This window comes from Mesocricetus auratus, unplaced genomic scaffold, assembly GCF_017639785.1.
Source record: "Mesocricetus auratus isolate SY011 unplaced genomic scaffold, BCM_Maur_2.0 Super-Scaffold_100020, whole genome shotgun sequence".
Lineage (NCBI taxonomy): Eukaryota > Metazoa > Chordata > Mammalia > Rodentia > Cricetidae > Mesocricetus > Mesocricetus auratus.
The window spans coordinates 12,149,406-12,281,788 of NW_024429201.1; the positions used below are offsets into that span (position 1 = coordinate 12,149,406).

A 132,383-nucleotide genomic window follows, 5' to 3' on the forward strand; every position below is an offset into this window, starting at 1 on the left:
CTTCTAAGAACAGCAGTCCTACCAGATTAAGAATTAATGTCCCTGGCCTCCAGGTAGTATCAGTGGTGGACTCCCTCTCATGGCATGGATCTCAAACTGGACCAGTCATTGGTTGGACACTCCCCTAATTTCTATGCCAGACCCAGGATAGAACCAAACATGGTGACCAAAATGTGTGTGTGTGTGTGTGTGTGTGTGTGATCCTTAATGATGTTCTGTTATACTCACACATAGACAGGGGCCTAGCATAATTGTCATCAGAGAGGCTTCATCCAGTAACTGATGGAAGCAGATGTACAGACCCACAGTCAAACATTAGGCAGAGCTCAGAATCCCTCAGAAGAAGGGAAGAAGGATTGTAGGAGCCAGAGGGGTCCAGAACACCATAAGAAAAACCTACAGAATCAAGTAACCTTGGCTCATAGGGGTTCACAGATACTGACCTGACAACCAGGGAGCCTATATGGGTGTACCCTAGGCCAATTGCATACATATTATAGTTGTGTAGCTTGGTTGTGTGGGATTCCTAATGGTGGGAATGTCTCTGACTCTTTTGCCTGCTTTTGGGATCCTTCTCCTCCTACCGGGTTGCCTCCTCCAGTCTTGAGATGAGGAGAGGTACATGGTCTTATTGTGACTTGTTCTGCCATGTTTGGTTGATATCCCTGGGAGGCCTGCCCTTTTCTGAAGGGAAACAGAGGAGGAGGAGTGGATCTAGGGGAAGGAGGAGAGGTGGGGAGAGACTGGGAGGAGAGGAGGGAGGGGAAGCTGCAGTCAGGATGTTACATGTAAGAGAAATCAAGCAAAGTTATAAACAATTACACAAGAATAGTAGATACACTATAATAGTTCAAAGACTAGTATTTCTTTGAAAATAAACACTGAAAATAAAAATTAATTAATTAAGGTCCCCCTCTCCCAGCCTCATTTAACCACATCTGCCTCTGTAAAGCCCTTTCCCTGGCCACCACAGGTCCATTCACCCGTGTGCACGCATCTGTACACCCACATACACATGCACCACACACATGAGCCTAGAAGTGCCAGTACCTCTCACACTGAAATTCTTTAAAGCTATCCATATAATAGCACATAGCATAGAGCATAGAAACACATACTTACTACACTAAAAATATGTCGAGGGAAATCCATACAAAAAGTTTATGCCAATATGTTACATTGTAAATTATGGCTAGAAGACACAGCACAAGATAGCTCAGTGTGTTAAAAAAAAAAGTCCTTGTTTCGAACACACATAAAGAGTGTGAAATTGCTTCTAGCTAGGCTGAGTGATGTGCCTGTAACCCAGTCCCAGGGAGGGGGGAAGCAAGAGAATTAAGAATTAGTTCAATGTATTTCTCTGCTACATAATGAGAATGAGACCAGACTGAGCTACACTATCTCAAAACAAAACAAAACTTACTTCTGTTCAGAAAGAGAAGGAGATGAGGGGGAAGGAAAAGCCAGGAAAGAATAATATGGAGGGTGTTTTCTGCATGTGTGATAATTCATAATGAGACTTACTGTGGCCAATTAATAACATGCTAATGAGATTTTAACTTACTGCTCAGCACTACCATTAAGGCTAATATTTATTTTCTTCTTCAGTTTGCTTTTATTTCCCACAATGAGCAAGCATCACATTTGTAGAAAGAATGCATGCTGTTTGAGTTTAAACTGGAGGAGAAATTGAGGCTTCAAGAAGCATTAGATGTTTTGTCAAAAGTGACCCCATGCCTACAGCATGTATTTCCTGACTGCCATAAACCCTCTGAAGAATTGTCTCCTTCTTTCAAAGCAACAGAGATTATAGCAACATTATAAAAAAAAATCTAGTCTGTCTGCAGATACTTTGCTAAACAACCAATTCCATCCTATCCTGCCTTATGGTCCCTCCTCTATGCCTAAAATCAAGAAATGAAAGGGGAGCAGGCACCCCAGTTTGACAGGACCACTTTTTAACACAGTGTAGTCTGTTGTGATCTGCAAGCATAGCAGCTCTAGCAGCCAAAGCACATCCCTAGGAGTGTTCTGAAAGGTGAGTTTATAAACCGACATCAGTCTTGTCGAGACAAGATAGCCTTTCCTTGGGAGCGTTGAACAGTTCCTTCAGAGTGGTTCTGGTCTCTGAGGTAAACATGCATCCAGGTGCTGTGTGGAGAGTATTTGCCAGTGAGAATAGCAATGCCCAGGTACACACATGCTATGTGTTTTGCTGTGAAAGTTGTCACAGTAAACAAGAATGAAGCCGTCAAAAGAAAAGAACGCTAATTTTAAATCAATTAAATTTAAACAGAAAAGCTTCCTTTGGGTATACTTGCCTTTTGGTGAGCACACTAATTTTGTTGACTTGGGTTATTTATGAGCAAATTGTTTTTGAAATAAGTGGCAGTGAGAGGTGACGTTCGACTGTCTCTCCTGTGACTCCTCTCTAGGCCATGAGTTACTGAGGGCGTGGTGTAACAGGTTGTCATTGCTCCAGCCTTGATCTAGTCAACCTGTGTGCAGACTCATTCACTGCGTGCGAAAACCACCCATAAATGTTTACCAACAGAAGAGCGGATACCCAGAAAACCAGGAAACGTGGTTTTCTTCCGGCTCACAGAAGGACATGCATTGAGGTCAGGTATGGAGTAGCACATACATCCAGGATGAGCTGTGGACTCCGCACTCTGGGTACTGCCTAAAGTAAGAGGCACTCCTGCCCAGCCTTGCTGGAAATCTGCCTCTATGTCTGAGTCTCATGGGTAGAGAGGGGCGGAGCTCGAAGCCCTGTTTAGCACAGTGAAATCAAAGGGCCTTTACTCATGAGAAAATTCTTCCGGAGATGACAACCATCTCACAACAACTTAAACAAACAGATCAAAATGGTACAAGGATCCCTGCAAAGGGCGGCTCACGTGCCAATGCACAAGCCACTAGACATCCGGTTTAGATTTGCTGCCGGTGTCTGGGATAAGTTATTGGACGGAAAGCAATTTGGATATTGTCTTCCTCTGCGAGGCTCGGCAGCCAAAGAGATTGATGAAAAGCAGTGGTTTGGGGGAGGGAATCCGACATGGCCTTCCACGAATGGTACAAATGATAAGGCCTTTACTTGGGGAAACAGCAGGCCGCAGGGAGCGACTGTACGGTGTCGAGGGGGAGGAGTAGGCATAAACACTAAGTTAGTGGCGACTTTGCAGAATGACTGCCGGTGGGCTGCTGCAGACGCTTGTTTCCTGGTAAGATTCCTCAGCATTTGCAGAGGTTGTGTTTAGCACCATCCAGGAGTATCAGGGCATCTCGGCAGTACTACACAAGTTGACCCATGTTATCTGGACACATCACCCAACACTTAAAACATATCAGCACAGATGACCCTCCAGCTCACATTCCAGATGGACAGGACAAACACACCTGACTTAATAAGGAGACGAAGAGAAAAAAAAACAAGCTTGCCTCAGTTTACCCAATCAGGTATATTACTTTTTACACACTAACACATCCTCACATAGAATGGAGGTCAGGAAACTGGGTGCCTTTTTTTTTTCTTTTTAATGAGCACATGTTATATTTCAGTCTCCCTTTCTGTACAATGAGATTATTGATAACAGTGTGTCAAATCCTAGTTTAAGAGTAGGGCCCAAAGACCTGAGGCCCAGCAACACTTTCTGAAGCAAGTCAGGATGAATTACAGGCTGCAAGGAACACTTGACCTCTTCTGTAAGCCGCATGTGAGCACAGCAAGGATAGCAATGCACCTGAAAGAGGCCCATATGTGACACTGTGACACACTCAACTTTCAACTTTGAGCTAGTCTTTGCAAATTATATTTATGTATTTATCCTCTCTCTTTGTCTCTCTGTCCCTCCCTCCGTGTGTGTGTGTGTGTGTGTGTGTGTGTGTGTGTGTGTGTGTGTGTGTGTGTGTGTGTGTGGTGTCTGTGTCTATGTGTGTTTGGGCATGCATGTATAGCATGCCTGTAGAGATCAGAGAACAACTCACCGAAGCTGGTTCTCCCCTTTCACCGTGTGGGTCCCAAGGATTAAACTCAGGTCATCAGCCTTGGAACCAAGCAAATATACCCACTGAGCCATCTCAGTAACCCTCAGGCACAGTCTCAATATAAGAAGCTCTGGCTATATTCTAAAAGGTGAAAATCTCATCTCAATCCTGGATTTATCTTTATAAATACTTTTAGAAAATTTATAAAACCTATTTACAAAATGCAAGGCTAGTTTTTGTTTGTGGGTTGCATTAGCGGCCTTCGGGGTTGGTTGGCACCACCAGGAGTTCCAGGTTCCTGTGTCCCCAGATGAAGAATTGAGCAGAGATATAAAATGCCAGAGAAAACAAGGGCAGTTTATGAAGACAGAATAAATACACTTCTGAGTGGGGAAGGGAGAGCAGGCTAGAGCAGAAAGAAGGATAAAACTCGGACCAACAGTCCTGCTACACAAAGGATGGGAATTTTTTGTAATTTTAGAATAATGCCAGGAATTGTGTAGAAGCAAGGGGATTGGGTGTACTTTCATGGCAAGGCCTTTGCTGCGCAAGCTCTGCCTCTTCCATGTGACTACACACAATTTTATGTATTACATGTCTAATAAGCATCTTAAATCTCCATCCAGGGTGGACACTTTGGTGTTAAAATGAGCCATAGGTGTTTTTGAGACATTCTGGGGTACCTGTGTGCCCGTACCAGAAACATAAGCCAGTTTGATGGTCTAAGATGGGGTTGTTCGGTTTCCTCTTTGCCAACTTACTTCCTCATGGGCTGGCTCTGCAGTCTTCTGTCCCCACCCTATTCCCCTGCCTCCTTAGTAAGACCCAAGCCTCCTATGGATGGGATTTAATTGGATCCCCATCCTAGAAGGTAGGTAGAGATGAACTTTCTCACCATTTGCTGATGGAGCCCTAGCCATGAACAAGTACACAACAACTCAGACAGCCCCAGGATGGTGTCTGGATCCCACATGACACTTGGCCTTGTCGATATGAGTTAGAATTGCAGGCCCTTTATTTGCTGATGGCCTTGGAGCCAGTTCATGACTCTTCCTGAATATCTAGGGGAAAGTTGGTGAATTCACAAGAGGGGCCAGTTACTTTCCTGCTACCTCTCAGCCAAGCATCCCCTCTCCTTTTCTGCAACGTGCTACCAGCCCAGGGGAACTCCCAGCCACATTTCCCAGGCACCCTGGCTTCTGCCTTTCTATTAGACAGTGAGGATCGGAGTGGAGAGCAGGGGAGACATCTTCAGGTTGTAGGGGCATCTCTACAGGTGGCTGTCTCCCTCAGACTCTAGGTCTTATAGAAGCTTCTCTGCAGTGTTCCTGGGCCCTGTAACCTGATGGCCTCCCTTATGTTCCCCACTACCTGTCAGTGAGACTGAACCTAAGGACCAATGTCAGGTTGACCTCTCCTTTTCCAGGGGTCCTCCAACCCCTGTTTTCCCACTGGCCCTCACAGTGAGCCCAACAATCACGTCTGTCTTGTTTCGTTCTGTTTCTGTTGAGACAAGGTCACTCTATGTAGTCCTAGCTACCCTAGAACTTGCTACATAAACTAGACTTGATCTTGGTCACACAGACCCTCCAGCCCCAGCGCTGGGGTGAAAGGCATACACCACCACATCCAGCCCATCAAACACTTCTGTTTGAAGTATCTATGGTGGACTTTTTTTTGTCCTGGATGCCCAGACTGATAACACAAAGAGACTATCACAAGAAATCCCACATAGTCGGTAAACATCAAAACAAATAGAAGAACTGCCAGTGTTGTGAACTGGGAATTAAAAGCATAATTCCCTCCCCCACGGCCCTGTCCAGATTGGCAGATCTCATGGAAGAGCTATATGAGAACTGTCTCTGCTCACAGGTTGCTTCCAAACATCAAGAAGTTTAAGACTTTCTTAATGATGCATGTGCCAATTTAATATGATTTCTAAAATAGGGATGATAAAAATACTGACCTACCTCATAGAGTTGGTTGGAACAACTAATTATCTCTCATAAAAACACTTCAACCTCCTAAAGTACCTCATAAAGGTTTATTATGAGTAGTAATACTAATAGTTAAACATATAATGTGGTATCAAACGCAGGCCTGCTCTGCAAGCTGATGGTGTTTTAAATTCTCTTTACGACCGCACTGTTGTTTAGTAGTTCCTATGTTGAAAGCTCTTCACAGCTGTAAATTAGTCAATCCCCACGGCATGCACTCCTGAGAGATAGGTCAGTGTTATTTTCTATTACTATGGCAACAAATCTTATGTAAATGTCCAATGATAGAAGTTGGAGATGAGAAGCAGGGAAGGTTAAGTGACTTCTTCAAGACCACACATCAAGTATGTGGCAGGGTCAACTCTAAAATGCGGAAGAGCTGATCCCAAGGGGCACCCCGGTCCACCTGGTCAACACCAAGGAGATCACTGACATTCATTTGCTTAGAAATGCAGGGAAACTGAAAACACCAGTGTTCTCCACATGAGAAGAACACTTATAATTTGTAGGCAGGCAATTAATGATGACATTTTGTTAGTCCATGGACAAGAGGCAGTAGCAGTCAAGACAGTATAAATTCTGGTCAGACTGCTCACATCCATTCCTCAGCCAGCCCCTGCCACCTACTTGCTAGGTGGCATTGGGTTAGCTACTTCTGTTGTCCAAACACCACTTTCAGATCCTATGTAGTAACATGGAGCCAACAAGAATATAGATCTACTTTATGTGGCTACTCTGAGGGGTTACTGTAAGGCACATACAGCAGAGCCAAGTGGCTAATGAGTGTTCAACAAGCATCATTGTTAGATCTCAAAAGAAAATACTTTCTGTATTCCAATACTGTTATACAAAGTCCAGAGATGCATAAGATCTAGTCCATGCTTTTCAGTGTAACAGGCTTCTCAAACTGTAATTTGCCAGGTCATAATGGGGGTAGGTGATGGCACACAGGGCTGGGGATGTTAAAGCAAAGGAAAGGATAGGATGACTTAATCCTCCATTGGAGCTTCTCTGTTTGCTCTCTCTTTCACTTGTCCTTAGGTTTCTGTTTCCACCTAATTAATTTTATTTATGCTTTTGTAAAGAGAAAAAACACAACTAAATCACCAGTAAAAGCACTGGAGAGTATCACACATGCTCAAAGGAATAAAAAGGGAGGGGTCATTTCTTGCTGATGGCCTTGGAGCCAGTTCATGACTCTTCCTAAGGGGAAAGTTGGTGAATTCACAAGAGGGGCCAGTTACTTTCCTGCTGCCTCTCAGCCAAGCATCCCCTCTCCTTTTCTGCAACATGCTACCAGCCCAGGGGAACTCCAAGCCACATTTCCCAGGCACCCTGGCTGCTGCCTTTCTATTAGACAGTGAGGATCAGAGTGGAGAGCAGGGGAGACATCTTCAGGTTGTGGGAGCATCTCTACAGATGGCTGTCTCCCTCTGACTCTAGGTCTTGTAGAAGCTTCTCTGCAGAGTGTTCCTGGGCCCTGTAACCTGATGGCCTTCCCTTCGCACCCCTCCTCCAACCTAGGAGTGTTGAGGCATGAAATTTGGCCTTTGGGTGTTTAAAAATAAGACACTTTCACAAGTGCACACACTGAGGAGGCAGAAAAGCAAGCAGATCTCTATGAGTTCAAGGATGGCCAAGGCTACCTAGTGAACCTCTGTCTCAAAACACAAAAAGATGACCACAAAAAAAATTAGTTGATTTTAAAACCTCAAGAGGGCTGTGAGCGGTTTTTTTTGTAGGGGAGACCAGGATGATGGATCCCTCCTGAAGGAGTATGAACAGGTAGAAGCAAAAGGATGCCAGACTTCCCCCCCAAAAAAGAGGGTTTGTGGGTGATTATTGAACACCTGACATGATCCAGCACCAGTACTGTCATAATTTACTTAGCAGAGGCCAGATAAGAGGCGAATGATACAGCTGTGACTCAGATCCATTCACCTATTCCAGATTTCAAGAACAGAAAAAGTCCCTTGGTGTGGAAAATTTGATACAAAGTGGAGTCTTTGCAACATTATGTGGTTATCGTATTAAAGAGGACTGAATAGACAGCTAAGCAGGCATGGTTACACCAACTCAAGCACAAGATTCCAACTCTATAGTCAACTCACCATCACTTGTTAGTTTGTTTTTAATAGAAGCCATTGGAATACATATGAATAAGAGCATCTTTAAGAGTTTAGCTACGCCAGGCGGTGGTGGCACACGCCTTTAATCCCAGCACTCGGGAGGCAGAGGCAGGCGGATCTCTGCGAGTTCAAGGCCGGGCTGGACCGATAGCCTCCAAAACAATACAGAGAAACCCTGTCTCGTAAAAACCAAAAAAAAAAGAGTTTAGCTATAAAGATAACCTCCAAAACAAATTATAAATTATCTTTAAAAAATGTAGAAGTTGAAACCTATCTGGGACACAAAGGAGTTGGCAGAAGAGAGGTCATATAGAGATATATGATGGAGAAAATGAAATTAGATTGAAATATGATAACTGTATCACAACATTACCTAATAAAATAATTCAAAAATAGTAACATAAAGACAAAATACTTCAAGAATAGGGAGGTGGGGTATGAGTTTAAGCCTTTATCAACATAAAATATTGTTTAAAGTTCAAAAAACATCAAGAAATAGAAGTATAGCATTTAAACATATGAAGGTGTGATGGCTAATATTGATTGTTAGCTGTAGCAGCTCCTTGGTAGAATTTTGGGGTCTCTTATGTACACTATTATATCATCTGCAAATAATGATATTTTGACATCTTCCCTTCTAATTTGTATCCCTTTGGTATCCTTTAGTTGTCTTATTGCTTGAGCTAGAACAACTACTATATTCAGCTGCTATATTGAAAAGATATGGAAAGAGTAGACAGTCTTGTCTTGTTCCTGATTTTACTGAAATTGCTTTGAGTTTCTCTCCATTTAATTTGATATTGGCTATTGACTTGCTATATATTGCTTTTATTGTGTTTAGATCTGTTCCTTGTATCCCTGATCTCTCCAAGACTTTTATCATGAAGGGGTGCTGGATTTTATCAAAGACTTTTCAGCATCTAATGAGATGATCATGTGTGTTTGTCTTTCATCATGGGTGGACCGGGGGCAAGTAGGGATGGGAGCCTGAGGGATCAGGTGGGATGAGAGTGCTGAAAGAGGTGACTGGAAAAGGGGGACATTTTGGGGCCTGGTAGAAACCTGGTGCAAGGAAAACACCCATGAATCTACAAAGGATGACCCCAGCTAAGACCTCTAACAAATGAGGATATGTAGCCTGAACTGGTCATCTCCTGTGACCAGGAAGGACTTTCAGTGGAGGGATTGGGACACCAACCCAGCCACACAACATTCAACCTACAGTCTGTCCAACCAATGACAGGTCCAGCCCGAGAGCCATGCCACAAGAGTGAGCCCACCCCTGACACTGCCTAGGACATCAAGACCCAGAGCCTGGATGTAATGAGGCCTAACAGTATTCTGCTATACTCATAGATCGGTACCTCGCCCAATAGTCATCAGAGAGGCTGTATCCAACAACTGATGGAAATGGATACAGACTCCAGCCAAACATTAGCCAAGCTTAGCAAACCCTGCTGAAGAGAGGGTGGAAGGATTGTAGGAGCCAGAGGGTTAAATAACACCATAAAAAACCATAAAAACAACTAACCTGGGACCATAGGGGCTCACAGAGACTGAACTGACATCCAGGGAGACTTCATGGGACTGACCCAGGCCCTCTGCCTGTATGTGACAGTTGTGTAGCTTGGTCTTCTTATTGTACTTCTAACAATGGGAGCAGGGGCTGTCTCTGACTCCTCTACTGGCTTTGGGGACCCTATTCCTCATACTGGGTTGCCTTGCTCAGCCTTACTACAAGGTGAGTACCTACTATTACTACAACTCGATATGCCATGTTTTGTCAATATTCATGGAAAGCCTGCCCTTTTCTGAATAGAAACTGAGGACGAGTAGATGAGAGGGAAGGCAAAAGAGAGGTAGGGGAGGGACTAGGAGGAGAGGAATGTAGAAAACTGCTGCCAGAATGTAATGTATATATAGTCAAATTGATTTGCATCTAGAAACAACTAAGAGCCAAGCCTTCAGGAAGAATTGAAGAATTAACTGAGAAGAGAAAACCCTCCCCTGAAAATTAGTGGCATCTTTGGGCATCACCCCAGATACAAAGAGGTCAGAGGAAATAGCAGTACTGCTTGACTGCCTTTGCTTCTTGCTAGTAAGTGCATCTCTTCTTCTTCTTCTTCTTCTTCTTCTTCTTCTTCTTCTTCTTCTTCTTCTTCTTCTTCTTCTTCTTCTTCTTCTTCTGCTGCTGCTGCTGCTGATGATGATGATGATGATGATGATGATCGCTGATGCTGATGCCGCTGCTATCACCTCTACTGACATCAGAACCCAACTTCTTTAGCCCAATGTGGACTGAAGACCTCTCCAATTATCAGGTCTTAAGTGCCAGAAAGGACTGTTGAGACATCCAGCTTCACAGACTACCCAGCTATTCAATGCTTGGCCTCTCCAGGATGCAGATAATGCTGCACAATCTACTAAATCCCCTGTCTATAATATATGTTCCTTCTATCCATTCTGTTCTTCTAGCAGACCCTGACTAATAGAGAAGTCAATAGTTAGAAGCTTGAACATAAGTGAAGTTGCCAAGGAGAATGGGGCTGGGAGGGGAGGGGACAGAAGACTGGTGCTTTTCGTATTAGTCCTCCTGTGTCTGTGTCACTCTGCTGCTACCACCTGCACACACCTCTGCAGGGAGTTTAAGTTGAGAAAGCGGGAGAGTACAAGGGACTTAATAGGTGCTCAACAGTTAGCTGTTTTCTAGATGATTCAGTATCACATATTGCTTGGACCATTACTTACGGCCTAATCATGGTGTTAATGTAGGACATTTGGACTCTAATACCAATCACTGCACTCTGCCATTAATAAAGGGAATTTGTGAATGGAGGATGAGGAGGAGAATGAGAAGGGGGACATCAACGACTAGAGGGGCTACAAGTAGAGAGTCAAATTGCTGATGTCAGATCAGAGAGCAGCTTCTGCATCCTCCAGGAAGGTTCCCAACAGGAGATAGAGCTCTGGGGACCAGTCAAAGCCCAGAGATGCTGTGTGAAGCTGCAGTCACATAGAGTAATAAACTCCTAAAATGATGAAAGTCATGAGCTGTGCACTGGTCCTCTGGCTCTTTGCAAAACAGGCTTCTCCCAGTAAGCAGGGCTCTCCTGGTAAACAGGCTTCTCCTGGAAAGTGGGCTACCCCTGGTAAATGAGCTTCTCCTTGTACTTTTCAGTTCCATCTCCTCAGTACACACATGCGATGTCTGTCTCTTTGAGCTCTGAAATAAAGGCCTTTGCTGATGCCAACCCCTTATACCTTCTTCCAGTACCTCAGCCTTGCCAGCCTCCCCTTTGTCTATAGTAGGGGGAGCTCAGGGTTTTCGTACTTGACAACCATAGCTGTTCTAGTTTGCTTTCTATTACTGTAAAAATGGCCATGACCAAAAGCAACTTGGGGAGAGAAGGATTTATTGCATCTTACAGATTAGAGTCCGCCATTACATAAAGTGTCAGTGCAGGTGTTCACGGCAGGAACCTGGATGCAGAGATTGAAGCAAAAACAGTGGAGGAATTCTGCTTCTTGGCTTGCTCACCATGGATTGCTCTGTTGGCTTTCTTACACAACTTATGACCACCTGCCCAGCACCACAAAGGGCTGTGCTTCCCACATCACTCATTAATCAAGCCCACAGCCTTGCTTGCAAATCAAAATTAGGGAGGCATTTTCTCAATTGAAGTTCCCTCTTCCCAGATGACCCTAGATCATGTCAAATCAAGAAGAACAAAGCAAACAAACTAAACACATAATGAGTACAATAGCACCGTATGTTTCCCCAGCATGCATCTTTCTTTCTTTCTTCCCTTCTTTCTTTCTTTCCTTTATTCTTTTTTTTAAGGTTAAAGTCCCAGCATTCCTCTTTCCTCTCTCATGAAGGCCTACACAGTGGCCTTCCAATGAGGAATTACACTTTCAGAACTGCTAGAAGTAATGGCCAACTTAGATGACTCTTACCAGTAATCGCAACACTCAAAACGCTGAGGCTGTCACAATTTCAAGGCCAACCTGAACTACACAATTAGTTCCAGGCTAGCTGGGCTACAGAGTGAGATTCTGCCCTCAAACAAAATAAAATAAACCAACAAAAAGATGAAATCTTAGTTTTGACTAAAACAATTTTATCTTCCTATCTTGGTCAAATTACCATGAGAGAAACCTAAGACATTCTGCCTATCCATTTTGTGCTGTGGTTATGACCACTGAGACCTTATACAATTCTATGTGTGTTTAGTTTCTGGAGCAGGAGCTGGGGATAGTGAGAACTGGGAACTGAAGGAGCCGAGTAGTATAGCTGCCTTTTGTTCCAGGTGAGCTCCCTTCTAAAGAGTAGAGCATTCATCAAGCAGGCAAGAGTTCATAACCCTTAGACCTGAGGTGGCCATAATACCTGACTCAGCCTCTATTGCAGAGCAAGCCCAGTTCCAGTGGGAGCGCTCAGACAGCACTGGGCATGATCTAGAGAAGAGAGGACAGTTTGCTAGCATCCACCGGTCCTGTTTCTATCCTCCCTCCCCCACCCTCTCCTTACAGAGTCTACTGTGTGATTTCTTCCAATTATGTTCGTGTCTACACCAAGGCTATTTGTTTTCCTTATTTTAGCAGACTTCATGCAAGCTTGGGTAGAGGCCTCTGCTCTCAAAGGAAGTGTGTCAACACTTTTCCCCCTGATGCTCCTCACATCGTGGTAACCCCTCACAGTGTATGTTTATCTGGAGAGCCCCAGGCAGCCAACATGCTCAGACAAGCCGAACAGAAGAAATTCTACTGTGTATAAGAGAATGGAGTTTTGGCCATGCCCTGTGGCCCTAGAAACAGCAATGGTTTTGCTAGGACGATAATTTCACCTTCAAAGTTTTGTATGAAACACAAAACCCACACCTGACTTAACTGTCTTTTCTCCCTTGCTCGTAAAGGAACTCAGAGGTCAGGACACTCTGGGGTATCAAAGCAGGAGCAGGCCTATCCCTCACTCTTTCTGTGACTTCTTTCAATTTGACAGTGCAGGCCGAATCAAAAGGAACACTTCCGAGGTAATAATGAAGAAGCTGGCGTCAAGTAGCAGAGAGTGATTGAATCGCCCGCTCTGCCCATTCCTTATGTGTCACAGTACTTTTCCCCAGAGCAGCCTCGTAATTGCACCGCAGCATCATTTATTATGTACAATTGCCTCATTTTCTTCTGAGACCAGGCTTTGTTTAAAAGTCCATTCAAGACCAGCTGTACTTCAGCTAAGGGTCACTTGAAGCATCCGTGTAATCTGCTGTGTGTCAAATGTCATTATGCTGTGCGCCCCAAACCAGCAAATGAAGGAAATATATTCACCTACATTCATAGACGTGGCAGTGTCTCTTACTAGAACCTTAATATCTACAAGGATGTGTCAATGAGAAAAAGAGGCTGGTCCCACGGCATGCTCTGCTGTCTGATGGGTGGCACTCATCTCTGGCGTGCAAGTATTTATGTACACTTTGTAGGAGACTTGCTAATTGTAATTATGATTGCTTACTACAGTTTCCAAGGCAACAGTTGTCACTGCAATGTTTCACTGCCAACTCAATTTCCATTCTCCTGTTGATATAACAAATATTATGTGACATTTTAACTGAAAATATCTGTAAATGGGCGTCTGAGTGTGGCGTGTTTCTTTAAAAGGGAAGGAAAACAATTATTAGCTTTTCATTATTCATCTCAGTGGCCTGTTTGATTGGTAATTACCTCAATTTTATATTTAGGAAAGAATGCACTGGGGTCCCAGGAGGTCTTGGATTTGGATGTCCTGGATCCTGACCCTGCTTTTCTCCACGTGACCCCCACCTTTGATTCAGTGGCCAGGAGCTTGTCGGAAGACTATCCCACATCAAAGGCACTCCCCCTTGTGTGTCACTGCCCTACCCTTCTGTTCTCAAGCAGTTCCTTTGATTTACAAGCCATGTGGCCAGAGAGAACAGATGAAGGAGGTGTCCTCCACTGGAGCTACTTACATACCTCTTAAAATCACATCAGATAGTAGATCAGAAATACCTCGTGAGTAGGAGGTAGGCTTTGTCGTCAAGTCTGGTAAGAGCTGGAATCAGGAAATGCTTCCTAACCCCACAGTGTTGTCTCTAGTCAAGAAACCTAGAGTGACCCATACTAAGGTCACTCTCTGCCTCAGTAAGAGGCATACATCTAGTATGGGCAAGCACAGGCACACTGTGTCTGTATTTAGTGTGAATCTACACATACTCCCCCACTTTCGTGAGAGCATGAGGCTGGTCCTTGCTACCCTGGACCATGTTCCTCCACAGGAACATCTCAGCCCTATCCCCTTTCTAAACACACTGTCCTGCTTTCATCTGGCTTCCAGATCCTTCTAGCTGGATCCACTAATCCAGAAGGTTGAGATACCCGCATCTTTGGCACTGTTCACATTCAGAATCGTGACCACACCCATGATGCTCCCATGGTCACCGCCGTGTCAAGTCATTCCTCCTTCCCTTCCACTTCTCTTTTCTTTGTTCCATTTTGAAATCTTATGGAAGTCAAACACTGCCTCTCATCTTCTCTCTATCCTCCAATAAGATGTGCTAAATGTTCAGCAAACAACTGATTCAATAAATGTCTATAAGCGCTCTGTGTGGACATTCGAACGGTTCAAAGTATGAGCTGAGTTTGAGCAGCTTCAAACCTCAAACACTTTTCTTGTACTTCCATAATTGAACATTACAAAACAATGTTGAAAGCAGGGATTCACAGAAGAGACAGGAACCTCCTGTGGGGTTTCATTAAAAATACAGATTATAAAGAATCTGAACCGGTTCTGTGAACATGTTTAAAATCGTTGTTAGATTTATTAGGTGTGATACTCTCAGCATGGTTAAGCTTTGTAAAAGACTTCTTTATCCTCTGTCATTTCACAGCCAGACTGAAATCTTTGTTTAAAAGACTATGTTTGGGATTTGCTGTTAATAAGCCCTATTGTAAGGAGACTGAGTAACAGAACTTGTAATATAGACATGTGGATGAGTTTAAGCTGGGCAATGGGACGTAGGAACTGATGGTACTGCATTCACTGCTTTTTATGCCTGAACTTTTAACAATAAAGTGTGTCTGTTAAAACACATAGAGTAGAAAAACAGTAATCAGTGTGAAATCTAGGTGGGACTATTCACTCTTCCAAAGATGAGAAGCTGCTCCATAGTTAAATGTGTGTTCGAAAATTACAAATTACCATTTCAGTTTCTTAGTAAAACTTTGCTTGTTTTTCCTGAACCCAAACCTCTAGAAGCAGATACAGATTTACTTTGTGTGTGTGTGTGTGTGTGTGTGTGTGTGTGTGTGTGTGTACCTTTAAAACTTCAAGTTCAAGAGAGGAGCTACCTGCAGGGGGGAGGGTAGAAGGAGAGAGGAGAGGAGGGAAGAGGAATGGGGAAAAATGTATAGCTCAATATTAATAAATAAATAAATAAATAAATAAGAGGAGCTATCCAACTCTTTATTATCATAATTTTAGTTGCTTATAATACTCAAAATCTGTACATCTACATTTATTATAAAATATTTGTATATAGATTACTGCAAATAATTTTTCATATAATGTATTTTGATCTTTATTACCCCTTCTCCAACTCTTCCCAGATCCCCTCCACCTCTCTGCCTACCCAACTCCACGCCCTTTCTTTCTTTTTCTCTTTAGAAATAAAAGAATATGCAGGCAGACAATAAACTTTAAAAAATTAAAGGGAAAAACCACAAGAAACACATACATACAAATCATAAAAACGCAAAATTGGAAACCATAATATATAAGCAAAGGCCACTAAGACCAAAAATGCCCAAACAAAGCCATATGAGACAAAAAAAATCTACAAAAATACCATTGAGATCACTTTGAGTTAGCCATCTACTGCTGGACACAGGGCCTGCTCTTAAGTGTGTTAATATGCACAGTGAGACTTTATTGGAGAAAAATAGCTTTTCCATTGCAGGTGAATGTCAACTGGATATAGCTTGTTGCTTAAGAATGGAGTCCGTGTCTACTTCCTTCTTTCATTGTTAAGACACACCTGGCTTAAACCTGTGCTGGCCTTCTGCATACTGCTGCAGTCTCTATGACATCATATGTGCTTCAGTCCTGTTGTGCCTGGATAGCTCATTCACTTGGACCTTTCTCCCACTCTCATGCTTGTTCTGTTCTAAAAGAATGTATTTTCTAATGCATGTTTAATTTTCCTTCATTACGAATATTCAAATAATGCCACCATCTTGATTTTTCCACCATAAGAAATGAATTTATGAACTTCAGAAAATATATCAGTAGGGTAATATCATGATGTATTATTCTAGATATAAATTTTTCTATAGCAAAGAGAAAAACTAGTAATTACCTGTTTAATCATAATAAGTTTATATTAATTTCCTGTTGCTGTTACAATAAATTATTACAACTTACTGACTTTTAATGCAAATTTATTATCTTTTATTTCTAGAGGTCAGAAGTCTAAAGGAAATCTTACAGGGCTCACGTCAAGGTATTAGCAATGCTGATTTCCTTCTAAGTGCTCCCCTTTTACAACTTCTACAGGCTGGACACAGTCCTTGACCACTTGACCCCACGGCTCCAGTCTCTGCTTTTATCGCATAGCTATTTCCTCCAAGTTTGACATGATCATTGCTGTCTTGAATCACAGCAGTTGTGATCAGCTGCAAATGACTTAGCTTATTTGCATTTCCTCATAGAGAGAGCATGGAGACTCATGGGGTCACAGGGCCATGGGGATCACAGGGCTCTAAGACTCTGTGAGATCCTACAAGTGCCCTCTCCTCCCCAACGAGATGTAAGAGATAACAATAGATAGGGGTGGGATTCCTCAATAATGCAACTCCCTGTTAGTTGCACAAGAGACTCTTCAAGAGTACAGCGTCTTTAGGAGGAATCCACACTCCAGGTGGGACTCTTCAGTGGCGCAGTTCCTTTGAGTCATGGATGCTCCTATAAATAACCCGATAAACGCATGTGCCCACCAAGCTTGGTTGGGTGGAATCCTGTCTTCGGTTTGTAAGAGCCCTTGCTACTGAGGTGAAGAACCAACCAGGAAATATCAGACAACATTTTCCATTGCCACACCTCCTTCCCTTTTTCACCTGCCTCCCTGGCATAAGAACACTGGGCTCAGACTGATAAACCAGAGTAACTCTGCATCAAGACATTAATGACATCTTCAAAGACATGTTCACCTGTAAAATTCTGTAGATTCCAAGAATTGGGATATGGACTCCATCATTCAGTCCTCAGAAATTGAATGTATTAGACAGCGATTGCTACAATGATGTTTAATGAGCTACCTGAAAATCAACAGCTTGAGGCAGCAAGCATGTATTTTTCTCACTTGTGAGTTACAGATTGCCTACAGAAACTGCTTTGGGCTGAGAGATGGATGGTTGAGCACCAGCTTTAAGACTGTTTTAAGCATGTTCTTATTTGAGTTTCTGTCCTCTCAGATGCTTCCATAGGATTGGGCTATGGGCAGGCCTATAGGGCATTTTCTTAATTGGTGATTGATGGGAGAGTGCCCAGCCCAAAGTGGGTGGTGCCATCCCTGGGCTGGTGGTCCTGAGTTCTATAAGAAAACAGGCTGAGTAAGCCATGAGGAGCAACCAGTAAGGTGCACCCCTCCATGGCCTCTGCATCAGCTCCTGCGTCCAGGTTCCTGTCCTGTCCTGTTCCTGTCCTGACTTCCTTCAGTGATGAACAGTGCTGTGGAAGTATAAGCCAAATAAACCCTTTCCTCCCTAAGTTGCTTTGGTTATGATGTTTTGTCAGAAAAAAAAAGCAAACTAAGCCTTCATTTCAGTTCCTGCCTTGAATTCCTGTGTTGGTGTCCCTCATTGAACTGTGACTCAGGATATGATATGTAAACAAAATAAGCCATTTCTTCCCTAAGCTACTCTTTGGTCATGGTTTTTATCACAGCAATGGAAATCCTAACTAATATTTTTTTTAAAAAGTCTGCTTCCACATTACCCACTTAAATTTTGTTGACCAAATTCTACAGTCAAATCAAAAGTTAATGAAATAAGGACATATACTACATCCCAAAGAAGAAAAACTAAACACACAGTAAATGTGTGGTGAATAGCAGTTCAGCTTCTGTTCACTAAGTATGGTACTAGCCAGCTCAAACCCCCTCATTGACTCTGTCTTTCGAGTATTTTGAACTTTGGCAAGTGATTGAAATAAGTTCAAAGCTTCTGACTGAGAAGGAGAGTTATTTCAAGGCAATAAACATTGACATGCCTCCAGATATCTTACCCAGGTGATAGATAAATACAGAAGTAGTCAAAAAGGCCACCAAACATCACCAAAGTATATAAAGTAGGCTATGTAGACAATTGTCACTCAAAAGAACTCTTTAGAGCTGGTCTCAGTGGGCTATGCCTCTAATTCTGGAACTCAAGAGTCTGAGGCAAGATGATTCACATAAGTCTGAGGCTGTGTTTCAAACAACAAAGGGGGGGGCTAGAGAATGGTCTAACAGCTAATAACCATCTGTAATTCCAGTTCCAAGCCATCTGATACCCTCTTCCAGTCCTGCTCTGGCACCAGGCATTCCTATGGTGATCCATACATAAACCCCAGCAAATACTCAAATACATAAATGAAAAACCCAAGGCATCTACTTTGTAGACTTATAAATTCATACTTTACACACATGGTGGTTGTCTCATACCTAAGTTCACAAGAAAATCATGTGTACAAGGTGACTCACAGCTACCTGTACCTCCAACTCCAAAAGAGCTGAAGCTCTATTCTGGCTTCTTTGAGTGCCTGTACTCATATGCACATAGCCCCACATATACATAATTTTAGAAATCTTTTTTTTTAAGAATGATTGGACTAGACAGTGGAATGTATGAGGATAAGCTCTCCCTTCACTCATCATCTTCCCATTGTCTAGAACATTGCTTTCCATAGAACATGCACTCACTAAATGAATATGAAATTAATGTCCACAGGGTTAAATTTTTAAACCTATTAATTATATTTCATTTATGATACCATATAAGAAATCCATGCAAGTATCTGAGCCAGCATGAGCTTAGCCAGGAATGGGGAGCTGGGAAAGTATTTCTAAAAAGGCAACAGAGATACTCACAAAACCTAGAAGCCGAAGGGCAGGTGAGAAGTCGGAGACTGCTTTCCGCCTGTATCATCTGTTTCTGTCTGCAATCATTTTCTGCAAAGACAAGCTTCCTTCCAGGAAACAAGGAGAGCAAAAGTTTTCTATTTCAGGATGAGAAATGTGCAGAGGCTGGGTAAGTCTCTCCAGGCTTTCCTTGAATTTCGAGTAGGAAGGTTTTCTCCACACTTTCCAGCCAGCCAATCATGAGACAAGCAAACCAGGCAAGGCCACTGGGGGTCTGCGGGAGGCAAACTCATGTCTTTGTGTAAAAAACACCTCTTGAATGTAGGCTAGACTTCAGAAGTCACTTCTAATTAGCCAAATGGGAAGAAGTGAGAAGGTATCACTTCTGAGATTAGATTGTAAAACTTTGACTTCCAGCCTGGCAGTGGTGGCGCATGCCTTTAATCCCAGCACTCAGGAGACAGAGGCAGGCAGATCTCTGTGAGTTCGAGGCCAGGCTAGACCGACAGCCTCCAAAACAATACAGAGAAACCCTGTCTTGTAAAAAACCAAAAACAAAAACAAGAAAACTTTGACTTCCACCTGAGACAACATGCTCCCTGGAGTCTCTGCCTCTGGGGCTATCAGCAGCCATGTGAGTGATTTGTGTTTGCGCCATGGAGCTCCTCCCACAGCCTAAGTGAAACTTCAGCTGTAGCCATAGACCTCACCACCACCCTGCCAACAACTTGGTTGCAATCTTAGAAAAGATCTTGACCTAGATACACCCAATTAAAGTCGTACCTAGGTTCCTGACACAGAAACAGGCAGATAATAAACATTTGACATTTTTAAACTTCGGAGTTTTAGGATAAGTTGTTTCTCAAAGTAAATTTTCCCAAAGAAAAGTGAAATTATTTGTGGGGTCAGTGGATCATCCAAAACACATCTCCTAAAAGTCTGCAATGCAGTTACAAATATCTCTACCCCAAATAATGAAAATAGCAAAACATCATACATGAAAGCAAATCTTTAAATGGTGGAGAAAACTTAGCTGTCCTTAGCAAATCATTCCCTAAATTTCTATCTAACTATACTTCTACTACACAAATTCTGAAATGCTCACAGGCATGTCACTCTTCTGCTTGGGAACACCCTCCCAGGTAAACAATCCAGGCCTCAGATGTTCCCTGCTTTGCCATCCTGCTAGCCTCATCTGGTTCTTCCACTATCCGTTACAACCCCACTTAGACTGGCTGCTCACGAGATTGAGCCTGCTGTTTCTCAGAACCTTCCACGGAGAGTATCACAGGGTTGCAGCTGACTGGGAGAATTTTAGTGTTGCATGTGAGTTTGTTTTTTTTTTCATAACATGTTGCACTCTCACTTATTGTGGATAATCAGAACTTGAATATTCAGGATTTTAATTCCAGCACCAGTCAAGGTTTTTGCCACTCCTTTGTATCTGTAAGACCAGTTGGAGATGTACCTCTGAGGATGTGCTATTCTTGGGAAACTGACAGCCTTGAAAAGTCAAAAGACTTTCAACCCACAAAAGGTTTGAGAGCAGTGGATGTATGATGAGTGGACAGGGAAGTCTGTGTGGAACTGGAGAAATGAGACGAAGAGTTAGGAGAGGGTGCAACTTTAGCTGGGTGTAAAAGGTGGGGAAATTATAGAAAGGAGAAAACAGTGATCCAAGTGTCATCAGTGTTGAGCACTACATTATCAAAGCCCTCTAAAGGGACAGAACTGAGAGAACGAATATGCCCATGGAGTTTATTAAACTGACTGATGGGATACAGTCTGGGTAATCTAACAATGGCTGTCTCATGATGGAAAGGCTGAGAGTCAGGTTTTTGTTCAATCTATGAGGCTGGATGTGTCTCCCAGTGTGGTACTAGAGTCTGCGAGGATTTCCAGAGATCTTCTGGAATCCTGAAGAGGTTGCATTGGAAAACTTGCCACTGAGAGTAAGGGCAAGCAGACAAAACCAGAAGGCTTCCTTCTCCCATGTCCTTTCTTGGGGACTGCCATCATAAGGTGTGGCCCACCTTCAGGATGGGTCTTCCTTCTTCAGACACTCTGAATAATAAAACCCTCACAGGAATGCCCAGCATCTTGGATTTTAGCTGATTCCAGGTGTCTACAGGTTGACAACGAAGATTAACTGATGCAAGTACATAGGGGAAAAAGTCTAAATCTATTTAGGTTTTTGCATGCACATATTTATATTAAAAGCTGTTTGCTATTTTAAAAAGAATGTAATTTTAACATCTGGAGAGATGACATAATAGCTCAGTGGGTAAGATCACTGCTGCTCTTCTAGAGGACCTGGGTTCAATTCTCAGCACCCACCTGGGGACTCACAACCATCTATAACTCTAGTCCCGGTGGATTCAGTACTCTTCTGGCCTCTGTGGCACACACATGGTACATAGAATACATGCAGGCAAAACACTCAGACACAGAAAAGAAATAATATATTCAAACATTTTAAATTTTTAAGGAATGTAATTGTGTCCAGTAGCCATGATATTTCAGTCCTGAAGAAAATTAGGAGGACAGTCATATATATCTTGAGAAGAAATAAATGAATTATCTCCTTTCAGCTCCAAAACTGACATCCTAAGCCAGTTATATGAGCTAAGAAAACAGCTTTACCCATTGATTGACATATTTGTAAGACTCAGTTTCTACCTGTCAGCACCCAGTACTGTTCCAGAAGGAATAGGACCTTTTTCTTTCCTATCCCTTTCTTCCTCCCCTGGATCTCTGGGATCCTAACTGCTTATTGTATCTTAGGCTCCTGTATCCATCTTGCCAGGACCCATGAAAAGTGTATTGGGACACTGAAAAAGAAACCTGATAGAGGGAAATCAAACAGGTTAAAATTCAGCCTAGCCACTCAGAGCCTCTGAATTTACTCTGAAGAGAGGGTGAGTTTGTAATTCATCTTCCCAGGGAACTCATTTTCTTGCCATTTGCAAGAATGCTGTGTAGACAGGCAGAGTTTGCTAGCATTGCCAGAACCGCATTCTGCTAGACAGTTTGAGGTCAGTACCATCACTTGGGCCCTCCCCTCATGCTCAGCATCCACTGATCTGACAAATAGTAAAGTAGCATAGAACCTACATATCAACAGGGGGAATCTGGCAGTTTTCTCAGTGATAGGGAGGGGTTTAAGTGGCCCCATTCTCTGTAAGAGGAAATGCAGGGTGTCAGAAAAGTAGATTTGTCTTCAGACCCAAGCCCAGAATGGCATCCTCAATTTTGATTGATGCTACCATTAGCAAAGAGTACATACTATACCACTTGTATGAACTAAAGTATAGTTTCCTCCCAGTGCAGTTGCTCTCTAAGCTACCCAGGTACAGGCTGATCAGATACAAAGCCCTCTTGTTGTAACTCACTGACTAAGACCTCATCAACCACACAAGAGTAGCCTTGGAAAAAAAGGATCATTTCAAGGTTTGGGAATGGAGAAGCCATTTACATTCTCAATGGACCTCAATGATCGGATCTTCTTGAAATCAACATATAACATGATGATAATAATTATGATGATAAATCTTTTCTTTCTTTTAAAAAAATGGCCTTTCAGCACACACTGAGAGACCACTTCACGAACAATTGGGCACCCAAACAATTGGAAATATTTCAGAAGAACAAATGAAGCAAAGGAGATCACAGAAAGCAGGAAATATATGGGTGCAATTTTGAGCCTAAATGAACATGCAGGGCCATATACAAAATAACCAGTGATATGTGAAAACTGATGTGGGCCCCTTTGATGTGAATCAACAGGGTGTGAAGGACTCTTATTACTACAGTAAAACCTCAGTGCCAGCTTGTCCTTGTCCAAATCCAGGCATCCACAGTCCAGGCTTTGGAGGTGCACAGGCCCAAGGCTAATGTGCATCCTGCTGGGAGGCTACTGAGCAACTTTGGGGCCAGTGCTCTCATGGAAGATGGCTCAGAAGGCCTCCTTCTGCCATTCTCCCCGTGGAAATGTTTCTACCCACTAGAAGTTTGAAAATTCTCTTATAACGTGGGGGTTCTGCTGAAAGAATAAAGGTGAACTATATTTTCACACTGCTGAAAGAATAAAGGTGAACTATATTTTCACACTAAATCCAGTGAAATCAATATGCTGCAGCATGTGGAATAATCACCCATTCATTCTTTCAAATAACCAAGGGCCACAAAGAGTAGTGCTCTTCCTAGCTCAGAGAAAGAACCAAAGGCCATGTTTCCAACTCATCAAGAGGGTCTAAAGACTTTCCCAAGAAGTTTCTAAACTGAAAGAGGCTTCAGCTGAGGAAAGTGCTAACCTTCTGTGCAAACATAAAAAGCATTTATGTGTGATTATATGCTTTGTACATGTAGAGGGTGAGTGTGTACCACAGCATATATGTGGAGGTCAGAAGACCAATGGCAGGAGTCGGTTCTCTCCTTCTAGTATGTGGGTTCCAAGGATCAATCTCAGATTGCCAGGTGTGGTGACAGGTACCTCTACCCACTGAGTCATCACAGTATCCAAGAAGACATTTAAAGCAGGAGGTATTTATAGCTTGCTTCTAGGTCACCTTACAGTGTCAGGAGACCATTGAACAAACTGTGTAAATGTGGCAGGACTCTACTTTAGAATCTTAATCTGTATGTGGTTTCTCTGTTCTCCACTGCTTTTTTAACAATGCTCAGGGACATTTATTTTCCTTTTCTAGTCAAAATAGAAAGGGAAAGAAAATTCAAAGATAACAGCCCAAGGAGTGAAAAAGTTGAACAGAAACACTCCACTTGGAAGTAGAGAGAAGACAGGTAGAGACAGGGTAGCTTGCAGGGGGTAAGGGAAACTGGAAATGAAAGGAGTGTTGGGGAAGTCCTGTGTATATGCCAATAAAGCACTGTCTGGCCAATAGGAATCTAGATAGGTGGGGCTAGGAGTCCAGGAGGATTCTGGGAAGGAGAAACCCAAGAGAGTTCGAGATGTAATGCCATGGGGTAGGAGCCCGGAACTATTCTCCGGTAAGAGACATACTTAGATTAACAATTATGGGGTAATTACTTAAAGCAGAGCTAGCCAGTAAGAGACAAGCAAGGCCAACAGCTTCATAATTAATAGAGCGTCTTGTGTGTTTATTTGGGGACTACAATGTGGCAGAGCCCAGGAGGCTGGCGGGGGATAAACCAAAGCGGCTAGCAAGAAAAAGCTTCTCTTAACAAAGGAGATTTGTACAAGTCCTCCAAATGGAAAAAGACCAGAGGGTATTCCATCTTGAAGAATGGAAATGGGAATGGATGAGGTCTCCAGGAATTGGCCCAGCTTTGGGAGAGAATCATCTAAGAATCCTGAACATCTTTAAGTTCCCTAGAATTGAAGGTGAGAAACTTGTACACTAACAGAACAGTGTGGTTGAGAATGAGAAAATTTGCCCCCAACCTAGATGACAACAAAGCAGAATCATTCTGTATGTTTCTTTCCTCAGAGCCAAAGTAGAGGAGGATGCACTGCCAGGCTACACTTAAGCTCGTCTTAGGACAAACTAGATGACTCTAAACCCAAAGTAATGGCTTATGAGCCTGACTAGTGCATATACTTGATACTTAACTAGCTGAGCAACTAAGATTCATTCAATTCCTTGATCATAGTTCAAGACCATGTGGAAAGAAAGGAGCATGCCCTGTAATTGTTTTTATTTCTTGTATTTATAATAAAGAAGTCCTATGCTAATATCCAAAGTGCTTGATAATAGTCATATCATTCTGCCTGGTGGGTTTTTTAAGGGGAAGAGCAGAAGTACACATGGATATATGTATGAACAGTATCAAATCTGTAATGAGCAGTACTTCAGGAATGGACCAAAAACATTACACAGTCTGGTTAGAACAGCAGACATTGTGTTCACCCAGGATGTCTTCATTGATGCATAACATCTGCTCCTTATCTTCTCACTGTGTTCAATGAGCTGGTAAAAATGGAGTAGACACCAAAGTGACTCGACAGGTTTTAATCAGAAGCTAGAACTATTGAAATTTCAGCAACAGTTGCCTGAAAATTCTCTGAGCCTCCATCTGAAGCTTTGCCACAACTCAGAAAACTTAAGTCTAAACGGAAGGAGGGACAGAGAAAGTGGATAAGATGAAGGGAGTGGAGGGAGGAACAGAGAAAGAAAGGGCATGATGAATTGTTAGACACTAAGACAGATGTTTTGGGCTAGATGTCTAACACTCATCTTATTGAATAATCTCATTTATTAAGTGATGAATTAGGTAGAAATAATGTATATTTTCTCATAGTTTATGATTTACAATTTTATATCAGGACAGATATGGATATATTCTAGAACTAAAATTCACATAGTTTTGTGACATAACAAAGAAGTAATTGCTGTCTTTAGGAGGACAAGTTCTAAAGGTAGCAATTAATGTCCATGCTAACTAGGAATGCTAACAAGGGAAGGTTAAGAATCACCAGCCTGCATGAAGTCCAACTCCCAGCTGAGGAGTTGGTTATTGGTAATTTGTAGTTGCCAGAATTGGAGGTTTTTTTTCAAGTGTGTGGCACCCTAGTATGGAGGACATGCTTCAGTGGATGTTCACAAACCCAGTATATATCCAGCACTAGTTAGACCAGGTGGGTCTAAAACTCTGAGGACACAAAGTTTGGTGGGTATGGAATGAGGGGTGGGTCTAGCAGGAGTTGAGGGAGAAGTAGGTGTATATGATCAAACACAGTGTATGAAATTATCAAAGACATAATAACATATTTTTGAATAAAATAATACTTTACTTTAAAACACACACACAAAAAAAGAATCACCAGCCTATGGGAAACCAGCATAGGACTGATCAGGTGCCCTGAACATGGGTGTTAGTTTGGAGGTCTGGGAAATCTATTCGGCCTCTGGCAGTGGATCAGTATTTATCCCTAGTACACGAATGGCCTTTGTGAGCCCATTCCACATAGAGAGATACTCTCTCAGCATAGACACATGGGGGAGGGGCTAGGTCCTGCTCCAAATGATATGACAGATTCTAGGGAGAGATCTCAGGTGCCTGTAGCGCTGATCACACTCGTTTGGGCATGGTCACGGGTACATAGAAGATGGGGCAGCAGGTAAAGAGCTGAGAGAAAGGGGACTAGCTCTCTTGGGGTTCTGGTCAAGTCTTGGAGAACAGAGGAGTGCTGACCTTGGGTTCTTGGCTTCTCATATATATTCTCCCTAATAAAATAGCATATGACATCCCTATCCTATGTAGGTTAATCTTTCTCAATAACAAACTTTGAAGATCCCCCATGGAAGGCCTCACCCTCCCCGGAGAGCAAAAAGGGGATGGGATGGGGGTTGGTGGGGGCAGGGGAGGAGGGGAGGGAGAGGGAACTGGGATTGACATGTAAAACAAGCTTGTTTCTAATTTAAAGTTTTTAAAAGGAAAAAAAGAATAATATCTGATTTCAGAGAATTAAGATGGGGAAAAAAATCACCAGCCTGAAGTCTACAGAAAGGAATCTAGGAGACTCCGATGGCTCTGCTTCTATGACTGCTCATACAAGGAGAGGCGGTGCCAGCAAGTAAAACTCCTTCAACAGAGATAGCTTCTTAGATGCTGTTGTGTAGCATTTCAGGAAATGCAGAAGTGTGGGCACTTGAATGGGCAATTTATCTCAACTTCAATAATGACAAAACTCTGTTAGAAAGGGTACAGTCTGGAATCCATACAACCTACACCCTTAAAAACAAATATCCATTAGCTGACAGTATGTTTCAAGGGAGAATGTTCTAAAGGACACTAATGCTAGGCTCATCTCCCATTCCTAATCATTAAGTATTAGACATTCTTACTATACTGTTTCTGTGGTTGTGACACCTTTCCTCTGTTAAGACTGTTCAATCAAAACCACCATGTATAGTCTTCTAATCCCTAGTTCAGCCAGCCCAGGCCTTAACTTACCTCTCCATCTTCAAAATGAGTCCTACTAACTCTCTGACATCTTCTGCCTTCTGCTGTATCCCTACTCACCCTCCCCTAAATGGTATTTACCTCACTGCCTCAGTTATTTGTGCTGTAATCAAGCCTGTGTCTTGGGTGGAATTTTAAAAATAATGCAAGGAAGATTGCTTTAGATTAAATTGAAAACTTTAGTAATTTGATTTGCAGGAAATGAAGAACAAAGTGTCACCACCCAAGTGCTTTTAAATAAGTCATAATTAATTAAACATGCATCTATGTTTGGATGCTCAATTTATGACTAATTATGCAGAAAATGTAATTGCACACTGAAGTATTCCATTGCATCTTATTTATGCCAACCAGAGGTTGTGGGCTTTTGGATTTTTGTTGTTGTTGTTAATGGTATGTGCACCTGTTGTAATTGTTGAGATTTTGTCAAGACACAAGTAATCAGACGATTCTCCTAAAATATAGCTGTTCCTGTCAGGAAAACTGCAAAAGACATAAAATTGTTTCCTATCCTATTCTATTTTTATTTTTAAAATATTCATCTGGGACACTTGCCTTGCATATGGAAGGTCCTGGGTTCAAGCCACAGTACCACAAGAAAATGCACTTCTCTTCCTTTGGCCTCTATACTTGCTAGGAAATCACATTGGGCACATCTTTCCAGCTCTGTTTCTCCTATAGGTCTGTGATATACACTTTTTTATTTTCTTGGAAGAGCCATAAAGCTCAAAGGGATCATGAATGACCATCACATTTATGTCATCCTAGACAGGCTTCTTGTTAATAACTCTAAAGGGAATTTGTAACCTTTTCGCCATCTTAAGATGCCTAATAAAGTGAATATCAAGGAAGCAAAGGAAATAAAACCAAATTTAAAACTTCCTCTGAATAAGTCATGGGAATAGGAGCATTTATGAATATTTTCTCACTGAAGGGGAAGAGACAGAGACAGGAAGAGCAAAGGCGTAAAGTTTCAAAAGCTGTCATAATATCAAACAACATTACAACTACCTTATTGTGCTTCTCAGAAACTTCTATGGCAGATTTACTACACACAGTTGTATTCTTTTTCTGTATAAAGAAAATAAATCCCAGCATCTTTTGTGGCTCAGTGGCCTACAGGTGTCACCTATAAGAGACTGTCTAGCCAACAAAAGCAAAGCCATTCCAAACTTTCTGCATGGAAACTCCGTAATGCTACTGACAGTTCCTTTAGACACATTTCAAGGAAAACATAGCTTCCTGGCCCTGCAGCAGGCAGCTAGCCTGTGAGTCAGCTACATGCAATAGGCAGTAAGAAAAGGACTCGCTTAAGCTTCTCCCCGGCTACTCTTCTCAAAGGAAAAGCCTAAGATCGAAGCAACAGGGGCCACCAAGTCATGGCATTCCGAAATCCACCAGAATCTTACAAAAGACCATGAGCAAGAAATGAATTTGGGTTAAGGGACAATAGGAGTCTAGGAGCTGCTTGCTACTTCTAAGCAGAACAGCCGTGTCCTGACACACAATCATCAGAGGGAATACACTGTATTCTCTCCACAGAACTCCATGAACCCCTCTATCTGCTCCCCCTTTAAATTCTGCCCCAGCCTTCCGTGCTCCACAACTCCATCCTCCCAACACCTTACCAAGCCCAGCAGTCAGGACTCTGAATTAGTTCCCCTCGCCTTGTTCTCCCTGTTTTCAACACAGCCGCCTGGTTCTACATTACAAGGTCCCAAGAGCTGGAACCCCAAAGGTCAAACTGTATTTAGAGAGGATGGGAATTTAAGGGTTTTGTATTTATTTAAGTGTGGGAATAAACTGACTCTTCAAGGAGAAAGACCTAATAGTAACAGCAACAACAAAACCTGCCTTAAGTTGGGCAGAAGAGGGTAGAAAAGTAAACACTAAAGTTGATGAAAATATTCTCCCTATCATGTTTGGTTTGATCCCAAAACAAGTATATTAAGATTGACATCCTAATGGCTTCTCCCTTTTAGCCTGTTGCAATTACTAACATACATCTTATTTTTGAGCATTATTGTTCCAATTCTTCAGCCTCTATATGTCAGAGCCATCAGCAGCACTCACTGTAGCTGTCATAAACACGAATGGACCCTGTGGAGCTGTTCAGGGTTCAACCTGAAAAATCACTATGGCACAATCTCCACAGCACTAGTGACATGGCGTTAAGACTCAGAAAAGAAATGTGCCCCCACCTAATAGCTGTTGAGGAAAAACTCTGCTAACTTGTACATAAGAATTTTTATTTTATTTTTCAAAAATATTATTACGAAAATCCACAAATGCTTGTCTTATGGTTGCAACATTATCACAGGAGAGGACAATTTGTTTTTGAGGCAGGTCTCACTAAGTGTAGCCTTGATTGGACTGGAACTCATTAAGTAGACTAGGCTAGCCTTGAACTCACAAGATCTGCCTGCCTCTGTACCCCAAGTGTTGGAACTAAAGGCATGGCTCACTACTATGCCCATCAGTCGATGAAAATTTTACAACAAAAAATATAAGTGTTAATCTTGAACCTTGAAAGGAGTTACCTGTACATGGAAAAAAGGGACACATTAAAAAAAAGAAAACACCAATCCATGAAAGATAACGTTTAACACAGGCAAAGTAAATGTAATTCCTAATAGCACATTATAATCAATGTGAGCTGAAGGGATTGAGAAAATCATCAGAAAGGAGTGTTGCAACTAAACAGCAGTTACACACGCAAGTCAGGAAAGAAGAAAAGTGGAGCCTGTCTTTCACTGTGTTTACTGACAGGACCATGGAAGAAGGCTGTTTGTCATTGTGTGGGATTAAACCATTTCCAAGGCCACCCAGAACAAAATGGAAGCAACGGTACTTTCATATTTCACAGAAACGCTTGCTAGTGACAAGTTCACACCCCAGAAAGAGCGCTCCTTTGTCTCTCTAACTAAACATATCTAATCCACACTTGTTTAACTGAAACAGCAAAAAAAATGCATGGTACAGACATGGCCCTTGCCCTCGAGGGGATTATAGTCCAAAGATGGCAAATTGGGCTTTGGAGAGCCAGCAGCATAATTAACACAGTTAATGATGAAGAATGGATCTTCTGCAAGCCTCACTGCCATCAGACAGAGCAATTTGTAGTCATCACTGATCTGAGCTGAATTCAAATTGGTGACCCAAAGGCTCCACTATCTGGGTGTTATTTTCAATCTCCTTGGCTATCCAATCTCCACAAGTTTCATTTTTCATTCTTACTGTGCAGGCATCATCAGCCACCAAAGGGAAAGCCTGCAATCCAGACGCACTAAAAATAGCATTCTTGCCTCCTGAAAGCCAGACTCAGATTTATGACAGTTTTAAAATTTGGTTCTTCGTCTTAAAGTTCAACAATCTATAAGAACTGCACAATGTAATACCTACCTGGTCTTTAGAGCATGAAAGACCATAGCCTAATGCAGTGAGCGATCGGGCTTTGGTGTGATCCATTTACATCAGGGAGAGAGAGTGTGTTCCTTTGCTTGACAGGTTGACGTGCCTGCATGTGTTTTCCACTTAATCAGCAGAATCATTAAAGCACTGAGGGCTTTGATGGCCTCAATAAAGAGCATCTATTTCTGTAGAACCTATCACTATAAATAATTTAACCAACATACTCCGCCCCCCAGAAGCCTATAAAAAGAGGAAGAATTATTCTTTCATACTTAAATCATAGACCACTCTGAAGCTGAGCCAACAAGGAGATTCCAGGTTTAAAATGAGGGCAGATGATGTTCAATACTAAATCCCCAAGTGAAAAGGAGGATACAAAAAGCGTAATCCACTTTCTATTTTAAGTGTGTATCTGTGTGTGTGTGTCTGTGTGTGTGTGTGTGTGTGTGTGTGTGTGTGGTGTTATCCCACTGAAAAGTTCTGAGAGAAATACATTGCTATAGACAGTCATCATATTAATCATGGGGTGACTTGTAGTAGACAAAATATTCACATTCTCTGATTTTTGGCATATTCCTGTCTTAGAAAAATAAAAGTATTTCCACATAGAAAGCACACGCACACACACACACACACACACACACACACACACACACATAAACTGTACAAATACTAAGTGGGTTGGTAGTATAGCCTCCATCTTTTCCAGAATCAAGAGATCACATTCATTTCAAATTCAAATCAAAACCAAAGCCATAGCTCCCATATATAAACAAAGAAAACTGCGGGCAGGAAGAATATGTTAAGACTCCAGACACTCAGGAAATGCCTATGAGGCTGTGTTCCTGGGGACAAAATGCAGGAGATCATAGGGAGAGCCATGGCTGTCCTGCAGGACTACTTACTCCCCAGGGACCTCTCTTGTCCATGTCACCAAAGCAAGTTCAAAACAGTCCCAGAGTCCAACTGAAATGAAGATCTGTACAGCTGTGTTTAGCCAAAACCTCTTAGAGTCAAAATACTAAATTTGGCTTGGGATGCCCTAATTTGCAAACTGCACTTCTTTGGGAGATTGCTATCCCACTGACACAAATAGAAAAAATGATATTTCTCCTCTCCCAATTCACAGGGAGAAAAGTCCTAGTGGATGGGCAGAATTTTCTCAGTGTTAAGATTGTTCTCTCTTAACCATTTCTTAATGTGTGGTACCTGTCCTCAGTGAAGGAACACCATGGCAGGCTACTCGAGGGAACTGGCAGCCGGAGGAGACATCACCACAAGCTTTGAGGCAGAGCGTGGAGGGAATATGGTGAGGGCTCAGTGAAAAGCTTAGGGGTGAAGAGAAGAAGGAAGAATGCCCTGCTCTGGTCTTCCCACTCTGCCTTTAGTCTCCTGCCTTAGCTTCTTGTCAGTCACTGCCACAGGAAGCAGCTATCACAAGAACCTGGGAGACCACAGATTACTACACACAGTGTAGTAGTTTAATATAAGTACGCCTTGTGTGCCTGGGGCTTTGTGACTCATGTCTGTAATCCCAAATGTGAGTTTGAAGGGCTGAGACAGGAGGACCACCCTTGTAGTATTTCCCACACTCAAGCTAATAACATCTCTATCACATGACACCATTGCTATTTTGTGTATACTGATGGTTAATTTTTTAGCAATGGAACTTAGGCAGGACACAGTTCAATCCATAGGAGCTAGTAATGAAGACAAAATGAAAATGGTGTTTCTTCCTCCACTGAATAGGTCACAGGTTTGTGGGAGGGTCCATAAGCCCACACACAAATTTAATACCTGCCACTTCAAACCTGTCCTCAGTTCTGAGAAACTGTAAAAGAAATGGATTAAAGTAACCAGGTTCTGATGGTAACTCACAAGAATGCTTAGGTCCTCCTTCTAGCCAATACTCAGGTTAAGTTCAGAGACAAAAGTTCAGGTACTCAAGAGCTGAACCAAGAAGAATCTGCAAAAAATCTGTCCTTCCCACAACAAAAAGGAATAGGGACAAAGACCAATTTCCCACCCCTGTGTCTCAGCCTTATTTTACCTAATCCATAATATTCTAGAACTAAAAGTCTCTCCTCAGTTGGCATGGGCCAGTTCCTCAAAATAACCCTCCTCCTTGTCTACACATGTGTGCATATGTGTGTGGTAGACACATGTTCTATTATGCTGGGACCATAGCTATATCAAATACACCAATAAAATCACACACGCACGCATGCACGCACACACGCACGCACAAAGAGCCACCACCCAAGGAAGAAACTTGCTATACCTGGTCTTCCTGAGTGGGATTGGGAGCTAGAACCAATGATGAGGGTGAAAAGACCACCATTTTCCACTTTTCGATAAAAATACGGGCCTGGAGTTTTCACAACACTAACCTAAACACCTCCACTGGGAAGCAGCCCTGCTGCTGTGGTTTAACACTGGAACTAAGTTCCATTTAAGGTGAACAGAAACACTTTGGGTTAGGGATTTGCAGCCACAATAAGTGGGAAGATTATTCCCCACTGAACAAAGTTTAAGGAAGCAGAGCAAGGGAAAAGTGAGCTGTGCTATGATGGCAATCCACACATCCTGCTCGTGCAGGCTGCCAGCCACATTTGCTTGCCCAGCTGGTGTAACTCCTAGAACAACCGGCCTCAGATCTCATCCTGTGCAAATGACAAGTGATTGAGATGTCTGCTTTTGCTTTTGGATGATTCCCCAAAGAGGAAAATGCCACCCATGTGGTGGTGAGGAGCAAGAACTTGGTCAAACGCAGGGAACAGAACTTCGGCCAAGAGCAGAGGGAGGAGCCTCCAGGCTTCGTTGTACATTTATATATTAATTTTCCCTAACGAAAACCAGGGTGAAGGCACATTATGTTTATATGGAAGAGAAAATTAAATGCACCCAAGCTCAAAAGGACATCAAGTTTCTTGATTTCTTCCATCCTTCTCGTCACAGAAGCTATGGATGATGACAACCAACCACGTCTAAGACCCTCAGAGAAAAGAGGTGCAAGCTGAAACTGTGTTCAGCTACTTGGTCCCCAGGCAATGGCATAGGCAGGAAGTTGGGCAGTATCCTAGCTAGTTTCTTATCAACTTGAAGTGAGCTAGAGTCAACTGAAAAAAACACACCACCCAGACTGGGCTACAGGTAAGACAGTGGGACATTTTCTTATTAATGATTGATGTAGGAGGGCCCAACTAACCATGAGCAGTGATCCTGGAAAGTATAAGAAAGCAGACTGAGAAAGCCATGGAGATCAAGACAGTAAGCAGCATTCCCCCATGACTTCTGCTTCCGTTTCTGCCTCCAGGGGCCTGCCCTGATGTCCTTCAATGATGGCCTGTGATGTGGAAGTGTGCGCCAAATAAACCCTTTCCTCCCCAAATTGCTTTCAGCCACAGGGTTTCATCACAGCAGTAGAAACACTGACTAAAACAGGCGCAGTGAGAGAAACAGAGAGAGAAGACACCGGAGAGATGACAGCTTGCCTGGCAGCAGAAGGAAGAGAAGTCTCAAGAAGGGGTCATGGTGGAGCGAAGGATTCCACAGGCCACCTGCCTCCTTGCCTTCACTGGAGGAAGACTCGGGTGTGTGAGGGAGGATACACAGGTGGCAATGTCTTGAAGGTGCTCACAGCCAATTGTCATTACCACCCCTGGCTTTTTACCTTTACTCAAGACAGAGGGTAAACAGCAAAGCCTCGTGACCTAAATCACCTCCCTGAAACTGACAGGAAGATTAGCTTCATTTTCTCTAGCCAAAAAAAAAAAAAGACATTTTTTTACATAACCAAGTTATCATAGTATGCTCTGATCAGAATAGCTTTAAATTTACACATGTACATTTCCTGCTGATGCTGTTATTTAATAAGGCCTAAAGTAAAATTGAAAGCAAGAGTAGAGTGTGTCTTGCAAAGTATTTATCTTCAGTTCCTGACTGAAGAGATAAATTTAGTAGTTGTTTCTCAGGTAACTAAAACTTTGCTGTCTGACTTCGTTTTTTATGTATTCAATTTGCCTTTAAACCTGGATTCTGTGCAGAGTTCCATAACTGCTCTAAAATATGGGCTTTATTAGAGACGTGAAGGCTGAGAAAGCAGGCATATTTTCTTCTTATTAACTCGTCGCACAATACTGGGGCTGGTATAGAGATTTAGAATGCTTGGATATCCAAATTGGGAAGAGTCAAGGCCAAGTAGCTGTGTCTTTTCATGACCCTGAAACTAAATGAAGTTATTGGGGGGATAAAAAAGACCATTTGGCTTTGGAGTTGAATCACGTAATAGTTCACACACAAAGGTCTTTGGTGCAAAGATTTTCTTCAGAGGTTTCTGTGTGCATCCTTGCTCACTAACTGAAAGGGTGTTTGGGATTTAGGTTTGTCTTGCTTTGCTGTTTCTTCTTGGAAGTGGGGTTCCAATTTTTGCTTTACAATCCCTTTAAAAAAGATTTCTTTAGAAATCACAGAGAAGGCTCAGCAGGGAAAGGAGTTTGCCACAAAAGCCCAACAACCTAAGTTCTCTCTGGAATGGACATAAGGTTGGAAGCAGAGAACTGACTCTTTGACCACCATGTACCACACGTGCACATATATACACACAAGCAGAAACAAAATTAAATTAAACACAGGGGTGTCTTCATACTCAGTGACTGATTAACGGTGTGTCACATCTTCATTTTTGAGAAGAGCTAGGGTGTCTCATCTGGTTGACTGAAATTCCAGAAAAATAGACTAAGTCACCATTCACATCACCAATCGCTCTTTCCCAAGTGAGACGGATGCATATTGGGTTAGCAAATAATGGCACAGTACAATGCAAAATGTATGAGAACGGGAACAAGAGTACAGCGCTTGAGGCCAGAGGAGCCTCAGCCATTGGACCAAACTAAATAAAATGGGCAAGCCTCATGCTTTGGTCTGCATGATTTCCAACCTTAAACGAACAGGAGCAACTTCTGGAAAACTTCTCACTGAGAACACCTTGACAATGCTACCTTGGTTGAGATTAGATGGGAAAAGAGGGGACCTGGTGCCTAAAGGCTACTCTGCAAAGGACAGCCTCCCCAATGCCCGCAGGACTGTGTGCTAAGACACACACATGGCCAATTCTCCCTCATTAACCAAGAAGAGGAAGTCTCTTGGCGTTTTGAAGCCCAGGGTGCACACAGCATGACCCTCTTCTGCACAGTTGCCGGCTGCGCCTCCCTGTTGAAGCCAGCCTACTGCTGAAGGCCAGCGATTACTGTGGAAACCAGACATCTTAAAGGATGCCTCTCCCCTGATGGGGAAGTCCTGTGTATATGTCAATAAAGCATTGTTGGTCAATAGGGAAGCAAGATAGGTGGGACTAGGAGTTGAAGAGGATTCTGGGAAAGAGAGACATAGGAGACATCATGTAGCCGCCATAGAAGTAAGAGGTCCAGACCATTTCTCCAGTAAAAGAAATACTTAGATGGGTTAAATACTTAAGTCAGAGATACCCAGTAAGAAACAAGCAAACGGCCAACAGCTTCATAATTAGTATAGCCTCCTGTGTGTTTATTTGGGACTCATGCAGCTCTGGAACCAGGCTGGCGGGAAGACAACATTCAACACTCCCCGAAAGTAAACAATGTTGTATACATGCGTTGGACTGTCGAAAAGTACACTTCAAATACATTTTTCAAAAAAGAAATCTGTATGTCACCAAGTGTAGTGGTGCACAACTTTACGACAGTTTGAGGCCAGCCTGGTCTATATCCAGGCCAGCCAGAGGTATGAAGTGAGACCCCGGTCTCAAAAAGAAAAAAAATAAAGTTGCATGCCCATCAACTCCTCGAGGACAATTCGCAGATATGAATATCTAAACAGCTGAGAGCATATGACAAAAATGGAAGACTGCATTATTAAAAAGCTGTTCTAACTTCTCCAAAGTAGCCAATATTTTTGAACTACCAAATTCTGACAAGATTGAGTAAAATACTCTCATCACTTTCTTGGGGAAACTGCCGTGGAACCGACAAGCAAATATAACTGTGTCTGTGTGGATCTTCAGAGACGCAGATGCTATAACTGGATTGAACACACAAACATTCTGTGAGGGGAAGCGTCCTTGTGAGAAGAGATGGAAGAAGACCAGGAAAGGGGGTGCGGGTGCTGCCCCACTAACCGTCTCACACCAAGCAGAGGAGGAGGAGGTAGAGCGTGTGCAGGTCTCCACAGCCTGGCAGCCTGAGGAAGATTCAGCAAAGAACAGGGGCCTACAGTCTGAGGCAGACGTTCCAGAAGCCTTGTGTATCTTGGATACTGGCCTGTCTTATTACTGCTGATACGCTGGGTCATTGGCTGGGAGCTGACCTTCATCAGGCTCTGTGTCAGTAAAGGATGGTGAGGCATCTATATGTGACTGCCATGGTCTCTCTTTTTTTTTATACAAAAAACGTTGGCAATGTGTATTAAAAGATGCAAAAAATAGTTATGAGACAATGAGGCGTCTCTGCCGGTAAAGGGTCCTCCTGCCAAATCCAGTCACTCGAGTTTGATCCCCAAGACCCGCACGGTGAAAGTAGAGGACTGATTCCTGCAAACCGCCCTCTGACCTCCAGACATGCACCATGGCATTCACACACACGCACACGCTCACGCGCGCGCGCACACACGCACGCACAGGCACACACACACAAAGTAAATAAATAATTTTTTAATGAGGTAAGTGGTGGGCTAGGGAGATGGCTCAACTGGTAAAAACCTTGCCACAGCACTCATGTAAAAAATGGCGCATGCTCTGAGAACTCAGGCCTGTGTGTGTTCTCAACACTGGGAAGCAGAAGTGGGGCCCTGTGCCTTGCAAGCCAGTGTTGCCAATTGATGAACTACAGGTTAGGTGAGAGGCCTTGCCTCCAAAAATAGAGAATGATAAAGGAGACCATTTGACCTCCAGCCTCTAAACGCACACACTGTACACACACACACACACACACACACACACACACACACACACACACTCTACTACACACACACTCTACTTACTACACACACACTACTACACACACACATACCTCATAGACGTATTTTTCACTTATCCAGAAAATAAGTGGCCAACATCACTAGAGTTTTTTCTCCAATAAAAGTAATCATATTATAATCTAAATCTTACTTACTCTTTAAATTAATGCTGCAATCTGTCACTTATTTGATGCATAACATCTGCCCCTGAGAGATGACTAAATTAATTTGAATTCAAATGAGAACAAAATTTCACTCAGTCACAGTTTGGCCCCAGCCAGGACAAAGCAGAATTCTGGATGCAGATACTCAGCATGTGTAACTTAGAAACAAATTGTGACTTGGAATAATTAACTCATAGATCAGGGTTTGCACTCATTGAAGAGTGTAGTGGCAGGTTGCTGGCCTTATTCTTAAACCATTCAACAAATGTATATTGAGCAAACATCTACTGTTGGCAAATATTGTGAATTACTACTCAATGTCTATTCTTTGTTCCATAACAACAGAACCTTTATTTATTCTGAGTGGCAGTGTGCCTAAGCTCAAACAATAAGTCAATGTAAGCACACATATCCATGACTATATTTTTCCACTTTGCTGGAGACTGAACAGTCTAATCTTCCTTTTGCAGCTAAGAAGGACTATGGGCCTTGAATGGTGGTACACACCTGTGATCCCAATACCCAGGAGGCTGAGGCTAGAGGACTATGACATCACAGATGCCCTGGGCTATAGAGCTAGTTCCAGTCCCTCTCTTCCACCAGTTACATATAGAGATATTGGCTCAAGAAAGCCTTACTATGGGGCCCAGTTATAAAAGTAGAAGTTTAATGGGAAGTGTTGAAGAAGGCTTTGCTCTCCCAATACAACAGATAGATGCAGGTGGCATCAACCTCTTGTATTTTTGTTTTTTCCCTAATATGAATGTCACCTATGGAGATGTAGCAACTATTCTAAATCAGTGGTTTTCAACCTGTTGGTCAGGATCTCTTTGTGGGGGTTGAACGACCCTTTCACAAGGGTCACCTACAACTGTCAGAAAACACAAATATTTACATTATGATTCATAACAGTACAAAACTTACAATAATGAAGTGCCAATGAAAATAATTTTATGGTTGGGGGTCACCACAATATTAGGAACTCTATTAAAAGGTCACAGCATCAGGAAGGTTGAGAACCACTGCCCTAGATCATGAAACAGCAAACATAAGAAAGCGAAGCCATCACATCATGAAACAGCAAACATAAGAAAGTGAGGATGACAGAAAGCGGGTACAATCTCTCCCTGAGATTATAAACCCGGGATAATATTAGGAAACTCAAGAGTACAGGATGCCTGGTGATGTTAATTAGGCAATAAAACAGAGAGCCAATGAAAATCGAATGCTAGGAATCCCGAGGTGGACTGCCAGCCCAGGTGAGTAGACCCCATTCTCATTCAAACCTGGTAACAGTGTGAATGGCAGTAACTTTTTTTGGAGAGCAATTTAGCAACATCTATCAGCATTTAAAATATGCAGATCCTCTAAAATAGCAATTCCACTACTGGGAAACCTCTGTACAGAAAAACACAGGTGCAAAAAGGCATACGCACAGGGTTACTTGTGGGAGCATCATGGAAGTAGCAAAATATTAGAATCAACTTAAACTCAAAATTAGAAAAAGAAATTACATATGCATATATGCATACAATGAACTACACAGCTATTCAAGCAAGTAATAAAGTATGTAAAGCATGTAATGATGTGGAGAGATGCTCACTGGGAAGATATTCTTAAGGTTAGAAACAGCATATAATATGATACTACTTTATAAAACAAATCAAAATATGTTATTGATGCTACATGTGAATGGTATTGTGTGCCTAGAAGGAGAGAAAAGCCTTAAAGAGAAGAATCAAACATAAAATGAACACAGTAAATTTTCTTTTGTTATTACTGATTTAACTGAATATTAAGAGACAATAGGAGTTACTCAAGAAGACTGAGAGCCAGCATGGGAGACAGGGGAAAGAAAAGTGCAGATGTAAAGAAGTTCCAAAACAACAGTTTCTAGACGAGTGAAAGCAAATAAACCACTCCTTTGTCCCTACCTCCATGCCCCACCCTCATGAAACACCCAAAACCATGCAACCTGGTTCTCTGGAAAACAGAGGGGACAACAGGAGTGACAAGGGCATTGTGTTAGAGAAGCAGGAAGCTCTGGATTTGCTCAAGAACTGGACAGATCTGGACAACAGAAGAGTCCATGGAGGGATGTTGTAGTACCGTGTTCTGAGGCTGGCTGGACAGTCATGATGTCAAAGTCATCATGCCAGGAATGTATGTTGCAGAGTATGCCTTTGAATCTAAGCTGGCTCGCCATTTACCCTACCAGCATCCATTCCATTCCCAAATGACTGGTCTATCTTCTCTCCTTCATGCCTAGACAGTACGCTCTTGAAATTGCCTCTGCCCCTGGATAATATAGTTTCATTTGAAGGTTTCAAAGGGATTTCGTTGCTAAAAAATTACAAAGTATAACAAATAATAAATGCTATTGTTAGGCAATAGAATGGATCTAGTTCACCTTTACAGTGTAGTGTGGTTGCATGTATTATCTCATCTCTCTTAGATCTTGATTATGAACTCGGCCACTAATGCCAACCTGTCCATCTTTTATTGCCAGTCAGTTTTCTAAATTCCCCTTCCAGCCATCTCCTCTCTAGCTTAGCTCCTTTGGTTTGAGTTATGATGTTATCACCAATGGGGAGTATTAGCTTATAGATAGACTCATTATGGTTCAGAGCAAGCCTCAGACCTGCTCAACCCATCTCAATGTCTTCTCAATTCACCCGCAAACCATTTCATAACTAAGGTCATTGAAGATGAGGAAAAAAACAGCAAGTTGTCTGTGTGAGTACAGAGACTTCAGAGAATAAAAGCAAGGGCTGGGTACAGATGAGACTCTGCGAGTCAGAGGAAGCAGGGTGAGTTTAAGTTGGTACTGCCCAAAGAGCAGATGCTAAGGAATTGTGGGAAGAGGGTGTGGTGTCTGTGCATGATGGCTATTGTTGGTGGGCAACTTTACATCTGGAATTAACTAAAACCCTAGAGACTGGGTACCTCTGTGAGCAAACCCTGTCTCAAAAACTGCACCCCCAAAAAAGAGAGGAATTTTTTAATTAAATCATTTGACATGGGAAGTCCCACTTAATATAGAGCTTTTGAGATGGAAAGCTGCAATTTTAATCTGGGCCACACCTTCTACTGGCAGCCTATATAAAGGACATGGAAGAAGAAGGCTCTCTCTCTCTCTCTCTCTGTCTCTCCCTGTCTCTCTCTCTCTCTCTCTCTCTCTCTCTGTCTCTCTCTCTCTCTCTGCTTGCCCTCATTCTCGCTGGCAAGTCCATCCCTTCACTGGCATTGGAGCCTACTTCATCAGGGTTCTGATATATACTTACTAAAGACCAGCTGAGACAACCAGCCTCTTGAACCAAACAACTACTGGATTCTTGGGCTTTCCTTTGGTAGACAGCCATTGTTGAACTAGCCACCACAGCCTGTAAGTCACTCTAATAAATCCCACATATAGATTTCATTCTCAGTTCTGTTCCTCTAGAGAACCCTGACTAATACGCCATGAGAAGGAGAAATACCCCCTCTCCACCACTAGAATACAAGAGGAAGTGACCTCAAGCGAAGATTTTGTGGGAAGTGATATCACAAAGTGGAAACCAACTACATCCATCTATAAGGAATTTTAGTTGCAATAGACGTTAATTAACTGCACAATTAATCTAGAAATCCTACTGAAAGGTAATTGGTGAGCCACAAAGAAAAAAGGTAGGGTAGGATCTGGGAGAGGAAGAAGAGGAGGGAGAAATGGTGGAGGAGAGAAAGGAGGAAGTCAGGATAGCAAGAAATGGATCTGGAGGGGAAGGAGAGAAAAGGAGAGGAGAAGGCAGTGAGGGGAGAGGAAGGCAAGCGAAGAAGGGGAAGGAGAGAGGTAGGGATGAAGAAAAGGGGAGGAAACTAAGGCAGAAAGGAGGAGAGGAAGAAAAAGAGGGAGACGGAAGAGCAGGAGAAGGGGAGCAAGAGACGGCATGGGGCGGGAGGAGGAGGGAGGAAGCAAGAAGGGAGAGAGGAAGGAAGGAGAAAAGGAAGGAAAAGAAAGCAGTGCCTCAGTCGGGGACATTGTACTTGGCTCACATTGACAGCACGGCACACTGGAGACAGGATTGCTGCCACGGGCATCAGCAACACCACCTGCTCCTGGAACCAAGTTTCGCCATCACTGTACCACCAATGGCTTCCTCGTGGCTCTCCCTCCACACAGCTCCACATTCCAAGGCCAAGTCCTGCAAAGATGCATTTGGCTGGCAGCACCCACATCTTGAATTCAAGAAGACTGAAGAGGCCATCCAGCCTTTTTATTTCTACAGCGGATGGCAGCCAAAAAGGTAAAGAAATGTCATCTCCAGAAGGATTGAAGAGAGCGAATGATAGGTTTGACTATCAGCTAGTGGATTTATGTTAACAAAGGCGGTCCGTGAGACTGAGGAAGGCCAGAGTTGGAAGTCAGGCCTTCAGTCCTGGGATAAATGGGGACTAGGGTTCAGTATGAATCGAGAGACAGGGAAGGAACAAGGTTGGTCTTTGATGTTGTTTCTTTCCTTAAGCCATTTTTTCTGAGTAAAATATTTGTAATTTGGGTAGTGGAAACCTTCAAATGGACGGTGGTTCTGTAGAGCATCGTTTGAGAGTGTGAGCCAGTCCTTAAACTGCTGATCTCCGAGGCCACACTGAGCTAAGTTTTCCCTCTACCCAGTGAAGTTTGCTGGGAGCAGTTCAGCTCCAGCTCTCAACCACATACATCATCTATCGGGGATCCCATCAAATCACTGAATGCCAGCATGACTCTTCCAAAACTGAGACTCTTTTTTTTTTTCGAGACAGGGTTTCTCTGTATTGTTTTGGAGGCTGGCCTCGAACTCACAGAGATCCACCTGCCTCTGTCTCCCGAGTGCTGGGATTAAAGGTCTGTACCTCCAACACCCGACTGAAAACTGAGACTCTTTAGATGACCACAACACCAATGTCAGACTACATCTATCATCGGGCAATTGATGGGCAGAGAGCACACTGTCATCTAAAATAAGTTTAATGGGAAAAAAAGGAGAATGTAAAGAGAATGTAAAGAGATCTTCATTGAGTATGCCAGAGGTCAGGGGGGAGAGCACGAGACTTGGGAAAGAGGATCAAATGCACTGGGTTCAATCCTTGTAGGAAATGATGTATGGAAAGTCTGGCCGGAACCAATGAAGGATGAACTCAGCTGCTGCTAGGGCCAACCTTGCAGACGCAGGGGAGCATCAACCAACCCTCCAGCAGCCCCCAGAACCATGGCCTGAGGAAAGGAGTGCAGGTACCAGGAGTAGAGCAAGCAGCATCGCTGTTGGGATGTCACACAACAGTAGTTTCCGGGTGTGCCTACTAAGCCAGGACGTGTGTGTGCCCTCTGGACATGAAGCTGAGGCAGTGCACCCCCAGACATTCCCAGATCTACAGGAACCCCACCAATCAGACAACTAGTGCAAAAGACAAGCCTCTAAAACCAGAAGCCTCTTACTTCTAGATGTCCCTTTTGTGCCCTCTATTGACAAAGTTTAGCACTGCAGAGAGAAAATTGCTTATCCATCCTCTACTGCAGAGAAACAATGAGAGTGACTCTGAGCTGAGTCAGTGAGTTGATAATTGAAACAATAAAGTAAGTCCATGAAAATGGCCCATCCATTCCATTTCCAGGTTTCTTCATTTTTCTCAAATGTATCAGTACCGTTTTATGGAACAAAAAAAAAAAAAACAGAAGCCAATCAGCTCTAATTTGATATAGGGCAGCCCTTCCAAATATTGGCTGAGGAAGGGTTTTGTAGGGGAGGGGTGTATTGCTTTGTTTCTTTTGAGACTGGAGCCTCATGTAGTCCAGGCTGGTCTTGAACTCCAAACACGGTCAAGGATAACCTTGAACTCTGATCCTCCTAATTTACCTGCCAGATGTTGAGGTTGTAGACAGTTCCAGAGGTTTGACTTTAATGACATTCATCTTAGAAGAAATTCAGTCATTTGCTTTACAGATTAAATCATCTTGTGGACTTGCCTATCTCTTACTGGTTCTGTTTAATTTTTTTTCTGTTCCCTGAATCCCTTTTAAATTGAAAGTTGGATCTACAGGTATGATTACAGCCCAATGTTTTAACAAAAACACCCTACACAGTGTTGGCTTCCCAGAATTTTTGTGTCAGAGAGAATTGTGTGTGTGTGTGTGTGTGTGTGTGTGTGTGTGTGTGTGTGTGTGTGTACAGGCCAGAGGTCTTTATCCATCACTCTGCACCTTATCTCTTTTTGTGTGTGCCTGGACGAATATATGTGCACTATGTGTACAGGTTTCCATAGAGACCAGAAGAGGGCATCGGATCCCGTGTAACTGAAGTTTAAAGAGGTTGTGAACTGCCCAACACAAGTGCTGGGAACTGATCTCAGGTCATGTACCAAAGCAAGTACTCTTCACTGTTGATCCATCTATCCAGCCTCCATGTTATCTATTTTGAGACAAGGTCTCTCATTAAGCCTGTAACTTACTAATTCAGCAAGACTGGCTGGCCAGGAATGTCCAAACATCCCCCTGTCTCTATCTTTCTAGTGTTTGGATTGTGTGGTTGAGCTACCGTGCCTAGTTTTTAGCATACATGCCAGGGACATAAACTCAGTTCCTTAAACTTGCATGGTGAGCATTTACCAACTGAGCCAACTCCCAAGCTCTTAGTTCCCCACTATTAAAGTATAAAATACTTTAATGGACAAAGTAGCAGTGCCCCCATACCCAACTGTGAAAGTCGAGATTTCCTTTTGCAATGGACTAGTATACATTGACAGGCGAAGAAAATGCCATTCCCCAGCAATTGTTTGCAGGTCCAACTTGTCACTGGTGGGTATGAAATGGGTGCTTCCTAATTCAGTCTTTCCCTTACCTGCCATTCTTTTGTATAAAGCAGATTTCCTTCATTAACTAGAAATAAACCATACTTTTCCTTAAAAAGAAAAAATGCTTAGTTTCCTATTTTCAGAGTAATGGAAAGCCAGTTTGGGCTGGAGAAAACTATCTGCTTTTGAGAAGATCTCGGGAATACTAATATACCCAGCGATGCAGGAGACCTGTTCCCATGAGACGTATGACAGGGACGCCAGGAGGATGGAGGGACACTGAGAAAAGCTGTCTACTTTGCAGTGTGCCTTTGAGGTCTGGGAGTGACAACCCCTCTTCCCCCCATTTGCCACTCAGTTACCTTTCCAGTCACCTTCAGCATATTGATGCTGTCTTGGGAGAAGTGGCTGTTTCATTCCCAACAAGCCCAGAATGACTAAGTAGCATCAGGACAAAGAGGTTCCCTGGGCTGTTGTGTTTGGAAGAGCTCAGAAACCTTCATGTGCAAACAAAGGTGAGATGTTCTTCCGTAGTTTTGCTCTTACAAATCTAAGAGCTTCTTTTGCTTTATTTTGCTTCATTTCCTCAATAATTTAGTGATCTACTGTGGAAACTTTTTAAACTATCATCTCATATAAAGCTTAAGGCCTGGTGACTGGAGAGATGGCTAAGTGGGTAAGAGCACCTGCAGCTATCACCGAAGACCAGAGTTTGGTCCTCAGCACCCACATTGGGTGTCTCACAACCTCAAGGAACTCCAGTTACAGGGGAGTCCCAAGATCCTCTTCTGGCCTCTTCAGGCACCCCCATACATGTGGCATACACTCACACAGATGTACACACAGACACTTAAATAAAAATAAAGAAAAGAGGAGCCTTGAGGTTATCATCTAGAAACCTAGGAATCTGACCTGAGTGGTGTGATTTCTCAATAACAGGATGTATTCTCTGTGAGGACCTTATTCACATTTCTATCTTAAGAGCTTCACGAAATGCCTTGCATACCATAGGAAAGCAACACAGTGGCACGTACGAGAAGACTTAGGGCTTGAAAGCCTGGACCAGAGGCATCTGCAACCCTAGGATGAAGTTTATAATTCTCCAGTATTGTAGACAAGGAGTGTGGAGGTTAGGAGCAGGAGAAGTCTAGGCCTGTAGTCTAAGCTCTCATACTCTGTACATGACCTTGATAAATTTAGACTTCAACTTCCTTTTTCTAATGATGTAAATGCAAAACTTTGGGTTTTTTTAAATAAATCCTAAATTTATACAAATATGGGGGCGTTCTTTTTCCACCAAAATAGTTCATAAGCATAAGCTAGTTAATTCACTTTAAGTGAGTGAACAAACATTTTTAAACAGCAATAGATTATACGCAGGGCTGGGGCTACGGCCTGGTGTTAGTGTACTTGCCTGGCCAAGTGCAAGCCTGAGGGTGACTTTTTATTATACTTATGGGGGACGGGGAAGGAGGGGAGGGAGAGGAAGCTGGGATTGACATGTGAAGCAAGCTTGTATCTAACTTAAATTTTTTTAAAAATTCTCCTTGATTTAAAGGGAAAAAAAGATTATACTTATAGACTTTTCCCAGCTTGGTTAGTGAAATTCCATCGCTGTTCAGAATTTATAGTTCAAGCTCTACACTTAGGAGAAGAATAGACTTTATGTAGTCCAACTAGGCTACTCCCAAACGACACTTCCTGAATGGATCCCCGTGTCTTTCAGTCCAGATAATGTGGAGTTTTCCTTTCTTGCTGGCCTTTGGCTGCTTCCCAGATGCATTGCTATTATACTCTTTGGCTTTCCTCACAAAGGTGAATAAAAACTTTCTCTGAATATAGCGTGATACTGGGATGTGACCTCTGGAATCTGAATGCGCTGGTTTTGTATGTGACTGAATTTTCAATGAGAACACCCCGTGGGCATTCATAGTCTTGATGCCACAAGAAGAGAGATGATAAAGGAACTCAAAGAAACCCAGCGGCCCACGGTTGCAGGGCAGGCAGGTCCCAAACAGTCCATGGGGCCAGGCGAGACACGCAGATAATCTACAGAAAGATCTCCTTCTGCCTTGGAGTCGGTGGTCAGAACGGACCATGGGCACACCAAACCTCAGAGCAGCAAAGGAGTATGGGAGCTCTCCCACCTCTGCAGAGACCTCCGAACCTTCACTTGAGATGAGCAAGTCTTCTCTTGGTGACCTAATATTGTGTGCCAAATTATCCCCAAGCCCAGTGGTTTTAAACAGTGGTAAACATTTCTCATCCTCAGTTTCTGCGGTTAGGTCACCTGGGTAACCTCTGCTCTGAGTGTCTCAGGAGAGTGCAAAGAAGTTGTGAACCAAGAAGTCTAAGCTGGGGCTGAAGGATCCACTTCCCTCCCCATTCTCCACCAGCGACAACAAGCCAAAGCAAAGCAGCAATAGTTTACGAGGCCTTGCAAGACCGTGTAGCTCCTGACTGCACTGATTAGAAGCCGGTTGCTAAATTCAATCCACACTCAAAAGGGAATCATTTGGTTCACTTTTTAAAGGAAAGAGTATCAAGTCTGGGGGGTGAGGAGGTCATAAAACTTACCATTTTGTTTATCTTAAAGTGTATAATTCAATAGTACTAACCGTATGTGTACACTGTCGTACCGGACAGCACTTGTCTTTTGTGAAGGTCCTCGTGGCTCCGATTTGTAGTGTGAGGCGAGATTATTCTTGTGGAAGCTGAGCACCATCCTGACGTATGATGTGCCACGTTTCACTTATGCATTCATCTGTTGATGGGCATTTGGGTGGCTTCCACCCCTTGGTTGTTGTAACTAGCACTGAATGAACACGGATGTAGAAGTATCTCTCTGAAACACTGCTTTTGATTACTATGGATCTACACCCCCACGAGGCATTGCCAGATCAGGTGGAACCCGCACGCTGTTACCTAAGACTGCACCGTCTTAGAGTCCTATTACTGGGGCCCAAGTGTTTCTGTTTCTCCACATCCCTGCCAACACCTGTTCGCTCTGGTTTTTAAACAGTAGCTACCCAAACGGATGTGATGCAATATCTCATCGCAGTTTTGGTTTGCATCTCTCCAATGGTGAATGATGCTCAGCATCTTTTCCTGGTTGTCAGCCATCTGCACATCTCTATAACATGTCTACTCAAGTCTTTTGTCTATTTTTTAAAACCCTATAGTTTTTGTTAGTGTTGTCGAGCTCTGGAGGTATATTTTGTCATAACATCTATCCTATAAGTCGTTGTGACAACTAAAAAAAAATCATGAATACAGATCACATTATCTTCTGCAGAGCACCCACTCTGTGGCTGGGCTTCTCAGGATGGTGTGTTAAATAATGCTATGTTAATAGTACACATAAGCTGCTTTACAATTACAAGTGTTATGCAAATGTGAGTTCATACTGAAAGTCTGTGCACAAAATGTTCTAATATTTTTCTCAGGGTTCCCACATTTAAATATATAAGTCCTTTCCTCTTTAGACTTCATTCTGTGTCTTAGCTGTAATCCCCCTTCCTCATTTTATTTCAAGTTCTATCAGAAAAAAAAAAGCCAAAACGAATGAGTACAGGAGTAGAAACAATAGCTAATTTTACTCCAGCAAAGTCAGAATAAGATCTATTTAAAAATAACACAATAAGAAGGAAAGCTGCAATGGATTGCACTGTTGAAAACTCCATGGAGAGCCAGAGTTTCTGTTCCTTCTGAGAATATGAGTGATGCTGAAAGATTAATAACGTTTGGATAACATTAATTACTGTGATGTTATAAGCGCCGGTGTTCCGGTTGCCGTGGCAACCCACTATATGTTGGTTTCCTAATGACATTTCCAACAAGTGCTGAGACGAACAGCATCACTTCAGAACTCAGACCGCTGTCACTCAGTGACTTCTAAATTGAATTGTTTTGTTCGTAAAGAGTCAGACTATGTCACCATCTTCAAAAATATTCTCAAAATTATAGGGAGGAGATGATATATATTCCTATATGATTATAGAGTACTCAAGGAAAGGAAATATATTTTGTTTTTAATATAAAATTAACAGATTTTTATGCGGAATGAAAGGAAAAGGGGATAAGGAAAGGGGGGAATGTGGGCTTTTACTTTTTAGAAAATCATTTCCCTCAGGGAATTATTTGACAATAAACCCATTCTAGAAGTGTTTGATTTTATTGGTTATTTTTATTCTCTTTTCATTCTCTTTTCTTTTTCCTTCCTTCTTTCTTCCTTTGAATGAATACTCAGAAGCGATGGCCAACCTGCACCCAGCCTTTAGGTATTACCCAGCAACTGTAGTGAAATAGCACTGGCTACTGACCATTTTTGACTAGATTTTAATATTTCTAGAATATGTTAAGTACATATTATCACACCACCGATAGAAAGCAACGCATGATTCTAACAATTGTGTTTCCAATTCTTGCTCAGTTCACAGGCTACTCTCCTCCTTCATTCAGTCTATCAGCTTCCTTCCCATCCCCCAACACCCACAAACAAGAATCCCTGGTGAGTCAGAATGGGCCACGGGGACCAACTCACCAGCAGCAAGCGAGTGGCACCATCAGATATTATCCCCCCCAACCCCCGCCCCACTCCCGTCTGTCTGCCTCTGTGTGTGTGTGTGTGTGTGTGTGTGTGTCTACACCCCTCTCCACTAAAGCAAAAGATGGACATTTGTATTGTAATACCATTCAAAACAGAATGCTGATAGCCTGTAGTCACGCTGTGCTGCAAGACTCTGAAGGTGGGCCGCCCATCCTGTCCCTTTCAATCTTCACCCATACTTCCAGCAGCGTCTTAGTCTGTGGATACGTTCCAGACAATGGAGGTGGTATCACTCCAGATAAAGCACATTCCATTATCTATAAACCCTCATCCTCATGCATTGCCTGTGTCTGCCCCTCAGGGAGTCATGCCAATGACCCCATGCCACAGCCTCCCTCCTGCCCCACCCCACCCCATTCCTTTCATGTCCTCTCCTGTCCTCTGTTCTTAAAACCTCCTATCCCCACCCAAATTATTACCCATATGAACCCATGCCTTCCTGAGGGCATGCTAAGGCTATTTTTCATTCTGGAAAACACATATTCAGATATTGACATTTTGACTTCAAGTATATGTTGAGCTGGCCACCAGGGCAGTGGAGGGAGTCCGGTTGGTTATAGCAGAAATCATTTGAACTCGCTGAAATTATGTGGTAAATTTGATATTATCAAGAAAGCAAAAGAGAGACTGAAGAGTCTTGCTTGTGAGGCTTAGAAGCCACATTGTAAATTGGGCCCAGCAGTGTAGGTCTGTAATCCCAGCTACCAGGAAAGGGAAATCCAGCCTGAATTGTTTAGTGATACCCCTTCTTAAAATAAAAAGTAAAAAGAGGGCTGGGATGGACTCAGGGTAAAGCATTTGCTGAACATGTATAATGTCCTGGGTTCCATCCTTGGCACTGAAAAACTCATAATAAAATAAAAATAAACGCACTTTGCATTGATAACAAAATAAAACAGACAAAGGCAAAAACCCAATGAAAAATGTGCAACTAAGATTAAACCTTGACTGAAAAATCAAATATTCTTGTCAAAACTCACAACTAGCAGGGTATAGTGGTGCACACCTTCGGTCTCAGCATGCAGGAGGCAAAGGAAGGCTGATCTCTGTGAGTTCAATGCCAGTCTGGTCTACATGAGTCTAGGACACCAGAGTCACATCGTAAGACCCTGTCTTGAAAAAGAAAGCAAACAGTGGCTGTCATGACTCCTTAAGGGTTAGGGGTACAGCGCAGTGGTAGAGCTCTTGCCTACAGTGTTCAAAGCTCTGGGTTCTGGCCCTAAAACTTCATACAGGAGTTTCCTGTTGTGGGGATTTTAGAGATGCCGCGGCAGTTATAAACACTTGATGCTCTTGTGGAGGTCGCAGATTCAGTTCCCAGCACTCACATCGGGTGGCTCACAATACTGGTGAACAGTTCCAGGAGAACCAGCACCCTCTTCAGGCTCCTTAGTTACCTGCATTCATGTGGCACACATTCAGACAAGCAGGCCACACACATATACATATGATAAAGAAAATAACTAAATGGTTTTTTTCTTAACTGTCATGTCTACATCTGTCTTTATTGTATGGAGAGTGATCTACTGTGAGTGTAAAAATGTCCTACAATGTTTGCACACACACACACACACACACACACACAATTGGAGCTGGGGGAGATGGCTCATTAGTTAAGAGCACTGCCTGCTCTTCTCCAGTTTTAATCCCGACACCCACATCGTGGCTAACAATCATCTACAACTCCAGTTTCAGGAGATCTGGCGCCCTCTACTGGCCTCCACAGGCACTGCATGCATACGATGGGCAGACATACATACAAATAAAACACCCATACACATAAAGTAAAAATGTTTAATTAATAAATAAATCTTTTTGAAAAAGTTGTTCAGGCAGATTTTTCAGCAAGTGTCCCCTCACTAGTCAGTACGTGGATGTGTATGGGTGTATACTGGGAAGAATCTGGACCACACAAAGAAGTTGAGGCAAGAGCTTAACTGAGTACTTCCGATATTCCCTTTAGGGCAGAGAAAAGCGAATCCAGATGGTCTGGTGCCCATATCCAGGAAGAAAGTTTGTGTTTTGTTACTAAATTACATGTAGATTTTGGATAACACTTCTATTAGATCAAGGTTTATTTTCATATAGAAACAGCATTTTAATTATCATTAAAGGGAAAAGTGTGTATTCCTTTGAGTACCGTTTCATAGTAGAATCACAGGGTTGCTAGGTGTTTATGAAAGTGAGCACAAAGAAAGTTATTTAAATACGCCAGCGCAGGAAAAGTAGGCTTATACACACATACACACACACACACACACACACACACACACACACACACACACAGGATTATAAAAAATCTCTCAGTGCTCAGTGACCTTTCCCAGTTGGTGGTGGGATCTGGTGTGGTCTATGGCCTTGGTCCTGCTGAGGTGTGTCAAAACCTTATTAAGATTGTCTGGGGGTCCCCATGAAACCCTACCGGGTGTACCAGGAAAGGTGGGTAGGAATGGGCGAATGACCCTCGTCCTTTATAAAATCAGGAGGGCTGATAAAGCAGGAAAGCTTGGGAAGGCTCCAGTCCTGCACCCACCCATGGCCATCACTATCCACCCTCTGAATCCACTTGGGATGAATCATGTCGGCTAAACTTAAGGAAGCTATGTTAGATGGGAACATGGACCGTCGCTGTACACTTACCACCATTTACAATGCGGTATTATTAAATGTATCTGATAATCACCCCCCACCAAAATCTAGCTTTCAGGGCTAGAGAGATGGCTCAGCAATTAGGAACACTTCCTGTTCTTGCAGGGGACCCTGGTTTAGTCCCTGGCACCCACGTAGTGACTCACAGCCATCTGTAACCCCAGCTCCAGGGAATCTGATGCTCTCTTCTGACCTCCTTGTGTACCAGGCATAAAAGTGGTACACATATATACATGCAGGCAAAATGTTAATAAAATAAAATAAATATTTTAAAAAGCTTTTTTATTTTTAAATCCTCTCCCCTCCCTACACCACTGATAAGGACAGCCCACCAAGGTTTATGTATTTATCCTGTAGTTTTGTACTATCCCCTGACTAGCTAAAGCTATGGACACCCCGGGGGTATGGATGGGCCGTCAGCAAAGGCCACACCAGATGCTCAGAGCCGCAGAATTTCAGGACTGGGAACCTCCAAGGAAGGGAAGGTCCTGTCCCCCGTTCCTCTAAGCCAGGTCCTGGAGACAGAATCTCTGCGGTCCCTGTTCTGGGAGGAGAACCCGATACTAAAGCTCAGGCACCGTGCTTACTCAGAGCTGGGACCACAAGGAAGGACTGCAGCGTCCTCGGGGACTTTGACTCCCGAGGACACCTCTCGCCCTGCTGGCCCCTCCTCCTGTGAAGGCTCCATTAGAAAGCCCTGAGCAAGGCTTTCTGGGGTAAGGACCAGGCTCACAGTCTCAGATGAGGTAGGTGGCTGTGAGGGAGAGCAGCCATGAGGAAGCGCCAGGTCCATGGGGGCGGCCTCTCTCTTGCTCCGTGGCACCCTGCAGCATCCGTACGGGAGTGACAGCCAGCAGCTCTGAGTGAGAGTGCCACACCCACAGTCCACACTGGTTCCCCTCTGCACGTCCTCCTTTCCGGTTCAGCTGCTCCCTGCACCGTTATTATTTTTATCCCAACATAATATTTTTATGGATTAGTTGGGAATTTCATACAACACACCCCATCACACTCGCTTCCCATTCCTCCCAGGACCACCCTCCCATCCTTGTGCCCACCTACCCAAAAAGAAAAAAAGAATACACCAAGTCCAATTTGGGTTGCCCGTATAACCATAGGAGCATGGTCAAACTCCCAGTGGCCAGTCCCTTAGAGGTAACTGACCCTTCCTCACCCCACCCACACCTGAAGCCATCAACTGTGGAGAGCTGCACTTCAGCCTCTTTACCGCAGCTTTTAGGGGCTCCCTTCAATAGCTTCCTCTCCGGACTGTCGTGTCCCGTGTCCCCCTGCCTCCACCCCTCACCTCGTCCTTACATTTTGAGGTGGGCTTGAGAGAAGCAAGATTGTCACAGAAGACTCCAATGTCTCTCGTTGTCAACTACACCACTGCAAAAGAAGCTTCCTTGCCGGTAACAGCCACAGGCAGCATGGATCGTGAACTTCACATCATTTTCGGAGGCAGAACAGACCACGGACACCAACAGGGCGTTTGGGCAGCAGCACAGACCACGGTCCTCTCTACATGACCTGCGATGGCCACACAGACCACAGGCATCAGCACAGCCTGCTTCGACAGCCACAGACACAAGCACAACCCCTGACTGTAGTACAGACCACAGACACCAACATGGCCTCCGGTGGCACTGACCTCGGAGGTCTTTCGAAGAGGGTCAACACAGAAAGCAGCCATTCTGCATCTTGGACATCCTGTCATTGTTCAGAGCCAGGGCAATCGAGTGGCTGAGCATCGAGTGTGGCGCCAGAGCCTGTGACAGCTCCAGGCTGCCGCACACCACCCTGACAGCCCTATACACAACAAGATGCTCACCCAGGCTGGGCGGTGGTGGCGCACGCCTTTAATCCCAGCACTCGGGAGGCAGAGGCAGGCGGATCTCTGTGAGTTCGAGGCCGGGCTGGACAGACAGCCTCCAAAACAATACAGAGAAACCCTGTCTCGTAAAACCAAAAAAAAAAAAAAAAAAAAAAAAAAAAGATGCTCGCCCAGTGATCTCCAGGCACGCTCCCACCTTCCCGTCTCTCCATCACACACATTTATTCATTGAAGTGGCATTGCAAACTGCAGTGTGTCACACAGGTTTTTTGTTTGTTTGGTTGGTTGGTTGTTTTTTTGTTGTTGTTTGTTTGTTTTTTTGGTTTTTTGGTTTTTTGGGGGTTTTTTTGCCCAAACAGCATAACATGCAACAGTCATCGGTGTGATTCAAGGTTTCTGGTTTCTGAATCACCATCAATACTGGATTATCGCCAAGACAACAGGATCAGCCATCCTGTTGTTGCCCAGAGTCAAGGTGATCTTATGGCTGGGCAGTGCGTCCAGAGGCAGGATCCACAGCGCTCCAGGCTCTGCACACCTCTCTGCCCTCCGTGTCTGCCACCCCAGCAGCTCACTGGCACTGGGTATGACCATCCTGCTTACAGCACCGTCCCCCTCCCCCACAAGGCGTGCAGCCGCAAGAGCCAGCCCCCTGGCTCTCCCCTGCCATTGGGCGGCAAGGAGCAGGCCAACTCAGCAACATGTTCTCTGTTCCCATACCACTGCCATAGCCTTCGCCTCTCCTTTGCTTTCAGTTTCAGGAGACCACTTTTTAAAAGCATCCTTCGGCCGTTCCGGAGATACTGCGGGCTCTGCAGACTCCTCCTTAGCCACCACGCCTCCGTTGGAGCCTCCGTGAGTTCTTTCGGGCTCCTTGGAGCAGCTCTGAAGCCCCTGGGGTTCCATCTTGGACTGAATCCTCCACTTATATTTCTTATCTAATTCTTTTGTTTCATTTTGCTTTTGTTTTTTGCTATGGTGTCTCTTGTAGCCCTGGCTGACCTCCAGCGTTCTATGTAGCTGAACATGATCTTGAACCCCTCTATCTCTCAAGTGCTGGGATACCAAACATGAGCTATCACACACGCTTGCTTGCTTCCCACTTCAGTTCTGGAGCTCCTGGGTGTAGTAGTTTAACGACAGAAGGCGACCTTGGTGGGTTGGAGCCAAGAGGCACCACAAAGTTACATCATGCAACAGAGCTCACGTGGGAGGTTTACTGGGGGGAGTTGCACAGGCGGCCTCTGAGTGAGACAGGAAGTGGGGGATGGCTTGAGAAGTCTTGCCTTTTATAAGGGGATACAGCACATGCGTATAGGGAGAGCGCTCTACTTTGTGGCACATCTAGATCCATGAGTGGCCTTCCCTCCTGGGCAGGCACCTATATTAGATCTATACATTTAAATACCACTACCTTAGTCCAAGTTACAAACTCCTGATCAATTCAGTCACAGTCGATTAGCAGGGAGGCACCTCTGCTGGGCTCCAGAGGTAAAGTCCGAATATGTCCACCCCTGAATCTATCAGGGTACAGTGCAATTATTTCTTCACAGTCTCGTTCTCTGCAGGACCCTAACCCTGTAGCCAGTAATGGCCGTCTTGTCTTAGCATCTCAAAGCTGGTGCGGGTAGACCCTCAATGTACACCAGTTAATACAAAGTTAACTGAAGTGACGTAAAGCCAGAAAGCTGAATTTGAGTCCCAGTGTTGACATATCTTTGCTGCGTTAACTAGGGCAAATTACTTAGCCTTTCTGAACCCTGTCCTATTCTGCAGGAAGGTCTTTGTTGCAAGCCACAGAAGACCATTGTGTTACAGAATTCTACCCAGACAACAGAATATACATGCACTTACTAATGTACAATATAAAAGACCTTTGTGATAAGCCTTATATGGAATGTAGGGACACACTTCCCCTCTGTGGTTGTACCTCAGCCATGTGTTTTAACCGTGCAAATATGGACTCCTTCCTCAGAGGGCAGTTTCCAACGGGGTCCGGGTCTTTCTAACCTTTGTACACCTGTCTCTACCTAGGCTAAAGAGTTCTATACATATTAGTCGTATAAAAGGTCAGCAGATTTAGTTATCGTCTGTACTTAAAATCTTCATATGTTAGGTTTTCTGTTTGTTTTATATAAATCAGAGAAGGTAGGACACATGAAACATCACACATACACTAAATTCAAAATCTTCAGTAATTCTGCGGGCCCAACGGTTTCTCAGAGCAGATGGAAGCGAGGCTCGGAAGGATCCAGTTTTTCAGTGTGTGTCTCCATCTACTGCATTTACAGGAGAGTTGCTCACAAGTTCCCTCTCAGAATGAGTTTTCTGAGCATCTCTCCCAAGACAGCCAAGCTCCACACCGGGCACTAGGATACGAGTGCGTGTCCTCAGCCACCGCTAGAGGGCAGGCTAGCGTCTCTGGCAGAGCGCTTGCGCCCAAGGGCGGGCGAGTCCAGAGGAAACTGTTCGCAAACACACTACAAGCTGCAGCACCGGGTTTGTTTCTAAATGGAAAACTACATGTAGACATGTCCAGATTCGCGGTTCGTGTTCCCCTCGTTAATTACGCGATCCTTCAGCTCACTTCTTTTGTTTTCTGTTTCCTCCTTCCCAGTCTCCTTCGGATTGCAACAAATAAGCCCCTTTTTCCCACCTCCTACCAGAGACTTAACCCACAAAAATAAATCAAGAGGAGGTAACACGAATAAACAATGCACAATTTAGTGAAGGTTTAACCGCTGAAGTTTCATTTGGGTTTATCTTTAAATAATATGATTCTGCTCATTTTTTCATGAATTAAACAGCTGGCCAAGATGAGACTGGGAACAGAGATTGGAAGAAACAAAAACAAAGCAAAACAAACAAACAAACAAAAAACCGGGGTGGGAAGGAGTTGTAGGTCCGTTTGGAGGGAGGAGGGAGAACAAACAGAAAGATGATATCAGAAAAGAAGTTGGTCTGGGGGTCCTATTGGCCCATCCCAAGTGGTGCTGGCGTTAGCTCTAGACAGACAGCTGTCCGGTGGTTGGAAGCTCAGCGATTTCCTGCGACAGCTGCCTCCTCATCTGGAATGAAAGCGATTTGGACTAGATAATTTTCTAATTCAAAAGGGGGCTGTGCTGAAGGAGGGAAGCCACGGGGTGAGAGCGGGGGACTGGTTGTAGAAACTGTATGTACTCCCAGATAGAGCTCGGCCCCCTGTCTTCCCCTTGGCCAGCGAGGGCTTTCAAACACTGGGCTGACCCTGGTTGCACTAAGGCAAATCCAAAGAATGAAGATAGCTGAGCTTGAGGAAACGCAGAACAGCTGGGGTGGTGTAGGAGAGCTGCTTCCTCCTGGAGCTCTGGAGGAGACATGGTCAACCCTAAATGACAAACTACTCGAATTCTAACAAGAACTTGCTCTAGCCTCGTTAGGGAAGTATACACCCCTGGGGACCAAGCTGCTCTTTTGTCATTGCTGGTTTGAGTTCAACTGTAGAAGCCAGTGTGGACCTTACATGACATTTAGGAAAAGTCTGTATCTTTTGATCTTGCCTGTACTGTCACAAGTACAGTAATCTCATAGCACCCTAATAAGCAACTGGGCTGTGATTTCAAAGCTAACACTGTGCTCTGACATCATGATAACCAATTAATTACTATTTACCAGGTTCACGTTTTCACATTAATATTTCTGAGAGCTGTCTCCAGATAATAACTGGATTAGAAGATTCCACCCCTTAGTGCTAGCTTTACTTAGCTAGCAGTATTCTTATAAATGTGAAATGTTGCTGTTTTACCCCTAACACACACATATGTATGTATATATGTATATATGTATGTGTATATATATATATATGAAAAGCTCAACAAAATATTTGCAGTAAATTTGCTTCATCTGCAATTTCAAATGTTTACCACTAGGGGGTGGTGCTAACTATTTAAATGGTCATTCTCAGGCTTAATTCCAAAATGTAGATTCCTAAGCCTTGCAGACTCAGAATTTTCTGAGTAGAAGATTGTGAGATCTGCCTCTTAAATAAATCTCCTGAGTGAACTTGAAGCAGGCTGTCATTTATCAATAATTAAACTCTTTTTAGCCAGTGTAACTGCCCTGACTCTCTCTACAGAAGAAATTACCATCAAAATGAAATCGACATTTCTTGCAGCGGACCTCAAGTCCCTATGAGAGTAAGATTTATTCAGATCTCCTAATGCTCATGACGCTCTCCCCCTGCTGTTCCTCCAAGAAGCCTCCAGAATTTGGAGCAAGTCATTTCTCACCCTCCCCCACCCCATGACTCCCTCGCTTCTTTTACAAGTCTGATCACTCCAGAGAGACACTTACTCCCACCTGTCCTCAGTCCTGTCTATGCAGCTGGTGGAAGACGGCACATGTTCCTAGAAAGACAGGTTATTGCAGACCTTCCACAGTCACCAAGCAGAGGCTCTGTGTGTTTGGTGAATGAACTAATGGATAAATGTAAACTAAATCTAAGTGAATAGTGGAACACTTTCTTTATTAGTTCAAATAGTTAATGGTTTTCTAAGTATTTATTTATTTTTGTTCTGCATATATGATTTTGCTGCATGTTTGTATGTGTAGCAGTGCCCACAAGGGCCAGAAGAGGGCACTGGAACTCCAGGCTCTAGAATTACAGACACTTGTGAGGCGCCATGGGGGTGCTGGGAACAAAAACCCGAACCAGAACAGCCAGTGTTCTTAACCACTGAGCCACCTCTCCCCATATCCACTGTTTTCTTTTTAACTACGCTGTGCACATACAGTTCTTACCAAACCAGTAAGTATAGTTTTGACTGCCGAGTAGTATGCCAATCACCAAAATGACATGTTTCACAACACAAAAGAGAAAGTTTATTCACAAGCAACCAAGTGTTCAATGGAAGGCTTAATCCCTCTCCCTCGGATAGCAATAAGATATTTCTAGAATGAAGTAGGGTGTCTACTTCCTTCCTCACAGGGAAAGGTGATTGGAGGGAGATAAAGTAATTAATAATCTAAACACACTAACAGTTTACATATAGTGTAAGGATAGTTTTGGGCTCTCTAACAACTAAAGGCCACCTATAAGACACCTGCACAAACCCTAACAAAGCCAGTAGTTTCAGCAAAAGCAACCTCCAAGTCCTGCAAAGTAACCTAGACAAGCTATAATCATAGTTACCTAGGAACCAGAGGGGTCATCTACACCAAAGCTAGTATGAGAGACCAATAACATATACTGCTCATCTGTATGAACTCCTAATTTTAAATTAAAGCCATATAAATGAAAGCAAGCCACGCTAGGAGGTCTGTTCAGATTTTCCCTTGGATTTAGTCACACACTGCTTAATGATTTCAATCAGTAACGGACGACATGCACACCAGCGGTCTCATTGAAGCTGTCTTAGTTTGTGTAAGTATATTCTGCGATGTTTACACAATAATCCCTATCATTGAGCCGTGTGGCTACGTGCTCAGCTTTCACATGGGCCACCCTTGTCTTGCCTCCTGGGAATAATTGTCAAGAGGAGACTGAGGAGAGGTACACCATAAAAAGGCACTTCTAAATATTCACAAATGCATGAATTTAAAGCTGTATGCTAAATAAGTTTCATCATAATATTTAATTCCCTCATGAATAATCATTTTAGTAGTAGTATAGGCTTAAGAAAGAGTCCAACAAAATCTTCTGGTAGTGTCTTAGAAGCCTATTGCATGAGCACAGTTTGTGTCCCTAACATTGAAGATATTTGCTGTGTAGCCCTCAGTAACTGCTCACTACCCGGCTGACCCTGTTGCCTAAGACACTGACCTTCATGGATCACACCATGAGTTTTCTTGGTCTCAGTCCTATTTGGAGTTTGATCCAGCAGAAGCATTAGCCATAAGTGAGAGAATGAAAGAGAAGAGAAAGTGGGCGTTACCATCCTCACCCCCATGGGTGACCAATGGCTGCTTTCTCCCATCTAAGGACCCCTCTGAGTCAAGCAGCCTTCTGCTAATGAGTCTTCTCCAGGTTCTAGCAGCTGCCCATTTCTTCCCTTCTGCAGGCCTGAGCTTGTCAATGGCTCCCAATATTGCTAGCTCTGGGATGTTTCCCTCGGCCCTACACACGCCTTCATTCATCTTTCTTGAATTATGCCTTCTTCCCTCGGTCTCGGGGAGGTTTGCTGTTATTGCTTTCGATGAAAAATAAACTCAGAGAAACATGGTGTCTGAGGAAGTCATTGTTATCTATTTCTGATGATAAATATGTGGCTGCAGTTAGCCTTTGCATTGTCATTTCCTCATTTCCAGAACTTGTCTCAACAACGTCAATAACCCTGACCATTGCCTCTGCCTCGCCGGCGCTCCCAGGAAGTCTTAACATTCTAAAGTGCTCTACTAAAAGCATCTGGGATTTTCTTTTGGGATACTTGTATTTTAAGCATGTGGCAGTTTAAAAAAGAATCAGCTACTAAATATTCTTTTAAAATGACTCTCCCTTAGCACCTGTCACCCTATCTATTCTCAGCTCCCCCTGAGAGACTGCTTTGGGCAAGGCTGGTTGTGTGACCAAAATGTCAGCAACTGGGAAGCCCATAAAAAGCAACAGAGAGGACAAACAGGATGACTCAGTAAAACTCTCTGAGTCAGGCAGGGACTTAATGACAGGGCACCAGACCCACCTCCTCTGAAGTCGCCTGTGGACCTCATCTGGCCGATATCAGACATCCCATTTCCTTTGAAGATGGGCAGTCTTCCTGCCACTATTAGAAAGTGCAATGCCAAGGTCAGATGGGTCCTGGGAGCTTGTCATTGGTCTCCTCAACAATTAGCACTTTCTGGGATTGGCAGGTGTTGACAACGTCACCTAGTGTCTATCTGGATCCTGGCTGGAGGCACTTTCTTCTGTGGGACAGACACATCACTTCTGCTCACTGTCATGAGGTCAATGAAACTTGTCTAGCTACAGGGTTGTCACAAGGATCAAAATCAGCTTGGCCAACTTTATGATACCATGAAAAACTATAGCGATAGAAAAGCAGGTCAATAGGGGACGAACAGGTGAAGCACTCAGTATCTGGGGGCAAGAAAAGTATTCCAAATGATACTACTGACACTGGCATCCACACCTGTCAAGACCCATAGAGTAATACAGAAGAGAAAAGACTAACCTAGACTGTAGAGTGTGTTTTGTTAGCATATATTATTTAAACATAATAGTAGGTTTCATTATATTTTCACACACATATATAATTGATTTTGATCATATTTTCCCACCATTACCTTCTATTTTACCATTCCATGAACTTCCCTTCTTAACTATAGACTATGGATTTTTATCTAAAAACAATGCATCAAGCTTGACTCATCAAACTGAGCATTGGTGGCTTACACCTTCAATCCCAGCACTGGGAAAGCAGAGGCAGGCAGATCTCTGTGAGTTCAAGGCCAGCCTGGTCTCCAGAGTGAGTTCCAGGACAGCTTCCAAAACAATACAGAGAAACCCTGTCTCGAAAAACCAAAAAAAAAAAAAAAAAAGCTTGACTCATCAGTTGTAACAAGCATATCACACTTACAGGAAATGGTAATGGGGGAAGGTGTGAGGGAGCCCCTGTGTACTTTATAGAAACACAACAGTGCTCTGAAGAACAAGTTTGGATAAGATACGTGACATTGCCTTTTAAACCCAAAGATCTGTGTACACAGGACACCCCATACACAAAAGATCTTAAATGACTCAGTTCCAACTGTTCATTTGGCAGTTTGCTAAGTGTGCATTGCAAAGTTTGTGATCCCAGAGCTGGCACCTCAAAGAGCCCCAAGTTACATCCTGATGGCCTGTCATGGCATCTCAAGGTCCTGTTGAGGAGTCCCACCTTCACTGACAACTGAAAAGATTTCCACAAAATCCAAGCCACTGCCACCAAGATTCTGCCTCTTTAAAGCTGCCCAGAAGGGCTGGAGAGATGGCTCAGTTCACCAAGGGCCTGTCACTAAAGTGTGAAATCCTGAGTTCAGATCCAGGGGAGGCAGGGTCACAGACAGGATCCTGTAACCCTAGCGCAAGGGAGGTGGGTGCTGATCCCCAGAGCTTGCCAAGCAATCTGTGAGTGCTGCGTTCACTGCGAAATTCTATCTCAAAAAATTAGGTGGAGAGCAAGGGAAGATACTCGGGACTTGACCTCTGACCTCCACCTGTACACAACACACACACACACACACACACACACACACACACACACACACATACACACACACACACACCAGAACAGGTTATCTTGCAACAGCCTTAAACATTGACCCTTTTTGACTCACAGCCTGCACTGTATTGAGAGTATATTTGATTAAGGTCACATTTTTCAGCAGTGGCAAAACTATGAGAAGATTTAGGTCAGGATTAGTGTCCCTCGGGTTGGAAGGACACTTTCCTCCTTTTAAACTGGAGAAAGTCTGCAATAGACAGGGCTTCTTACAGTGTCTTCCGGAGGGACTTAGCAGTGGGAGGGTGCCTATGGCTGTGTCATCGCCGAGGCCCCCATAGCCCTGTGAGGTTCACAAGTTAGAGGGGGCAGAAAGAGAAGTGGGGGGTCATAATTAGTCACAGGAACATAGTAACAACAGAACAGGAGTTCACAGTGAAAACAGAGGGAGCTTGAAGCTGTTCTCAGGTCTTCCCAAGTGAGATTAGACGACTGAGTTCAGCCAGCTTGTTCTTGGATAATGGTGGCCAATCGCATCCCTTCCTGGGTGACCCATGTACCAGTGGTCAATTGCATCCCTTCCTGGGTGATCCATGTATCAGTGGTCAATTGCATCCCTTCCTGGGTGATCCATGTATCAGTGGTCAATTGCATCCCTTCCTGGGTGATCCATGTATCAGTGGTCAATTGCATCCCTTCCTGGGTGATCCATGTATCAGTGGTCAATTGCATCGGTGACCCATGTATCAGTGGTCAATTGCATCCCTTCCTGGGTAATACATGCATTTTTTGACAAGAACAGTCAAAGCATTTGACAAAGGTTTTCCTTGTTCCTGCACTACAGTGGTTGGAACCCTGTACTAGCAGCTATTAATAGACTTACTATGGCAAAAAAAAAAACAGTCTTGTGGTCAAATAACTAGGAAATGCTGCACACGATGGAACCCTTTGTGAACAGTTACAATAGACACACCATGATAAAGTCTCTAGGCAGTTGCCACAAAAAACAAAACAAAAAACAAACAAAAAAAACCCCACTTAGCTCCATTTAACTCCTCCATTACTCAAATGTATTTGAATAGTAAGCACTTTACAGAGTATACTCAGCAACATTTCTCTGAATGCCAGCATGAGAAATTTTGAATTCAATAAACGAAGGAATTCGTGGTGAGAGATATAGCCACCGAGACATGATTCTGGAAGGTTCACACAGGAGGAAACGATCTCGCGTCCGCTTTCCCCGTTCTCCACCAGTGAGCATCACGTGCTCCACATGAGATCAGTGACCACGTTTGCCCCTATCCTGGGCTCACAATGGTCCAACCGGATGCACATTAGATCCCGTTATCTTTAGTTATATTTTAAAAGGGCTCCTAGCCAAAGTCACGCACAGCGTATTCTAAATTCTGCAGTGGAAAACAAGGAGAAGCATATGTTAGGGAGGAGATCAGAACAGAGAACAGAACCTGCTACAAGGAAATGCTGAAAGACAGACAGACAGCGTTGGCATCTCTTGCCTCAGCCCCAATTACTCTCTGGATCCACAGACAAAAGCGTTGAGACGCCAAGGCCTGTAATGAATGATACTGGAGAGTCAAGCCACTCTGGATACTAATAAGATGAACAGTGCGGTGGAGAAGAAAGTCATCTCTACTACACACGCTGAAGGTGAGTGTGGAAGTCTGGGTCTTTGGTCTAATAGCTGAGGTCACTTTTCAAAACCGCTCCCTATTTCAGGGTACAGAGTGTCCGAGCCACTCCGCCCTCCCCCAGTTTGGAATGCAGACAGTGGGTCTGCTGCAGAGGATGAGAGCAAGTCCTGTCTGGGGACATGCAAGTCCCTCCTCAGAGGGGCCCCACAGCTGTCCACTCTTGGTGCTGGTGAGGGAGCATTACCCAGAGGGAGACAGCTATGAGCAGAATGAGGATGGGCCACCACTCCCTTGGAATTTAAATGAGGGTGAAGAATTTCTGAGGCACCCAGAGGCCAAAGCCCAACTGGTAATAGAAGTGGAAGACACCCGAGCTTTTCACATTTCAGTAGCAGTCCATATCGGAGTGTTGCTCTGACAGCTTTCATCTCCTTGGGAAACCCTGGTTTCAAGCGACTTCTTGTGCACAGAAATGCCCTGCAAAACGGCTGTGAGAGGCTGGAGAGATGGCTCAGTGGTTAAAAGTGCTGCCTCTTGCACATGCCCCAGGTTCAGTTCCCAGCACTCACACAGTGGCTCACTGCCACCTGTAGCTCCCCTCTCTAGGGGACACTTTTCTGATATCCACAGGTATCAGGCATGCACATGGTACACATACATACATTGAGGCACAATACCCATATACACAAAAATTGGATATTTTTCCATGTATTTGGTTTTGAGAGTATTGTTTGAGTGTAGAGCATACGGCACTAGGTCCCAAGCATAAAATCCCACAAGTGACACATATCAGAGGCTAGCGCTGCGTCATAGAGCACCATAAACAAAGACCACGTCTAAGGACAGACAAGGGCAAGTCTGCTCCATGCAGTGATGAGAAACGTGAACAGCACGTGAGACAGACTCGGGGAAGAACCTCAGCTTTCCACTTAACATCTGTGCAATCTGCTCAGTGTTAAGGAAACTTCCTGTACCCCAGCTTGCTTCCGTGGAAAGCGAGATGGAGAATCTTACAATCATGTAGAGATTCAGTGCGATTACTACCGAATATGGTCAGCACGGTGCCTGGCGTGTGCTGAGTACTCAACCTGCTGCTGGAATTGTAAGAGTCAAATTTCCCTCCAAGCCTGGGTAAGAGGCGAGAGGTGAGCAGACAAGCTGGGAGAAGTGACGAGGAAGGAGGCCATGCCAAGCTGTCTTGTGAGTTAAGGGAAAAGTCGGCAGGGCGTGGGGCATAGCCGGGAGGTACAGTGCTTGCACTGAAGGGAGAGGCCCTTGATTATGTCTCCAGCAGTGTCCTCCCCCACCCCCGCAGTGCCCCTAGACCCCCCAAACTGCTAAGGAAAGACAATTTTAACAGGAAACTTGAACTGATCTCCCGCCCAGAATGTCACCGTGTTCTTGTGTCTTTATCATGGCACTGAACTGGCATGACCAGAAGGTCCTCAGGAAATAAGACAAAGTTAAATTTGGAGTGGGTAACTTTGCAGGGATTATTACCAACAGCCCTTCATAAACAGTGATTTTTGTCATCAATGAGTATTTTATGACTGCTAACTTCTGCTACAGTTTTATGTAGGTTCCTGTGTGTCTCTGCACTTCTCATAATGTCTCCCAGGCAAGGGTCAGAGCAAAATAGACGAAGCTTGACCCTTACCCCTGGTCTCCAGTGCTACTGGAAACACACGCCAGGGATCCCTCTGCAGTTGGTTCTCACTAATTTTCCAGTCCCCCTCACTCTGGTGTGCCATTGAGACACCCACAGCTGCATGCAGCCTGTGGGACAAACGGGAAACACTCAAGGATATTTTTATAAAACACAGTTATACGACCAATGGAACAGTTTTGAATGTACTTGCTTGCTAGTGGGATTTTTTACAAGAAAGAAATAAAAGAGAAATTAGACCGAATTTCCCCAGACAGATGTTTCAAAGAAATCCAAGCCTTCAAAATTGCTACAGAAATGCTGTTCTAAGTTAAAAGAAACAGCAAAAATTATTCTTAATTAAATGCTTAATGACCATTATCACCAATATATTCATTTCAGAGCAAATCTACACCACAGTACAGTTACATTTTATGTAGTGTCTGAGTACGTTTATCAGTTATTAGAATCCCAGAATTAAAGTAACAACACGGTAAGCTGATTTTATAGAAAGGAGAGGACAGGTTTTATCACTTTTGTTATTTTATTGGAACTCCATATTGCCATGTCTTCTCTCAAATTATATTGTTTGCTATTTAACCAAATGCCCCAACAGCAGAACAAAAGCTTTAATTAATACATTAATCCTTTAATTACTACATTACACTACACTGTAAATGACTCTGTTATGTCTCAGTTTCTAAGAGGACAGGGTGGACATAAGGCCTGTTGGCCTTAAAGATGATGTTTCCACATGTTTAAGAGAGTGAAGGGCTTTTTCTTTCTCTTCTGTCCCAGGCACTTGGGGAGCTTGGGGTTACCATGTAGACATAGTCAAGTCGAAGAAGTGCACTACACACGGCTAGTTCTGAAAGTGGCATAGGAGTGTCACAAGAAACCTGGTCACAGATATATGAGGCTCTTGAGAGGGTCAAGCCCAAGTTCCCCGGGAGCATGCACTTTGCCAAGAAGCCCAAAGGGCGGAAGATGCAGGCACACAATGTGAAGGAGCGGGTACACCCCACATGCCGAGGCCAGCGAGGTCCCCAGGAAGCCTAAGCAAGCTCAACCCAAGCTGACAAAGGGGCCCAACTGGAAGCTCCACTGACTTGATTTTGCCCCACCCCAAGCTTGTGAATCAGATGTTGCTACATGGCCAAAGGTTACAAGCTCTTCCAAGCAAAGGCCAAGGATCAAGCCAAGGCCGAATTTGTAGCTCCAGCTCAGACCCCTATTGCAGAAAAGGCCTCTATCTGACAATGTGAAGACAGATGGACCAGTGACTCCTACACATAACACTCTCTCTATGCTATTTGTAGAATGCTGGTGTCCTGTACTGTTTGTACGAATAGTCTTTAGGAAGGTAGGATCTGCTGTCTGTCTGTTTGTTTGAAAAGGGGTGAATCCACCAGGCACTCACTGAAAGAGTCCCACTATCAGAACACAAAACACGTCCTCAGCGTGTTTGCTAATTTGTATATACAGAGTAGTGTCAGCTGCAAAGGGCAGGACAAAAGAGGAAGTTGCCTATGCTGTTCAGATGGGGAAAATGCTATTTTTGTTCAAAGCAAGCTACCAGTATAGTAAGACATAAAAGAAATTGGAATCCCAGACTATCGTAAATGAAACGTGGGTGGCACAAAATCCTGAGGAGTGCCAGTAAGTCTCACTGGGACACTGAGTGGAATATTCGCCATAGTCCTCTGTCTTTGCATGCACGCTCTAGTTTTCACCTCAACATCATGGCACTTTCATACTGATTTTGGGGAGGTCATGCAAAAGTGACATTTCTCTGTAGGCCTGAAGACATTAGGATTTAGTGCTAAACATCCGTGTGACTGACCTACATTTAGACAATAGCTACTGGCATTTTTCTCCATAAAAGAAAAGGTGCCAGGTTGGCTGAGCTCTCACTCCAAGGACGGCAGTAATTATCCGTGGCTCAGACGTCTCTGAAGCAGAGAGCTTCACTTCTAAAACAGAACTTACTTTTCTGCTAAGTGTTAATTCTATCCTTTCTCAAAAAAGCAGCATGACCTCCGCATTAATTTTTGGGTTTCAGCCTAGCCTTTAATGGCTGAGCCATCTCTCTGGACCGTGGGTTCTGCTTTTAAAAACAAGCCCAAGGGCTAGGGAGATAGATTGGTGAGTAAGCATTTGAATCACCAGAGCCCATGACAACAGCCACACATCTATAAGCCTGGAGATCTTACAGCAAGATGAAAGTTGGAAATAAGAAAGTCCCCAGACATTTGGGGGCCAGTTGGACTGATAGACAGTACGAGACCCTGTTTCAACCAAGATGGAAAGTGAGGGCCAACACCCAAAATTGTTCTTTATTTGCTCCAGGGACACAAACAGTAGGGAGCAAGAGAAAAAGATAGGACATAGAGGATGAGGGAGAAGGAGAAGGGAACAAGAGAGAGGGGGCAGGGATATTTGTCCCCGGGAGAGGACAAAGGACGGCCTCTGGATAGAGGGGAGACAGATGTGGCCCATAGGAAAAGGTCAGTTTAAAGGTAAAGGGGGAAACCCCCCAGTTAAGGTAAGGTGTTTGATTTTAATTGTGCATGTTAATTAGGTGAGTCAAAGGGGGCTTTTGATTGCTAGACTTCAATACTTTGATAGCTGGACCTTGGTAGTCAGACTCAGGAGGAGGAATTGGCCAAATAAAGGAATAGCCCTTGGTGGCCAGCTTTAGGAATGTAATCTAACAGTTTTAGCAAGGCAGAGGGAATGGGGGAGAAGGGCAAGGCCTGCCAGAGCCATGTTTGCCAGACCCAGGCTGGTCAGAGTCCATTCAAAAGCTACACGCAAATCCTGGGAGAAACCCAGTCGGATATGCAATGACCAACAAGCCAAGCCAGAGGTGAGGGAGACGGCACACTGCAAAACCTTTGTTTCCTCCCCTCTCATTCATAAGTGTTTCACTGTCATTATAACATCTGCTTCATCCACAGGGCGGACGTGGCAGGGTTGTCAGGGGTATGTGACAATCTAGCAGGGGTGTCAGCACCATGGGAACTTACGTCTTAGTGTAGAGCAACAATGTTGATCTGTTGCTGTCATGCCAGCCTTGATAGAACGGAAGCTTAGAAAAGTAAAGGGCATCCACCCGATGTACATCTCTTTTCATGTTTTTAAAATGTTTAATTCGTGTAAGAGCTTGAAAAACTTATGCACTTAGAAATTTTCTTTTCTAAAGCAGACTAACAATACTTAAAAATTTCAAATTAGGCATATTAAAACTGGCATCATGTCTTGTTTAAATATTTAATCCATACCCCAAACATAACTTATTAAGAATTTGCCTGTGTGGCTTTAATAGAATCAAAATCAAAACTATGGAAGCCAGTAGCTATTCTTCAATGCATCAGACCATGCAACGCGTTACACAGCACACAGCACACCTTCTGTCTTTCATGCTAGTACAGCATTGGCTCAGTCGTGCCCTCTGACCCCTAGCCTGACACATTCGAAGGGTTTGGTAAACGGCAGCGGAGCATCTGATACCTGATAATATATGACTCCTCAGGGCTCCTATCGTAGCTCCTGTGGGTGTTGTCTCTTTTCATAGGGAAGTATCACTGCCAGGCTGACTTTTGCAGATAAAGTCCCTGATGGACCATAAAACAAACTTATATTCTCACAGCAGCCATAGTAAATCCACAGCACACCTCACTGGTGCCCTAGACTTCAGTATGGCCTTCTAAATCATGGTCTACTACCTGAGAGTTACTCTGCCCTGAATACTTGTGAACTGTGTACTTGCGTAACTCTTTGACAACATTCATTCAGCCAACACCACTATCTCTAGGCGATCAGCAAACCACACCCGTGTTGGAAGTTGAGCTAACCAGGGTCATAGCTTCAGAATATCAATTATGTAAGAAGCATCTTTTACTACAGCAATATCTTTGTAGAAATGCCTTATACTTTTTGTGATTTTTTTCACTTACATTTGATACTTTGCAAAGTTCTACAAATAGATGTTTTCTCTCACAAAAATTAATTTACAAACTTGATGAGAGGCTTGTTTTGTTATTGTCGTTGAGACAAGGTCTCAAGGGACCCAGGCTGGCCTGGAAGTCTTTATATAGCTAAGAATGACCTTGAGTTTCTGACCCTCCTGCTTCCACCTCCCTTGGGACTACAGCTCTGGACCACCATGATCCGTTTTGCTTTGCTCTTTTTTGTTTTATTTTATTTGTTACTATTGTGCGGGTGTGATAATGATGTGTATGAGTATAGGTGCATGTGGTGCCTTGACACATTTGTGGAAGTCAGAGGACAACTTTTAGGAGTCTGTTCTCTCCTTCCACCTTGGGATCTAGGGACCCAGGTCATCAAGTTTGTGCAGGAAGTGTTTTTAAGCACTGACCCATCCCTTTGGACCCACACCTAGTTTAATACAATGCTTGAGGCTGGGGATCCACTACAAGGCTTCCTGCACACTCTGCAAGTGCTCTGAGCTGAGCCACATCCGCAGACCACAGATTTGTGTCTTGACCCACATGGCTTTGGAATCAACTTGACTAGGGCAACAGGTAATAAAGGAACAGAAGAGCTGGAATTGAGGGTGTGGTGTGCTCTGGTGGAGATGTACCAGCAGCCCAGACACCCAGTTCTTCTATTAAATACATCCAAATGATGCTGACTGGCTGCCCTGAGTAGAGGTTCTCAGTCTCGGGTACAGCCATCCTGGAGAGGAACCTGTGCTTGACACTTTCTGCAGATTCGGTCGGCATCCATACTCAGGCCAGGGGAAGGCCTTGCTATTCTCATGGGTCCTTGACATAACATGCTCATGTCTACAAAGCACACTCATTCAGGGCTCCATCCTGTCCCCACAAGTTTGTGCTTTTTAAACTGGTAATTGCCTGTTCCAGCCCTCTCATTTTTTTAAATGAGGCAATGGAGCCTAAAGAGTGACCGCTCACACATTCAGTTATTCAGCGCAAGAGAGAACGATACTCATCATTCTCTCATACCAGGTCCAGTGCTCTTGATGCTTTGCCAAGTTACCTCCTCTAGCCAATATGCACCTAACAAGGTAGGATTCTAGACAGACCGGTGAAAACAGGTAAAGCAGGAATGGAAGTTTGTAGGTGAGAAGGTCAAAAAAGCCAAAATGAATATGAGATGATGTACTCAGAGAAGAAAAATGAATTTTCAAGAAAGGCAAGTGGCCATGAGTCGCTTAACCCAACCATATAGGCAAAGCTATGGTAGGTCAGGCCTGCCGCTGCAGTAGTTATGGGGATCACAGGGCTAGGGGCAGAGGAACAGATGGCACAGACAAACATCAGAGCATAGCCAGCTTGATCAAAAATGAGAAACATTAAGCCACAAATATGAACTAATTAGAGTCAAGAGACAGATTAATACTCAAGATAGCTGCCACTGAGAAGACCCAGCAAAACTCCAAAATAGAATATATAATTTCAAAGATGAAAGTGTTCTGGAGATGAATGCCAGCACCAGTTAATAACAATATGAATGTTTAATGCTGCCGAAATATACACTTAAAAATAATTAGAACTGGAAACTTTGTTATGTATATACTTAAAAGCACAATAGAAATATCCTTTAAAAGTCAAGAGATAACTCTCAACCCCAGAGGCTAAATCAACAAAGGTCAGAGACAGCGGCTCAAGGCACTGAGAATAAATGACAGTTAAAAGCTCAGCCCTAAATCTGGCACTCAAATCATCCTCTCTAGAGCTAAGGGAATATCTCAGAAAAGCAGGAAGACAGGAAGAAGGACTGTGACAGCCTTTGCAATCATGAACTCAATCATAACAGCTGAAGTCACCTGTACTGGGCCTATACAAGACTGGTCCTTCGAACAGTCAGTCATGAATGAAGAAAGGGCTCATGGGACCCTACTCCTTTCTGCTAAACTATTAGCTACTGATAGATTTTGGGTGTCAGGTTGTCATTTATTCTGTTGCATACCCATTGGTGAACCCACCAGACTCCAACTGATAGTTCCAAACTCATGGTCACATAGATGGTCCTGGTTAAACTCTGTGGGTCATAAAACAAAACAAAAAGACAGGAGTGGGAAGAAAAGACTTGGGAATGGGAGTTGATAGGGATGGCAGGCAGATAAAAGGGGAGGGGCGAGAATAATTAGATCATATATATTATATATATAATATATATATGAAGTGATGAAAGAACAAATTTAATTAATTAATAAAAGCATGTTGTAATGAAACAGCATATATTTAAATGAGATAAAGCCATAAACCATTAATTAAATAAACTTCAGGAGTGTTTTTAAATGTATATTTAAAGTAAATAAGGAAAAGGTGAAATAAGAAAAAAAACATTCAATAGTTTAAATAACTCAACTCAAATATGTGCAACTAAAGAAGCTATAACAGACACATGTTAATTTTTTAAAGTATCGGTATCTGCTGAGAACTGCAATTGAGATGAAGATAAAGACCTGCACAAGGGGACTCTTTATATTTTGAGGCAGGCAAACGTAGGAGATGGTTTGGCTTGGGACCCCATGTGGTTTGGTCTATGCATTGTCTCCCTCTTTTTAATATTGCACTTGGCAGCCTTGTTCCTTCACCTGCATGAACAATGCATGTACCTCACGCCAAACAATTCCACTAGCAACTGCAGAACCCCTAAGCCTCCCACCTGCATCATTTATATAAACTCTCACATTTGAGCAACAATATATCTTTGTAGGGGGCGTTCCAGACAGGGTTTCTCTGTGTAACTGCCCTGGCTGTCCTGGAACTCACTCTGTAGACCAAGCTGGCCTTGAACTCACTGAGATCCACCTGCCTCCGCCTCCCAAGTGCTGGGATTAAAGGCTGCCACCACCACCCAGCTCAACTGTATAACTTTTCCCACTACTCGTAACAACCAAATACAGGCAGTTTCTATTAGCATGTTTCTTACCCAGGTATGAAGAATGGATGGGCCAATCTGGCTTGAATTGGTTTTGAGTGCATGCATAGTAAGGCATTGTGTGTTTTATTAATCTTTTAGAGAGACCCCGTTTATCATTTTTTGCCTATGTATAATTGGGCATGCATAATTAAAATCAGATGCATTGTGGGAAAGGACACATACCGTAGGAAAGTGAATATATGACCTAATCTGTAAATCAAATAGAGAACCACACAAACTGTGGCACTTATTAAGCAGCTCTTCCTTCCTGTAGGTAGCCCCTCTCTTCTTTAGGCTGCATAAAAAGAGAGCCTGAACTATAAGGGTGTAGGCTTGGGTCAGATGTCAATCTTGACAGTGTATCCCTCTATAGACTGTACTACTGTTTTCCTCCAAATAAAATTCTTCCCTTACAAATAGTTATGCTCTCTTATTTTCGACTCTTTGAAAAAGAGGCCAGGAATGGGGAAAGAGCTCGTCCTGACCACTGTTAAAAACTGTATAGGTGAGTTTGGCTCTAACAGTGAATGAATCAGGAAACTAGACATGCTCAATAACATTCAGCTTAAACCTGCAAACAAAAAGCTATCTTAGGTTAGAGACAAGTTTTGAGTGTCATTTATGCAGGTGAAGAACATGTTTATAATAACCTGAACCTAGAGCCGATCTTTAATTTACACACAAAACCTAAAGTATTTTCTTTGTTTATTTTGTTTTTTGAGACAGGGTTTCTCTGTGTAGCCCTGGCCGTCTGGAACCACTATGTTGACCAGGCCTTGAACTCACAGAGATCTTCCTTTTTCTGACTCCTGGGTGCTGGGATTAAAGGCGTGTGCTGCCACTGCCCAGCCCCAAAGTATTTTTGAAGGACTTTGAATGCACAAAGTTCTCTAGGAATGGAGCTACCACAGATGTTGTCTCATGCATAACTCAGAGTGGAGATGATATTTCCAATAGTGACACCAGTTCAGTTATAATTTGAGTCACTAATACACCATTCTTTTGTGTTGATAAACAGTCAGCCGTTGCAGCTGTCACATTCACTGTGATGCTAAACATAAGTATAAGTGTCTGCCTCTAACGCATGTTTATTGTAAACCCCTTTCCCTACTTTCTCCTTTACTTTGTACCTAGTATACCATCCTTTTTATATGGGAGGTTAGCTTACACTTGCTATTTGTTCTATTTTAGAGAGAAAATACTTGCAGTCTAATTGAGACTAGTAAGATGTGTCTACATCCAGCCAAAATGTCACAGAGTTCATAAGTGCTGGTGTTTGCCTGAACACTGGGAAAATCTCTATGTCCAACTGTGTGCTGGAGATAACCCCCTCAGCCCTGGCCTCTTATATCCTTTTCCTGCTGGCATCAAAATCTAACTTTATCCAGACAAACTAGAAACCTTGTCACCTCTTCCAAGAAATGTACAGGAGGCTAGAGAGATGGCTCAGCAGTTAAGAACACTGGGCCCTCTTCCAGAGGACTCAGATTTAATTCCTGGCGATTCACAGCCATTCTTAACTTTGTTGTAGGGGATCCAATGCCCTCTTCTGACCTCCACAGGCACTCATTTGGTGCACAGCCATACAGGTAGGCAAAACACTCATGCTCATAAAAATAAATACATACATCTCCACTGGGGAAGAAGCAGTTTTAATGCTTGACTCTTGGAAGCTGGGCAAGGACAAACAGGGCAGACACTAGCACAGAGTGTGGTCTGTAGAATTACAAAGAAGAGGGTAACGATCGGGCAAAAAGATAGTCTATAATACACTTCCTATCCCCAGTACTTGTTTCTAAATCAAGAAAAGAATTTAAAAGATGTATGCAAGGTTCATCGTACACAGTAAAACAGGAAGGTGGGTTTAACTACAGTTGCACTTATTTACAAGATTGATCAATCCCTATTTCATTCTGGAGAGCTGACAGCATGTTTATGCTCCCTTGGGAAACATTGAAAAGTCATTAAAGCAAAGGAATCCCATTAAGAAATGTAGTCCCTGTCCTTGATGAAAACCGAGTGACTCAACACACAGATAATTTCCATACTTCCTTTGTAATAGCCACGCTAATTTTCTTTAGAATTATTTCCCTCCAGCATGCACATATATCAGTTTGTCCTCATACCCTCAAATGAAAGAAAACACCAGATATTTCTTTTAGATCATTTTAAAAACAACTCTTTTTTTGCATAATCATGTTTTAACAATAAAATGTACCCAAACTTGACTTACTAATCAAACTGTACCATGAAAAAGTCAACAGTTAATTAGAAAATTTAAGTTGTAATTGCTTTGTTGCAGTGTCATTTTTAACAGTTATAAATGGGAAATGGGGATAGAGAGATGGCTTGGTGGTTAAGAGTGCTTGTTACTTTACCAGAAAACCTGATTTCAGTTATTAGCACCCACATTAGGTGACTCACAACTGTTAGTATTTAGGTGTCTATACTGACCTGCCCTTGAAGTTCTGACAGGATACATCTCAGCTGCAGCCACTAAGAGCACTACCTGTACCTATTCCCTTTTAAAAGGGCCCTGCCCACCTCCCAAGCTCTCCCTCCCTCTCTGCCTCCCTCCCCCCTCTGAAATGGGTCTTGTCTGTATTATTTTAATTTTATGCTGATTTGTCATCTTACAATGGAAACGATAAACTTTACTAAAATGAAAACCACATGGAACTCTTACTGACAAGTATCATTTTCTCTGACATCACTGTGTGTTTTCATAGGCTAACAAGCTAGGCAAGAACAATGAGGTAAAAGAGCTAAGTTGGATTTCTTTGTCCTTGGTGATCAGCCTCTAAAGAACTTACTGCTCCTGACCCACAAACTGATACCTTGCCTTTGCCCCTATCTCATGAATGATATCAGGTAACGAGCTGTCCGAATGTTTGTCATTTTAGCCCCCTAACCCAGGTGTCCAGCTCCATCTAATGTTTTTTCCACAACAGCTACCAAGGTAAATCTTTCCCTCTCACTTTACCAACCTCTGCCCCATGGCTGCGGCCAGCCCTGGATTAGCCCTTGATTAGCCTCTTAATTCCAGTCTTGTCCTGGCTGACTTGCTCACACTGCTGTCCAAATAAGAGTCTTAAAATTCTCAGCTGCTATGTCACTCTCTGCTTAAACTCCTTCCTGATCTGTCACCAACCCACCAATGGAGGAACTTTTGAAGTGGTTTCCAGCTTGGCCCATTAACATTCCTCTCAGAACTGTCAGTCACACAGAGCTAATTCTTACCTTCTGGAACTTTGCTCTCTCATGCCCCTCTCCTCTTGGACATAATTTCTTCTGCCCAACTCTTCATTCTTTAAAGTGTACCACCATCTTGTACTACCCTGGAAGCACCTTTGTACTGGCCAGAAGCATCTTCAAGAGTGCAATCTACACACTTGGACTAAGACACAGTACATCTCTTGTACCAGAGCATGCTGGGAAAAACAACAGAGTGGAGTGAAACCAGCCTGGATATGTTCCACTGTACTGATTGTCAAGATTGTTGGCTCTGGACAAGTATTTTTTCACAATGCTCACATTCCTTGTTGATAAAATGAGAATAAAATTGCAACCTAATTAGGATTCTCTGAGATTAAAAGTTGTCATATTTGGCTAGTCTACTCCCACCCCCACTCAGGGCAGAGGACATAGGTGAGCCAACTTCCTTCCTTTTGCCCTCTCTGGAATCTCCTGGCCTGGGGTCTGCAGCCAGGTTGACTCATCCCTGGAGGACCAAGCAACCAGGAGCCTGCTGAGAGTGCTGGTCTACTCCTGCTCCCACTCAGGGAAGAGGAGAGGGAGTACCTCATACCTGCCTGCATCCACCTTGAGACCCACCAGAGTACTGTACCTGCTTGCACCCACTGGAAGAGAACCTTGGACCTATTACCCACGAAGAAAGGGAGAGACCCCACCTGTACCCACTGGAAGAAGGGGTGGGAAGATGACTATATAGGAACACATTCAACAACAGAAAAGCCAATATGATGTCACCAGAATCTAGAGACTCTACACCAGCAAGACCTGAACATCCCAACACAGATGAAGCAGAAGAGAACAACCTTAAAACAACTTCATGATGATGATAGAGACCTGAAAAGAGGAAATGAGAAAATCCTTTAAAGAAATAGAAGAAAAGACAAACCAAAAATTGCAAGAAACAATTCAAATAGTGCAATGTTTGAAAGCTGAAATAGAGACAATTAAAAAAAAACACAAGCTGAAGGAATGCTGGAATTAGAAAAGGTGAGTAAACAATCAGGAACTACAGATGCAAGCATACAGAATACAAGACTTGGAAGAGAGAGTCGCAGGCATTGAAGATTCACTAGAAGAAATAGATTCATCGACCAAAGAAAATCTTAAGTCCAACAGATCCCTAACACAAACTATCCAGGAAATATGCGACACTGTGAAAAGGCCAAATATAAGAATAACAGGGATACAAAAAGGAGAAGAAACCCAACTCAAAAGTGCCGAAAGCATATTCAACAAAATCATAGAAGAAAACTTTCCCAACCTAAAGAAAGACAAGAAGCCTACAGAACACCAAATAGAGTGGACTACAAAAAACCGTTCCCTGGCCACATAATAATCAAAACCCCAAACATACAAAATAAGAAAGAATATTAAGAGCAGCAAAGGCAAAAGGCCAAGTAACATATAAAGGCAAATCTATCAGAATCACACCTGACTTCTCCATGGAAACTCTGAAAGCCAGAAGGTCCTGGGGTAGATGTTCTACAAACACTAAGAGACAAAAGATACCAGAAAATGGAAAGATCTCCCATGCTCTTGGATAGGTAGGATCAATGTAGTAAAAATGGCAGTCTTGCCAAAAGCAATCTACAGATTCAATGCAATCCCCATCAAAATCCCAGCACAATTCTTCACAGACCTTGAAAGAACAATAATCAACTTTATATGGAAAAACAAAAGACCCAGGATAGCCAAAACAACACTGTACAATAAATGACCTTCCAGAGGCATCACCATCCTTGACTTCAAGCTCTATTATAGAGCTATAGTCCTGAAAGCAGCTTGATATTGTCACAAAAATAGACAAGTAGACCAATGGAACCAAATTGAAAACCCACATGCCTACAAACACTTGGTTTTTGACAAAGAAGCTAAAATTATACAATGGAAAACAGAAAGCATCTTCAACAAATGGTGCTGGTATAACTGGATGCTGGCATGTAGAAGACTGCAGATATATCCATGTCTATTGCCATGCACAAAAATTAAGTCCAAATGGATCAAAGACCTTAACATAAATCCAGCCACACTGAACCTCTTAGAAGAAAAAGTGGGAGGTACCCTTAAACGAATTGTACAGGAGACTGCTTCCTGAACATAATGCCAACAGCACAGACAGTGAGATCAACAATTAATAAATAGGACCTCCTGAAACTGAGAAGCTTCTGTAAGGCAAAGGACACAGTCAGCAAGACAAAAAGGCAGCCAACAGAATGGGAAAAGATATTCATAACCCTATATCTGACAGAGGACTGATCTCCAAAATCTACAAAGAACTCAAGAAGCAAGTCTCCAAAACACCAAAGGATCCAATTAAAAAGTGAGGCACAGTCAGAAAAATGGGAATAAACCTACCACAAGACCCATCAACTCCACTCTTAGGCATATATCCAAAAGATGCCCATTCATACAACAAAGATGTCTGTTCCACTATGTTCATAGCAGCATTATTTGTAATAGCCAGAACTTGGAAGCAACCTAGATATCCCTCAACCGAAGAGTGGATAGAAAAAAATGTGGTACATTTACACAATGGAGTACTATTCAGCAGAAAAAAACAATGGAATCCTGAGATTTGCAGGCAAATGGATGACACTAGAAGAAACCATCCTGAGTGAGGTAACCCAGTCACAAAAAGAGAAACATGGCATGTACTCTCTCATACATGGATTTTAGACATAGATCTGGGGAGTGCCAGCCTACAATCCCATGGCCAGAGAGTCTGGGCAACAGAAACTTCATTCAGTGGCTGATGGAAGAAGAGGCAAACTCCCATGGCTAAGCACTAAGCTGAACTCAAGAAAGCCAGTAACAGAGAGGGAGAACTGATGACCAAAGGGATTAAGACTGGGCTGGTTTAACCCCCCAGAAACAGCTGACCTGACAAAGGTTAACTCTTGAATCCCAGGCATCAGCCTGGGAATCCAGCATGGGACTGATCAAGACCCCCTGAATGTGGGAGTCAGTGAGGAGGCCTAGTAATCTATTGAGCCTTGGGCAGCAGATCAGTACTCATTCCTAGTATACACACGGACTTTGGACTCCCATCCAACAATGTGAGGTGCACTCTCACCCTGAACTCTTGGGGGAGGGTCTAGGCCCTGCCCTGTATGAAATGACAGACTATGGACACCCCCATGGAGGGCCTCACCCTCCCTGGGGAAATGAGGGGATAATGGGGGGGGGTTGGGGGTGGCACGGGAGGAGGGGAGGGAAAGGGAGAGGGACCTGGAACTGACTTGTGAAGCAACCTTGTTTCTTATCTAAATTTAAACTGAAAAATAAATTTTAAAAAAGTGAGGCACAGAACTAAATACAGAATTCTCAGCTGAGGAGTCTAAAATGGCTGAGAGACTCTTAAGAAAGTGCTCAACATCCTTTGCCATTAGGGAAATGCAAATCAAAACAACTCTGAGATACCATCTCACTCCTGTCAACAGTTTATGCTGTAGAGGATGTGAAGAGAGGGGAACACTCCTCCACTGCTGGTGGAAGTGCTGACTCGTACAGCCACTTTGGAAATCAGTATGGTGATTCCTAAGGAAAATGGGAATCAGTCTACCACAAGATCCAGAAATTCCACTGTTAGGCATATACCCAAAAGATGAACATTCATACAACAAGGACATCTGTTCCACTATGTTCATAACAGCATTATTTGTAATAGCCAGAACCTGGAAGCAACCTAGATGCCCCTCAACTGAAGAGTGGATAGAGAAAATGTATACAATGGAAAAAAACAATGGATTCTTGAAATTTGCAGGCAAATGGATGGCACTAGAAGAAACCATCCTGAGTGAGGTAACCCAATCACAAAAAGACAAACATGGTATATACTCACTCATATATGGATTTTAAACATGAATCAGGAGAGTGCCAGCCTACAATCCCACTGCCAGAGATTATGGGAAACATGGAGGACTAAGAGAGTTATGCATGGTACTTCAGAGAAGGGGAATGGGACAGGATCTCCTGAGTAGACGGGGAGCATGGGGGGAGGGGACAGGGAGCTGCGGAAAAGTGAGAGGGAGAAGAGCAGGATATGGGAGAGCAGGAAGTTTGAGTTGGGGGAAGAATAGAGGAGAGCAGGATGAGAGATACCATAATAGAGGGAGTCATTATAGGTTTGAGGAGACATTTGGCACTAAGGAGATTTCCAGAGATCTACAAGGATGACACCAATTGGCAATCTAAGCAATAGTGGAGAGGCTACCTTAAATGCCCTTCATCGACAATGAGATTGTATGCCATCCTAGAGCCTTCATCCAGTGGCTAATGGAAGCCAAGACAGACACCCACAGCTAAACACTGAACTGAGCTTCTGGAAACCATTTGCAGAGAGAGAGGAGTAATGAGCAAAGGGGTCATGACCAGGCAGGTGAAACCCACAGAAACAGCTGACCTGAACAAGGGGGAGCTCATGGACCTCAGACTGATGGTTGAGAGCCCAGCTTGGAACTGATCCAGACCCCCTGAACATGGGTGTTAGTGAGGAGGCCTCTGCAATCTTTGGGGCCTCAGTTACTAGATCAGTATTTATCCCTGGCATCCAAATAGACTTTTGGAGCCCATTCCACATGGAGGGATGCTCTCTCAGCGTGGACACATTGGGGGAGGACCTATGACCAGCCCTGGATGATATGGAAGACCTTGGAGATTCCCCATGAAGGGCCTCACCCTCCCTGGATAGTGGAGTGGGGACTAGGTGGGGAGTTGGAGGTTGGTAGGGGATGGGGGAGGTGGGGAGGTAGAGGGAGCTGGGATTGACATATTAAGCAAGCTTGTTTCTAATGTAAATAAAATATATATATATATAATAAAAAGTTGTCATATACACACACACTCTATATATCCCCATGCTTTATCTAATTTTCTCTTGATTATGCTCTGAATTTAAGTCAACCACCTCTTCCTCCTTTCTTTAAAATGCAACACGATAGACACAAATGAACAGAAATGCAATTATGGAGCTCTTATTCCCCTTAGGGATCCAAAGTTTGTTGTCACCTCCCAAAATATTCCCCATGGCCTCACCCTCTGCCAGAGTCTCATACAGATGAGCCCTGGTGGGCTTGCACATCAGCTTACACACCCCAATCTTCACCCAGAAAAATAATTGCTTGCTTCCTTGGCCGCCTTTTCGATTCCTCTTCCTCAAGGGAATGGCCCATGTCTTCTTTGGCATCAATGGATCTGAGGATGGTGTTCTCCATAAACATTTACTGGAGGAACGAATGAATGGCTGCTGACAACCCAGTCTCTTGGAACTCACTTGTAACTTCCTTCTGAGTATATCTAACCTTTTGGCATTGCTACACAACACCATCATCTACAAAGTATGCACTTGACAGTCACACAACCAAGTTACCCACGCCCCAAAATAAATCTATAGAAACTCACATGTTTAAGCTTATGTCCTCAGCTGTCTTCATCCTCATTTGGCCACGTGCAGTGGACCACAGCTTGGACACGCCTGAGTTAGACCCCCCACAGAGTTTATAAAACCTAAGCATGGGAGTGAGGGCAAGGGTACATTAGAGATGGCTCAGCCGATAAGAGCAATTGTTACTCTTGCAGAAGACCCAGGTTTAGTTCCCAGCACCCACCAGAAGCTCACAACGGTATACAGCTCCAGGATCCAACACCCTCTTCTAGTCCTTGTGGGCACTACACTCATGTGATACATGGACAGACATGCAGAAAAAACACCCACACACATAAAATTAAAATGAGTAAATCTTAAAAAAACAAAAACTAAGCAGGAGGCCGGGAGGTGGAAGGTCGTTTTGAACAGACACCTGTGTTCTTGTTCACACACTTTTCCAAAGAAACCCAAAGTCTCCTTACCCACAGAAGTTACACTAGTTTCATTGCCACTCTAAGCCTCTACGCATCTGTAATCCTTCGAATTGTCCCAGCCCATAGCAGCCTGTTTGCTTCCAAACCCCATTAGCACCTTGAATCTGTACCACTAACCTGACTACAACTGCATACTACTAGGCTTCTCTCTAACGTGTGTTCAGCTGCTGTCTATCTTCAATTTGGGGGTTTACTTTTTAATGAATAGTGAGTATAGCTTTATTCCTATCCTGCACTGTTTTGCATGTATATCCACAGAGCACACATACCCAAGCAGCTCAGTCTACACTCTGAGCTGTTCCGTGCTTTCTCCCCAGGTCATCAATGCCTTCCAACTTCATCACCAGGGCACCTTTGCCCTCTGATTTACATTTTGGTTCAGCCAATAGTACACAAAACAGGAATTAAACAGGTGGGGAGACAGTGCTTGGGAACATGGTCAGTTCTACAGCGATGGAGACGGTCCTAGACCATGGTGTCTCTAGTGCCTTCTCTTCTAGGGCTTCACCTCTACTGGGCTCCCCTAACGTTGTTTCTTCCTTTCCTCTTTCAGTCTTCATATCTCAACATCCTTTTTGATGCCCTTGACTGAGCCCACACATCTGCAAAACATCCCTTCCTTAGAGACTCTTTGGAATTTCAGTAGACAGAGCCCTCTCTTGTCCCCTTATTGACACAGGTGCTTTTACTCTCATTGGAATAAGACTAAAGCAACCTTGTCATTTATCATCATTCAAAATAAGACATTTCTAAGAGTAAAAGAGTACACTATACCTGGTTAAACCATCCCAACAGGCATGAAAACAAGAACTGTCCCAGGCAATGTAGAATGAGTGGACATCCAAGGTAAGTGAGACAAATTAAAAAGGATAACTGTTATAAGAGACAAAAAATATCTCAAAGAGATAATATTACAAGATAATTTAGATAAGAGCCTCAGGGTAGAGTCAGTTTTCAGTTCTTTGCCATCCCAAGAAAAGAGCTCATCTCTCCTGGGAGAAGACATCAGAGATCAGTGAGTTGCTCAGAATTCCTTTTCCAGCTAGATGAAGTCACACAGTCCACGTGTGCATGGCCTATTTTGTAAATTTTTCTCCAAGGGATGTCATTCCTGGCCTGACCTCCTCCTCCACTCTTCATACCCCAGCAGAAATTTTTAGCATTTCTTTCCATCACTTCTAAAGGAAATCAAATTAAGTTAAATCTCAGTCAATCCATTATTCTTTTCAAGCACATATCTAATGCACTCCTAACATAGCTATCACTGTAGATATCTGGCCCCCTCCCATTAGTTTTTTTTAAAAAGACAATTTCTTGCTGTGTAGTACAGGCTCCCTTGAACTCACTATGCAACTCAAAATTGCCTCAAACCCTTAGCAGTCATGTTGCCTTGTTTTCCCACATTCTGGGATTGCAGACAGGAGCTTCCACCCCCAGATCTTTCTGATTCCTTAAAGCTTGTTTTAGTTTTACAAAGTTATGTAGGAGGTGATCTATAAGCTTTACTTGCAAACTCAAACAGTAGCATTAACAACAACATAAAGCCTAATAGGTAACCTAGAAACCTGTGTTTGCTTTGCCTCCTAAGGGATTGACATGACACAATACTATAAAGTGGGTGTGTCCAACCTTTTGACACTGCAACATGACATTGTCACCTACAAAGTTTTCATACCTGAGGACCGCACCAAAATGAGTGGCAAACAGTATTTCTCACGTTTGAAGTAAGTTTATGACTTCGTGTCATAAGGCTGCATGCATAACTATCCTTGATGACACGTGGCTTGTGGGGGGCACGTCCCTTAGGGTATGAAGCCTGTCATTCCCAGCAAAGTGAACCGAGACCCATTGCTCTCTCATTTCCATCTGACCCAAAGCCACTTGGTGGGCAAGTGTTTCTAATCTTTGGTTGCTAGTAGGAGCAGGTTGCTAAGAGCTCAGTGTGTGATTCCAGACCTGTTAAATCATTGCTTTGTTCAGGCATCTCATACTCATGAGAGCAGTTCATAAAAACAAAACGCCCACACCCCGTCCCAGAAGCTGACACCAGCGTACATGGGGGCAGCCAGAGATGCTGTTCTCCTTCTCAAGCCAGGATTAGATCAGCAGAATTGGGGGTTGAAAGGTCCATCTCAGGAAGGTTTAAAAAAAAAAAAACCAACGAGGATAAGGAGACGGGAGAGGAAGCGGTAACAAGACAAAAGCACAGGCAGACATACAATTCAGATGCAGGAAATGGTTCAAGTTGAAGCAGACAGGTGGAAGCAGAGACAGAAAAACAGGGAAGAAATGGTAAGTGATGATGGCCGTGTGGACAGCCTCCTATTCCATGTTGGAAAGCCATTAGAATCTGCAAGGAGCAGGGCAGACAGGGTGATTTTAGCAGGTGCCAGTCACAGGCACAAGGAAGGAAAAGCTGCACTGTGGCTTAGAAAGCAGAAAAATTAGAAATGACCTAAGAGGTTTTTACAAATGTATTCACATTCTTAAAAGGCACTTTCAGCTTCCCGCCTACCTATCACCGGGGAACATCTCCAGCTGCTGCCCTGATGGATGGCGGAAGCTGTCTCTCCAGTATTAGGCACATACAGTGTTCTGTAGGAGGGAAGGGAGTACTGGGAACTCCCTGATGAGAATAATCTGGGTCCATATGGGGTGTAACATTCTATCAGCTTGTGAATTTTAAAAAGTACCCTAAGGCCCAAAACTAATCCTTCCATTACAGCCGCCGCCTGCTGTGATTTGCATGCATTATGTGAAATGGATTATAACTAATTTTTCAAACTCAGCAGATTGTTATTTACCCATATGTTGACAATCAGTTTGCAGAGGTGGAAACTCTGTCAAGTCCTCCACAGAGAACAAACATTCTCCTTACTTGAATGTCCCCACCAGCAATATCATTGACTTTTCCTTTTACAAATTGCATTAAATACTTTTATTACATATAAAATGTAATGTTATCTATAATTTAAATATCATTACTATTATAGAACCTGTAATTTATGTAGCTATAGAAATTTATATTTAAAATATGATAGAGTATTAAAGTATATTATACATTTTATATTGCATAATTTATATAATTATACATTACATATAACAAATACTATATATAAAATCATATGAAACTAATTTTTAACATATAATCTTTATACAGTTTTATGTTACATATAACTTTTAAAAAATAAATGTCCCCATAATTTTTGAGAGGTCTTTTTTGACTTTTATTTTGTTTGAGTGTGAGCATGCTATAGTACAAGTGCAGAGGCCAGAGGACACAGCTTGAGACAGTTCAGTCTCTCTTTCCACCAAGTGTCACAGGTGTTGAACTCAGGTCAGAAGTCCTGATGGCAAGAACCTTTACCCACTGAGCCATGTCACTAATAACTGTTTAAAGTGAAAGTCAGTAGATGTCAATGTTTGTGTGTGATATATACTATTGGTTACATTGTTGGGCAGGCTGACTGCACAGCTCCACCTATCACATACACCCATCCATACACACACATATGCACAGACACACACACACACATGCACAGACACACACACACACACACACCATTCCCCACAACTCCTGCTCTCCTCTAAATCCAACCTCCTACCTTCTATAATCTGCAGCAGATCTGCTGTAGCCTCCCTTCCCCAACCCTGTCTCCCCCATCTCTAGTGACTCTTACAGGTCTCCTCCTTCTAACATCCTTCCAACTCCTTGTTTTTTCCCAGCTCCCAACTCCAGCAGGTACTCCCTGGGAACTCACATGCCACTCTGACAAGGGAAGCAGTTCACCTCTCTGCTCCTCCAAGTCCAATCCCCCAATCTGGTGCTCATCTCTGTAAGAGACCTTCTGCTGTGGCCTCTCCTCACTCTCCGCCCTCATTCCTGGGGGACTAAGCAGATCCTAGTGGAACACCCTGCTTTTCTCCCTCCTATGGATGCCCTCACACACTCCAACCCATCCTCATTCCTAAATGTCAGCTCCCAATACCTGAAAACACAGTTTACCTGGAACCACCAGGGGTCACACCTATCAGGACCCCAGAAAGTATTTCCTGCCAGGCAACACACAGCCACTACTCTCTCCTAAGAGCCAGAGAGGAAACAGAAATCAAAAACCAAAACACCCACCTAACAAAGGTAAGGCAAGATACAAGCAACTAGAATCACAATCTTCCAATCCTAGATGCCTAGAAACCACAGGAAAGCACAATCAATAATGGCCAGGATAATATGTATCCACTAGAGCCCAGAAACCCTACCACAGCAGTACCAACACAGCACTAACCCAGCTGAGGCACAAGAGAAAAACCTTAAAGCAGACTTCATGAGCGTAACAGAGGTTCTTAAAGAGAAAATAAATAAACCCCTTAAGGAAACCTATGTGAACACAAACAGTGGAAGAAAATGAATAAAACAGTTCAAGATCTGAAAGTAAAAATGGAATCCATAAGGAAACTCAAAATGAGAGAAATCTGGAAATGAAAATTTTAGAAATTTGAATAGGAACCAGAGGCAAGCCTCACCAACAGAATACAAGAGATGGAAGAGAGAATCTGTCATTGAAGACACAATAGAAGAAATGAATACCTCAAAGAAAATGTTAAATCTTAAAAAAAAATCCAGACACAAAACATCCAGGAAATCTGATGAAAAGGAATAATAGGAATAGAAGGAGAAAAACACAGTTCAAAAGCCCAGAAATATTTTCAACAAATTCACAGAAGAAGATTTTCCTAACCTAAAGAAGGCTATGCCTATCATGGTACAAGAAGCATACTTACTGGACCAGAAAAGAAAGTCCCCTCGGCACATAATCAAAACATTAATGTACAGAACAAAGACAGACTATTTAAAGCTGTAAGGCAAAAAGACCAAGTACCACATAAAGGAAGTCCTAGTAGAATTACACTTGACTTCTTAACGGAGACTCTAAAAGCCAGAAGGACCTGGACAGATATCCTACGGTCTCCAAGAGACCACAGATTCCAGCCCAGACTACTATATCCAGCATAACTTTCTAGCACAATATGTGGAGGAGAAAATAAGACATTCCATAATAAAACCAAAATTTAAACAATATCTATCTATAAATTCATCCTTACTGAAAATACTAAGAGGAAAACTCCAATCTAAAAAGGTTAACTACACCCAAGAAAAGACAGGTAATAAATAATCCCAGACTAGCAAATCAAAAAGAGGGAAACACACACTCACACACACTACCAATAACAACAACACAACAACAAGTAACAGGAACAACAAACTCTGCTCAGTATGGCTCATTGATGTCTCTCAACATCAATGGTCTTAATTCCCCAATAAACAGACATAGATTAATAGGATGAATGCAAAAACAGGATCAATCCATCATGTTGCTGCATCCAGGCAACGAGTTTTTAGCATCAAGGATAGACATCAACTCAGGGTAAAAGGATACAAATAAAAAGCTATTGAAAGAAAATAACCTAAGAAGCAAGCTGGTGTAGCCATCTTAAGATGTGAAAAACGGACTTTAAACCAAAACTCTTCAGAAGAGACAGTACACACTCATCAAAGGAAAAATCCACCAAAAGGATATTGCAATTCTTGACATCTATGCACCAAACACATGGGCACCCAAGGTTGTAAAATAAACTCTTCTACAGCCTAAAGTGCATATTGACCCTCACACAAATAGTGGGAGATTTCAGTATCTCACTCTCGCTAGACAGGTCACCCAGACAAAAACTAAACAGAAATTCAGGAGCTGACATTATAAACCAAGTCAACCTTATAGATATTTACAGATATTTCTCCTCAACACCTCATGGAACTTTCTCCAAAATAAACTGCGTACAAATCAAGTCTGAACATATACAAGAAAATTGAAATAATTCCCTGTATCTTATCAGACCACCATGGATTAAAGCTGGATATCAACAACAGCAGAAACAACTGAAAATTTGCAAACTCATGAAAACCTAACAACTTACTACTAATTGAAAATGTGTCAATAAAAAATTAAAGAAAAAAATTGATTGAGGAAGAAATTAAGTACTTTCTAGAACTGAATGAAAATGAATACACAACTTACCCAAACTTATGGGACATAATGAAGGTGGTTATAAGAAACCAGTTCATAGCACTAAATGCCTACTTTTGAAAAATCGGAAGTATATTAATAACTGAACAGCACTCTTGAAGCTCTAGAGCAAAAAAGAAGAAATCAAATCCAAAAGGAGTACAGGTCAAAAAAACAATTAAACTGAGGGCTGAAATCAATAAAATAGAAACAAACAAATGCAATACAAAAAAATCAATAAAACAGAGTTGGTTCCTTGAGAAAATCAGTAAGACTGATAAACCCCCCGCAGTCGCCGCTGTCGCCGCCGAGCTTTGGACTCGGAGCTGGCAGCGGACACCGGTGCCGCCGCCTAGACAGCTGCACGGGCAACCGGTAGCTGTTCTTAGCTGTGTCCAGCCCTTCCGGAACACATCCTGAGTGAGTCCTGGTTTGCTGCAACACTTCACATTAACATCTAGCAAAAATAGCCAGCCTGGCCCAGGGAGCCCAGCTTCAGAAGAGCCTCCCACACAGGAAAGAGATCAGCCCCTCCAAGACCCCAACTCCAGGGAGCCCAGCTTCAGCCCGCAGTAAGGAAGGAGACCAGTGGAGACGGAAAGACCCCACCAGCACCCACTGGAAGAAGAGATGGGAAGAAGACAGAATACGAGATCACTCAGCAATAGAAACACCAACATGACCCCACCAGAATCCAGGGATCCAACACCAGCAAGTCCCGAAAAGCACTACATAGATGAAGAAGAGGAGACAGACCTTAAAAATTATTTCATGAAGATGATGGAGAGCCTCAAAGAAGAAACGAGGAAATCCCTTAAAGAAATAGAAGAAAAAACAAACAAAAAAATCCATGAAATGGGGGAAAAATTTCAAGAAATAAACAAATCTCTCAAAGAATGTAAAGAGCACCAAGAAAAAACAACCAAGAAAATTAAGGAAACAGCTCAAACAGTTGAAGGATTGAAAGCTGAAATAGAAACGATAAAGAAAACACAGAATGAAGGGATTCTGGAAATAGAAAAGCTCGGTAAACGGTCTGGAACTACAGATGCAAGTATCACCAATAGAATACAAGAGATAGAAGAGAGAATCTCAGGTGTTGAAGACTCATTAGAGGATATAGAGTCGTCAACCAAAGAAAATCTCAAAACCAACAAATCCTTAACACAAAATATCCAGGAAATATGGGACACCATGAAGAAGCCAAACCTGAGAATAATAAGTATAGAAGAAGGTGAAGAACTTCAACTTAAAGGTACAGAAAACATATTCAACAAAATCATAGAAGAAAACTTCCCTAACCTAAAGAAAGATATGCCTATGAAAGTACAAGAATCTTACAGAACACCAAATAGGCTTGACCAGAAAAAGAAGTCACCTCGCCATATAATAATCAAAACATCAAACCTACAGAGCAAAGAGAAAATATTAAGAGCAGCTAAAGAAAAAGGCCAAGTAACATACAAAGGCAGACCTATCCGAATTACACCTGACTTCTCAATGGAAACGATGAAAGCCAGAAGATCCTAGTCAGATGTCCTACAAACGCTAAGGGAACAAGGATGCCAGCCCAGACTACTATATCCAGCAAAGCTCTCAATTACCATAGATGGAGAAAACAAAATATTCCATGACAAAGCCAGATTTAAACAATACGTATCCATGAATCCAGCTCTACAGAAAATGCTAGAAGGAAAACCTAGAGCCAAGGAAGATAACTACATTCACAAAGACACAGGCAATATATAATCATACTTTACAAAACACTAAAAGAAAAAGGGAGGAGAAACAACACAAAATAACTTCACTAACAATAAATCAAGCGCAAACAAGGATCACCAATCAATGGTCATTAATATCCCTCAATGTCAACGGCCTCAACTTGCCTATAAAAAGACACAGACTAGCAGAATGGATATGAAGACAGAACCCTTCCTTCTGCTGCATACAAGAAACACATCTCAACAACAAAGACAGACGTTATCTCAGAGTAAAGGGCTGGGAAAAGATCTTCCAATCAAACGGCCCCAAGAAACAAGCGGGCGTAGCAATCCTAATATCTAACAAATTAGACTTCAAATTAAAATCAATCAAAAGAGATGAAGAAGGGCACTTCATATTCATCAAAGGAAAATACATCAAGACGAAGTCTCGATTTTAAACATCTACGCCCCAAATACAAAGGCATTCGTGAAAGAAACATTACTAAAGCTCAAAATGCACATAAAATCTCACACACTAATAGTAGGAGACTTCAACACTCCGCTCTCACCGCTAGACAGGACCTCCAGACAGAAACTTAACAAAGAAACAAAAGAATTAATAGAAGTTATGACCCAACTGGGTTTAACAGACATCTATAGAACATTCCATCCAAATACAAAGGGATATACCTTCTTCTCGGCACCACATGGAACCTTCTCTAAAATTGACCACATAATAGGAAACATAGCAAATCTCCACAGATACAAAAAAATTGGAATAACCCCCTGCATCTTATCAGACCACCATGCATTAACATTAGAATTCAACAATAACACAAATCGCAGAAACCCTACAAACTCATGGAGATTGAACAATGCACAATTGCACCATCCCTGGGTAAAGGAACAAATAAAAAAAGAAATTAAAGACTTCCTCGATTTCAATGAGAATGAAGACACAACATACACAAACTTATGGGACACTTTGAAAGCAGTGCTGAGAGGAAAGTTTATAGCACTAAGTGCCCACATGAAAAAACTGGAGAACAGTCATACTAGAGAATTAATAGCACAGCTGAATGTTCTAGAACAAAAAGAAGCAAACTCCACCAGGAGGAGCAGACGCCAGGAAATAATCAAATTGAGGGCTGAAATCAATCAAGTAGAAACCAGGAAAACACTGAGAAGAATCAATGAAACAAAGAGTTGGTTCTTTGAGAAAATCAACAAAATAGACAAACCTCTGTCCAAACTAACCAAAAGACACAGAGAGAACATGCTAATTAACAAAATCAGGGATGAAAAAGGGGACATAACAACGGACTCTGAGGAAATCAAGAGAATCATCAGGGCATACTTTGAAAATCTGTACTCCACAAAATTTGAAAATTTAAAGGAAATGGACAATTTCCTGGATAGATATCACTTGCCAAAACTAAATCAAGAACAGATAAATAATCTAAACAGACCTATAACCCCTAATGAAATAGAAGCAGTCATCAAAAGTCTCCCAAACAAAAAAAGCCCAGGCCCAGATGGCTTCAGTGCAGAATTCTACCAGAAATTCAAAGAAGAGCTCATTCCAATACTCGTCAAAGTATTCCACACAATAGAAGCAGGAGGCTCACTGCCAAACTCTTTCTACGAGGCTACAATTACCTTGATACCCAAGCCACACAAAGACACAACTAAGAAAGAGAACTATAGACCAATTTCCCTCATGAACATTGATGCAAAAATACTCAATAAAATACTTGCAAACCGGATTCAAGAACACATCAGAAAAATCATCCACCATGATCAAGTAGGCTTCATTCCAGGAATGCAGGGATGGTTCAACATTAGAAAATCTATCAATGTAATCCACCATATTAACAATCTGCGAAAGAAAAACCACATGATCATCTCACTAGATGCTGAAAAAGCCTTTGACAAAATCCAGCACCCCTTCATGATAAAGGTCCTAGAGAGATCAGGGATAACAGGAACGTACCTGAATATAATAAAAGCAATATACAGTAAACCAACAGCTAACATCAAACTAAATGGAGAGAAACTCAAAGCAATTCCTCTAAAATCAGGAACAAGACAAGGCTGTCCACTCTCTCCATATCTCTTCAATATTGTACTTGAAGTTCTAGCTACAGCAATAAGACAACAAAAGGAGATAAAGGGGATACAAATAGGTAAAGAAGAAGTCAAACTTTCATTATTTGCAGATGATATGATAGTTTACATAAGTGATCCAAAAAACTCCGCAAGGTCACTCCTAGAGCTGACAAACACCTTCAGCAATGTGGCAGGATACAAGGTAAACTCAAAAAAATCAGTGGCCCTAGTATATACAGATGATGAAGTGACTGAGAAAGAAATCAGAGAAACATCACCTTTTACAATAGCCAAAAACAGCATCAAATATCTGGGGATAATGTTAACCAAGGAAGTGAAAGACCTGTATATCAAGAACTTTGTGTCTTTGAAGAAAGAAATCAAAGAAGATACCAGAAAATGGAAAGATCTCCCATGCTCTTGGATTGGTAGGATCAACATAATAAAAATGGCAATCTTGCCAAAAGCAGTCTATAGATTCAATGCAATCCCTATCAAAATTCCATCACAATTCTTCAAGGACCTAGAAAGAACATTAATCAACTTTATATGGAAAAACAAAAGGCCCAGGATAGCCAAAACATCCCTATACAATAAAGGAACTTCAGGAGGCATCACCATACCTGACTTCAAGCTCTATTATAGAGCTATAGTCCTGAAAACAGCTTGGTATTGGCACAAAAATAGGCAGGTAGACCAATGGAACCGAATCGAAAGCCCTAATTTTAACCCACACACCTATGAACACCTGATTTTTGACAAAGAAGCTAAAACTGTACAGTGGAAAAAAGAAAGCATCTTCAACAAATGGTGCTGGCATAACTGGGTACTGGTGTGCAGAAGACTGCAGATAGATCCATGTTTATCGCCTTGTACAAAACTTAAGTCCAAATGGATCAAAGATCTCAACATACATCCAGCCACACTGAAACTTTTAGAAGAGAAAGTGGGAGATACTCTTCAACGAGTTGGTACAGGAGACCACTTCCTAAACATAACACCAGTGGCACAGGCACTGAGATCGACAATTAACAAATGGGACCTTCTAAAACTAAAAAGCTTCTGTAAGGCAAAGGACACAGTCAAAAAGACAAAAAGGCAGGCCACAGAATGGGAAAAGATATTCACTAACCCTACATCTGACAGAGGGCTAATCTCCAAAATTTACAAAGAACTCAAGAAACAAGTCTCCAAAACACCAAAGGATCCACTTGAAAGGTGGGGTACAGAGCTAAATAGAGAATTCTCAGTAGAGGAGGCTAAAATGGCCAAGAGACACTTAAGAAAGTGCTCAACATCCTTAGCCATCAGGGAAATGCAAATCAAAACAACTCTGAGATACCATCTTACTCCTGTCAGAATGGCTAGAATCAAAAACACCGAAGACAATTTATGCTGGAGAGGATGTGGAGAGAGAGGAACACTCCTCCACTGCTGGTGGGAATGCCGACTCATACAGCCTCTTTGGAAATCAGTATGGAGATTCCTCAGGAAAATGGGAATTATTCTACCACTAGACCCAGCAATTCCACTCTTAGGCATTTATCCAAATGAGGCAGGTTCATACAACAAGGGCATCTGCTCCACTATGTTCATAGCAGCATTGTTTGTAATAGCCAGAACCTGGAAGCAACCTAGATGCCCCTCAACTGAAGAGTGGATAGAGAAAATGTGGTACATTTACACAATGGAGTATTACTCAGCAGAAAAAAACAATGGAATCTTGAAATTCGCAGGGAAATGGATAGCACTGGAAGAAACCATCCTGAGTGAGGTAACCCAGTCGCAAAAAGACAAACATGGTATGTACTCACTCATATATGGATTCTAGATATGGATCAGGATAGTGCCAGTCTGCACTTCCACAGATAAAGAGTCTGGGAAACAGGAAAGAACCTAAAAGATATGCATATATGCATAGTACCCAAGAGAAGAGGATGGAGACAAGATCCTCTGAATGGATGGGGAACACGGCGAGGGGTGGGGGGGAGTGGGACCTGGGAAGAATAGAGGGGGTAAAGAGGAAGGGAGTTGGTCATGGGGGAACAGGAAGTTGAGGGGGTGGGGGTAGAATAGGGGGAAGAGGGAATCATAGGATCGAAGACAGATCAGGCACCAGAGTGACCTCGAGTGATCTAAAGGTATAACATCAATTGGCAAGCTAAGCAATAGTGGAGGGACCACCTCGAATGCCCATTCCTGATAATGAACTTGATGTCTATAACCATCCGGGAGCCTTCATCCTGTGACTGATGGAAGCAGAGGCAAACACACAACTAAGCACTGAACTGAACCCAAGGAACCCAGTGACAGATAGAGAGGAGTGATGAGCAAATTGGCAAAGAATGGGCTGGCAAAACCAGCAGAGACAGCTGATCTGAACAGGGGAGTGCTCTTGGACCCCAGACCGACAGTGGGGAGGCCAGCATGGGACTGATCTGGACCCCCCAAATGTGAGTGTCAGTGAGAAGGCCTGGGCAACCTATGGAGCCCTGAGCTGTGGATCAGTGTCTATCCCTGGTATACAAACTGTCTTCATGTGCCTATAGCACAAGGAGAGATGCTCTCTCAGCCTGGACTCTTAGGGGAGTGCCTTGACCCTACCAAGAGTAAAATGACAGACTCTAGATATCCCCTATGTGGAAGGATTTGGCAATAGGGTGGGAGGGAGGGGGGGAAGGGGAGTGCCGGAGGAGGGGAGGGAGAGGGAACTGGGATTGACATGTAAAACAAGCTATTTAAAATTAAAATAAAAAATGATAAAAAAAGACTGATAAACCCTTATCCAAATTAATTAAAAGGTGGAGAGAGAATATCCAAATTAACAAATTGGAAATGAGAAGGGAGATATAGCTGTAGACAGTGAGGAAATCCAGACAAATAAGAACATATTTTAAAAACCTGTATCCCAGTTAATCAAAAAGTCTAAAAGAAATGTATAATTTTCTTTTTGATACATACAACCTAACAAAGTTAAATCAAGATCAGATACGCAATTTAAACAGACCTATATGTCCTAGTGAAATAAAAGCAGTCATTAAAAGTCTCCCAGCCAGTCCATCCCACATGAGGGATGTACTCTCAGACTGGACTCTTGGGGGAGGGCCTAGGCCCTGTGCTGGATGAAATGACAGACTCTGGAGATCCTCCATGGAGGACCTCACCCTCCCTGGGGATTAGAGTGGGGATTGGGTGGGGGGTTGGGGAGCCTGGTTAGGGGCAGGGAAAGGGAGGAGGGGAAGGAGAGGGAGTTGGGATTGACATGTGAAACAAGCTTGTTCTAACTTAAATTTTAAAAAAAGTCTCCCAGTCAAAAAAAAAAAAAGAAAGAAGGAAGGAAAGAAAGAAAGAAAGAAAGAAAGAAAGAAAGAAAGAAAAAAGAAAGAAAGAAAAGGCCCAGGGCTAGATGATTTTAATGAAGAATTCTACCAGACTTTCAAAGAAGGATTATGACAATTCTCCTCAAATTATTACACAAATTAGAAAAAAGAGACCACTTCATTTTATGATGCTACACTTCCCCAATACCCAAACCACATAAAGACCTAACAAAGAATTGCAGACCAATTTTCTTTACACAGATGCAAAAATTCTCAATAAGATACTTGCAAACTAAATCCAAGAACACATCTAAAAGATCATCCACTGTGAACAAATAAGCTTCATCCCAGAAATGCAGCGATGGTTCAACATACATAAACCAATAAATGTAATCCACCATATAAACAAACTGAAAGACAAAAACCAGATGATCATCTCATTAGATGCAGAAAAGGCCTTTGACAAAATCCAACATCCCTTCATGATAAAACACCCTGGAAAGATTAGAGATACAAGGGAAATACCTCAACATACTAAAGGCAGTTTACAGAAAGCCATAGCCAGTATCAACTTAAATGGAGAGAAACTCATAGCAATTCCACTAAAATCAGGAACAAGACAAGGTTATCCACTCTCTCCATACCTATTCAATATAGTATTTCATGTGTTAGCTAGAGCAATAAGACAACTGATGGAGATCAAGGGGATATAAATTGGAAAGGAAGAAGTCAATGTATCTTTATTTGCAGATGATATGATGGAACATTATATGACAGAAAAATTACACTAAGAAACCTTTACAGCTGATAAACACTTTCAGTAAAGTAGCTGGATACAAAATTAACTCACAAAATTAAGAAGTTTTCCTATACACAAATGACAAATGGGCTCAGAAAGAAATCAGGAAAACAACACCCTTCACAATAGCCACAAATAATACAAAATACCTAGAGGTAACTCTAACTAAACACGTAAAAGACTTGAAAGACAAGAAAAATTAATAATAATAATAGTAAACAGAAGAGGTGGGCTGTTAGTAACTGTTATAGTATTTCATTTTAATGAGAAGTAAACTGTTTCTGATATGACCAATTGATACATTTTAATGTAACATTTTACTATTAAACATCAATGTAATCTGTTTCTACATATATTAAGTAAATTGTATATAATATTTATACTTATATAAATTATATATATATGTATCTCAAATGACAAATAAAAGGCTATCCCTTCACAAAGGTGGAACTGCTTTAAAAGTGACTTGCTTTATGGGTGTCAAAGGTTGGGTTTTGTAGAAGCAGATGCCAAGAAATGCCAAGATGGAATATGAGGTGTGAGGTGTTCAGAGATCAGTACAAGGAAGAAGAAACAGAGAATTCTAGAATGAGAGCTGTTTCTCATGCTGGGCTACATGAGGCTGAACTGTCTGGGCTTCTGTTCTCCTATCTTAGTCATTAGCTGTGACTGTGTGTAGAAACCATGGCACCAGAAGGTGGCTCGTGGTAGCTGAGACAGACTTTATGGGGCAAACAGCTGGAGCAGGCATAAACAGCTGAAGCGACAGCCCACATCTGGGCAACAAGTTCTTCCTTGGAAGAAACCTGAGCACCATATATTGTTTCAACCACCTAGGGCTGGCAGCCATTGTCAGAAACAACATGATGTTGAAATGTCAGCGCCTCATCCAGCTATGGTGACTTGTTGTAGAAGTAATGCCTATACCAGCATCTCTGTCATCATAAATATGAAACAACTTTCAGTAGCAAATATGTACTACAAAATAATGCTGTTTATGTCACTATAAAGGCATGGACTAGACAAGAACAATATAATATAATACAGCAGCATTTGCTTTTGGAATTAAAGAACTAAGGTATGCTTCACATTTGAAGATGCTGAAAGTGTAGGTAATCACGTGACATGTTTCATATTATCTAAAACAAAATTAGTAACCTAGGTTTAGATGAGCTACCATTTAATATCACTTTTCCAAAAAAAGTATTCTATAATTGAACAGCCTTGAGAAAATCGAATGAGGCAATCAATTATATTTGGTTATACATTGCATTTATGCCATTTGACATCTCCTTTGCAAAACAAATTTCCCTATGCCAGCTGTAATTAGGTGCTGAGATGAAGCTGCCTCACTAGTCTGCATATTTGATGAGGCCAGCCAGCAGCTGTCGGATCACTGGCTCTGTTCTCATGGACAATGGAAACATCAAAGACATCTGTGGTTTGCCCTAAAATTAGTGCCAGAGTTGGCCCTCTCTCCTCCATTGTGCAGCCAGATTTGCTATTTGCATAAGTTACAAGGGAACCTGAACACATAGTTGCTGAGCCCAACTATCTTCCCACCAAAAGACCTTGGACGGTGGCAGAAAAGGACTGTCTACCATAAATCTCTCATGCATGAGTGGAAGCCAGCAACTTGGTACTCAGTCCCCGATTTTTACTGTTTATAACTTTTAAATTCCCAAAGTGGGGGCAAAATAATATTTATTTCATTGTGTTTTGCTATTTTTCCCTGGGACCAAATTGGACCCTTTGTACTAAGCAACACACTATGAATGACTGAGTCAAATCTTTGGCCCCCATAGAGTTTGTTTTTTTTTTTAAGAAAAATTAAGATATTGTTTGTAAAGCACCTACATGTGCTCAGGACCTAGGCAACACTCACTAAATGTCAGCCATCCTCATAGCTTCATCTAGTGGCCTTTTTGAGAGCTATTAACTGCAATGTATTTAGAACATTCGTTTATTGGGCTATGTAGCTCAGCTGATAAAGTGCTTGTCCAATATTCGTGAAGCCCTGGGCTCAGTTCCCAGTGCTTCATAAAGCTAGGCATGGTGGTGCATGTCTGTCATCATTTGGGAGATGGAGGCAGGAGGACCAGAAGCTCAAAGTTGAGCAGGGAAGTTGGTTCAGTAGGTAAGAACGCTGAATACACAAGCATAAGGACTTGAGTCCAAATCTGGGGCACCCATGTGAGCCTGTAACTCCAGCATTGGGGGGTCAGGGGCAGAGATAGGTAGATTCCAACAGGTTGCTGGTCAACTACATTAGTAGAAACAGAGAGCTTCAGATTTGGTGAGAGGCCCTGTCTTCAGGGAATACTGTGGGTAATGATAGAGAAAGACATTTAACACTGGATTCTGTGAGCATGAACATAACACACACACATACACACACACACACACACACACACACACACGCTCACTCACATACATGCTCATACACATTCACATTCACACACACAGTACATATTTACACATACACACATGGCTAGTAATAAATTTTAAAAAGAAGTTCAGGGTCATCTTCAGCTACCTAGTATGTTGAGGACAAACTGTAATAGTCTATCTCATAAAAAACTTTCATTGACACCATGTGGCGGTAGCAAATGCCTTTAATCCCAGCACCCAGGAGGCATAGACAGACAGATCTCTGAGTTCAAGGTCAGCCTGATCTACAGAGTGAGTTCCAAGACAGCCAGGGCTACACAGAGAAACCCTCTCGAAAAGCCAAAACAAAACAAAACAAAAAAATTCATTCACTGAGAAAGCAAAGAATAATATTCCTTTATCCTACTGTTTACAATTCTGTGACAGGTTTCAAACCTTTATGTCGGTTTTAAACCATGTGCTCACTATTGAGTCATACTAACAGCAACTTACAGGAATTCTTCTGAAAGTACCAGTTGTTTGACCTTTAACCGCAGATCCTGGGAAGCTCGACCAGACTACCTTCAACAGCAGACATGTATTAGCTCACATAAGAAGTCGGCTGCAGCTGGTGACTCAGAAATCAAGAACAGGTACTTCCCAGATCTGCACACTTGGTTTTCAGGCCAGGTCTTACATGGTCACATGATGGCTAGCTCGCCCAATGCAACCTGCAGCAAACGGCAGGGCCAGTTCTGCTCTCAGGTCCCCAGATCCAGGCCACTCACACTCACACTGCCAGGGCCAGTTCTACTGTTTTGCCCTGGTGAGGCACAGGACCCTCTCTCCTGACTGCTGCAGGGGGGGTCGGCTCCAGTGTGCTGCCCAGTCAGGGTTCAGGGCAGGCTCTCCTGTGCACTGCAGCTGGTGAGGGGCAAGATTAACCCTCTTTCTCTCGTGACCCTAGTGCAAGCTCTCTCTCTCACCTGCTGTGGGTGGCAATGGGTGAGCAGGGGAGGGTATCTTTCTCTCACCCATGCCACCATATGGCAGGTAAGGGAGGCAGGGTCAGCTCTCCTGCTCTCGTGCCCTTAGAGCAGGTTCACGGGTGTCCACGACAACAGGTTCAGCGCTAGTGTGCTGCCCGGGTAAGTTGCACATCCATGGTGAAGGGTAGGGCCATCTTTCACGAGTGTGTGGGGGGGGGTGCAGCTCTTCCTTGAGAGGCACAGCCAGCTCTCCTGTGGTAGTATCCAGTGAGGGGTAGGGCCATCCATTCCAGGGCCAGCAAAGGGAGGGGCTGGCTCAGCACAGCCCTTGGATTTCCACAGATGTAGTTCCTATGAACCCCCCCCCACACACACCCCACCCCGTGCTAACACAGGCCATGCACATCATCACAGACCCTAGCTGCAGTTAGGACCATGGACCCAGACAAGGCCCTCAGTAGCAGGTCGGGTGAATATCACCATGGCCACCGTGGCAGCACAGGTCACCCAGATCAGTATGGCCCCATTGGCAGCATAGCTCTCGGACACCAACCAAGTCCCAGGTGGCTGACCAGACCCTGGGCATTTGTAGAGTTCTCGGTGGGACAATAAGAGTCATGGGCATCACCCCAGACCCTGGCCTCTGCAGAGTCACAGACTCAGACATGGCCCTATGCAGCGACCTGGGCCAGGACGTCTCCAAGACCCCAGGTTGTAGCACAGGCCACCCAGATCAGCATGGCCCCACAGCTGCATGCCCCTCGGACACCAAGATGGTCTCAGGTGGCTGACCAGACCCCCAGTCATCCGCATGGCTCTCAGTGGTAATAGGAGCCATGGACATCTTCTTAGACCCTAACCCCCAGCAGCAGCCATGACCTGGACTACCCTGGGTGAGAGCATAGGCTGCTTCAAACAGCATTGGCCCAGGCAGCAGCACGGCCCTCACATCTCGCCACAAGCTGCAGCCCAGACTCCAGGGATCCGTGTGGTCTCTGGAAGCCTCTTGGGCCACAGACATCAACACAGATTCCGGATGTGGTAGGACCATGGACTCAGACACGGTCCAAGGCAGCAGGCCGGACTCAGATGTCACCATGGTCCCAAATGGCAGTGCAGGCCACCTGGATTGTCACGGCCCCTGCTACATCGCAACCCCACGGCACCAACATGACAGCCTAGACTACAAATCTCTGCAGGGCCCTCAGTAGTGACAGGAGCCTCAGATGGGCTGCTTCAGAGCCCTGAAAAAAGACTTGGCGTTTGGCAACAGCCCAGGCCCGGACATCATTCTGGACTCGGTGGCAAGCAAGCCATTCACTTCAGCTCCCCTACCCCGCCCCTCACCTCTTCAGATATGCCTCTCTCCTCAACCTATGAACACACCATGTAGTCCTCTCTTCCACTTCCCCACCCTGCACTCGCTCACCATAATGGTCCCTTGACATCTGACGGGCTCCTGGTTGAGTCACAGGTAGCACTTGGTTTAGTTCTGCCTGGCCTGGCTGTGATGCATGGTGCTGAGATACTACTTTTCATCTCTCACGTTCCAGGTCCCAGAAACCACAGGTTTGGTATGTTGGTAACTGACCGCCTAGCGCCTCGCGCTCCAGACCACGAGGTGTTGAGGGGAGGCATCTCTGTCTTCCGCTGCTCAGAAGAAACCTGCCCAAGAAGCCCACCAGCCTGTATTTTCTCAAGAATCGGTATCCAGAGTAGAATCCATTGCGTGAACCAATCAATTGCCCTGAAAGCAGACTCACGGGTGGCTTAGTGAAGGACACAGCTCTGCAAAAGGGGATGATGGCTCTCCAGCAGAGCTGCTGTCTCACATGCAAAACGGCAGGTGGGACACGCTCACCCACAGCATCTGTGTAGTTAAACACAGCTACTTTTTTCATTGAAAACAGAAAGCCTGGTTTTCTCCAGCCTTCCGAAAACTACTGCATCAATATTTATAGGGGAAAACTGTATGTATTTATAATAAAATAAATGAATAAACTTCCAAAATCCCAGGGCTAATATTTAGTTGCATGCATTAGTATGGCATGCTGATGGGTGTTTGTTCTAGAGGGGCACATGTGTTATCCTCGCCACTAAATAATGTCATCATCACTTCTGCACAAACCTATCATCCTGCATGTTCCCTTAGAACAAGTACCTGATTGGCCTTGCTTGACACTATATATTCTGTTGAACAATTGCCAGCAGTAAGTAAGGATTCAATGAATATTTATTGAGTAAATTAATGGAAACATTGTAGAAAAATGATAAGATATCAGGAGTCCTGCAGCAGGACGCCTGCCCCACAGTCTTCATCACATAGAGGGCTGGACTGAATAATGACCCTTTCTAGCCTCTGAATTAAACACTTTTTGTTTTGTTTTGGGTTTCTAGACCTTGCCAAGGCAAGCAGGTAGAAAGGATTTCCCCCTCAGACTTCTTTATATGTGAGGCTATTATAAAAGGTGCCTTCAAAATTCAGCGTGGGCCTCCATGGGGGCCATGTTGATGATCTCTAGACCCTGTCTGTCTTTTTCACCTCCAATACTTCTCGAATTAACATTGCTCAAACTCCCAGCCAGGCATCTTGTTCTAGAGTTCTTGATTAGGTCAAGTTTCTGGCCTCTAAATTGGACTTGATTTTCAATCTCTTTTTCTCTTCTTCTTCAGTAGATTTCATCTGGAAACACTGGATTTTCCTTTCCTATAAGAGTCATGGTACATGACGTCCCCAGACCACCCTAGCAATTCCTAAGTCAGATATTTTCCACCAGCCCTCAACTTAGACTCTATATCTAACTTTCTAATAAATCATTCTATTTTGAACCATATGTTAGAATTTCTAGGTTGTAATTAAAATTGTGTATGAATATATATATATGAAGAGATGTGATATATAATCTTTAAAATTAAGAGGATGGTGACTTATGCTCTCCTCACTTACAATATAAATCTATGACTATCTCCAAATTCCTAAAATTTTCTGAAATTAACTGGGGTTTTGCTTTGTTTTGCAGTAGTACTCTGGCTCATTCTCCCTGAAACAAAGAGGATAAGCCAGGGACCAATCACATCTCCTTTCAGTCCATGACTCAGACACAGCTATTGCCTCACAGCCTTCTGGAAATCAGATGTCAAGCGGTGAACTGAAGCTCCCTCTGCCTTTGCTTTAGCAGACACGTATTCCATTGTCTTCCCTTCCCACTCAGGAGCAGGCTTTAGCTACTCATTAATTTTGAGGGGGTTTCCTAAGAGATGCAAGAAAAGATTTCCTGGTGATGCAGGCTGACAGCTATGGAAGCACTAACAAGGGACGCCATAAAATCCATTCCTTGGGAGTCTTTATGAAGAGCAAAGCCAAACGAGTCTTGCTGAAATGTAACAGGAGTACATAGGAGACTTGAAAGGGGTGATGTGTCACATAATTCAATTATTTTATAGCAGCAGATGGGATATTAATTTAAAATAAGAAGCAACATTCAATTAGCAACAGAGTTGGTGATTCCCAAATTCCACAGGTCTTTTAACTGTGAATTTAAGGAAACTACACCCTTGCCTTCTTGTGCAGCCTGAGTTTGGGTTCTGTGTTCATTGTGACATAAGCAGCATGCTGCGATTTCTACTCAATATCAGAATACACTGCCTGTAGGGACTCAGATATCTTATTAACTCCGCCCCTTGATAACCAGGCACGCCCAGTGACACGGCTACATCACCACTACGTCACTCGTGCGGGACTCAATGCGCATGTGCCTCATCCCCTTTATAAATCATCTGAACCCCCCCCTCTGTCTCTGCTCTGTACGGGTTGGTTACCTCTCACCCCCGTTTCCCTCCCCGTCCACCAAAAAACTCCACGTGGGCTCGTTGAGTCGCGGTTTGTTTCTCCTTACTGGATAAACCTAAACGTTTTAACAACACTGCCTTCCTTGTCCCGTGTAGTTCTGCCATTTGAAACCACATGAAGGTTTTCTGATGTGGGTAGACTGTGGGATGTGTTTTTGTTTTTGTTTTATTGCCCAAGTTCTCCTCTGTTCACTCCCTCTATTTCTCTTATATAGAAAGAGAGTGAGTAATGAGCATTTGTTGCCTAAGTCTCTTATTGGATGAAAGTTGAGTTCAGCTTTGGCACCAACACAATCAAGTCCCATACTTGGCTTCTCCATACAATTGACTATAACAATTTCATACTCCAACCAACTTTGTCATCCTAACCTGTGAGTTCAGATCCTTTTTCATTTCTAGGTTCTGCACCTTTGTTTGTGACAACCCTATCATGACATGATCAATTATCCATGGTGAAAATATACCATGCTTCTTTTAGGAAGTTTATTTAAAGTTCTAGATTAGTAGGGTGTGGTTAATAGAAGTTTCAAACAACTGAAGTTTTTCACTTGGTAACTGCTGAGACAAACCAAGTGAAGCCTCCCATGCTATATTCCACAGTCATCTCCTTCCCTGGTCCCTTAAGCAGACAGACCTCTGTGCAGTGACGCAATAGATATAATTTTACTTACTGCAGACTAAAGATTTCTGTTTTAAGGCTCATAGTAACACAGTGTGCATTTATTAGGTACTGAGTTTATGCTACAATATTCACGTACTTTTTTTGAACTATCTCATCTAAGTCTCATAAGACTACCACAATATAGTGGTACCATTATCCCAAAGTACAAGAAGGAAAGAGGAACATAGACATGGAGTGACTTACTCAAAGCCACCATGAAGGGACGACTAGATGCTCGATCTGTACCTGAGCATTTACTTTACTACTCACAGACTCTTGCTGCTCTCAGGCTCAGCTAGAGGAACAATTTTCTCTGCAATAGGGAAGCAGCTAATGTATTGACTCAGTGTCAAAATACTGAGAGTAAGTGACTGTTTCTGCTCAGCAAAAATGAGACATTTGCAACAATAATGCCCTTCTCCCCGCCAAGGCTCAGGGAACACCACAGAAGAGAGGGCAGAAAGAATGCGAGTGCCAGAGGATGGGAGGAGGAGGCATGAACTCACTGCAGCTATGGTTACCTGCATGAGACTTGTTCAAGATCAGGCTAACAAGATCTGTCAGTGTTCCAGCACACATTACTAACTGAACTCAGTAGGTTATATGGGAAAAAATAGAAAGGACATAAAAATGGGAGGAGGACATGTTGGGGGTAACGTGGAGTGATACATGGGAATAGAGGATGGGTGTGATCGAGATACATTGTATACATGTGTTAAGTTGTCAGAGATGTTATAAAAATTATTAAATAAATCCAATAAATAAAAGATAAGTCTAAAAGTGAAAAAAGATTTCTCGTAAGCAATTTAGTAAATCAGATATTTAAATTTGGATAATTTTAAGCTCAGAATGCAAACAATTTATCAAAGTGATACTAAGCAATATTTAGTTATTGGACTTTTTCTGAAATATAACCTTCTATTAAGCTGCAGGGCTGCCATATAGCTCAGCTGGTAGAGTGCTTAACTCGCATATATGAAGCCTTGGGTCTGCTCCCCAGTACTGCACAAAAACCAGGTATGCCAGTGCATGTCTATAGTCCCCGACACTGGGATGCAGAGGAGGAAGGTCAGTAGTTTCATGTTGTCCTGGCCTCCACAGCAAGTTCAAAATCAGTCTGGGAATGTATAAGACCCTTGCCCCCAAAAATATTTTAGAGAATACTAAAACATAGGTTTTGATTAACCAGTTCCTTGTTTTCATATCTCTCTAAGGTCATAAATGTGTATCTACAGACTGAAGGATCACAGTCACCCTTGCTAGAATGACCCAGGCTACTGGATGGAGCATGGTTCATCTTCCAAGAGTAAGGCAGTAAACACTAAACTAGGTCAGATTTTATCTTCACGTCAGCATTCCCTAAGCCTATGACCTTCCCAATCAAATGACTATGTGAGTTTCTTTTTCTCATAATCATGTGACTTTCCAAAATACTCATTTTAAAAGAAATGTTGGGGACTTTCCAGGACACCAGGTTTTGATTCTCTTTCAAACTATAGACTGTCTCATTTAGTCCTGGATAATACTGGCATTTTGGATCTATTACGGCATCCAGGCTTCAATTCCCTCTGCACATTTTTTTGTCTTCATCATCAAACACCATTTTATGGTTACATTTCCTCTTTTCCTGACATCATGAAGATGACCCAAATACCCCTAGTGCCTACTTGAGACTAAACAGTCTGGCCATTTTGCAAAGGGGTGTCTCAAATACTGTCTGCAACATGTACAGCAATGTATCCTTGTATTTGATTTCTTTCTCTCTCTACCACTTGACCTCATGCAATTGATACCCATTCCCATTCTGTCCACTTTCAGCACATTCAACATGATCTATGGCAGTCTTCACACCATGATGTCAGGGCTGTACCACACTTAAGTTCCCCAAAGATCTCCCACAACAAAAATGAAAATGTAACATATCAACTCTAGACATACATACTATGGTTTTCTATAACATATCAACATATATATGTTATGGTTTTTGTGGCAGCGGTAGTTGGAGAGGGGGGTCTACTGCTAGTAACCCAGAGGAAAGATTATCAAACAAGAACACATATGCTATAGCTGTTCAAACGTGAAGTGTGCCCCATGTGCTGATGTGCTTGAGCAGCTGAACTCCAGGTAGTGGTACTGTTTTGAAAGGTTATTGAAATAGAAGGGTGGAGCCTTGCTGGAGGAGGTGAGGCACTGGGGGAAGGCATTAAGGTTTACAACCCAGCTCCATGTCCTTTCTGGCTACTTCCTGACTGCAGATGCAACATGACAATCCCCAGTCCCATGCTTTCCCTGCCATGATGGACTGTATTGCTGTGAACAGTAAGTCAAAATAAACCCTTCATGCCTTAAGTGGTTTTTGTAAGCTGTTTGGTCACAGTTTCGAGACAAATACCTTCACATGCTGTCTCCACAAGAACAAGGGAGAAAAGAATAAGTATTGGATTTCTTAGGTCAAATGGAAGAAAACTAAAATTCCAAAATAATTGTTTTCTAAAGTATGGTGTACATAGTGTTTATTAAATGCTGTTTGAACTCACTCTCTCAGACTCCATTGTTTGAGAATTTCTGCTATCAGGGCCCGATGAGTCACACTTTAAACAAGGCTTTCCAGTAATTCTTCTGTACCCCTCTGAGGACAACTCCAGCCATAACATTTGTAGTACCGAGGGCACGATACCTCCATTCCAGCTCCATCCTATATCTCAAAGGGCCCACTGGTGGTCACACACTCATTTCAATCCTAGGAGCATTCTCAGTAAATCAGATTCAGTAAAGAGGCCTGCATAATCCTTTAGTAAGGCTCATGGGTATCTAGGAAGAAATTAAAGACCTTGATACCCAGAAAGTGAAGAAGTGGGGAAACAGGCTTCATGTGGATTTGATTGTGGGGCTTGCATTTATCGAGGACTCTGAGGACCTGGAAGAGGGGCCAGAACAGAGGCCTGAGTCCTGTTTCCAAGGGAAAGAGTCGGGGAGACACAGGTTTCCTGTGAATTACTTCACAGAGTTGCTCTATCACATGCATCTCTTTCTGAGTCACCCCTCTGCTTTAAGGAGTCTCTCTCCACTCCCCACCAAGAGCAATGAGAAAAATGTAACTTGTGCAGTTTTGCCTTACTCAAAACAAAAGAATCATCTGTCCCAGAGGTAAGTTAACAGTGATAAAATAGTACATCCATCAAAGTTAAGAAAAGAAAAAGAAAAAAACCAACAACAAACCCAAACCTGAGTTGTGGGCAACAGCACCCCATTACCTGAACTTCAAATTTTCTCCAGACAAGTGGCATTTAAAAGAAGGAAATGCACAATGGATACTATTTTTGGTGACATGAAGTTCTGGTAATATTGATGCTCAGAGCAGGTATCAGGCTCTACACCAAAGGATGAAAGAAATCTTGCAATATGTTACAACTTCTGACTCATATTAGTGCTCTCAAAGTTCTTGCCATATGTAGGCCGAGTATTTCCACAGTGAAGGCCTAGTTCCCTAACCCTCTGCCTAGCCTCTGAGCATTGCCTCCTAGAAACTGTCACACTAAGATCAAATGCAGGGTTTTTCTACCCACACCCTGTTCTCTGCGGATCATTCCCTCACCTTGGAGAGTTTCCTAGAAACCAAGTTTGTGTTATATAATCTTGCATCCTTGGCAACAGTTGCTTCTACTGGCAACACCTGACTCCAACTGGGTCAGCTGCACTGGGAATCTGAAAATAAGAGGCAGAAAGTAAACTTGAAATATGCAAAGTTTAGAGTTGTGATCAACCATGAATTCCATGTGGGTTGGAAGCCAAGGAAATCCATCTTCACAGAGATAAGTGAACAGATGTTCGGAGAAGACAGGAAATGTTTCCTGTATTGCAGCAGCAGCTGAATTTCTCCTTGTCAGTTCCGTGGTTCATCCCTGAGTCTTACAATAAATTCCTTTGGTAGGGCTTGAGTTAACACAGAAGGTCATTTTGTTGTTTGTTTGTTTGCTTGCAGCTAAACTGTTCTAGCTAGAATCTCAGTGGCATTCTCCTTGCCTTGTCTCCTGTTTCTACTCAGTCCTCTATGTAAATAGTAGGAAGTCTCTCTCTCTATCTATCTCTATCTATCTATCTATCTCTATCTAGTGTGTGTGTGTGTGTGCGCGCGTGCATGCATGCGTGCGTGCGTGAGAGAGAGAGAGAGAGAGAGAGAGAGAGAGCAGAGAGCAACCAAGAATAACATTCCTCAGGTTCCAGTCATTGGTTTTGTTTGTTTGTTTGTTTTTGTTTTTGTTTTTTGTTTTTTGTTTTTTTTTCCAAGACAGGGTTTCTCTATATTATTTTGGAACCTGTCCTGGAACTCGCTCTGTAGACCAGGCTGGCCTCGAACTCACAGAGATCCTCCTGCCTCTGCCTCCTAAGTGCTGGGATTAAAGGTGTGTGCCACCAACACTCTGATTCATCCACTGTTTTATGAGACAGGGTCTCTTGTTGGGCTGTACTGTACCAAGCTAACCTGTGATTCCCCAAGAATTCACCTTTCTCTACCTCCCCAGTATTTGTATTACAAACCCATAACATTGTGCTTTTGTTATTATTGTTGTTTATGTGTTTTTTGAGATAAGGTCACCCTGTGCAGCCCTGGCTGTCCTGGAACTCACTATGTAGACTAGGGTAGCCTGAAACTCATGGAGATCCTCCTGTCCCTGCTTCCCAAATGCTGGGATTAAAGGAGTACACCACCACACCCAGCACATTGTGCCTTTTAAATGTGGGTTCTGTAATCAAATTCAGATCTTGATGTTCATGCAGTAAGTACTTCATTGGATAAACTGTCTCCCAGTTTCATGTGTACCTACCTTTCGTGTGTGTGTGTGTGTGTGTGTGTGTGTGTGTGTGTGTGTGTAGACGTACATGTGTGCAGATATATATGCACACATGTGCACATGTATGTGGAGGCCAGAAGTTGACTTCCATGTCTTCCTTAATCATTCCCCAAACTGTATTGATTAAGGTGAGGTCTCTTGCTGAACCTGGAGCCTGTCAATTCATCTAATTTAGCTAGCCAGTTTGCCTTGGAGATCCTGAGTCTGCCTCCCAAGTGCTCAGATTACAAATGGTTACCCTGCGACCTTTTATGTGGCTTCTGGAGATCCAGGTTCTAGTTATTATACGTGTAGGGCAAGCACATTTTCCACTGAACCTTAAGCGTGCGTGTGTGTGTGTGTGTGTGTGTGTGTGTGTGATTGCAGACATACATGTGTGTTCAGATACCTGAGAAAGCCAGAAGATTCCTTACAACGAAGTTACAAGTGTTTGTGAGGTTTGTGAGTCACCCTACTTGACTGGATCCAAACTCTGGTCCTCATGACTGAGTAACAAAGGCTCTTAATTGCTGAGCCATTTCTCCAGCCCCGGTTTATAACAAGGCCCCCAAACCTTAGCACAACTGACTCCATGATGGAAGTACCACTCAGGCTGTAAAATTCAGCACCACCTGCCAAAATGAAAACAAAGATCTAACCCATCGAAGTTCATAGCTCTGGGAAAGTCTCTAAATTGCACTAACCTTGTTTTTTGGCTTCTGTAGTTCAGTTTCTGGCTAACTATTCTTGTTAACTGAACTATGTTAACTCAGAACATGGTTTTTGTGCTGAAAAGCTTACCCTGAGAAAGGTTTGCTGTTGCGATGGGATCCCTATCACCTAGTATAGTTGCTGGCCAACTAAAAAAGATTTTCTTTTTTTTATTTGTTTTTATTTTATGTGCGTTGATGTTTGGTCTACTTGCATGTCTGTGAGAGGATGCCAGATACTCTGGAACTTTAGTTACAGACAGCTGTGAGCTGCCGCATGGGTGTTGGGACCTGAACCTGGGTGCTCTGGAAGAGCAGCCAGTGCTCTTAACCACTGAGCCATCCTTCCAGTCCTAATAAAGATTTTCTATTGGCTTAAATCTGTGTCTGAGCAGTCCTCTCTGGTAGATACCCCACACACTGTTCAGATATTTAAAGGTAGGAAAACTAATGTTTATAGTGTACCTGTGATGACATGTATTTAACTTATGCATGTACATATTTTATGTGCACTTTCTAACTTAATTCACAAAGAGAATAATCCCTTTGGTTTGGGGAGGTAATCATTTATCTGTTTGGTTTTTTTTTTGTTTGTTTGTTTTGTTTTTTGAGACAGGATGTCACTATGTCACTCTGGCTGGCCTGGAATCAACTATGTAGACCAGGCTGGCCTGGGATTCACAGAGATCTACTGGGTTCTGCTTCCCAAGAGCTCTAATTAAAGGCTTGTATCACTGTATCAGTATTTCTTTTACTTTGTTGTCTTACGTCATATTTTTTAATAACACCTTGGGTGTGCATGTGCTGCTCATGTATGTGTAGGCTTGTGGAGGTCAGAGGACAACCAAGGGAGTCGGTTCTCTCCTTTCCTGTGGGTCCTAGGGATCAAACTCCCATCTTTAGTCCTGGAAGAAGGAGCCTTTAGCCACAGAGCCATTTCTCTGGCCTCTGTTAGTTTTTGTTGTTGATGGTGGTTGGTTGTTTGGTTTTGACTTTTTAAGACAGGGTCTCACTATGCAGCTCTGGATGGCCTGGAACTTTCTGAGATCTCACAGAGGATCTCACAGAGATCCTCTGTCTAGAGAGTGCTGGGATTAAAGATGTGTGCCTTCGTGCCTGACCCCCTCCCTGTAAGGTTTTGAGACAGGATCTTATCAAGCCCAAGTTGGGTTTAAACTCTCTTTGTAACTGAGGATGACCTCAAACTCCTCCCTTCTCTATCTCTCAAATGCTCAGATTACAGGTATGTGCCACATACTACGCTCTGCTTCTTTCTGTTTTAAAGTTAGAAAAGGGGGAAGTCACAATCATTAACAAGGTATGAGAGGAAGCAGAACAGATATGAAATATAACCCAAGCATGCCGGACTCTGATATCCATAGTCAATCATATGATTAAGTCTCGTGATTCCTCTGTATATTCTTATATCAGAAAGAAAGAACAAAACAACAAGTGTGATATAATTTTTTGAACATATAATTTAACCTACTGTGCTATCTTTGTTTCAATACCTTTTTTAAGATTTATTCATTTGTTATGTATACAGTGTTTTGCCTACATGTATACCTGCAGGCCAGGGAGGACACCAAATCACACTACAGATGGTTGTGAGCCACCATGTGGTTGCTGGGAATTGAACTCTGGACCTCTGGAAGAGCAAGCAGTGCTCTTATCCTCTGAGCCATCTCTCCAGCCCCCTTATTGTGCTACCTTACATGAGTTATTTTTACAGTGAATCTAAGGATGTTGATTCCCCTGAAACTGTGCTGTCTTATTTCAAGACCCTTCATAACATCTTGTACATAAACATGAAATGATGGACATAGGCCACTAGCTGGCACTTAGGTAGTTAAACTATAAGGGCAAATCTGAATTGCTGATATAATAAAGGCGCATGTCAACAGATCAAATGTTTTTTGATACATAATGATAAATGACTAGATACGTAGGTGGGTAGACAGAGAGACTCGCAAGACATACAGTCACACAGGATGTATATAATAGCTAGTTAATTTAAATCTGAAATTTATTGCAAAATGTTATTTATAGCCAAACAGAATTCTGTAATCTTTTTCACAGATTTCTTTCTTTCAATTGGAACTGCCAATGGGATCACATAGGAAATATTGCCTTTAGTATTTGATGCACATATTGCATTCAGATGATTAATTGTTAAAATTTAAACAAATGCAATTTATGCATAATATTTAAATAAAAGAACAAATTATTTTTATTCTTCAGTAATTTTTATTAGCTTATATTTATTATTCAAAGCAATGGGTTTCACTGTGATCTTGTCACATATGTATATAATGTAGTTCAGCTATTTTCACCTCACATAACACTCTCTCATCCCTCTCCCTGGTATTCCTCTACTTGAATCCTTTCAAGGATTATTGATGCTCCAGACTTATTTTTAAAAAATGATTTACACTGCAAGAAAACATTCTTACTTTGACTACAAAGTCAGGTGACAGAATAAAATGTTGAAAATGCATACTGTGTGTTTGAAGATAATCAGCCTTCTTAGCAGTAAAGCTTAATTCTCTGAGTCCAAGAAGGAGGAATATAGTTAATTTCATTCTTTAAAAACTTGGCTAGTATACAAATGGTCTTTGGGTGCCCATCCCACAATGAGGGATGCTCTCTCAGCCTGGACTCTTACAGGAGGGCTTAGGCCCTGTCCTGAACAAGATGACAGACTCTGGAGATCCCCCATGGAGAGCTTCACCCTCCCTGAGGAATGGAGTGGGAACTGGGTGGGAGGCTGGAGGAGGGGAGGGAGAGGGAGCTGGGATTGACATGTGAAGCAAGCTTGTTTCTAATTTAAATTAAAAAAAAAACTTGGCTAATATGCCAGTTACTTGATATAGTAATAAATGCGTTACCTGATACCCAGGGTTTATACCTTGAAGAATGCCTATGCAACATGGTCTTCCATTTGTGTCTTCAAAATACAACTACAAGGAAAATGTTTAAAGTGCAATTTTATTGTAGTATAAAAATAAAGGTTCCGGATATTTTAAAGTAGTGAAATATCTTTAGTTAAGCATGCTGATTATTTGCGACAGCTGGTATTTTCTAATCCGATTTCCCCGGTACACGGGCTTATTCCAGTGTACAGTTTCTGCTAAAATTGAGAGTCATAAAGGAATCACACTTCTGCTTCCTGCTGATAGCTTGAACCCAAAATAGCAACCGACGAAGGCAAATGTCTGTAGAGGATTAGGCAGAGCACATTCACTAGTAATACTTCCGAGTGTCACTGGGTTTACTTTCCGAGAGATTTTACTTGCTTCTTTGGCAGTCTGACCAACACACTCTAATATCTACACCAGTCTTCTAGGAAAACAATATATACTGAAAAACAGCTTCCTTTAGTTGATGTAGGAGCTAACACAGCAAGCAAAGAATATGAGAACTCACTAATACAGTCATTTTTTTTATGGTTTGGACATGCAAGTATCTCCCAAAAGCTTCCTGTGATGATGGTCCCTAGCTGGCGGATCTTATCATTGACAGTTACTGGATCATGGGATCTCTGACCTAATTAGCAGATGAGTCTTCTGATGGATTCATGAATTGATGGCATTCCTAAGAGATGAGGCTTTGGGTGGAGGCAGTGGGTCCCCAGAGGTACGCCTTTGAAAGGTGTCTTGTCTCTGACCCCTTTCTATCTGCCTTTCTGTTTCCTGGCTATCACAAGGTGAATACTTTCCTCTGCCATCATGATGTCTTGCCATAGACTTGAAAGCAACCAAGCCCACTGACAATGGATTGAAACTTCTGAAGCCAGAAGATAAAATAAGTCTCTCCTGCTTTAAGTTCCTTCTCTGAGTTACTTCCTCAGTCATGGAAATCAACTAACACACAGACATCAGTGAATAAGAACTAGAGGGACTGGAGAGATGATTCTGTAGTTAAGATTGCAGGCTGCTTGTAGTAGTTTGAATAGGAATGGCCCCGTAGGCTGATATATTTGAATGCTTGGTCATAGGGGAGTGGTGCTACTTCAGAAGGATTAGGAAGTGTGGACTTGTGATACAGTTGTGGATTTACTGGAGGGAGTGTGTCACTGGGGGTGGGCTTTGAGATTTCAAAAGCCCAAGTCAGACCCAGTGTCTCTCTCCTCCTGCTGCCCATGGATCCTGATGTAGACTCTCAGCTCTGTCTCCAGCACCATGTCTGCCTGTGTGCTGCCATGCTCCCTGCCATGATGACAATGGACTAAGCTCTGAAACCATAAGCCAGCCCAATGAAATGCTTTCTTTTATAAGAGTTGCCCTTCACTGCAATATAATACTGACTAAGATACTGCTCTTCTAGAAACCTGGGTTTCATTCCCAGCATCCATTTGGCAGTTGACAACCATTTGTAACTCCAGTACCAAGGGATTTGACAACCTCTTCTGGCCTCTGTGAGCAGCAGGCCCACAAGTGTTACACAGACACATCTGCAGGAAAAACACTTGTACATGTAAAATTTAAAAGATAAATAAATACATGTTTTAAAATGAATTATAGAAATCAGAGTCTTAAACACAAACATTTTAAATTCATATTTCAAAGCAAAGTCATAGTTCATATCAGGCATGTTTGTATGTGCTAATCATCTAATATTTGTTTCATGTGTATGTGGGGCTGAGGGTCAAACACAAGGCTTTGCCTGTGCTAAGTAAACACTCTGCCACATCCTTAGCTATCAAGTGACATTTTTCAGTGGGTAAATGTCTCTGGTAAGTGTGACATATTAATAATCAAGTTAATTAATTATTGCCCTAAGAAGAACGCTTATTCCACCCCCACCGTGTGTGTGTGTGTGTGTGTGTGTGTGTGTGTGTGTGTGTGTGTGTGTAAGTCAGTGGCCAACCTCAAGCGTCTTCCTAAGGAGCTCATGAACTGACTGAATCAGCTGACCAACGAGCCCCAGGAACTCTCTTGTCTGTCTTTAATGCAGATGTTAGGGGTCACAACTCAAGTCCTCATGCTTGTGTAGTAAACACATTACTGACTGAACCATCTCCTTAGCCCCTTTATTCCTCAGTTTTAAGGACACTGATGACTCCAAAAGGAATGACAATTCTTCCATGTAGATGATTGTTCCTAGAGAAAATAAATTTAACTATGAATTACATCACATTTTCCAACATAGATTCTTCGTACAAAGAAAAATTCCTTCTAAAAATACATTTGCAAAATTGGGTGTGGTAGTGCATGCCTGTTCCAAAAATACATTCAAAAATTGGGCATGGCAATTCAGAAGATGAGGGGGGGGTAGGAAGATTATCCAGTCAAAGTAATCCTCAGATACATAGCAAATTCAAGGCCAGGGTAGACTTCAAGAGAGCTCATCTCAAAAAAAAAAATCCAAAAATAGTTCTTTGTGTGCTGACACATGTCTTTATTTCCAGAACTCAGGAGGCAGAGACAGGTGGATTTCTGTGAGTTACAAGCCAGCATAGTCTATATAATGAGTTCCAGGATAGTAAAGGTTACACAGGGAGACCATCTCAAAAAAAAACAAAACAAAACAAAACAAAAAAACAAGCAGGAACCTGAACAAAAGAATTAAATTAAATTTTTTAAAATTCCATAACTAAAGTAAAAGTAAAAGCAAGTTTGCCTTCCCTGTAACTCTAAGGGAACCTATAGTAAATGCAAACTACCACACAGATTCCAACACTGTTATAATATCTGTGGAATCCATTCATTAACTCAGCAAATATTTATTTAGCAATTGAATTATTATTTTTTTAAATGTGGTAGAAAATTCTTCAAATCCTTGATAATTTATAGCTGGATATGATTTCTACCTTGAATTTATAGTCAATATACTAATAATATTGCAAATATCTATCCTACTAGGGTGTTTATCTAACAAGGAGTTGAAATTATACCTTTGGATTTCAGTATCTCAATGATACTTAGGGCCACTCAATGGTAAATACTCTTTGCTGTGTTTATTTGGTCTTGACTTTAGTTTTGTTCATAGGGAGAGCAGGATCTCATTTATACCAGGCTTGCCCTAAATTGACTATGTAGTCATGGATGATCTTAAACTTCTGAATATTGGAATTATAGGTGTGCATAAAGACACATTTTTTATGAAGCACTGGGAACCCAATCAGGACTTTGTGCATGCTAGGCAAGCACTCTGTCATCTGAGCTACAGTGGCAGTCCCAGGGTTATGTTTTGATATATTATGCATGACAAACTCTATCAAGTTCCATTTCATATAGAATCTCACCATCATACTATTTAATCTGCAGAGAATGCAGCCAAGAATCTGGAATATAGCACTCTTGGTTTGACATATTTTCCAGCCCTCATTCTGTGGAGCATTCATGTTCTATTTTATGAACCATTTCAAATAACTCTACTTTTTTTTAAAGATAGAACTTTACTACAAATTATCAGTGAAATTGAGAGAAGTCAAAGAGGAGACTGGAGTGGTGGTTCACACCTGTAATCCCAGTAACTGAGAAGTAGGAAGAATATGAGGTTGAGGCCAGTCTGGTCCACACAGTGAGATCCCCATCTCCCCCTACCTACAAGCATATAAAAGAGAGAAAAGAGAGACAAACAGAGAGTCACACACACAGAGAGAGAGAGAGAGAGAGAGAGAGAGAGAGAGAGAGAGAGACAGAGACAGAGACAGAGACAGAGACAGAGACAGAGACAGAGACAGAGACAGAGAGGGAGGGAGAGAGAGGTCAAAAGTCAAAAGTGTGCTGGGTATTAGAAGAAGCTAATGTAGTAGGCTGAAAATATTCCCCTAAGATAGGCTCATGTCTGACTCCCCAGAACCTGTAACCTTTTTTTTCAGACAATGAGATTATCTGGATTTGTCCAGATGAGCTTTAAATGTCATGGGAATGTCCTTATGAGAGACCCACAGAGAGAGATTTGCAAAGGCTCACTGAGGAGGCAATATGGAGACAAGGACAAAGATTGAAGTGATGGGCTCACAGACCAAGAAAGCCAAGCAATGCCAGAAAGGCTTCAGAAGCTAGAAGAGATAAGCAAGGAAGCGAGGAAGCGAGGAAGTGAGGAAGGAAGAAGGGGAGAGAGGGAGAGAGAATTGTAGTGACCAGCCTCCCCCGTTTTAGCAGCCATGACAGACTGGCATGTGCGGGCACAACAGAATGAGGGAGGGACACTGATTAAAGGAATTCGCTCATATGATTGTGGCAGTAGGCAAGTCCAAGACCTGTGGGACAGTCAGCAGTTTTGACAGCCAGGAAAGCATACATGGTGTACTCTTGCATCTAAAACAATGGGCAGACAGCTTTCCTTCTTCCTCAGTGTTGTGGGGTATTCACCAGAGAAGATTCCTCAGACCAACAGAAAGTCTTTATCAGCCAACTGGTGAACACACTGGCAGTTCAGGATCCCAGTGTAGCCCAAGCCTTTCTCAGGGTGAATTTTTAAGCACAAAAACCAGGTTCTGGGTTGACATGCTTCAGTTAACAAGAACAGTAAGCCAAAAGCAGTACTATAGAATCCAAAAAGCAATATTAGTACATTTATGAGACTTTCTATAGCTACAGACTTTGATAAATTAGGTGTTTGTTTTAGTTTTGGCATGTGGTGCTATCTATATGCTGAGTTTTATAGAATGAATGGTACTTCCATCATGGAGTCAGTTGTGCTAAGGTCTGGAGCCCTTTTACACTTAGGAGATGTCAGTGTTTTCTCTCAAAGTTTTCAACAATTTGATAGGATCTACCCACATTGTGTAAAGTAATGTGCTTTACTCAAAGTGTACTGACTTCATTATAAATCATCTCTTTTAAAAATCATACTTATGCGTGTGTACTCCTAAATATATAATACAACCTTCTCAGTATGCATACTTGTCTGTACAATAGTTAAAGAAAAAGAGGCCATGAATTTGAAAGTAAGAAGTACTTGGTAAAGTTTGGAGGGATGAAAGGAGAAATGATGCAACTATATTATAGTCTCAGAATAAAAAATATTTTAAAAACACCTTCACAGTAACAACTAGAGTTGCATTCGACCAAACAACTCCACACCACCACCCATCAAACTGACATAAAGTTAGCCACCTCAGTGTCTATTCAAGCTAGGACTCCAACTGAAGAAGCCCAGGAGTGTAGGATCCAGCTCTCCAGAGGAAAAAAAAAGAAAAGAGTGAAAGACACAGAGAAACTGAGCTGAGGATTGGCAGAGAGAACAGAGAAAGCTGGCATGGTGGGTCCCAGCTACAGTTCCAGTACTTGGGAGACTAAGGAGACACAAAGATCTGTAGCCAACCTGGGCAATGATGTGTCCTAGACACCAGTTTGGAGCTGCAAAGTGAGACTCACCCTTTTCCCACAAAAGATAGAGGCTGCTGAGGAACACACTTTGGGATGTATCTGCTACTTTAGATAACATGAAACCTCAGAGAAGTGTTTGTCACAGGCTCTGTTATAAATCATAGTTTAACCCAAAGATCCCCCTCTGTATTTGACCTTAAGATGAGCATGGTGTCCTGGTGAGTTCAGATTCCAGCTTGTTAAGTGATGGGAAGCTGATGTATATCCAATAGACAGCTGATGGGTACCCACCAAGGCAACTTCTGAGCCAGGATGACACCAGGAAGCATACAGAAGTAGGATCAACACTGATTCCCAAACCAGGGTGACTAGAAATGAATCCCAAATAAACACAATAATTCCCAGGATCACAGGATGAGGACAAAATCAGAACTCTATCCTTAAGACTTTGTTTTGGGGGGGAAGGGGGTAAGGTGAAGATGGCGAAGAAACGCTCCTTAACTGATCAAAGATCAAAGATAGCACCCAACCTTCTGGAAAGTGTGAAAACAAAGAACTTTTGAGAATTGCCAGTAGGCACAAGTCTGAAAGGTCAGTGTGTGTGTGTGTGTGTGTGTGTGTGTGTGTGTGTGTGTGTGTGTGTGTGAGAATGCACACAACTATGGAGGACAGAGGCCAACTATGGTTGTTGTCCCTCAGGGTCTTTTCATCTTGTTTTTTGAGACAGAGTCTCTCACTGGCACAAGGGGCTTGCACATTAAGCTAGGCTGGCCAGTAAACCCCAGGGATCTTCCTGTCTCCACCACCTCACTGCTGAGACTGCAAGCATGTACCACCTCCACACTGGCTTTTTTACATGGGTGCTGCACATGTATCTCAGGTCCTCATGCTTGCACGGCAGACAGGTTACCAACCAAACCATGTCTCCAGCATTGAAGGATCAGTCAACTTTTTGGGAGACTTTGAAAGTCTCTGGGCACAAACAGAGTTACTTTACAGCCCATGTAAGAAAAGAGGCACGGGTCCAGTGTCATAGACTAGATGCTGACAATATGAAGATGACATAGCAACCTTAGCATAGACACTGTTGCCAAAAGAAACTTCAAGTATTTTCGTAACATGGCAGTTGTTGCAGATATTTCAGGATGCTATATCGCCACTTCAAAGTTAAGATGATTTGGGGACGTGATAGATTATTTTATTTGTGATAAAGAGTCTACATATTGCCGGGCAGTGGTGGCACACGCCTTTAATCCCAACACTCAGGGGGCAGAGGCAGGTGGATCTCTGTGAGTTCGAGGCCGGGCTGGACCGACAGCCTCCAAAACAATACAGAGAAACCCTGTCTCATAAAAAAAATAAAAAATAAAAAGAGTCTACATATTACTTTGTCTTCATTTGCAAAAACATTTTGATGTTTTTCAGTACATCTAATTTCCTTTGCAGCCCATATATTTTATTCTATTCGTTGAATCATTGTTCTAAGAAGTTGTCAAATGTTTAATGGAATTTATTTTGTTCAAGCCACAAACGCCTAACTTTAAAAGTACTTGAGAATAATTTAGGGGAAGGAGACGTAGAACATATTAAGGCATTAATTTGAATCACAGCAGATAGGCCACAAAAATAATGATGAAAAGAAAGCTGTGAGTTTGGGAAGAACTCTGAAAAAAATTCCTAATGGTATGTAATTTCTTACTGTTACTATTCTGATTGCTCTATAATCAGGCTGACAAATGACTAGTACAGGGCAGATTCAAACAAATGAATTATGTTTTACTTTGGGACTCTGTCTCCTCTTCTTTGTACAAAGTCATGGAATTTTAATGGTACTACCTCCCTTTGGGCCACCTTTCCCTTTATACAACTGACAAAAGCTTGGAAATGTTTCTCATCTAAACAACAGAGACTGGGTATAGCAAATTACCCAGATGCCTACAGAACATTTATTTCATCTATCATTCATTTTTTTAGAAAACTGTCTTCATGATCATCACAAGCACGTTGATTTATAAATGTATGGCAACTTGAAAATAAAATACATGAAACCAGAGAGGAGATAGAAAAAATTTAAGTCTACCAAAATTTGTAAAACTTACAAATTTTTGATTATTTAATGAAATAACTGTAGTTATAATTGACGTAAATATTGAGTTTGGTAAAAGAGATTATGCCGCCGCTTGAACCTCAAAGTAGAAATGAAACAAATGAGACTTCAGATGAGGACCTGCCCATAACAGGGAGCTAATGGAACAAATCTCACTCCCACTAATGCGAAAAGCCTGGACTCACTGGTACTCAACCTTTCTAAAGCCATGACCCTTTAACACAGTCCCTCATGTAGTGGTGACCCCTAACCATAACTGCTATTTCATCTGTAATGTTGCTACTGTTATGAATCGTAATGTAAATATATGATATGTGACACCCCCAAGGGGGTCGTGATCCACGGGTTGAGACCCACTGGTCTAGAGTCAGGGGACGGGAAAGCCCCATAAGTAAACCGAGGGAACTTACCCAACCAGCAGCAGGGGAAGCTGGTGTGTTTCCTCTCTGCAGACCCACATGAAGACAAATAAATTGGGAGATAATATTAAGCTTGGTAAGGTCTTGTTTCCTCCATTTCTAAGCACTGCTTCCCCAGACTGATCTGAGACCTACCTGGTGCTGTGCGTTAGGAACAATAAAATGCAATGTTTGGATCTGAGTACAGTGAAGGAGACTCTTTCTGATCCTCTCCAAGCCACACAATACACTATCTGTGCTGAATACTAGCCGTTCACCCAACAGCAACACTTACAGAGACAACTCTGCTCTGATCATCATTTCTCTTCCTTCCAAGAATCAGGTCAAGAACATATCCTTCCATTCTTTGACGCTCAAGTTTTTCTGTTCGTTGTTTTACAGTACAAACATTTGGAATCACAGTCTATACACCTTCAGAAAGGAAATTTTCTTTTGACTACACATGAAACAACAACCAAAAGAAAATAAAACAAACACAAAAAGAAACAATGCTACTTCCCTCCCACCTCCACCCCGTGCAAAAAAAAAAAAAAACAAAAAACAAAAAACAAAAAAAAACCAGCAATGGGTAGTATTTTTAAAAAAACAGGTTTACAGTTGGCAGTGTAGATCAGTTTGTAAAGTGTTGTCTCACAAGCACAAAGCTCTGGGCACAGGGTTCAGCCCACAAAGCCACATAAACCAGACGTGGTGACAAGTGTCTGAAATCCTGGGGAAGTGGAGAAGGATCAGGTGATCGAGCTCCTCACGGTGAGCTCCTCACGGTGAGACCATCTTGGGCTCTTTAAGATCTTCCCTTAAATTGCGAGAGAGACAGAGTGTGTGTCTACAGGCATTCATCTTGAGTCATTGCTGCTGCATTATTTGAAACAGTCAGGAAATGGAACCAGCCATCTACAAAGCAACGGAAAAAGAAAACGTGATGCAGATAGACAATAACATTTCATGTGGCCATGAAGTAACCTGTTTGACATCTGCATGAAAACGTATACAAAACCAAAAAAAAAAAAAAAAAAAGCCGGGCGTTGGTGGCGCACGCCTTTAATCCCAGCACTTGGGAGGCAGAGGCAGGCGGATCTCTGTGAGTTCAAGGCCAGGCTGGACCGACAGCCTCCAAAACAGAGAAACCCTGTCTTGTAAAAACCAAAAACAAAACAAAACAAAACAAAAAAAAACGTATACAACTGGAAATCATTATGTTACATGAAATAAGCCAGACTCAGAAAAAAACTAGCACTTTGTTTTCAGTTATACAAAGAAACTAAAATTAGAAGTGTGTGTGTGTGTGTGTGTGTGTGTGTGTGTGTGTGTGTGTTGGGTGGGGCATGAAACTAGAAAGGGGATCATGAGAGGGGAGTAACAGATCTTAAAAGAGAGTGAAAACCTGAATACATGTAATAAGAAAGCAGAAGGGAGACTGACTGGGGGAGATGAAACCTTCTGGTGAGGGAACTAGAGAAGAAGAGGCCACTGGGTAAGGGAACAAATGAAACACAAGAATAATGATACTGATAATGAAACTATCATGATGAAACCCATTACTGTGTAGGCTACCCTAAAAATTAATTGCAAAATAAAATCATAAGCACCAACTCCCAGATGCTGAAGTCAGTTATTAGCAAATCTACTATGGCTGTCACCAAGCCCTTAAGAGGTAGGTGTTAGGAAAGCTATCTGAATCCTCTTTAGAGCTACATAATGTAGTTGAAGCTGTAATCCCATTTATCTCTATGAAACCTTCCCTAATGTGTCAGCAAAGGAAATTAAATTCTTAATTAAGCCCTTTTCATTAGATGTAGCAATGAAGACAGTGTTGCCATCCTAGCCAGAATAATTTAATACAATAACTACGACACAAGAAACAGCACCTTGTCTTGGTGCAAGAATTCCAACTAATCATTTCTTACAATGGCACCTGGACTATCCATAATGCCATGCCAAAATCTAGAGATTTTTCTGGACCTTGAACAACAAAAGTATTTTATTATGAATATGTTATCCCCGGTATCCCTTCATTGAACCTATTGTTTTGTCTACCTAGCAACTATTTTCCAGATTGCCTCACCTCATTGCCTAATTTGCCCAGCTGTAGAGGACTTGCAGTATTCCTATGTGAGACTGCCCTAAGTTGTGGTTAATCTGTTTAAGGGTGAGTGCCTACCTTATCCGGGTCCTCTGTTCCCTTCCCTATGGGTTTTTATCCTAGAACTGAGAAACAGATCATTTTCCTCCAGGCAGCTGGATCCTAAATGCTAACTTGATTACTATTTCTACTGACTGACATGTGGACTGCAAATAGGAAGGTTAGCCTGTTCTGAGAAAGAAAGGCTGAACCTATTAAAGTAGCAGAGACATGAGAGATATTTTAGATTTGTTCTTGTGCTTTCCTTTGTGGCTAATGTCTCTTGGATTCTAGTTATAACGTCAGTAATTCTGTAATAAATATTCCGCTTATTTTTAAGCTAATTTGGGTTATGCCTCTGTGCTGCCTAAAAATAAAACTCATAGTTTATATTTATTCATTTAATAACAGTTTTTCATGTAATATTTAACATAAATTATTTATATTTTAACTATTTCTACTCAAATGTAAATTGTATCAACTTTTAATCTGTTTCCTCTGAAGTACATGTCTTTTCGGTATCAAAAATGCCATCAGAAATTTGATGTCAACGTTGTGTTCACACTAACCACATCTTTAATTATTTAAGATCTTTATTCTTATACTCTTAAGATCTTACTTAATTCACCAGGTATGTTTCAATTAACATGTTTTAAATACCCATTTTGAGTCAGACAATGAATTTGATGATATGGACTCAAAAAAATGAAAGAAGGAATCTGACAATAGAGTGGAGAAGAAACGTGAAAAAATCATTAATTAAGATATAGTGTGCCAAGAGGTATAAATGAAATAGTTATTTACCCCTTTGGTTAGTAATATATACGGATTTTTCCTAGTTTTTCTAAAAATTTCTCCTACATCTTATCCTTTATGTAGTAGTGTGTTGTTTTCACCCAAGGGAGTTGAATATTCTCATATGATCTTGGATTCCACCTCCACTCTGACCATGAAAACTGGGAAAAAAAAGAGTAACAAAACATCTAAAGTAACCCATACAAATTACAATGACTTAGTATGCAAACCCTGAAACAACCTCCAGTGGTTCTTGGCCCATCCTTCATATATATGTATAAAACACTTAAATCCCTTCACACTGAATGGGGCAGACGAGTTTTGGGGTATAAACATAGCTTCTAATGGCTGAGCCATCTCTCCAGTCCCAGGGTAATAGTTATGACATTAAGGGAAAACAGAATATGACAGCCATGGCTTGGTTGTCACATATATTACAATTCCAACTTTTCCTTTAGATTGTTCTCAACCTATGGGTCCCAACTCCTTTAGGGATTGAATGAGCTTTCTACAAGGGTCACCTAAGACCATTGGAAAACATAGATATTTACCTTACGATTCATAAGAATAGCAAAATTATAGTTATGAAGTAGCAATGAAAACAATTCTATGGTTGGGGTCACCACAACATTAGGAACTGTATTAAAGGGTCACAGCATTAGGAAGGTTGAGAACCACCATTCTAGGAGAAACCAGATACCATCTCATGAAAATACTCTGCACATCTTATAACAGTGTTCTCATGGTGAGGGACTAAGGCAAGACTCACAGTGAGTAATTTTGGAAACAGATCCTCCAACTTAGGTAAGTATAGATTACTATTTTACTTAGGACCTACTCTACTCTGAAACAAACCTACCAAGTCAACCTGTTCCTGGATTCATTTTACCAGAGACTATATGAGACAGTAGATATTTGTTGTTCTTTAAAGCTATTAGGTTTGGAGGGTAATCTGCAAGAACAGAGAACTGACTCCATATTCTATCCTGTGGCACTAATTAGTTGATCCAATAATGGGCTAGAAAGCCATTTGGAAGTGAAAGAAGTTAATGCGCAAAGAAGCAGAAAGGCAGGAGACGCCATGGTCATGGTGCCAGGGTTCTCAATTCTCTATCCCTAAGACTCACCTAGATCTTGCCCTTTTCTTAGGAGGCTTTTCCAGAGTCTTCCATTCTAAGGTTGTTACTTCAAGGCCTTTGTATATCCTGGAAATATCTCATTTACTATCTCGGGCTAATCTTCAGTTGCTGTGCAAAGGTCAACTAACCAATGAGACTGCTCTCCCTCTTTGTCCTTTTTTTTTCCAAGACAGGGTTTCTCTGTATTGTTTTGGAGGCTGTCCTGGAACTCGCTCTGTAGACCAGGCTAGCCTTGAACTCACAGAGATCCACCTGCCTCTGCCTCCCAAGTGCTGGGATTAAAGGCATGCGCCACCAATGCCCGGCTCTGCTCTCCCTCTTTAACACAAAGCATTTAGTATCTGGTAATTGTGCAATGTAACAACTTGGCTAGGAAGAATTCACTGTCTTGTATATTTCCATTAGAGTCAACTGTAAGAAAGCTTCTTGTAAGATTTGTAGGGTGGTAGGGCAATGTCTTGGTTAGGATTTCTATTGCTATGAAGAGACACCATGAGCATAGCAACTCTTACAAAGGGAAACATTTAATTGGGTGGCTTACAGTTCAGAGGTTCAGTCTACTATCTTGCCAGGCAACAGAAAGTGAACTGCCTCACTGGGCATGTCTTGAGCATATATGAGACCTCAAAGCCTGCCTCCACAATGACATACTTCCTCCATCATGACCATACCTACTGCAACAAGGCCACAGCTCCTAATAGTGCCACCCCCTTTGGGGGCCATTATCTTTCAAACCACCACAGGCAGTATAGCTGATGTATAGCTCACGCATATGTTGCTGCTGGTCTGATAATTTTCCTCATCAGTGTGAAGCAGCAGCAGACCCTCCCCTGGGTTTCTCTTCAGCTCCTGCAATTGTTGTCTAGTGTATGTGTCTCACCACAAAGGCTACTGACAGTTAGCATGAACATGGGTTTTCAACTATCTTTACATGGCCATTCATGAGATTCCAACACAGTTTTGAAGGATAAATGGGTTTTTATCAGGTGGAAGTAAGTTGGGGAGAAAAATCCTCCAAGCTAAGGAACATCCAAAGTCAAAGGAGTATGTATGATCCATTAGAAAATTGGCCTTTTGTTTGTTTGTTTGTTTGTTGTTTGTTTTTTTGAGACAGGGTTTCTCTGTATTGCTTTGGAGCCCTCCTGGCACTCACTCTATAGACCAGGCTGGCCTTGAATTCACAGAGATCCACCTGCCTCTGCCTCCCGAGTGCTGGGTTTAAAGGCAAGTGCCACCAATGCCTGGTGAAAATTGGCTTTTCTTAGAACACAAACCGCAGAGATAAATGTAGGATGACAACTTAAAACTTAATAATATTAGAAGCCTAATACTGAAAGACTTTATACACACACCCCAGAAAAGCTTAGGCTTTAATCTCATAAACACACACACACACACACACACACACACACAAATTGTCAAGTTCTCTTCTAAAAATATGAGTTAAAAATGTAGACTCCAAAGTTCCAGCCCATTCAGAGTCATTAAGCCTGTGACAGGGCATGTAAATTTGCAATTGTAATATACCATCCAAGTGGTTTCGGTCAAAGGTGATTTCAGAACTGTACTTTGCCGAACAGCTGAACACTACAGTGTGATGGAAGCCAGCAGAGGCTTGTAAGCATGAGCGGCCTTTGATGAGACCTGAATCTCTGAAACATCATTCTACATGCAATGCACAAAGACAGTCAGAAAGGATGGAAACCTGGACACAGACTCAACAGGATGTTAGTATAATAAAGTAAAAGGGACGTAGTGGCAGTGTTGATGAAGGCAGAACAAATTGACTCAGAAAGTGAATGCTATGTAGCCAAGATGTTCATGAACTGCCTATCCTCCTGCGTTTGCCTCCTAAGTCCTGAGGCTATCGTCATGTGGCCCTATTCCTAGATTGTCTTATTTTTAAGTTATTGTGTGGGGCCTGACACGTACGGAGATCAGAAGACGATTCCTGGGAGTCAGTTCTCTCTTCCCACCACATGGATTCCAAGGACCAAGCTGAGTTTGTGGGGCTTGGGTAACAGTGCTTTCGCCTGCTGAAAGCCCCTTCACCAACCCTCTCCCAATTACTTCTTGAACGATCACAGAGAATTTCTCACCATCTGATGGGTGGATGTGGGGGAAGAAACTGAAGTCTGTGTAACCCATCCCGTTCTTCCCTCTTCCTTTGAGATCTGCTAATCAAGGGAATGCAAATGTTGTGAATGGGTGCAAAACCAGAATGTTGAAGGAGGCTAGAGGGCAAGGCAGAGACTGTAAAGCTGTCCCGGCAACTACCATCTTAAAAAAGGACAACATCCCACCCATGGAAGTATTGAGAGTGAAATGAAAACAAGTCCTTACACAGAGAGGGGTAAGATGGCTCTGAGAGGGACTCAGGAGAGGCCTCCATCACTGTCTATATGGTAGAGGCCATCACTTTATCAACCAGCTTCTGAGAGTGGCACTAGACAGAGATAAGATAAGATACACTAGACAGGAGACAAGATACAAAAGGCAACACCTGCCTTCCATTCTAGTGGTGATTCTTAACCTAGAGAGCCACAAGGGGAGAGGACAAGTGGGAGAGCTGACTTTGAAGGTACCTGAAGTCTAACTCAACCCTTGATAGAAAAGTGTGGGGGTGGGGTGAGTATCCCTGCAGGGTTTACAGCTGGGAAATGATTCAGCTGAGGGAAGAAGGAAACTCCGTTCAGCCCAACTCAGGTAGCTGGAGCAGGGCCAAACTTCCAGAGTCTGACACCAGTTGGGTTTTTCAGTCATAATTAAACACAGCACAATTTGGGGGGAAATTGTTATCTGATAGTAATTCACTCAGTCCTATCAGTGTAGCTGGGCTTAAGACATGTTTACATTGGAATTCTTTACAAATTGTTTACATCCGACTTCTTTACAAAGATAGGTGATGTTGACTCAGAGATAGTGACCAAGATTTAGGGAGTGTGACAGATAAAACATAATGCCTGTGGGTGTCAGCGTTGGTCTGGCCCTAAGATAACATAGAAGTCACTGAATTGGTTGTAAAATACAAGTGACGTTACTCACAAGAATGAGTTTTAATGCTCAAGATTTAGGTGAAAAGGGTCTGGGATACGTGAAATGTAAATTCTGGGGGTTATGGGTGGAGTCTGGCTCAACAGATAGCAAAGGCTCAGCAGGTTGTTAAGCCTTTTCCAGCATTGTAGGAAGAGAACAGGTAAACATCTCCTTCCTTGGAAGGAGAGCCTGTGTGCTTAACTTTCCTACTTCTCTGGTGCTCATCTGTGTGCACAAGGGCCTCTTACCCTCTACATTGGACCCAAAAGAACAACCTGTCTGGTAAAGTAGAGCTCATAAAGAGCAACCGAGTACAGGGACAGCGTGAAAACAGTAACTTTAATGTTTATACTCCCAAACAGGTGCATTCTGCTCAATCAATTGGCAATGTTCAAATAGACATTTTTTCACAAAGTGTTATATGGGGTAATAAAGGTAAATAAAGCATTGTGAGATGACTAAAGACAAAACCCAGAGGGATGCTGTCATCCAAGAGTCAAGAATAGGAAAAAGAGCCAGTAAGGAAGACTAACAAATAGAAGAATCCTGCCGAAGAGCCAAGGCACGGTAGGGATTCCAGAGGAGAGCAGTGATTTGTGCCATTTAAAAGCCACCTGACTGATCCCTAACTCCTCCAGACCCTGCATGGGCTGTGTAATTACACAAATACCTAACTTCACGTGCTCAGCCTATATCTATATGGTTGCTGCTACCTTTGCAGTCATCCTACTATAAACCTTTCAAGAAAATAGTGTTTCTTTGTTGTCTTTACATACCCTATTGTCTCAAAGCCCCAAATCCTGGATGAGCTGAAAAGATTGCAGTTTATGTATTCTCCCACACTGTAATCTACTCTCTTCCCTAGTCAAATGTATATTGTCATAGTAACAGTGATGGCTAGCTATCCATCAGGTCGCAGGGCACTGAAAACAAAACTGGATCTTTTCTCTATTTCTTAATCTCTTCCTTTCTTCCTTTCTTTCATTTTTTTAAGGGGCCTCACTCACTCTAGGCTGGTTTTGAACTATGTTGTCCATGCTTGCTTCACAGTCTCCTTGCCTCAGCCTCCTGAATGCTGGAATTTGAGGATTTCATCATCATGCATGGTATATAATGTAGCTTTGCTTGAAGTCACATAAGGCTGGCAATAGACGCTGATACTTCAAGCAACAACCAGAATAACCTCTGTTTTTCCTTTCTCTTAGCCAGTTGGAATATGCATGTTGAAGTTGCAGTAGTTATCTCAGGTTATGAGTAAACTTGGCAATGGAAAGACCACAAGCATGAACACTAACATGTCCTTTCCAGCTCTCCTTCAAATGAAAGCTTTGGGAAGAAATGACGTTAAGGGTTCTGCGGCTGCCTTCCCTTTAACACCTATTTGAAGGTATCCTGTGTCTCATGACATAGCAACATGTGAGCACAAAGCTCTGGCCTTTATATTAACTCAAGACAGCTCCAAGGGATCATTTTAGCACCCATTTCCTGTGGAATTGGTTATGGCTATCATTAAGCCTACGTAGAGCTCAATTCCCGCCTCTACCTGTTCCTACTGCTCTGGGGAGCAGCCAGATAAGGTTTTGTATGGCTGTTCCTTTCAGCAGCAGCACTCTTTGCCCAGAGAGTCAAAGAGATAGACGTCACCGTCTTCCATATTTGTCCTAAAATCCCTTTCCTGGAGGAGTCTTGGGGCAGCAGACCATCTGTCCCATCAGCACTCTTGACTCTCTTCATTCTGCTGTCTTTTCTTTTTTCCCACAATGCCCTGTAATGCAATTACTATTAACTGTGTTTTTTGTTTTTGTTTTTTGCTTTCTCCTCTGGTAGGATGTCAGGTCCTTAAAGCATGTTGGTTTCATGCACATGACAGACATGTGAATTCAGTGAATATTGAATTAATGAAGAAGTGAATAATTCTTTGATGGGAGTTTTGCAGATATTCACTTATCAGGAACCTCTATTTCAAAAATAGCCACAAAGGACTCTGGCAGTAGATTCACCAAGTGTTACAAATCTTATAGTATCCAAAACAAAACACGAAACACATTTATGTTTATAGGACATTTGGAGTCACTCTTTATAGTATATATTTACACACAAACACACACACACACACACACACACACACACACACACACACACACACAAATCCCTACCTCTAAGTACTAAGATGCCTTATTTCACAATGAGACTGTGATTTACATCCTGATGAGACATCCATTGAAAGGAGTGATTTTCCTTAGAATTAGAAATTCAGAAAAGGCAAACTTAAGCTCTCATGTGTGGTGACCCAGCGCAACTTGTTTGGTGACATTATAGGGTATAGTTACTTCTAACAGGATCTGTCTGTTCTCAAGCACAATTCATTGTCACTGAGTTGCTGGAAACTTTTGTTTTGCTTCATGTTGCCAGCTTGTGAAAGAGGTCAGGATGGGTGAGGTTTCAAGAGGTGTCCTTTGAAGTCAGCAGTCAATAAACCAGATCAACTGAGCACCCATGGAGTTGGCCTGGGATTTTATTTTTGTAGTTTTGAATCTTCTTCCCCTTCTAGTCCAGGGGAAGTCCTTTCACTATTTATTAGTAAAGGTTATGAAAATGTCACTCTCCAAATTAGAAAGTCAATTATAATAATATAACAGAGCATAATTCAAGTCAACCCTTTGTATTAAAACAAAAGGATTCCAACATTATTTACGAACACAATATTATAAACATTATTTCAAAACATTAGCCTAACTATAATACATTTTTATCATTATTAACTAAGTAGTAGTTGCTTATAAGAGATGGAGGGAATGAATGTTAGTGGGATTATTTTTAATAGTTTGGCTTGGTTTGATTGCTTTGAGCTTTGAAGCCAAGCCTGACTTCCAACACAAGTGACCCTCTTGTCTCAGCCTCCTGAGCTGTGAAATGATAAGCATGCACTCCCTTGCCTGGCTTCTAGTACTCTGTTGATATGCTTAAAATTCAAGGATAAAAGGTGATAATTCATAAATGAAGTTTTTTCTCCCCCCAGCAGGAGCAATGTTGCCTTTGGTTTATTTACTCCTTGGGCTCAGTGAAAGAGAATCCAGAATGTAATTTTAAATCATTAAACTTAAATTTCAGATGGAATTTATCTTTGTACCACTTTCTGATTCTCTCAAGATATTGCTCTATAGCAAATAATAAAGATTCATTAAGAAAAATATTATTTTCATTTACAGTGTATTAATATGAATCAAGTTTTTGAAAGCCAAAGTGTGTCCATTTTGATCATGTGATTTTTTTATTGGCCTCCAACTGATTTTTGATGGAACTTGATTATTATCACCAAATTGGTAACCATTTGATGGTGAACCCTTAGAGCTGTTTTATTTATGCAATTGCTATACCTGTTCTATCCTAATGGCTGTGTTCTTCCTCATCTCAAACAAAACTTCTTGCTTCCTTCATCTATTGTTTTCTATTGATGTTAACATTCTTTTCAAATTCTTTGGCCTCAGAAGTCTCTAATGAACATAAATAGCTCTCTGCTCTATTTATAAAAGTATATTATGGCCAAGATAACTCAGTGGGTAAGGGCATGTGTTGACAAGCCCAAAGATCCGAGTTTGGTCCCTGGGACCCACCTGGTAAGAGTACAGAACTAACTCCCGCAAACTGTCCTCTGACTTCCGCACACATATATGTACATCCCCTCCAACACACAGACACAAAATAAATAGGCAAAAAAAAGTTTAATCACAGCTATCCTACCACTCACAAAACAGCTTCTGTAGTATTCCTGAAATGTAAGTACATTACACTGCACCCATCCTCCAACACTGAAGCACCGATTTCCCTAGCCACAGCAGTTTAGTTCCTGATGCCTCAGGTTACCATGAGGCATTCTTCCACTTCTTTTCTCATGGGTGTCCATATCCAAACCCTCATGTCTCAAGCTGAGAGAATGTCCTCGCTCTACAGCTGCCTTTTGAATTGGCAGAGGCCTTTGTCATCACTGAGTCACAGTTTGACTTCAGCCCAGTCCTCCAACTGTGGCGTCCACTATTATATAGATATTGATCCAAAAGTCACTTCCCCGTAACTTCCCTGCATAATCTTCATCTGAGGTTTTCTTCCTAGGACTCTTTTTTGGGGGATGGGGGGCGGGGGGTTGAGACAGGGTTTCTCTGTGGCTTTGGAGGCTGTCCTGGAACTAGCTCTTGTAGACCAGGCTGGTCTCGAACTCACAGAAATCCACCTGTCTCTGCCTCCTGAGTGCTGGCATTAAAGGTGTGCGCCACCACTGCCTGGCCCTAGGACTCTTGATATGTGAGAAATACCTAGGTCTTAATCAAATCACTACGTCAATGATCTAAATTTCATTGTAAAAATGTAAAGTGTTCATAGTAACTTGTGTATTACTCATGGTCGATCAGCCTCTGTAATAAACACTCTCGAGGTGGTTAGTGACTCAACCCAATAAAATTTTGCCTCATAGTCATCCCACAGCACACTGCAGTCTACTGGGAGGGGTTTGACTGCTGTCATTCAAGAATCTGCTCATTTCAAAGAGCCTGTCCTACTGACAGATCAACAAAGAAAATGAAAAACAAATCTCCAGAGGCTGAAGGGCTTGGAAGGGTGTATACACAGAGTCTACTGACTTTCCACTGGGAGGAAGAACTCGGTACACAGGCATTCCAAATCAAGCAAGGATAAAGAACACCTCCAGTCTCTGTCTCATGTTTTGGGATCATGTTCTACCACCCTCCAGTTTTTAAGATTTAAAAATTCCATCTTTATCAAGGATTCAAGAGTACTAATCTCTAGTCTCCAGAGGGGTTTGGGATTTCTTCTGTTTACCATTGTAGAGTCTCTCTGTATCTTTAACAACTTTTTTTTTTAAAGAAAAGGAACAAAATAACTTTGTCATATATAATAGAAATGATAATTCTTTAATGTAGCTGGTTGTGTGTGCATATCCTTCTCTGATAAGTCTTCATGCCCCCCTTTTTTAATAATTCTCTTAATCCCAGACTTCTACTGACACCTGTCATACTTGTCCCAGCACAGGCCATGCCACTACTCCATCTTTCAAAACTGAAGTGTCTTAGTCCATTTTCTGCTGCTCTAGCAGAATACCTGAAGGCAACTTATAAAGAAAAGAAATTTATTTTTCAAGTTCTGGAGGCCAAGACATTCCAGAGCTTGGGGCTGGCATCCTGGCAAGGGCCTTCTGGCTGCATCAGAACATGGCTGAGGATACTGCATGGTGAGGAAGCCTGCAAAAGAGGTTCTCTTCCTCATAGGAAGCACTTCAAATACGTTTTAGGTTCTGTTCTGTAATTCTGTTAATGTGAACTCTCAGAAAGACTTTTTGACAATATACTTTTAGCTTTTGTGAGTTGTGGATGTAGCTCTGTGGTAAAATGCTTGACTAACTATACAGGTACTGGGTTTATTCCCAGCTTAATGTATTGGAGGGGGGCAAAACAGAAATAGAGTGCTTACAATCCCAGAGGTGGAGAGATGAAGACAAGAGAATTCTTAGGCCTCAGTTGCCTGCCAGTTGAGCCAATCATTGAACACAACATTCAGTGAGAGTTCTTTTCTCAAAAACATCAATGGTGTCTTAGGATTTCTATTGCAGTGATGAAACCCTGGGACCAAACAGAAAAGTTGAGGAGGAAAGGGTTTCTTCAGCTTACACTTTCACAACACTGTTTATCATTGAAGGAAGTCAGGACAGGAACTCAGACAGGGCAAGCTCCTGAAGCTGATGCAGAGGCCATGGAGGGGTGTGGCTTACTGACTTGTTTCACATGGCTTTCTCAGCTTGCTTTCCTATAGAACCCAGGACCACCAGCCCAGTGATGGCCCCGCCCACAATGGTCTGGACCCTCCCCCAATCATCACTAATTAAGAAAATGCCTTGCAGATGGATCTTATGGAGGGAGTT

General features: G+C 42.6%; 2 long non-coding RNA genes across 2 annotated transcripts; one reads left to right on the forward strand and one right to left on the reverse strand.

The window, feature by feature from the left end:
- Positions 1-52,096: 52,096 nt before the first annotated feature.
- On the reverse strand, positions 52,097-100,066 carry LOC121133172. Its single transcript, XR_005869944.1, has 3 exons — positions 99,932-100,066; positions 53,131-53,343; positions 52,097-52,746 (listed from the first exon to the last, which is right to left on the reverse strand). It is a non-coding gene; the product is annotated as an uncharacterized LOC121133172 (long non-coding RNA).
- LOC121133173 lies at positions 83,248-100,456 on the forward strand. The gene is made up of 3 exons (XR_005869945.1): positions 83,248-83,442; positions 98,071-98,166; positions 100,056-100,456. It is a non-coding gene; the product is annotated as an uncharacterized LOC121133173 (long non-coding RNA).
- Positions 100,457-132,383: the final 31,927 nt, after the last annotated feature.